Source organism: Cololabis saira, chromosome 6 (genome assembly GCF_033807715.1).
Source record: "Cololabis saira isolate AMF1-May2022 chromosome 6, fColSai1.1, whole genome shotgun sequence".
Taxonomy (NCBI): Eukaryota; Metazoa; Chordata; class Actinopteri; order Beloniformes; family Belonidae; genus Cololabis; species Cololabis saira.
In genome coordinates, this window is record NC_084592.1 from 2405133 (window position 1) to 2547764 (window position 142632).

The 142632-nt window shown below is 44.1% G+C and overlaps 6 protein-coding genes and 1 non-coding gene across 12 annotated transcripts; 6 read left to right on the forward strand and 1 right to left on the reverse strand.

Annotated features, from left to right (window-relative positions):
- The first annotated feature begins 3628 nt into the window (after window positions 1–3628).
- Window positions 3629–9314, forward strand: LOC133445681 (UDP-glucuronosyltransferase-like). Its single transcript, XM_061723028.1, has 5 exons — window positions 3629–4672; window positions 5195–5326; window positions 5591–5678; window positions 7620–7839; window positions 7987–9314. Exons 1-5 carry the CDS (start codon window positions 3812–3814, stop codon window positions 8267–8269), a joined length of 1584 nt encoding a protein of 527 aa, XP_061579012.1. The 5' UTR covers window positions 3629–3811; the 3' UTR covers window positions 8270–9314.
- A 1443-nt stretch (window positions 9315–10757) lies between these two features.
- On the forward strand, window positions 10758–41724 carry LOC133446310 (mast cell protease 1A-like). Of its 3 annotated transcripts, none has more exons than XM_061724321.1 (5): window positions 10758–10869; window positions 32161–32308; window positions 32544–32691; window positions 40538–40798; window positions 40941–41724. In XM_061724321.1, the coding sequence occupies exons 2-5, from the start codon at window positions 32220–32222 to the stop codon at window positions 41091–41093; spliced, it is 651 nt and encodes a 216-aa protein (XP_061580305.1). In that variant the 5' UTR covers window positions 10758–10869; window positions 32161–32219; the 3' UTR covers window positions 41094–41724. The 3 variants fall into 3 exon arrangements, with proteins under 3 accessions (XP_061580305.1, XP_061580306.1, XP_061580304.1); XM_061724322.1 differs by having other exon boundaries at window positions 10768–10830; XM_061724320.1 differs by lacking the exon at window positions 10758–10869 and adding an exon at window positions 13031–13080.
- A 160-nt stretch (window positions 41725–41884) lies between these two features.
- rabl3 (RAB, member of RAS oncogene family-like 3) lies at window positions 41885–55642 on the reverse strand. 2 transcript variants are annotated; one of them, XM_061723031.1, is made up of 8 exons: window positions 55358–55619; window positions 54138–54229; window positions 51779–51908; window positions 51565–51679; window positions 51317–51467; window positions 47262–47333; window positions 42237–42275; window positions 41885–42051 (listed from the first exon to the last, which is right to left on the reverse strand). In XM_061723031.1, the coding sequence occupies exons 1-8, from the start codon at window positions 55401–55403 to the stop codon at window positions 41995–41997; spliced, it is 702 nt and encodes a 233-aa protein (XP_061579015.1). In that variant the 5' UTR covers window positions 55404–55619; the 3' UTR covers window positions 41885–41994. The 2 variants fall into 2 exon arrangements, with proteins under 2 accessions (XP_061579015.1, XP_061579016.1); XM_061723032.1 differs by having other exon boundaries at window positions 41954–42051; window positions 47262–47358; window positions 55358–55642.
- A 73-nt stretch (window positions 55643–55715) lies between these two features.
- On the forward strand, window positions 55716–59488 carry ptpa (protein phosphatase 2 phosphatase activator). 2 transcript variants are annotated; one of them, XM_061723030.1, is made up of 3 exons: window positions 55716–55888; window positions 56097–56201; window positions 58290–59488. In XM_061723030.1, exon 3 carries the CDS (start codon window positions 58348–58350, stop codon window positions 59320–59322), a length of 975 nt encoding a protein of 324 aa, XP_061579014.1. In that variant the 5' UTR covers window positions 55716–55888; window positions 56097–56201; window positions 58290–58347; the 3' UTR covers window positions 59323–59488. The 2 variants fall into 2 exon arrangements, with proteins under 2 accessions (XP_061579014.1, XP_061579013.1); XM_061723029.1 differs by lacking the exon at window positions 56097–56201 and having other exon boundaries at window positions 55717–55888.
- Window positions 59489–60571: 1083 nt separating this feature from the next.
- Window positions 60572–78815, forward strand: gtf2e1 (general transcription factor IIE, polypeptide 1, alpha). The gene is given in 7 exon segments (XM_061724324.1): window positions 60572–60753; window positions 65947–66274; window positions 66877–67034; window positions 73797–73992; window positions 76441–76667; window positions 78127–78266; window positions 78268–78815. Coding segments are annotated over 6 exon segments (1326 nt in total). The 5' UTR covers window positions 60572–60753; window positions 65947–65987; the 3' UTR covers window positions 78586–78815.
- Window positions 78816–91208: 12393 nt separating this feature from the next.
- Window positions 91209–91280, forward strand: trnae-cuc (transfer RNA glutamic acid (anticodon CUC)). The gene has a single exon. It is a non-coding gene; the product is annotated as a tRNA-Glu (tRNA).
- Window positions 91281–94851: 3571 nt separating this feature from the next.
- On the forward strand, window positions 94852–137359 carry pgap1 (post-GPI attachment to proteins inositol deacylase 1). 2 transcript variants are annotated; one of them, XM_061723033.1, is made up of 26 exons: window positions 94852–95052; window positions 96911–97064; window positions 100192–100367; window positions 104178–104349; window positions 106076–106236; window positions 107355–107407; window positions 107513–107579; window positions 107684–107789; window positions 107897–107955; window positions 108497–108580; window positions 112974–113014; window positions 113123–113174; window positions 113268–113345; window positions 114887–114962; window positions 115042–115115; window positions 115204–115255; window positions 116117–116183; window positions 116264–116366; window positions 116781–116819; window positions 116915–117099; window positions 127142–127390; window positions 128275–128410; window positions 130188–130238; window positions 130331–130653; window positions 135016–135120; window positions 136778–137359. In XM_061723033.1, exons 1-26 carry the CDS (start codon window positions 94921–94923, stop codon window positions 136914–136916), a joined length of 2934 nt encoding a protein of 977 aa, XP_061579017.1. In that variant the 5' UTR covers window positions 94852–94920; the 3' UTR covers window positions 136917–137359. The 2 variants fall into 2 exon arrangements, with proteins under 2 accessions (XP_061579017.1, XP_061579019.1); XM_061723035.1 differs by lacking the exon at window positions 94852–95052 and adding an exon at window positions 95145–95183.
- Window positions 137360–142632: the final 5273 nt, after the last annotated feature.

Consider the following 142632-nt stretch of genomic DNA (forward strand, 5'->3'; position numbering starts at 1 on the left):
TTTTACAGTCAAGAGGGTCCTTATCCTTTTTAAGTATTAGGGATATGACAGCGACAGATAGAGTGGGCGGTAGGCTGCCCCTGTCTTTAGCCTCGTTATACATATCCAATAATAGTGGGGAAAGTTCCTCTGCATAGACTTTATAAAACTCGGCTGTGTAGCCGTCAGGGCCAGGGGCCTTGCCAGAAGGGAGGTTTTGAATCGCAGCCGCTATTTCCTCCAATGTAATAGGCTGATCAAGCAAAGTCATCTGGTCCTTTGACAGTGTAGGAAGGCCAAGAGGAGTGAGAAAAGCGCCTATCTCCTGCGCACCTGCTTGGGTTTCAGAAGAGTAGAGTTTGACATAGAAATCCCTAAACGCCTTATTTATCTCCTCTGGGTCTGTTATCAGCAAATCACCTTGAACTCTTAAAGCTGAAATGGAGCTTAGTGCCTCTTTCTGCTTGATGTATCTAGCCAGCAAACGACCAGCTTTGTCCCCCTCCTCAAAAAATTTTTGTCGAGCCCTGAACAATGCAAATTCGGCTTTACGTGTTAGAATGGTGTTCAATTCATATTTGAGCCTGGTAAGGGTAGTTAGATGGGCAGAGGATGTGTTTTGTTTAAACGCCCTCTCTGCTATGTTAAGTTTATTTTCCAGCTCCTTCTGCTTGATAATGCTTGTCTTTTTTTTAAAGGAAGCATGCCGTATGATGCAACCCCTGATGAAAGCCTTAAGGGTTTCCCATATTATGCCAGCAGAGGGCGCAGAGGGCAAGTTAGTCTCCTTGTAAGAGATAATTTGAGCTGTTAGATATTCTTTAAAATCCAAATCCAATAGAAGGCTAGAGTTAAGTCGCCATCTAGAGGCAAGCAGAGTTTTTTTAACGGGAAGCAAGCGGAAAAATACAGGAGCATGATCCGAGAGGAGTATGTTACCAATAGTGGAGGAAACTATAGAGGAAGTGATAGAATTGGAGATAAGAAAGAAGTCTATTCTTGATAGAGTACCATGGGGGGATGAGTAAAAGGTGTAATCTTTCTCGGAAGGATGTAGTAACCGCCAAACATCTACAAACCCATAGTCTCTGCACATATCCCCTAGCACCCGAGCAGCCCTATCTGCCTGAGAGGCAGGAGGGCTCCGGTCTAACACATGATCTAATACTAAGTTAAAATCTCCCCCCATGATAATTGGATAATTCCCAAGACTGTTTAGATTAAATTCAAGTTTTCCGAAGAAGGCAGGGTCATATATATTTGGAGCGTACACATTCGCTATGATTAATGTTTGACCTTGAACCACAGATAATAACAGTACATAACGACCAGCTTCATCTCTTAGTTCTTTAAGACACTTAAATTGTAATCTTTTGTTGAGTAAGGTCACGACTCCCCTACTCCTGCTGCTCCCGCAAGAAGCAAAAACTTGACCCACCCAGCCCCAGCACAGCTTTTTAACCTCCTCTGGCAACAAGTGAGTCTCCTGTAAGAGCACCACATCACATTTCTGGGACTTAATGAATGACATAATTTTCTTTTTCTTTATAGGATGGTGTATTCCCCTTATATTCCATGTCATAAAATTCAATCCATGTCTATTGTCTCCTGCCATTTTAAAAGATATTGAAGATAATCTTTAAATAATAGAACCATCCAAATATGTGCAGAGTGAGTGGCATGTGTATCTTCATATGTTTATAAACAAATAAAAAAGAAGAAATATAACTTAAAGTGTCCAGCAGGGGCTGCTCAAAGAACACAAAAGCAAAATCCGGGTGATCAAAACAAAACTTCACCCCGGCGCGCTTAAACTGCGCGACCACAACAAGAAAAAAAAAAGCACTTAGGTCCATGAGCACTGACAGCCGCAGCTTTCCAGAAAGACGGCTGTGAAGCAGTAAATCTCATTATAATATTTAAGTGAGACTGGGATAACCTAAAAAAATTATCAAAGGAAACGTTTCTGATAGAAAAACATGCAGCAATCTCTGAACGATCTTGCTCAGTAAGGTGCTGTAAGAGTTCAGCCAAACAGAATGGATCAGAGTGAGACCTCACCACCGCTGGTTAGATCTTCTATGGAGAACCCGCGGCTGCTGGGAGAGAGTGGATGAAGTTGGCAGCTTTCTTCGGGTCTTCAAACTCGCGTCGGCCGTCAGTTGTTTTTATTACCAGCACGGCGGGATACATGAGTGAGAATTTGACGTCTCGGTCGTGCAGAAGCTGCTTGCATTGATTAAACTTGGAGCGCATCTCCACCACCGATCTGGAATAATCCGGGAAGACCATGATGTGGTGACTGTTCCATGTCACCCTCCCTGCCTTACGCGCTGCTGTAGCGATCCTCTCTCTGTCCTGGAACCGGAGAAACCTGGCGATGATGGGCCGCGGAAGGACTCCCCCGTCTGGTCGGCGTCTGGCGGCGGTCCTGTGCGCCCGGTCGATCTCAACTCCTCCGGGAAAGTCCAGATGCAGGAGTTGTGGGATGGTTTGGCGCAAAAAATGCAGAATGTCGCGGCCTTCACTCCCCTCAGGGAAACCGACAAACCGTAAGTTGTTACGCCTGCTCCTGTTTTCTAGGTCGTCAATTTTGCGGCGGAGTTGTTCAACTTCGGTCTTGGTGGCCGGGGGGTCGTTTACCAACGCTTTATTAGCATCCTCCAGAAAGTCCAGTCTGCCCTCCACATCACCGATCCGTGTCGTCAGCTCTGCTATCTTGCTTTCAACAGCTGTGGTTGTTCGCTCTATGATGCTGAGCTTTTCCTCTTGTTTCCCTGATGTTTCTTTGAGCAATGCATATATTTTAGCAATATCCGCAGATAGCGAGGCATTGCCAATGTCGGGTTCGCTGGGCTCTGCAGGCTGGTTAGCATTAGCACTGTGAGCTAGTCCGGATCTGGATGTCGCGTTTGAGCTGTTCCTTGTAGAAACGCAAGTTAACTTTGTTTGGTTAGGCATCTTGTTGGGTTACTTGTCGATGTTACAATTACAGAAAAGTCAATAAGTTCCCATATCTCACGTATTCGCGTATTATACTGCTTCCATCGCCGGAGCTCCCTTTCAGGCTGCCATACTAGCTGAACGCCTCACGTGACTCTCCAGGTTTCTTTATTTCTGAAAGATCATTCATTAACTTTGCCTTTTGTTTGAATGAGCTTTTTCCTACAGTGTCGCAGCTACTCACTGAAATCAACTTTTGTGTTTTAAGCAAGTTGCAACCAAAGCTAGAATTCCATGTCCTCCTGTCTGATGTTATCCCCCCGCCCCAGAGTTGTGGGTGTTGGTGTCCTATTACAAGCAGCTTCGCACGCCACCACGCTTCACAACGGTTGTAAATACACCTCCTGTGCGTGAGAGTAGAAACTGTTAAAGAAAAAAGTCACATTTATCATCAGTTGGCAGAGGAAGGGAGCAGCTAGAGTAAACAGAGAGACAGCTTAAACTCACGGTATACGCAGTGTCATCATGACTTGCAAATTACCGACTGTATTAGTTCAACGGTTCCAAATCAGGATTACTGCAATAAATGACTTTCAAACAGTAATGGTGTTAAAGTTCAAGAAGTCATGAGGGGGAAAAGTCATGTAAAAGAATGATTAACAGGAGAGGCGCTCTGAATGCTGAGACTTCCCCCCATGAATTCCACTGAGAATCACCGTTCTTGTCGGAGGTCTGTCTTCCGGAGGTTATATAATAGCCTGACTCAAAATACAGCTTGTATTTCCTGGAGAATTTAAAAACACACACTCTCTCACTCACTCTCAGGCTCAGCCCTTAACAACCGGCACCGCCAGCCCTCACAACCAGCAAAGTTTGCGGAGAGGAAGCAATGAGCCGCGGGTCGTGGCTTCCTGCAGTGGGACTGCTGGCCGGGATATGCTGCCTGGCTCTGGGGCCCGTGCAGGGGGGGCGGGTGCTGGTCATGCCCGTGGATGGAAGCCACTGGCTCAGCATGAAGATACTGGTGGAGGAACTCAGTCACCGGGGCCACGAGGTCACGGTCCTGGTGCCTGAGAGTAGCCTTCTGATCCAAGGCTCCAAAAGCTACAAGACTGAGATCTACAAGGTTCCGTACACTCAGGCTGAACTGGACGCAAACTTCAACAAGATCACAGACGGAGTGTTCGGAAAGCCGCCGGAGTTCACGGATTTGTTCGAAAACGTGCAACGTCTGGTGAACTTTACTTCTCTCCAGGTGCTCGGCTGCGAGGGCTTGTTGGATGACGAGCCTCTGATGAGTCAACTGAGGGGGAAAGGCTTCGATCTCGTGCTCACAGACCCCTTCCTTCCATGCGGCTCCGTCCTGGCCAGGATGTTTTCCATTCCAGCTGTTTATTTTCTCCGGGGGCTTCCATGCATGCTGGATATCAGGGCTAACCAGTGCCCCTCTCCTCTCTCTTACGTTCCTATAGCCTTCTCTGGAAATGACGACGACATGAACTTCCCACAAAGAGTGAAGAACATGTTCATGTATGTTTTGGAGTCATATCTGTGCAAAGTAATGTATCAACACTTTGATGATCTGGCCAGCAGACGTCTTGAAGATGGCATGACGTACAAAGAACTTATAAGCCACGGGGCTATCTGGCTGCTCAGATATGACTTTGTTTTTGAATGGCCCAGACCTCTGATGCCAAACATGGTTTTGATTGGTGGGATCAACTGTGCAAAGAAAGCTCCTCTTCCAGCAGTGAGTATACTCATGAATGTATGGAAGGACAAAACAGAAAAAGAGGAAAGAAAAGGGCATTGCATGCAAACCATCTGCCTCCTAGTGACTGTAAAGTCAGACTAAAGCAAACTGCTTCAGCGTTGTAATAAAAGTTAACTTAGAACCAAAACACCTTTAAAGATAAGACAAGACAGCTTTAACACTTTTGAACTGAATATGAGGACAAGCTTTAAGAGTAAAACATCAGTTGAATTTTTCCTAAACATTCAATATTGGCCTCAACACACTGTGATAGAAGTGGTTAGTTTGCTTTTCCCACAACAGTATTATGGTACAGATTAAGACTAAGATACGAGCTACAGTCACACTTGAGGAAAACAGATGATGGTGTTACTGTGTGAGCACAGATCAAACACAGCCAACCTTGAGTGATGTGATGAAATGCCTATGAGATTCTTTAATAAGCACAACTCACATAGACTGAGAACTTGTTTCACATATCTTGCAGGGATTTTCATGTTTTCTCCAACCTCTCTGCAGGACTTAAAGGAATTTGTGGATGGCTCAGGAGAGAATGGCTTTATTGTCTTTACGCTGGGTTCAATGGTGTCCACCATGCCCGAGGAGACGGCTAACAAGTTTTTTGACGCTTTTCGGGAGATTCCTCAAAGGGTAATGATAAACTAATCAAGTCACTTTGCACTGGATCAATCCAGTTAATCACCACAATGTAAACTCTTTAGACTAAATGCTGCTGACTTGGCATTCTTAACAAGAAATGTGAACGTTATCACATGAGCCTGAGATTTGCACCCTCAATATATGTGCCAAAGGTCTGACCGTGTTCCCTTTGTCCTCGGCCTCGTCGGCGTGACAGATCCTTCATTGATTACCGGACCTGTCTATACGCATTAACTTAGATGATTTATGTTCCAGGTTGTGTGGAGATACACCGGTGTGTTACCTAAAGATGCTCCCAGCAATGTCAGAACAGTGAAGTGGTTACCCCAGAATGACCTGTTAGGTACGTTTCACACACACACACACACACACACACACACACACACACACACACACACACACACACACACACACACACACACACACACACACATATATATATATATATATATACGCACATACAGTATATATATATATATATATATATATATATATATATATATATATATATATATATATATATATATATATATATATACACACACACACAAACATATACAGAGTACAGTGCCTTACGAAAGTATTTGGCCACCCTTGGACTTTTTGCTACATTTCAGGCTTCAAACATAAAGATATAAAACTGTAATTTTTTTGTGAAGAATCAACAACAAGTGGGACACAATCATGAAGTGGAACGAAATTTATTGGATATTTCAAACTTTTTTAAGAAATAAAAAACTTAAAAATTGGGCGTGCAAAATTATTCACCCCCCTTAAGTTAATACTTTGTAGCGCCACCTTTTGCTGCGATTACAGCTGTAAGTCTCTTGGGGTTTGTCTCTATCAGTTTTGCACATTGAGAGACTGAACTTTTTGCCCATTCCTCCTTGCAAACCAGCTGGAGCTCAGTGAGGTTGGATGGGGAGCGTTTGTGAACAGCAGTTTTCAGTTCTTTCCACAAATTCTCCATTGGATTCAGGTCTGGACTTTGACTTGGCCATTCTAACACCTGGAAATGTTTTTTGTGAACCATTCCATTGTAGATTTTGCTTTATGTTTTGGATCATTGTCTTGTTGGAAGACAAATCTCCGTCCCAGTCTCAGGTCTTTTGCAGACTCCATCAGGTTTTCTTCCAGAATGGTCCTGTATTTGGATCCATCCATCTTCCCATCAATGTTAACCATCTTCCCTGTCCCTGCTGAAGAAAAGCAGGCCCAAACCATGATGCTGCCACCACCATGTTTGACAGTGGGGATGGTGTGTTGAGGGTGATGAGCTGTGTGGCTTTTACGCCAAACATAACGTCTTGCATTGTTGCCAAAAAGTTTGACTTTGGTCTGATCTGACCAGAGCACCTTCTTCCACATGTTTGGTGTGTCTCCCAGGTGGCTTGTGGTAAACTTTAAACGACACTTTATATGGATATCTTTAAGAAATGGCTTTGTTCTTGCCACTCTTCCATAAAGGCCAGAATTGTGCAGCATAGGACTGATGGTTGTTGTATAGACAAGAGTCTCCCACCACAGCTGTAGGTGACCCCTGACCCCTGACCTCTGCAGTTCATCCAGAGTGATCATAGGCCTCTTGGCTGCATCTCTGATCAGTCTCCTCCTTGTATGAGCTGAAAGTGTAGATGGACGGCCAGGTCTTGGTACATCTGCATTGGTCTGATACTCCTTCCATTTCAATATTATCGCTTGCACAGTGCTCCTTTGGGATGTTTAAAAGCTTGGGAAACATTTTTGTATCCAAATCCAGCTTTAAACTTCTCCACAACAGTATCTGGGACCTGCCTGGTGTGTTCCTTGTTCTTCATGATGCTCTCTGTGCTTTAAATGGACCTCTGAGACGATCACAGTGCAGGTGTATTTAGACGGAGACGTGATTACACACTGGTGGATTCCATTTATCATCATTAGTCATTTAGGTCAACAATGGATCATTCAGAGATCCTCACTTAACTTCTGGACAGAGTTTGCTGCACTGAAAGTAAAGGACAGGCAGGCCGACCTCCCTGCCCGCGGAACGGACGGTGTTTCTCAAAGCGCTCCCGCGGGGGAGTCGCAGTGAGAGCCCCGGACAACACACATTCGGCGAACTGCGCCATTGGGTGCGCAGCACATTTTGAAAAAAAAATAAGACATTTATATGCACCTAATGGTCACGAAAATATGGTATATATATATGCATACACATACAGTATAAATATACACACACACACACACGTACAAAGAGCCAGTTTGAGAGAGTGCACCAGTAACCGTGGCATCTCCTGCTCCTCAGCTCATCCCAAAGCCAAAGTGTTCATGACTCACGGAGGAACTCACGGCATCTACGAAGGCATCTGTAACGCCGTGCCCATGTTGATGATTCCACTCTTCGGAGACCAGGGAGACAACGTACATCGCATGGTGGTCCGGGGTGTTGCAGAGCGGCTCAGCATGTTTGATCTAACACGTGAAACATTGGTGGCTTCACTTAATAAAATCATCCACGACAAAAGGTAAGACAACCGGGTCCTGAGTCAACAATCACTGGAGTCACTGGAGTTTAATCCATTTCAAGCCAATAATTGATCTAATATGACCTCTGTGCAAACACTAGTTGTAAAGATGATCAATAGCTTTCTGCACGTATTGCTTGTTCTCAGTTACAAAGAGCGGATGAATGAGCTGTCTGCGATCCACCACGACCGGCCCGTTCCACCGGTGGAGCTGGCTACTTTCTGGACTGAGTTTGTCATGAGACACAAAGGAGCTGCACATCTCCGGGTGGCTGCACACGACCTGAGCTGGGTGCAGTACCACAGCATAGATGTATTGGGCTTTTTTCTCATCATCCTCATAACTGTTTTGTGGGTTACACTGAAATGCTGCCTGTTTTGCACCCATAAGTGTTGTGGAAAGAGACATGCAAAGAAAAAATCGGAGTAAGTTTAAATGGGATGCACCCTGTGCATGTGTGAATGTGAGTGTAGAATATTTTAGTAATCGAGTATTCTACTGAAAATTCCATCGATGAATCGAGTAAATATAAATATACATACAGTAAGATGTTAGATGTTAATTGACATCACTAAAACTAAATGATATAATCCAGTAGGTTCATGGCTGTGCATTTAAAAACCCTGAACTTACACCAGTCGACCAAATTCACTGCCTTCACTCAAAAAACTAAGGATCTTACCGAGAAATGTTCTTATTTCTAACCTAAAAATGCCATTACACCTGATAACACATCACTTAAAAGGTTAGCTGTTTTTCCCACGTGTTTCAATTGAACTTTCATTTGTGAGAGAGGCATCATCTACTAACCAGCCGACGACCGTTCCCTTTAGGAACGTTTTCCCACTTTGACTGCACTTCTTTGGGAATAACTTAGGAGAATACAGTGCAGCCGTGAACAGCCTTCCCATCAATGAAAGAAGGAGTTATGCAGCGTGGATCCAGCCTTTGTTTTAATCACCTCAGATAACAGAATCCCAATCAAAATCTCTCAAATTTCAGGCAAGACTAACATGATTTGGATGTAATGGTTTTTACACGGAACCATTTAAGACCTGGAAACAGGAATTGTGACGTAGAATTGTCAAAGTGGTTTAATTCACCATACGAATTGTTACAGATTACTTTTCTAATACTGTATTTGACCCGGTCTTTGTACGTTTTAACCGTATAGAAACATAATTCTTGCCATTGTAAGAATGAGATGAACCTGCTGGATCTACTGCCCTTACTTTATAACAACTTGTGCCTTTTTTTATTTTACCTCTTTTCTTATCATTTGATTTCATTTTATTTGTTATTTACTGTTTAATTGTGTCTTGCTGCTTTTAATGTTGATGTAAAGCACTTTGAATGACCTTGTGTTGAATTGTGCTGTACAAATAAACTTGCCTTGCCTTTTGTGAGATCCGGTGTTGTCCCTGACATGTACAAGTAAAAAATAAGAATAAAACCCTATGTACATGAATATTAATTCATGATTGTATTCATGTTTTTTTTTTATTAAACTATTTAAACACTGATACAGTTCAGGACTGTCTCAGAAAATTAGAATATTGTGATTTTCTGTAATGCAATTATAAAAACAAAAATGTTGTACATTCTGGATTCATTACAAATCACCTGAAATATTGCAAGCCTTTTATTATTTTAATATTGCTGATCATGGCTTACAGCTTAAGAAAACCCAAATATCCTATCTCAAAAAATTGGAATATTCTGGGAATCTTAATCTTAAACTGTAAACCATAATCAGCGATATTAAAATAATAAAAGGCTTGCAATATTTCAGTTGATTTGTAATGAATCCAGAATGTATGACATTTTTGTTTTTTTAATTGCATTACAGAAAATAAAGAACTTTATCACAATATTCTAATTTTCTGAGACAGTCCTGTATTAAATAATACTGTTGAGAATGAACAATAAAACTAAAATGCACAAGTATTAGCAAACCTACAATTCTGCTGAGAATACGATCTAGCTGGTATTGTTACAGCGTGCTGCACGGAAGCAGCACCGTTGCTGCAGCATATTGTTCTGGTGAGACCTGAGGTCACGATGGTGGAATCTGTTTACTACAGAAGAGAAACTACTGTGGCCTCCGCGTGTTCCTGTTGCTCAGGAAGCCCCTTCTGTTTGTGAGTAAACTTTCGCTTCACTTGAATCTGGCAGGGGGGCCAGTGCCCAGAACCCGCACTGGGAACTTACATTCTCCCGCTTTCTTCATATATTTCACTGCACAAAAATATATTCCAACTCTGCCACTCAAAATAAAACCCTAAAAGTTGGAACGATATAAAATATGCACAAAAAAGTAAGCAGTCTTACTGAGACTTGAAGTGACAGGATTTCACAGCTTTCTTGTCAGCTTCATTTCGTTTGTTCGTGTACAAAAAAGAAAACTGCGACAAGAAAACTTTCAACTTAACTTTATTTATTTAAAAATAAACGTATTAACAAAGCGCTTTAAAAATGAAACACAGTTAGCTGAAGTGCTGAACACCAAGGACATTTAAAAAGTAAGAAAAAGCACATAAATGGAGAAACTAATAACAATTTGAAAGAATAAAGTCAACATTTCAACTGGATAAAAGCCAAAGGAACAAAAGATAAAGAAGTAAGATAAACAGGAGCCGACTGAGAATTAAAACCATGATGACAAAAGATACAATAAGAGCGGCTCAGCCTGCCATGAACTAAAATGCAAATCAAAGCGTTGTCTTAAAGTGAAGTAAAAGCCAGGGAGAGTGAATACGTGTTAAGAAAGGATCTAAAAGCAGGAAATGAGTCTGATGTTGAGGGGCAGCTCAGTCCAACGTTTTGGGGAAAATCCCTGATGAGGGAGCGTGGAATTAAGGGGATTAAAAAGCAAAGTTGAGGCCTACCGGTAATACTGATCCTGCAACCGATCCTGCAACCCTGCTCTACTCCCAGCTGAATATCAATCTGCTACGGAAACAGATCACACTCTTCCCTCCATGACTCTGGTACAAGACCCATTTACGCTGCTGCTTATCTGACTGCAGGTGAGAGCAAAACTATTCCATTTACATTCAATTGTATTTATATAGTGTCTATTACAACAGAAGTTGTCGCTAGGATCTTTCCAGAGACCCAGAACATGCAATTATTACATAATCATACCACACACCGGGGGTAGTAGCGGATTTGGTCATAATGTTTAAACTGTGTTTTGTGATTAATAAGCACTTTTTTTTTTTTGTATTATTTTGCGTTGGATCGATGTAGTAAATCAAATTGTTCAGACCATCCAGCTCCTCAACCATCATGTTTCACATGAGCAGTTCAGGTAAAAACTGCAGTCAAATCAGCAAAAATGTCAGTTTGAATTCAATTCAATTCATTTTTTCAATTCAATGTTATTTATATAGCATCTATTACAACAGAATTTGTCTCTAGGATCTTTTCAGAGACCCAGAACATAAACCCCGAGCAGTTATTACATAAACAATGGCAGGTAAAAACTCCCCTAGTGGGAGAAAAACCTTAAGCCAAACAGAAACAATGAGAACATTATGCAATGGCCCTTCCCAACTACTGGGATGTGTAATTCCTAGGGCTTGCTGCAAAAGTCAGTTGAACGTGCAGTACGGTGCACTGAAGCTCCACCTGGTGACTGTAGAACCAGAGCTGCACAGCAGGGAACACTAGTCTGCTCCTACTGGGGTTGCATATGGGGAAAACTTTTTAATCATTCCATTTTATCATGGAACATTTCCCTGAATTATTTGAGCTGCCCCCGGATGCACAAATGTGCCACAAGGGGAATTCAGAAAGTCAGACGTGTTTGTGGGTCAGAGTGAGCGGTGGGAGGTGTGGAAACAGATGAGTCAGCTCTTTCCGTTCACCTGTTACCAGTACTGGGGTTGTAAAGAAATATAAGGGGGGTGGTGGATTTTATCATATGGGGACAGATAATTTGTGCTGATTACAAATAATATAATATATTACAAATAATAGCAGTGACCAAAACAGCTGCAGAAATACTGCAGGAATGACATAGCAGCAGTTAAATGCAGCCTTCTGTAAGCTTTAAATATCCACTGGGCTTACATCAAATACATCAAAACACAACAATAAAAAACACTTTTCTGAACTTATCAATATGACTCTGTCCTTCACAGGATAAGTAACATGGATCACTGCAAAAACTCACAATCTTAACAAGAATATTTGTCTTATTTCTAGTTAAAATGTCTCATTTTAGTAAAGAAATCTCATTACACTTAAAACAAGACTCATCACTGGAAAAAACAACAATTTTCACCTGTTTCAAGTAGATTTTCACTTGAAATAAGTAGAAAAATCTGCCAGTGGAACAAGATTTTTTTGCTTGTAATGAGAAGATAAATCTTGTCCCACTGGCAGATTTTCCTACTTATTTCAAGTGAAAATTTTCCTGAAACGGGTTAAAATTGTCAAATAAGTTATTTTTCTGGTGTTATTTTTCTGGTGATGACTCTAAATGTTGAAATATCAGTAAAACCACATTCATTGATGAAATGACATAAGGAATGGAAAGGAGGGATGGCAGTTTTACAGGGGGGATGATTTGGACCGTTTTATTTCAGGGGGGATGATTTGGACCGTTTTTATTTCGGGGGGGGATGATTTGGACCGTTTTTATTTCAGGGGGGGTGATTTGGACCGTTTTTATTTCAGGGGGGATGATTTGGACCGTTTTTATTTCAGGGGGGATGATTTGGACCGTTTTTATTTCAGGGGGGATGATTTGGACCGTTTTTATTTCAGGGGGGGGGGGGGTGATTTGGACCGTTTTTATTTCACAGGGGATGCCATCCCCCCTCATCCCCCCTCAACTCCAGTACTGCCTGTTACCCCCATCTCTTTCCAGAGTAACACAGCATTGGTGCATCTGGGTGCAGTGGGGTGAGAACAGGAACTGGTCAAAGGTTGTGTTTTTTTTAATATAAAACAACATTAAAATGACAGTTTGACACTTTGTGAGTTAAAAAAAAGAGGGAAAATGCTAATTTGATCGTGGTTTTTCCCACATGCACCAGAGAGCTAAGTGTTAACGTCTTGTGTCTCTGCATGAACATGCTCGACACCTGCCCACCAAGTTTCCGTTTGAGAGTTCAGAGGTTTACTATAAAAAGCGGTTGGGGGGACGGCAACCACACTGCTTCTCCTCGCTGCAACCATGATGCGTGCACCATGCTTCATTATCATCCCTCTGATCGCTGCTCTCACTGGTAAGATCAGTTTATATTCTTCATTCTAAACCAAATAAGAACATCTTTTTAAGGATGTTTTTATATGGAGGTAGATGTGTTTCTTAATTATTCAATCAACATGATCTGTTTGAAGTCTTTCAGTCAGGGTTCAGAATGCATCATAGCACAGAGACAGCACTGGTTCGAGTCACGAATGACCTCCTTATGGCCTCAGATAAGGGATTAGTGTCCATAATGGTTCTACTGGACCTCAGATAAGGGATTAGTGTCCATACTGGTTCTACTGGACCTCAGATAAGGGATTAGTGTCCATACTGGTTCTACTGGACCTCAGATAAGGGATTAGTGTCCATACCGGTTCTACTGGACCTCAGATAAGGGATTAATGTCCATACTGGTTCTACTGGACCTCAGATAAGGGGTTAGTGTCCATACTGGTTCTACTGGACCTCAGATAAGGGATTAGTGTCCATACTGGTTCTACTGGACCTCAGATAAGGGACTAGTGTCCATACTGGTTCTACTGGACCTCAGTGCTGCTTTTGACACTATAGATCATGGCATTTTACTGCACAGGTTAGAGCATGTTGTTGGGATTAAAGGGACAGCTCTACGTTGGTTTAAATCATATCTATCTGACAGATTCCAGTTTGTTCATGTACATGAGGTTTCTTCAGAACAGTCAAGGGTCTGTTATGGTGTTCCCCAGGGTTCAGTGCTAGGGCCAATCTTGTTCAGTTTATACATGCAGCCATTGGGAAGTTTAATCCAGAATCACGGCATACACTTTCATTGTTATGCTGATGTCGTTTAAACCATAAATTAATCAGGTTTGTAAAATAGCATTTTTCCATCTCCGTAATATTGCAAAGATTGGGAAAATCCTCTCGCAGAGTGATGCAGAAAAACTAGTTCATGTGTTTGTATCTTCTAGACTAGATTAATGTAATGTGTTATTAGCAGAATGTCGAAGTAATTTGCTGAATAGGCTCCAGCTGATCCAGAATGCAGCAGCACGAGTACTGAAATGGATTAGCAGGAGAGACCACGTCTCTCCAGTGTTAGCGTCGCTCCATTGGTTACCCGTGAAATTCACAATCCAATTAAAAATTGTATTACTTGCGTGTAAATTCCTCCACCTATTCATGTACATTTTTATCCTCCCATTCACTCTTTTTTTATAGTGTATATATATATATATACAGTATATATTTATGTTTCCTTTTTTTCATTTTGTTGTTTACAGTACTTGTTTATATAGTCTTTGCATGTGTGTACTTTGACGGAGCTACTGCCTAATTTCATTGTACAAGTATAATGATAATTAAAGCTGCAAGCAGCAATGAACGGGCCCTCGCACTCACGTCAACCGCCCCCCATAAGCATATCAGAAATGACACCACCCACGACTTCCTATGTCAAACCCTTCAAAAGTTATAGCAGAAAAAAGGGACGACCAGTCAGAAGAAGGGGCAGGGCTAATTCAGGGCAAAGAAGATCAAGGACTCATTACAGAGTCCCATGACACCACCCACGACTCTCTATGTCAAAACATTCAAAAGTTATAGCAGAAAATAGGGACAACCAATCAGAAAAAGGGACTGGGCTAATTGTCACCAATTATGGTCAAGGACTCAATGCCGAGTCCCATGACACCACCCACGACTCTCTATGTCAAACCATTCAAAAGTTATGGCAGAAAAAAGTATTCTAGGGGGCGCTGTTGAGCCGTGAGGACACGCCCATTAATGCAAACCATGAAAAAAAAAATCTGATCACTCAAATGAACGACGATCATACAGTACAGCTGTATCTCATGGTCCAGAATGTATGATATTATATTAATCTATTATACCATATTATATTACATGTTGTTATTTCATATTAGCGTACCCAGTAATATAGCATATTGTATTATTGCATTGTATGTTGCTTCATTTCATATATTTTTGACTGTATTATATTGTAAAATTATATATCATAGCGATTGCATTATTATATAATTTCAATTTATAACACTAATATACAATTCCTCACACACACACTCCTTCCAAATGTTTCTTTTTTTTCTCCATTATGACAATTGTATGCTATCATCCGTTATGTTTTTTGTTTTTAAGCTTGTTATGTCTGTTATTCAAATATATTAATACATTAATTAATATGCTATACTGTATTTTGTATTGTGTATATTGTGTGTGTGTGTGTGTGTGTGTGTGTGTGTGTGTGTGTGTGTGTGTGTGTGTGTATATATATATATATATATATATATATATATATATATATATATATATATATATATATATATATATATATATGTGTGTGTGTGTGTGTGTGTGTGTGTGTATACCTGAAGTGTGACTACCTGCAGAACGTATTTTAGCATGAAAGCTTGCATATTTAACGTACATCAAGCATCCTGTATCATAGCTACATGTCTGCCGTTTGTAACAAAGCAAACCGCGTGAAAATCGGTTGAAAATCAAGTGAGTTATAGTTATTTTACTTATGCAGACACCTCCTTCCACAATAGAAGTGAACGCTCTAGAGTTAAAGCGATACCGATCCAAGATGGCGGCCACGCCCGACGTTCTCAGGCAGTCAATGCGGCGCCTCGACCAAGATGGCGGCCGCGCTGAACATCAGCCCCTCCCCCCGCGGGAGCTGCGCGCGCAAACTCCACTCAAATTCAAAAGTTATGGCAGAAAATCGGGACAACCAATCAGAAGAAGGGGAAAGAGAAAAGTAATGTGCGTCGTCACAGGACAGAGACGAAAATTTTGATGTAAAAAAAACACAAAAATTGCTGACAAAAATTTTGGCATATCAAGCCAGGCTTGAACTCTCGACCTCTGGCAGCAAAGACCGCAATAATCTGTCTGAGCTAAGTCTCAGCTATTCCTTTTATTTGACCTACTGGATTAGGACAGACCAACATAGCGATAAAATGTCTGGAACTTTTTTTTTCCTAATTTTTTAAATATTTGTAAGTTATAAATATTAGTAAAACCCTACTATTTAAATTATTACTTTTTCTGTAACCATTCTGCCAAGGTTGTAACCGGGCTGAGCCGGGAATATTTCTGAAGTCACCACATTACAGGGAGCTGATTGGTCGGGGGGCGGGGCCGTCATCACCCTACTCGCCACTGATTGGTCGGGGGGCGGCGCCGTCATCACCCTACTCGCCACTGATTGGTCGGGGGGCGGGGCCGCCATCACCCTACTCGCTACTGATTGGTCAGGGGGCGGGGCCGGCAGACGTTTGAATCAGGAAGCGGGAGTCAGCGCGAGAGCGACTGGCGGCTCGCGGCAATTTTATTATAAAAAAAGGACAACCAATCAGAAGAAGGGGCGGGGCTAATTCAGGCCAATGAAGGTCAAGGACTCCATAAAGAATCTGATGACACCACCCACGACTCTCTATGTCAAACCATTCAAAAGTTATAGCAGAAAATCGGGACAACCAATCAGAAGAAGGGGCGGGGCTAATTAAGGCCAACGAAGCTTAAGGACTCATTACAGAGTCCCATGACACCACCCACGACTCTCTATGTGAAACCATTCAAAAGTTATGGCAGAGAAAAGTATTCTAGGGGGCGCTGTTGAACCGTTAGGCCACGCCCATTAATGGAAACCATGAAATATCACATTTATCGCCAGGCCTGGCTTGCATGCAAATTTTGGTGACTTTTGGAGAACTATCAAATATGGACCAATCAGATGAAAGGTGGGTGCGCTTTTTCGCGTCTAGCGTCGCCACGGTAACACTTTTGAAAGAGAAAAGTAATGCGTGGTGTCGCACGATGGAGACGCACATTTTGGTGTATAACACACCTGGGTGCACGTTACGGTTCGGGCTGAATTAACTGCCGAAGGAATGGCATAAATTGCGCCAAAATTACACAATTAATTCAAAATGGCTGACTTCCTGTTCGGTTTCGGCCATGGCTCCAAGAGACTTTTCTTTAAGTTGCGACATGATACAGGTGTGTATCGATTTTCGTGCATGTACGTCAAACCGTATTGTGGGGCTTGAGGCACAAAGTTTTCCGGGGGGCGCTGTTGAGCCATTTTGCCACGCCCATTAATGCAAACCATGAAATATCAAATTTATCGCCAGGCCTGGCTTGCATGCCAAATTTGGTGCCTTTTGGGGAACTATCAAATATGGACCAATCAGATGAAGGGGGGGTGCGCTTGTTGGCGTCTAGCGTCACTACGGTAACACTTTCGAAAGAGAAAAGTAATGCGTGTAGTCGCAGGATGGAGACGCACATTTTGATGTATAACATATCTGGGTTCACGATACGGTTCGGGCTGAATTAACTCTCGAAGGAATGACATATATTGCTCCAAAATTACGCAATTAATTCAGAATGTTCAAAATGGCCGACTTCCTGTTCGGTTTCGGCCATGGCGCCAAGAGACTTTTCTTTTAGTTGCGACATGATACAGGTGTGTACCGATTTTCGTTCATGTACGTCAAACCGTATTATGGGGCTTGAGGCACAAAGTTTTTTCTGTTGAACCAATCAGATGAAGGGTGGGCGCGCTTTTTGGCGTCTAGCGCCGCCACAGTAACGCTTTTGAAAGAGAAAAGTAATGCGTGTTGTCGCAGGATGGAGACGCACATTTTGATGTATAACACACTTGGGGGCACGTTACGGTTCGGGCTGAATTAACTTTCGAAGGAATGGCATAAATTTCGCCAAAATGACACGACTAATTCAAAATGGCCGACATCCTGTTCGGTTTCGGGCATGACCCCAAGAGACTTTTGTTTAAGTTGTCCCATGATACAGGTGTGTACTGATTTTCGTGCATGTACGTCAAATCGTATCGTGGGGCTTGAGGCACAAAGTTTTCTGGGGGGCGCTGTTGAGCCATTTTGCCACGCCCATTAATGCAAACCTTTAAATATCAAATTTTTCGCCAGGCCTGACTAGGGTGCAAAATTTGGTGACTTTTTGGGCATGTTAAGGGGGGCAAAAAGGCCCTCACTTTGTCAGGAAAATAATAATAATAATTAAAGCTGCAAGCAGCAATGAACGGGCCCTCGCACTCACGTCAACCGCCCCCCATAAGCATATCAGAAATGACACCACCCACGACTTCCTATGTCAAACCCTTCAAAAGTTATAGCAGAAAAAAGGGACGACCAGTCAGAAGATGGGGCGGGGCTAATTCAGGGCAAAGAAGATCAAGGACTCATTACAGAGTCCCATGACACCACCCACGACTCTCTATGTCAAAACATTCAAAAGTTATAGCAGAAAATAGGGACAACCAATCAGAAAAAGGGACTGGGCTAATTGTCACCAATTATGGTCAAGGACTCAATGCCGAGTCCCATGACACCACCCACGACTCTCTATGTCAAACCTTTCAAAAGTTATGGCAGAAAAAAGTATTCTAGGGGGCGCTGTTGAGCCGTGAGGACACGCCCATTAATGCAAACCATGAAAAAAAAAATCTGATCACTCAAATGAACGACGATCATACAGTACAGCTGTATCTCATGGTCCAGAATGTATGATATTATATTAATCTATTATACCATATTATATTACATGTTGTTATTTCATATTAGCGTACCCAGTAATATAGCATATTGTATTATTGCATTGTATGTTGCTTCATTTCATATATTTTTGACTGTATTATATTGTAAAATTATATATCATAGCGATTGCATTATTATATAATTTCAATTTATAACACTAATATACAATTCCTCACACACACACTCCTTCCAAATGTTTCTTTTTTTTCTCCATTATGACAATTGTATGCTGTCATCCGTTATGTTTTTTGTTTTTAAGCTTGTTATGTCTGTTATTCAAATATATTAATACATTCATTAATATGCTATACTGTATTTTGTATATTGTATGTGTGTGTGTGTGTGTGTGTGTGTGTGTGTGTGTGTGTGTGTGTGTGTGTGTGTGTGTATATATATATATATATATGTGTGTGTGTGTGTGTGTGTGTATACCTGAAGTGTGACTACCTGCAGAACGTATTTTAGCATGAAAGCTTGCATATTTAACGTACATCAAGCATCCTGTATCATAGCTACATGTCTGCCGTTTGTAACAAAGCGAACCGCGTGAAAATCGGTTGAAAATCAAGTGAGTTATAGTTATTTTACTTATGCAGACACCTCCTTCCACAATAGAAGTGAACGCTCTAGAGTTAAAGCGATACCGATCCAAGATGGCGGCCACGCCCGACGTTCTCAGGCAGTCAATGCGGCGCCTCGACCAAGATGGCGGCCGCGCTGAACATCAGCCCCTCCCCCCGCGGGAGCTGCGCGCGCAAACTCCACTCAAATTCAAAAGTTATGGCAGAAAATCGGGACAACCAATCAGAAGAAGGGGAAAGAGAAAAGAAATGTGCGTCGTCACAGGACAGAGACGAACATTTTGATGTAAAAAAAACACAAAAATTGCTGACAAAAATTTTGGCATATCAAGCCAGGCTTGAACTCTCGACCTCTGGCAGCAAAGACCGCAATAATCTGGCTGAGCTAAGTCTCAGCTATTCCTTTTATTTGACCTACTGGCTTAGGACAGACCAACATAGCGATAAAATGTCTGGAACTTTTTTTTTCCTAATTTTTTAAATATTTGTAAGTTATAAATATTAGTAAAACCCTACTATTTAAATTATTACTTTTTCTGTAACCATTCTGCCAAGGTTGTAACCGGGCTGAGCCGGGAATATTTCTGAAGTCACCACATTACAGGGAGCTGATTGGTCGGGGGGCGGGGCCGTCATCACCCTACTCGCCACTGATTGGTCGGGGGGCGGCGCCGTCATCACCCTACTCGCCACTGATTGGTCGGGGGGCGGGGCCGCCATCACCCTACTCGCCACTGATTGGTCAGGGGGCGGGGCCGTCATCACCCTACTCGCCACCGATTGGTCGGGGGGCGGGGCCGCCATCACCCTACTCGCCACCGATTGGTCGGGGGGCGGGGCCGGAAGACGTTTGAATCAGGAAGCGGGAGTCAGCGCGAGAGCGACTGGCGGCTCGCGGCAATTTTATTATAAAAAAAGGACAACCAATCAGAAGAAGGGGCGGGGCTAATTCAGGCTAATGAAGGTCAAGGACTCCATAAAGAATCTGATGACACCACCCACGACTCTCTATGTCAAACCATTCAAAAGTTATAGCAGAAAATCGGGACAACCAATCAGAAGAAGGGGCGGGGCTAATTAAGGCCAACGAAGCTTAAGGACTCATTACAGAGTCCCATGACACCACCCACGACTCTCTATGTGAAACCATTCAAAAGTTATGGCAGAGAAAAGTATTCTAGGGGGCGCTGTTGAGCCGTTAGGCCACGCCCATTAATGGAAACCATGAAATATCACATTTATCGCCAGGCCTGGCTTGCATGCAAATTTTGGTGACTTTTGGAGAACTATCAAATATGGACCAATCAGATGAAGGGTGGGTGCGCTTTTTCGCGTCTAACGTCGCCACGGTAACACTTTTGAAAGAGAAAAGTAATGCGTGGTGTCGCACGATGGAGACGCACATTTTGGTGTATAACACACCTGGGTGCACGTTACGGTTCGGGCTGAATTAACTGCCGAAGGAATGGCATAAATTGCGCCAAAATTACACAATTAATTCAAAATGGCTGACTTCCTGTTCGGTTTCGGCCATGGCTCCAAGAGACTTTTCTTTAAGTTGCGACATGATACAGGTGTGTATCGATTTTCGTGCATGTACGTCAAACCGTATTGTGGGGCTTGAGGCACAAAGTTTTCCGGGGGGCGCTGTTGAGCCATTTTGCCACGCCCATTAATGCAAACCATGAAATATCAAATTTATCGCCAGGCCTGGCTTGCATGCCAAATTTGGTGCCTTTTGGGGAACTATCAAATATGGACCAATCAGATGAAGGGGGGGTGCGCTTGTTGGCGTCTAGCGTCACTACGGTAACACTTTCGAAAGAGAAAAGTAATGCGTGTAGTCGCAGGATGGAGACGCACATTTTGATGTATAACACATCTGGGTTCACGATACGGTTCGGGCTGAATTAACTCTCGAAGGAATGGCATATATTGCTCCAAAATTACGCAATTAATTCAGAATGTTCAAAATGGCCGACTTTCTGTTCGGTTTCGGCCATGGCGCCAAGAGACTTTTCTTTTAGTTGCGACATGATACAGGTGTGTACCGATTTTCGTTCATGTACGTCAAACCGTATTATGGGGCTTGAGGCACAAAGTTTTTTCTGTTGAACCAATCAGATGAAGGGTGGGCGCGCTTTTTGGCGTCTAGCGCCGCCACGGTAACGCTTTTGAAAGAGAAAAGTAATGCGTGTTGTCGCAGGATGGAGACGCACATTTTGATGTATAACACACTTGGGGGCACGTTACGGTTCGGGCTGAATTAACTTTCGAAGGAATGGCATAAATTTCGCCAAAATGACACGACTAATTCAAAATGGCCGACATCCTGTTCGGTTTCGGGCATGACTCCAAGAGACTTTTGTTTAAGTTGTCCCATGATACAGGTGTGTACTGATTTTCGTGCATGTACGTCAAATCGTATCGTGGGGCTTGAGGCACAAAGTTTTCTGGGGGGCGCTGTTGAGCCATTTTGCCACGCCCATTAATGCAAACCTTTAAATATCAAATTTTTCGCCAGGCCTGACTAGGGTGCAAAATTTGGTGACTTTTTGGGCATGTTAAGGGGGGCAAAAAGGCCTTCACTTTGTCAGGAAAATAATAATAATAATAATAATAAAAATTCCTGCAAATACAATAGGGCCTTCGCACTGAAGGTGCTCGGGCCCTAATTAAAGCTGCAAGCAGCGATGAACGGGCCCTCGCACTCACGTCCACCGACCCCATAAGCATATCAGAAATGACACCACCCACGACTCTCTATGTCAAACCATTCAAAAGTTATAGCAGAAAAAAGGAACAACCAATCAGAAGAAGGGGCGGGGCTAATTCAGGCCAATGAAGGTCAAGGACTCCATACAGAGTCTGATGACACCACCCACGACTCTATGTCAAACCATTCAAAAGTTATGGCAGAAAATCGGGACAACCAATCAGAAGAAGGGGCGGGGCTAATTCAGGCCAATTATGGTCAAGGACTCAATACCGAGTCCCATGACACCACCCACGACTCTTTATGTCAAACCATTCAAAAGTTATGGCAGAGAAAAGTATTCTAGGGGGCGCTGTTGAGCCGTTAGGCCACGCCCATTAATGCAAACCATGAAATATCAAATTTATCACCAGGCCTGGCTTGCATGCAAAATTTGGTGACTTTTGGAGAACTATCAAATATGTACCAATCAGATGAAGGGGACGCGCGCTTTTTCGCGTCTAGCGTCGCCACGGTAACACTTTTGAAAGAGAAAAGTAATGTGCGTCGTCGCAGGACAGAGACGCACATTTTGATGTAAAAAAAACACAAAAATTGCTGACAAAAAATTTCATCATAGGTACAGCAAGGCTCGAACTCTCAACTTCTGGCACCAAAGACCACAATGCTGTGGCTGAGCTATGTCTCAGCTATCCCTTTCACTTCGACTTACTGCCTTAAGAGAGACCAACATAGCGATAAAATGTCTGGAAATTTTTTTTCCTAATTTTTTAAATATTTGTAAGGTATAAATATTAGTAAAACACTACTATTTTTATTACTTTTTCTTTAACCATTCTACCGAGGTTCTAACCGGGCTGAGCACGGGTCTATTTCTGATGTCACCATATTACAGGGAGCTGATTGGTCGGGGAGCGGGTCGTCATCACCCTACTCGCCACTGATTGGTCGGGGAGCGGGGCCGTCATCACCCTACTCGCCACTGATTGGTTGGGGGGCGGGGCCATCATCACCCTACTCGCCACTGATTGGGCGGGGGCGGGGCCGTCATCACCCTACTCGCCACTGATTTGTCGGGGGCGGGGCCGTCATCACCCTACTCGCCACTGATTGGTCGGGGGGCGGGGCCAGCAGACGTTTGAATCAGGAAGAGGGACTCTCTATGTCTTTTTTTTTTTTTTTTTTTTTTTTTTTTTTTTTTCTTTTTTTAATATTTTTATCCCGGTTTTTTTCCCATTTTTACCACCCCGTGCTCCTACTTACTGACAGTCCTGTGCATTGCCATCCTCTACCAACCCCGGGAGGGCCCTGCACTGAGCTCAGGTCTCCTCCTTAACCTGAGGAGTGAGCAGGCCGCATCTTTTTCACCAGACAGGGTGGGGTTTCTCCGGCCGAACGTAGCGCGTGGAAGGATCACGTTATTCCGGCCGGATCCTCCCCACCCCATCTGGCGCCCCGGTTGGCCAGAGGGGGCATGTGTAGCCCAGGACTGTTTGCATGTTTTTGTGAGGGTAGCTCCCATTAGCTACCCAGGGGAACACGGGGAGAACATACAAACTCCACACAGAAAGATCCTTTCGCCAACCCCACCCATGGTGTGGGCACTGAAGTCATGGGGGAACTAACACGCACTTCAGCACCCACAGCGTCCCCGGCGGGAATCGAACCCAGGACCTTCTTGCTGTGAGACCGCTGCACTACCAGCTGCGCCACCGTGCCCCGGGGGGGGACTCTCTATGTCAAACCATTCCAAAGTTATAGCAGAAAATCGGGACAACCAATCAGAAGAAGGGGCGGGGCTAATTAAGGCCAACGAAGCTTAAGGACTCATTACAGAGTCCCATGACACCACCCGCGACTTCCTATGTCAAACCATTAAAAAGTTATAACAGAATAAAGGGACAACCAATCAGAAGAAGGGGCGGGGCTAATTCAGGCCAATGAAGGTCAAGGAGTCCATAAATAATCTGATGACACCACCCACGACTCTCTATGTCAAACCATTCCAAAGTTATAGCAGACAATCGGGACAACCAATCAGAAGAAGGGGCGGGGCTAATTAAGGCCAACGAAGCTTAAGGACTCATTACAGAGTCCCATGACACCACCCACGACTTCCTATGTCAAACCATTCAAAAGTTATGGCAGAGAAAAGTATTCTAGGGGGCGCTGTTGAGCCGTTAGGCCACGCCCATTAATGCAAACCATGAAATATCAAATTTATCGCCAAGTCTGTGTTGCATGCAAAATTTGGTGACTTTTGGGGAACTATCAAATATGGACCAATCAGATGAAGGGGGGTGCGCTTGTTGGCGTCTAGCGTCGCCACGGTAACACTTTCGAAAGAGAAAAGTAATGCGTGTAGTCGCAGGATGGAGACACATATTTTGATGTATAACACATCTGTGTTCACGTTACGGTTCGGGCTGAATTAATTCTCGAAGGAATGGCATAAATTTCGCCAAAATGACACAATTTATTCAAAATAGCCGACATCCTGTTCGGTTTCGGCCATGGCTCCAAGAGACTTTTCTTTAAGTTGTGCCATGATACAGGTGTGTACCGATTTTCGTGCATGTACGTCAAACCGTATTGTGGGGCTTGAGGCACAAAATTTTCCGGGGGGCGCTGTTGAGCCATTTTGCCACGCCCATTAATGCAAACCATGAAATATCAAATTTATTGCCAGGCATGGCTTGCATGCCAAATTTGGTGCCTTTTGGGGAACTATCAAATATGGACCAATCAGATGAAGGGGGGGTGCGCTTGTTGGCGTCTAGCGTCGCCACGGTAACACTTTCGAAAGCGAAAAGTAATGCGTGTAGTCGCAGGATGGAGACGCACATTTTGATGTATAACACATCTGGGTTCACGATACGGTTCGGGCTGAATTAACTCTCGAAGGAATGGCATATATTGCTCCAAAATTACGCAATTAATTCAGAATGTTCAAAATGGCCGACTTCCTGTTCGGTTTCGGCCATGGCGCCAAGAGACTTTTCTTTTAGTTGCGACATGATACAGGTGTGTACCGATTTTCGTTCATGTACGTCAAACCGTATTATGGGGCTTGAGGCACAAAGTTTTTTCTGTCGAACCAATCAGATGAAGGGTGGGCGCGCTTTTTGGCGTCTAGCGCCGCCACGGTAACGCTTTTGAAAGAGAAAAGTAATGCGTGTTGTCGCAGGATGGAGACGCACATTTTGATGTATAACACACTTGGGGGCACGTTACGGTTCGGGCTGAATTAACTTTCGAAGGAATGGCATACATTTCGCCAAAATGACACGACTAATTCAAAATGGCCGACATCCTGTTCGGTTTCGGGCATGACCCCAAGAGACTTTTGTTTAAGTTGTCCCATGATACAGGTGTGTACCGATTTTCGTGCATGTACGTCAAACCGTATCGTGGGGCTTGAGGCACAAAGTTTTCAAGGGGGCGCTGTTGAGCCATTTTGCCACGCCCATTAATGCAAACCTTTAAATATCAAATTTTTCGCCAGGCCTGACTAGGGTGCAAAATTTGGTGACTTTTTGGGCATGTTAAGGGGGGCAAAAAGGCCTTCACTTTGTCAGGAAAATAATAATAATAATAATAATAATAATAATAAAAATTCCTGCAAATACAATAGGGCCTTCGCTCTGAAGGTGCTCGGGCCCTAATTAAAGCTGCAAGCAGCAATGAACGGGCCCTCGCACTCACGTCAACCGCCCCCCATAAGCATATCAGAAATGACACCACCCACGACTTCCTATGTCAAACCCTTCAAAAGTTATAGCAGAAAAAAGGGACGACCAGTCAGAAGATGGGGCGGGGCTAATTCAGGGCAAAGAAGATCAAGGACTCATTACAGAGTCCCATGACACCACCCACGACTCTCTATGTCAAAACATTCAAAAGTTATAGCAGAAAATAGGGACAACCAATCAGAAAAAGGGACTGGGCTAATTGTCACCAATTATGGTCAAGGACTCAATGCCGAGTCCCATGACACCACCCACGACTCTCTATGTCAAACCTTTCAAAAGTTATGGCAGAAAAAAGTATTCTAGGGGGCGCTGTTGAGCCGTGAGGACACGCCCATTAATGCAAACCATGAAAAAAAAAATCTGATCACTCAAATGAACGACGATCATACAGTACAGCTGTATCTCATGGTCCAGAATGTATGATATTATATTAATCTATTATACCATATTATATTACATGTTGTTATTTCATATTAGCGTACCCAGTAATATAGCATATTGTATTATTGCATTGTATGTTGCTTCATTTCATATATTTTTGACTGTATTATATTGTAAAATTATATATCATAGCGATTGCATTATTATATAATTTCAATTTATAACACTAATATACAATTCCTCACACACACACTCCTTCCAAATGTTTCTTTTTTTTCTCCATTATGACAATTGTATGCTGTCATCCGTTATGTTTTTTGTTTTTAAGCTTGTTATGTCTGTTATTCAAATATATTAATACATTCATTAATATGCTATACTGTATTTTGTATATTGTATGTGTGTGTGTGTGTGTGTGTGTGTGTGTGTGTGTGTGTGTGTGTGTGTGTGTGTGTGTATATATATATATATATATGTGTGTGTGTGTGTGTGTGTGTATACCTGAAGTGTGACTACCTGCAGAACGTATTTTAGCATGAAAGCTTGCATATTTAACGTACATCAAGCATCCTGTATCATAGCTACATGTCTGCCGTTTGTAACAAAGCGAACCGCGTGAAAATCGGTTGAAAATCAAGTGAGTTATAGTTATTTTACTTATGCAGACACCTCCTTCCACAATAGAAGTGAACGCTCTAGAGTTAAAGCGATACCGATCCAAGATGGCGGCCACGCCCGACGTTCTCAGGCAGTCAATGCGGCGCCTCGACCAAGATGGCGGCCGCGCTGAACATCAGCCCCTCCCCCCGCGGGAGCTGCGCGCGCAAACTCCACTCAAATTCAAAAGTTATGGCAGAAAATCGGGACAACCAATCAGAAGAAGGGGAAAGAGAAAAGAAATGTGCGTCGTCACAGGACAGAGACGAACATTTTGATGTAAAAAAAACACAAAAATTGCTGACAAAAATTTTGGCATATCAAGCCAGGCTTGAACTCTCGACCTCTGGCAGCAAAGACCGCAATAATCTGGCTGAGCTAAGTCTCAGCTATTCCTTTTATTTGACCTACTGGCTTAGGACAGACCAACATAGCGATAAAATGTCTGGAACTTTTTTTTTCCTAATTTTTTAAATATTTGTAAGTTATAAATATTAGTAAAACCCTACTATTTAAATTATTACTTTTTCTGTAACCATTCTGCCAAGGTTGTAACCGGGCTGAGCCGGGAATATTTCTGAAGTCACCACATTACAGGGAGCTGATTGGTCGGGGGGCGGGGCCGTCATCACCCTACTCGCCACTGATTGGTCGGGGGGCGGCGCCGTCATCACCCTACTCGCCACTGATTGGTCGGGGGGCGGGGCCGCCATCACCCTACTCGCCACTGATTGGTCAGGGGGCGGGGCCGTCATCACCCTACTCGCCACCGATTGGTCGGGGGGCGGGGCCGCCATCACCCTACTCGCCACCGATTGGTCGGGGGGCGGGGCCGGAAGACGTTTGAATCAGGAAGCGGGAGTCAGCGCGAGAGCGACTGGCGGCTCGCGGCAATTTTATTATAAAAAAAGGACAACCAATCAGAAGAAGGGGCGGGGCTAATTCAGGCTAATGAAGGTCAAGGACTCCATAAAGAATCTGATGACACCACCCACGACTCTCTATGTCAAACCATTCAAAAGTTATAGCAGAAAATCGGGACAACCAATCAGAAGAAGGGGCGGGGCTAATTAAGGCCAACGAAGCTTAAGGACTCATTACAGAGTCCCATGACACCACCCACGACTCTCTATGTGAAACCATTCAAAAGTTATGGCAGAGAAAAGTATTCTAGGGGGCGCTGTTGAGCCGTTAGGCCACGCCCATTAATGGAAACCATGAAATATCACATTTATCGCCAGGCCTGGCTTGCATGCAAATTTTGGTGACTTTTGGAGAACTATCAAATATGGACCAATCAGATGAAGGGTGGGTGCGCTTTTTCGCGTCTAACGTCGCCACGGTAACACTTTTGAAAGAGAAAAGTAATGCGTGGTGTCGCACGATGGAGACGCACATTTTGGTGTATAACACACCTGGGTGCACGTTACGGTTCGGGCTGAATTAACTGCCGAAGGAATGGCATAAATTGCGCCAAAATTACACAATTAATTCAAAATGGCTGACTTCCTGTTCGGTTTCGGCCATGGCTCCAAGAGACTTTTCTTTAAGTTGCGACATGATACAGGTGTGTATCGATTTTCGTGCATGTACGTCAAACCGTATTGTGGGGCTTGAGGCACAAAGTTTTCCGGGGGGCGCTGTTGAGCCATTTTGCCACGCCCATTAATGCAAACCATGAAATATCAAATTTATCGCCAGGCCTGGCTTGCATGCCAAATTTGGTGCCTTTTGGGGAACTATCAAATATGGACCAATCAGATGAAGGGGGGGTGCGCTTGTTGGCGTCTAGCGTCACTACGGTAACACTTTCGAAAGAGAAAAGTAATGCGTGTAGTCGCAGGATGGAGACGCACATTTTGATGTATAACACATCTGGGTTCACGATACGGTTCGGGCTGAATTAACTCTCGAAGGAATGGCATATATTGCTCCAAAATTACGCAATTAATTCAGAATGTTCAAAATGGCCGACTTTCTGTTCGGTTTCGGCCATGGCGCCAAGAGACTTTTCTTTTAGTTGCGACATGATACAGGTGTGTACCGATTTTCGTTCATGTACGTCAAACCGTATTATGGGGCTTGAGGCACAAAGTTTTTTCTGTTGAACCAATCAGATGAAGGGTGGGCGCGCTTTTTGGCGTCTAGCGCCGCCACGGTAACGCTTTTGAAAGAGAAAAGTAATGCGTGTTGTCGCAGGATGGAGACGCACATTTTGATGTATAACACACTTGGGGGCACGTTACGGTTCGGGCTGAATTAACTTTCGAAGGAATGGCATAAATTTCGCCAAAATGACACGACTAATTCAAAATGGCCGACATCCTGTTCGGTTTCGGGCATGACTCCAAGAGACTTTTGTTTAAGTTGTCCCATGATACAGGTGTGTACTGATTTTCGTGCATGTACGTCAAATCGTATCGTGGGGCTTGAGGCACAAAGTTTTCTGGGGGGCGCTGTTGAGCCATTTTGCCACGCCCATTAATGCAAACCTTTAAATATCAAATTTTTCGCCAGGCCTGACTAGGGTGCAAAATTTGGTGACTTTTTGGGCATGTTAAGGGGGGCAAAAAGGCCTTCACTTTGTCAGGAAAATAATAATAATAATTAAAGCTGCAAGCAGCGATGAACGGGCCCTCGCACTCACGGCCACCCATGACACCACCCACGACTCTTTATGTCAAACCATTCAAAAGTTATGGCACAGAAAAGTATTCTAGGGGGCGCTGTTGAGCCGTTAGGCCACGCCCATTAATGCAAACCATGAAATATCAAATTTATCGCCAAGCCTGGCTTGCATGTAAAATTTGGTGACTTTTGGAGAACTATCAAATATGGACCAATCAGATGAAGGGGACGCGCGCTTTTTCGCGTCTAGCGTCGTCACGGTAACAATTTTTTAAGTAAGGCGCGTAGTCGCAAGATGAAGACGCACATTTTGAGGTATAACACACCTGGGTGCACGTTACGGTTCGGGCCGTATTAATTGCCGAAGGAATGGCATAAATTGCGCCAAAATTACACAATAAATTAAAAATGGCTGACTTCCTGTTCGGTTTCGGCCATGGCGCCAAGAGACTTTTCTTTAAGTTGCAACATGATGCAGGTGTGTACCGATTTTCATGCATGTACGTCTAACCGTATTGTGGGGCTTGAGGCACAAAGTTTTCCGGGGGGCGCTGTTGAGCCATTTTGCCACGCCCATTAATGTACACCATAAAATATCAAATTTATCGCCAGGCCTGCCTTGCATGCAAAATTTGGTGACTTTTGGGGAACTATCAAATATGGACCAATCAGATGAAGGGGGGCGCGCTTTTCGCCGTCTAGCGTCGCCACGTTAACACTTTTGAAAGAGAAAAGTAATGCGCGTAGTCGCAGGATAGAGACGCACATTTTGATGTATAACACACCTGGGTGCACGTTACGGTTCGGGCCTTATTAATTCTCGAAGGAATGGCTCATTTTGCTCCAAAATTACGCGATTAATTCAGAATGTTTAAAATGGCCAACTTCCTGTTTGGTTTCGGCCATGGCGCCAAGAGACTTTTCTTTAAGTTGCGACATGATACAGGTGTGTACCGATTTTCGTTCATGTACGTCACACCGTATTCTGGGGCTTGAGGCGCAAAGTTTTTTCGGTCTGAACCAACCAGATGAAGGGTGGGCGCGCTTTTTGGCGTCTAGCGTCGCCACGGTAACGCTTTTGAAAGAGAAAAGTAATGCGTGTTGTCGCAGGATGGAGACGCACATTTTGATGTATAACACACTTGGGGGCCCGTTACGGTTCGGGCCGTATTAACTGCCGAAGGAATGGCATAAATTGCGCCAAAGTGACACGATTAATTCAAAATGGCTGACTTCCTGTTCGGTTTCGGCCATGTCGCCAAGAGACTTTTCTTTAAGTTGTGTACTGATACAGGTGTGTAGCGATTTTCGTGCATGTACGTCAAACCGTATTGTGGGGCTTGAGTCACAAAGTTTTCCGGGGGGCGCTGTTGAGCCATTTTGCCACGCCCATTAATGCAAACCATTAAATATAAAATTTTTCGCCAGGCCTGACTTGCATGCAAAATTTGGTGACTTTTTGGGCACGTTTAGGGGGGCAAAAAGGCCCTCCTTTCGTCAGAAGAAAAAAGAAAGAAAAAAAATTCCTACAGATACAATAGGGCCTTCGCACTGAAGGTGCTCGGGCCCTAATAATAATAAAAATTCCTGCAAATACAATAGGGCCTTCGCACTGAAGGTGCTCGGGCCCTAATAATAATAATAATAATAATAAAAATTCCTGCAAATACAATAGGGCCTTCGCACTGAAGGTGCTCGGGCCCTAATAAAGGCTTTCTATTCTATTCTATTCTATTCTATTTTATTGTTCTAAATTCCAAAACGGCTTAGCGCCGCATTATTTGCAAGACCTGATAGTGCCTTATGTTCCTGGCAGAGCTCTCCGTTCTCAGGGTGCAGGTTTACTTGTAGTTCCTAGAGTATCTAAATGTAGATTTGGAGGGCGGGCGTTCTGCTATCAGGCACCACTACTATGGAACCAACTTCCAATCTGGGTTAAGGAGGCTGACACCACGTCCACCTTTAAAACTAAACTTAAAACCTTTCTGTTTAATAAAGCCTATAGTTAGTGTTTAGTAAACCTCTAGTTAGTGTTAGTAAACCTCTAGTTAGTGTAAACTCTAGTGTGTTAGAGTCAGTAGTCATAGTTGCGGCTATAGAACAAGACTATAATAGTTAGTCTCAAATATAGCTTCGTGGTAGATATGCTGCTATAGGCCTATGCTGCAGGGGGGACCGACATGATCCACTGGGCGGTGAACATCACCCTTCTTCTCTTCTCCTCTTCCCTTCCTCTCTTCTCCTTTTCCATTTTTATTTATTATAAGTATCTCATAGCCATCATCGCTCCTGTAGTTTCTTGTGCTGGCCCCCTTTTTTCTCTTTTGTGCATGTTTGCAGGCCGGAGCTTCGTGCAGATCCCCCAACCGCCCCCCCCGCCCCCCTTTTTCCTTGCCACTGTTTGGCTTAAGGCTTTTCTCCCACTAGGGGAGTTTTTACATGCCATTGTTTATGTAATAATTGCTCGGGGGTTTATGTTCATGTTCTGGGTCTCTGGAAAGCGTCTACAGATCAACTTCTGTTGTATTAGACACTATACAAATAACATTGAATTGAATTGAATTAAATTGAATTGCATTCAAACACTTTTTATTTGATTGAAATACATTTTTTTGATTGAAGTGAATTTTTTTTTAATTGAAAATATATTTTTTAATTGAAGCAATGTTTTTTTGATTGAATAATTAAGAAACAAATATACCTTCATATTTTTATAGATTGTATTTTTCTGTTGTGCCGTTAGAAGTTGATAAGTAGAAGCTGGAAAGCATTTGGTTCAGATCTGTGGAATGATGTGACGTTTGCCTTTTATAAAAGGGGCTACGGAGAGTGGCATTTTTGGCGGCAGGGTATCAAAGCCCCATTCCAAGCCATACATGGCATCCCTCCAGTTTGGACAGCACCATTCCTGTGGCGGGGTACTTATTAGGGAGGACTATGTTCTGACTGCAGCACACTGCAAATTGTGAGTATGTTTTACAGCATCAGAGAACTACAGAGCAACTTTCTTTGGACATTTCAATTAATATCCAATAAGTAAAAGCTCATTGATTATTCTTTAAGCTACAGTTCACATTGAAAACCATCTATTTCCTAAAGATTTGCATAAAATGACTTTGTATTATAAGGTGCTGATCTGTACTCGTTAGATGTTCTCTGAATAGTTCAGCATGAACCAACTATTTGTTCTCATTCTTTAGTTCATCAAATTACCCCATGACCGTGGTGCTCGGAGCCCACAACATCAGCAAGAGAGAGAAAAGTCAGCAACGGATCGACGTGGCAAAGTACCACAAGCATCCAGCCTATACAGAAGGATCATATGATTGGGACATTATGCTGCTTAAGGTAGGGTCAGACTGAGAACACCTTGGTCAGTCAAGTATGTGGCTGATTCATACTAGCATGACGGTAAACCCTACTAACTCTCCCGCTACTCAAGAACTCATACAAATGAATTAACAGTGAACCTTTTCATGAACTCCAAACAAATGTAGAAGAACTACGAGGAAAAAGTATATAAGGCCCTTCTGAAGAGCAATTTAGATTGCAACATCATTTATAACTACCAACCTGTATTCAACTTACCATTCTTAAGTAAAATGAGAGAAAAACATGTTTTTATCCAATTAAATACATTTTTAAATAATACCATTACTTTTTCATGTGTACATGTTGCCACTTGGCAACATGTATGGTTATTATGGTAAAAAAAACACCAAGGACCGTTACGTGCCCGGATCGGCGTCACCGGGGCCCCTCGAAGGCGAGCGCCTGGTGGCCGGGTCTTTGCCCGTGGGACCCGGCCGGGCTCAGCCCGAAATGGCGACGTGGGCCCGCCTTCCTGTAGGCCCAACACCCGCAGGAAGGACCGTGATGAGCTGGTGCCATGTGATCTGGGTAGCAGTCGTGGCGGGGCCTCGACGACCCAATCCCTGGACTAAAACCCTCGCAGTGGGGACATGGAATGTCACCTCGCTGGGGGGGGAGGAGCCGGAGCTTGTGCGTGAGGTTGAGAGATACTGCCTAGAGATAGTCGGGCTCACCTCCACACATAGCTTGGGCTCTGGAACCCAGCTCCTTGAAGGGGGCTGGACCCTCCACTACTCTGGAGTTGCCCAGGGTGAGAGGCGGCGGGCTGGTGTGGGCTTGTTTATAGCGTCTCAGCTAGGCCGCCATGTGTTGGAGTTTACCCCGGTGAACGAGAGGGTCGCTTCCCTGCGCCTTCGGGTCGGGAAAAGGTCTCTCACTGTTGTTTGTGCCTACGGGCCGAACAGCAGTGCGGAGTACACGGCCTTCTTGGGGTCCCTGGGAGGGGTACTGGATAGTGCTCCAACTGGGGACTCCATTGTTCTACTGGGGGACTTCAACGCTCACGTGGGCAATGACAGTGATACCTGGAGAGGCGTGATTGGGAGGAACGGCCTCCCCGATCTGAACCTGAGCGGTGTTTTGTTGTTGGACTTCTGTGCTAGTCACGGTTTGTCCATAACGAACACCATATTCAAGCATAAGGGTGTCCATCAGTGCACGTGGCACCAGGACACCCTAGGCCGGAGGTCAATGATCGACTTTGTTGTTGTTTCATCTGACCTTCAGCTGCATGTCTTGGACACTCAGGTAAAGAGAGGGGCTGAGCTGTCAACTGATCACCACCTGGTGGTGAGTTGGATGCGCTGGCGGAGGAGGAGGTTGGACAGACCGGGCAGACCCAAACGGATTGTGAGGGTCTGTTGGGAACGTCTGGCTGAGCCCTCTGTCAGGGACATCTTCAACTCCCACCTCCGGGAGAGCTTCTCTCAGATCCCGGGGAAGGTGGGGGACATCGAGTCCGAGTGGACCATGTTCTCTGTCTCCATTGTCAATGCGGCGGCTCAAAGTTGTGGACGCAAGGTCTCCGGTGCCTGTCGTGTGTGGCAATCCTAGAACCCGGTGGTGGACAGCGGAAGTACAGGATGCCGTCAGACTGAAGAAGGAGTCCTACCGGGCTATGTTGGCCTGTGGGACTCCTGACGCAGTAGATGGGTACCGGCAGGCCAAGCTAGCCGCGGCTCGGGCAGTCCTGGAGGCAAACCCTCCGGTCCGGGAGGAGTTCGGAGAGGCCATGGAGGAAGACTTTCGGTCGGCCTCGAGGAAATTCTGGTGGACCGTTCGGTGCCTCAGAAGGGGGAAGCAGTACTCTGACGGCACCATTTATGGTGTGGGTGGGGAGCTGTTGACCTCGACTGGGGACATCGTCGGACAGTGGAAGGAATACTTCGAGGATCTCCTCAACCCGACTGACATGCCTTCCACTGAGGAAGCAGAGGGTGAGGACTCGGGGACGTGCTCATCCATCACCCAAGCCGAGGTCACTGAGGTAGTTCGTAAGCTCCTCAGTGGCAGGGCACCGGGGGTGGATGAGATTCGCCCTGAGTACCTCAAGTCTCTGGATGTCGTGGGGCTGTCTTGGTTGACACGCCTCTGCGCAGGGGCGTCGCCAGGTGTAATCCCTTATGGGTTCTGAGCCCAAAGGGGCCCCCGCATAGCGGAGGCCTAAAATTTTGCGCAAAATTCTTGGGATCTTACGGGTCGGATTTGCATGACTTTAAGTCGTTTAGAAACAGATTGACAGCCACAAGCAGCTTCAATGATTATAACAAAAAAGACCATTCCAGTGTTTTAAACATTATTCAAACAATCAATCAACAGAACACCCAAAAAACGTGGATACTGGGGTTCACGTGATACAAAGACAGTCAAACTATAATAATTTATTATGTCTCACTCACCTAGTCCTGCTCCTTGTTCAGTGATTTGGTCTGTAGGACAACTTGGTTTGTGTTGTTGTTTGTGGAGGACAAGTGTTAGTATCAATGTGTGGCGGTGCAGGCGGCCTCGCCGTTTTAAAAAATGTGCTCACTGAGACACACTTGGCAGCAGCAGCCTGGACATCTCTCTTTTTTCTATCTTTTCGTTTCTGTGCTCCTGATTTCTTCTGTTTTGTTTTAGCCTCCGCCTTCCCCATCGTCGCTCTTTCTTTCCCAACTTTCCTTCCTTGTAACCAGTGTTGCCAACTCCGCAGTAAGGAAAGTCGCTATCGGCTGTCCCAAAAGTCGCTAGAAGTCACTAAATGACGTCATCGCCTAATTTGCAATTTGCATATAACTGTAATGGACGCTGTAGGAGAGGAATAACGTCTTGGGAGAGACAAAATTGAGTAAAAAACACCTTAAATATGTTTAGAACTACAAATGTACAAAAATAATTTCAACATTAACAACATTTAATGATTTCAATGCTTTGTCTAGATCCACATTACACACATCAGTTTTGTCCTGTATTGTTAAATGTTATAACAGCAAATTTAATCAAAAGATTGTTACGTAGGGTGAAATTGCTAGCTCTACAACCAACCCTCCTCCTTTATCCGGGCTTGGGACCGGCAAAGTGACCCAAAAGACGCACTCTGGCAGAGATACTTAGGTTTTTTTTTTTTTTCAGTTTTTTTTTTTTTCAGTTTTTTGTTATTTGTTTTTTTTTTAGGGGGGTTTGTTTAGTTTTCGTTTATAACTTAATACTCCACTTACCTTTAGTAGCCTACAAGTCACAGTAAACCATGAACATAATTTGCAACATGTTTAACATTTTTTTGTATAGACGGTTTTAACTTGACAACATTAACAATCTAAATGGACCAAAAAGAGACAACAGAAAAAAACTGTCAGTGGCAAAGAAAATGATAACTAGTTTGGCCCTAATTCAGGTTCATTGTTTTTTACAGGTTCCTCGGCCTCCACACACACACACGCTGTCTCTGCGTTGATTTAACGCGGAACCATAAATCAGGCTTTACCCATTCATTTATGTGCGCTCGGCGCAGAGCGGAGCTCAGCGGCGGACGAGAGGCCGCCTGCCGCAGAGTTTGAGCTGGAACATTGTCTCCAAAACACCAGATAAGTCTCCAATAACACCAGAAAAAGTCGCTAGATTTGTCGCTAGTCGCTTTTTTTAAAAAAAGTCGCTATAGGGGTCTGAAAAGTTGCTAAATCTAGCGACAAAGTCGCTAAGTTGGCAACACTGCTTGTAACTGAGTGACGACGTCACTTCCTTTTCAACTGTGAGCACGCTACCGGATGTTTTGATGCTGCAGGCACAGAGAGGACGTAATGCCAAAATAAAAGCCTCGAGCGAGTCGAGCCTCGTCGTGAGGGGAGACGGCCCCTTAGGGCAGAGGGGGGGCCCTCTACTTTGAAATGTTGTTGATATTGGGTTTTTATAACCCGGAAACCCGCGCTAGCGTCGCTACTGCCTCTGCGACATTGCATGGAGGAAGGGGACAGTACCGCTGGAGTGGCAAAACCGGGGTGGTGGTCCCTCTTTTTAAAAAGGGGGGCCGGAGAATGTTTTCCAACTATAGGGGGATCACACTTCTCAGCCTCCCCGGGAAAGTCTACGCCAGGGTACTGGAGAGGAGAATACGGCCGATAGTTGAACCTCGAATTCAGGAGGAACAATGCGGTTTTCGTCCAGGTCGCGGAACACTGGACCAGCTCTACACCCTCCACAGGGTGCTCGAGGGTTCATGGGAAGTCTACATGTGTTTTGTGGATCTGGAGAAGGCATTTGACCGTGTCCCTCATGCCATTCTGTGGGGGGTCAGTGAGTATGGAGTCCGGGGCCCTCTATTAAGGGCTGTCCGGTCTCTTTATGATCGGAGCAGGAGTCTGGTTCACATTGCCGGCAGTAGATCAGACTTGTTCCCGGTGCATGTTGGACTCCGGCAGGGCTGCCCTTTGTCACCGGTCCTGTTCATAGTTTTTATGGACAGGATTTCTAGGCGCAGCCAGGGGCCGGAGGGGATCCGGTTTGGGAACCACAGGATTTCGTCTCTGCTTTTTGCGGATGACGTTGTCCTGTTGGCTTCATCAGAGCGGGACCTTCAGCATGTGCTGGGGCGGTTTGAGGCCGAGTGCGACGCGGCGGGGATGAGAATCAGCACCTCCAAAACCGAGGCCATGGTTCTCCATCGGGAAAGGGTGGCATGCCTTCTCCGGGTGGGTGGAGAAATCCTGCCTAAGGTGGAGGAGTTCAAGTATCTCGGGGTCTTGTTCACGAGTGAGGGAAAGATGGAGCGGGAGATTGACAGACGGATCGGTGCAGCGTCTGCAGTTATGCGGTCGATGTACCGGACCGCCGTGGTGAAGAAGGAGCTGAGTGGAAAGGCGAAGCTCTCGATTTACCGGTCAATCTACCCTCACCTATGGTCATGAACTTTGGGTAATGACTGAAAGGACAAGATCGCGGATACAAGCGGCCGAGATGAGTTTCCTCCGCAGGGTGGCTGGACGCTCCCTTAGAGATGAGTTTCCTCTGCAGGGTGGCTGGACGCTCCCTTAGAGATGAGTTTCCTCCGCAGGGTGGCTGGACGATCCCTTAGAGATGAGTTTCCTCCGCAGGGTGGCTGGACGCTCCCTTAGAGATAGGGTGAGGAGTTCGGTCACCCGGGAGGAGCTCGGAGTCGAGCCGCTGCTCCTTCCAGTGGTGTAAAGTAACGAAGTACAAGTACTTTGTTACTGTACTTAAGTAAGATTTTTGAGAATTTGTACTTTTATTGATACTTTCATTTTTGTGTACTTTTACTTTTACTTTGTTACATTTTCAAGGAAAAAATCGTACTTTTAATCCGCTATATTTAAAATTGGACACGTCGTTACTCGCTACAAATTAAAATCTTATATTAAATGAAAATGTAGGCTATTGCCGACTACACCGACACAGAGCTACGGCGTAGGGTACGCGGCGACGCACACCCTACGCCGTAGCCTACGGCGTAGGGTGTGCGTCGATTTAACGCGGAACCATAAGGCGGACGTAATTGAGGCCACCATGAAAAATTAAGCGGGAAGGGGGGCGCGTGAATTGCCCGTGATTGCCCGGCGGCGGCTCCGTGACGAGACACCTGGGGCGGGCGGGGTGACTCGGCCTCCATACCGAGGAGGGGGAGCAGCGCCGCAGAGGCAGGCCGGAGGAACCGCCGTCGCGTCGAGGACCGACGAGGACCGACGAGGACCGAGCGGCAGCCGACGCGTGTCCATGGGCACCATTCTTTCATTGCACCCCTTCTAAGGTGGTTTTGGCATTTAAAAGTTCAATCAGTTCAAGAGTCTCATCCTCCTTCAGCTGGGGTTGCTTAATTTTGTCACTGTTTGCTACAGGCTGGGGGTGGACCTGTCAGCAGGGCGAATGGGGTACAGCAGCAGTGATGAGCAAAGGGAGAAATTAGAATGGGGTAATAGAGACAAACGCTAAAGGGGTCAGAATAATATCAGCATTATTTAGAGTTGTAAGCAAATTCTTGGAATAAAGCCACTTTCGACAGCATGACAATGTTGGGACTTCATTTCTATGCAATCCTTTTGAAAATAATTTTGTACTTTGAATTTTGTACTTAAGTACATTTTACACCATGTACTTTTGGTACTTTATTATATTTAATTTGAGGTACTTTTATACTTTTACTTAAGTAATGTTCTTAATGGGTACTTTTTACTTTTACTTAAGTTATTTTCAAGCAGAAAATCTGTACTTTTACTTAAGTACAATATTTTTGTACTTTTTCCACCTCTGGCTCCTTCACATTGAGAGGAGTCAGCTGAGGTGGCTTGGGCATCTGCACCGGATGCCTCCTGGACGCCTCCCTAGGGAGGTGTTCCAGGCATGTCCCTCCTCCCTAGGGAGGTGTTCCAGGCATGTCCCTCCTCCCTAGGGAGGTGTTCCAGGCATGTCCCTCCTCCCTAGGGAGGTGTTCCAGGCATGTCCCTCCTCCCTAGGGAGATGTTCACTGTATGTGTGGCTATGTGTGTGTGTGTATATGTATGTGTGGCTATGTGTGTGTGTGTGTTTGTGTGTGTATGTATATGTCTGTGTGGCTATGTGTGTGTTTATGTATGTGTGGCTATGTTTGTGTATGTATATGTCTGTGTGGCTATGTGTGTGTATATGTATGTTTGGCTATGTGTATGTATGTGTGTATTTATCTGTGTGGTTATGTGTGTGTATGTGTGTGGCTATATGTGTGTATGTGTATGGGTATGTATGTGTGTATGTATATGTGTGTGTGTGTGTGTGTGTGTGTGTGTGTGTGTGTGTGTGTGTGTGTGTGTGTGTGTGTGTGTGTAATAATCCTATCAAAGCTCCACCTGAAGTGTATCTATAGTGGGGGAGGGGGGGGGCAACCCCGCCACCGGCGAGACCAGAGGCCGACAAGGAAGAACCCGGAACCCAGGCCACCGGCCACCCCACAGAGGGGAGAAGAGGGCGGGAGGAAACCCACCGCCAGCGAGGCCCGTCCCCCCCCAGCGGTGGCCGAGGAGACCCGCGGGCGGGGCCCCCCACGACACGGGAAGAAGCAGCCAGAGAACCCATGGCGGCGGACCGCGACCAAGGGAATCCCTGGCCACCCGGTCCGGGCCGGACACGTGGCCAGGAGGCCCTCACCTTCCAGGCAAACGACCCCCACCCGGCGAGGGGGCCAGCCTGCCCGGAGAGACAGTGCACCCGCCCCCACAAAAGCTGCCCTCCAATACCAGAGGGGCGCCCCGCCGTGGAGGCAGCGGGGGGGACCGGAGACGGGCCCGGATAGAGGGAACCCCCCAACAGGGAGGGGGGACCGGAGACGGGCCCGGAGAGAGGGAACCCCCCAACAGGGCGCCACCCGCGCAGGCCCGACAATGTATTTTTTTACTTTTAAATGTAGTGAAGTAAAAGTACGTAAGTAAACTACAAATCCTCAAAAAAACTACTTAAGTAGTGTAACGAAGTACATCTACTTTGTTACTATACACCACAAGCCGTGGTGATGCCCTCACTGGTTATTGGTGGGGGGCGCCTGGTGTGGATAGATACCCAAGATATAGTTCCTCACCTCAGTGTCAAGCCAGGGATTTATTTATGATGTTTTTACTTTCATGATGTTTATGATTATAGTTTATTGTCTATGTGGGGGAAGGGGGGGGGGGGGGTATATGTGTGCTGTGTAAGTATTCAAGTGAGGATGTGTGTGAAAATGACTAGATGTGTGTTTTTAACCATGACTGTGAAGTTTTTCTACATTAAATGTTGATTGTATTATGTAAAGCACTTTGCGTTACTACTGTATGAAAAGTGCTTTATAAATAAAGTTTAATTTGATATTGTCTCTCCCCATTTACAGCTAAGAGAAAACGCCACTATCAACAAATTCGTTAAGGCCATCGGGTTACCTAGGAAGGAGGGAAGAGTCCCTGCCAACGTTGCCTGTGTGGTTGCTGGCTGGGGTAAAACCGGAGCCAACAAGCCTTCGTCTGTGCTGCTGAAGGAGGCCAAGGAGAAGATCCAGTTCAGCGTTGAGTGCAAAAATAAGTGGAAGCAATATTTCAATTCCAAAAATATGATTTGCACCACTTTCGATAAGAAAAATGGAGGAATATGCCAGGTAATCAAGCGATTCAGGCAGCGCAACAGAACCTACGCAGCAAAGCACTTCACAAAAGAACATGTGAAACAGATTTTTATTCATGGAAAACAAGTTCAGTCTTCTTGCAGGTTTGCAATCAGCTGTGTCTGCTCTTCCCCAGGGGGATTCCGGGGGACCCCTCATCTGCAACTCCAAGCCTCAAGGCATCACTGCGTTTACGGTAGATGAAGCTTGTGACGATCCCAATTATCCCCACGTCTTCACTAAAATCCATGCCTTTCTCCCCTGGATTAAGGACGTGATGCGGGAATGAGCTTTTTTTTTTTAAAAGGCTTAATTTCCTCATGAACCTGGAACTTCATACCAACTGAGATTAGAAACCAATCAAATTATGCTTCTTTTAAATTTTATCTAAAAAAGTGGTTAATTAGTGGCCAAGGCTGTCAACATTAAATTTTAGTGCTTCATTTTCCTGGCTTGTTGCCTATTAGTTTGTCTAGTTACACTGTTGCTTTTTGTGCATGGCTTTTTATTCTGTGTTTAGTGCTTTTGTTTTGTTAGTTTTTGGCCTGTTAGTGCGTTATTGTGTCTCGTGTTATTAATGTTGATGTTTCTGTTGCTGCTTCATGTTGTTTCTGTTTTCCTTTGTAGCAATTGTCTGTTGTTGAGCTTATGTTAACCTGTGTGTGTATGTATTTTAGCTTAGTCTCTTACCTTTTAATCTTTATTCTGATGTAGCTTTCTTATTTGGAAATGTTTTATTGATTATATCTTAATAATTTTTCTTTTAGGTTGACTATTTTACACTAGTCCAGGGACAGCAGATGCAAAATAGCCTTTTTGGCTAATTCTGGCATATTTTACATTTGTTTAAATCTATTAATAATGTGCATTGTTCCTGATAACTAAACCTTTAAATAATAAATAAATGAAATATAAATGCGTATGTGTAAAAAATGTTGAATTTTTGGTGAAATTCTTTCTTTATACGTTTTGCATGTAAAAGATTTTTTTTTTTTTTATGTAATATTTACAAAATCTTCTATTAAAAAAAAATATATTTTAGATGTATCCTTCAATGAATAGCTGTGCAAGATTTGTTGCTGTTTTCCAAGAGCATTTATTGGTATGAGTGTAGACAGAAAGAGGCTTGGTTTCTTTTCCCCCGGAGACGAGACCACCGGACCACCCGGATCTCCTCCAGTCACGGCTTGTCAGTCATAGTGTAAACTTTTGAAGTTGAACCTCTTTCTGTCTGTGAAACCTGTCATCTGTAGCAGAGGAGGGAGAGAGAAGAAAAAGAGTGTTTAAAAGAACACCTCCCCGATGATTTCACACGCCTGTCCTCATGAGTCACAGATGAAATGACATTTTCAAGTGGAGATTTACGAACATACAAACATTTCTGTTTTTTCTTCGTCTTACTTTTTACAGAAGAGAAAGAGAGAACATTCACCTGGCTTGGATCTCTGGTGAAGTATCTCTTCTCTATAACCTGTAAACAGATTTGAAACAGTGCTGAACACATCTCCACCTGGGTGTATTGAAAACAAAGTTTCTGGCCTCATTATCCTCCCTCTGATCGCTACTCTCACTGGTAAGATCTAGTATTTTAATTTGTGTACTTGCCGATAACGAATACCGATACTTCTACCACAACAATAACTAGGCAAAAAATGCTACTTGCAGTAGCATTAGCAAACTCCGTATACTCAGCTTTATGATGCGTCTTGAGATGTTTTATCAAGTTGCTGGTATTAAAGCAGCACAATGTAACTTTCAGCTTTTGTTGAGTTTGGCGGCTCCTTTGGACAAAAGCGGTGGTGCTTTACCAGAAAGAACACTACGTTTCCCATGAGCACCAGCGCGTACTGCCGGAAAGATCCTGTCCCCGTCACGTGCATTTGTTTTGTTAGTGAATGAAGACGGGACGGACTTTTCTGTTTCACCAAGTGAACAGACGGAACGCAAAAAAAAAAGATGTTAAACTGCTGGAAAGGAACTGGAATTTACTGGGATACCTTAAACAAGGAAGCCAGGGAGCAGTATATGGAGAAAATAATGATTATTAACGGTCTGGATCCATATGAAATCCCTACTAAAGAATGGAGCTCCTCGTCGGAGCTCCACTCTTTAGAAGGATTTACTGCCGCAGTTCTGCAGAACCCACGTCACCGGCTACCTTGTTTAGGAGTGTTTGGCAGCTGCTTTGGTAAATGTTTGACTCGCCATGTGTTTCAATAAATTAGTATAATAGTACAACATACAGTACATGTTTTGCATCACTCTTACTTCTCTTTTCTTTTTTTTTGACTGCTATATTATGCTGAAGAGGCTCCGAGGCGTGAGCAATATTTTTGTTTTCCTCGTGAGATTATTTTTTTCCTCTGCAGCTACAAATAGAGTTAATATTTTTTCCTCAACAAACTAGTTTTATCTGAAGATTGGGGTTAATCGCACCTCAGAGAGCTGGCCAGCAACTGCGTTTAGCTGGAGAAGTGGGGAATAAAACCTGTGTTTTGATCCGACCCCGGTCTGTGAGTGTTTGTTTGTGGTTTACTGTGTGGAAGGTGTGTGGTCGTTACAGCCGCGATCCAAACCGAGCCGACGACTCTTTCACTTTTTCACTCTGTTATATCAGATACTTGGCCTCCGTGGTTCTGCCTCCGAGCAGGAAAGCGGTGAAAAGTTAAACCATTAGCGATCTTTTCCCCACGTCTGTTGTGTGGTGCTGCTGCAGCCGCAACGCAGCAACAGGTTCTGCGGAGCTCTGTGCTCCAAGCCCCGCCCATTTTCGTCTCGACTACGAATCGGGAAGGAGGGGGAAGTGACGTATGCCGTAAAGCAGTCAAAGCCGTAAAAATGTGTAGTTTTTTAGTGTGGCAGGGTTCCTACCATGCTCCTCAAAGTTACATAGTGCCAGTGAAGGTGATACAGACCCCTCAGACCATGACAGAGGTTCATTAAACCTGTTGGAAGTTGATGTACCATCACAATGATGATGATGAAATATTAGATTAAGCTGGAAAAGTTACATAGTGCTGCGACGTATTCTCCTTCCCTCCTCTTGACACCTTAGCAGCAGTAGCTTCAGTCTGCCTTGCTTCTGTCGTCCCTTATTTTGAAATATGTCCACACTGCTGACGTCCCGCTGGCATTAATTGTCTCTATGGCTGCGTTTACATGGGAAGTTTAATTCCTCTTTAATTCAGAATTAAAATGTGTAAAAAATGACCATGTAAACACCCATTTCCAAATAAAAATGGCCATTCCGAATTAAACGTAATTCCAGAAATAAGTGGCTTGTTTATTCTGATTTTAAATCAGAATAGAATAATTCCGTGATCAGTGTTGGGGGTAACGCGTTACAAAAGTAACGCAATTACAGTAATGTATTACTATTTGCTGTAACGCAGTAATATAACGCATTACTAATAAATTTTCGGTAATATTTTACTCGTTACAATCTAAGTAACGCGCGTTACAACGCATTTTAACCCGTTTAGCTATTGTTTTTTAAAGAATTCACCAACACCGCGTCCGCGAGACATCCCGACAACAGAAAAAAGCGTTGGGAACGCGGCGCGGCGGAACGTAGCGCCGCTGGACACTGTTTGTGTGGGGACTGTTCAGTGAGCAGAGCCGGCAGGGAAAAGTCAACAGTGCGGCGTGTCCGCGTGTAACCTAAATCTACCATGGTCTCAGCGTTAGGGCTCGCCCCCTTATTAATATATGGGCTTTATACATTTATTAAATATATATGAGCGCGGAGTCGGCGAGGAGCTGCGCGCGGCGAGGACACGAGCCGGGCTCACAGTCAGTCGCGCTGTGAGAGCGGATTTATGGTTCCGCGTTAAATCGACGCAGAGCTTTCGCCGGAGGGTACGCAGTAGTTCGCGTAACCCACGGCATATGGCCTGCGTTGGTGTAACGCGGAACCATAAATCAGCCTTAAACCACACCTGCAGCCCATCAGGAGGAGAGGTTGATTGCTGGTTCGTTTTGTTAACTCTGAGAGCTTTATTGGTTTGTTTGTTAGCTTGCTGGTGTTTTTTTTCTCTCTGGGAGTTATTTATGAAGAAGTTCTGAGTTCCGTGTGAGCAGTATTCGAGTTGAGGGGGGATGAGGGGTGATGTGATGGCACCCCCCCCTGAAATTAAAACGGTCCAAATCCCCCCCCCCCCCCCCCCCCCTGAAATAAAAACAGTCCAAATCATCCCCCCTGAAAGAAAAACGGTCCAAATCATCCCCCCTGAAATAAAAACAGTCCAAATCATCCCCCCTGAAATAAAAACGGTCCAAATCATCCCCCCTGAAATAAAAACAGTCCAAATCATCCCCCCTGAAATAAAAACAGTCCAAATCATCCCCCCTGAAATAAAAACGGTCCAAATCATCCCCCCCTGAAATAAAAACAGTCCAAATCATCCCCCCTGAAAGAAAAACGGTCCAAATCATCCCCCCTGAAATAAAAACAGTCCAAATCATCCCCCCTGAAATAAAAACAGTCCAAATCATCCCCCCCTGAAATAAAAACGGTCCAAATCATCCCCCCTGAAATAAAAACGGTCCAAATCATCCCTGAAATAAAAACGGTCCAAATCATCCCCCCTGAATTAAAAACGGTCCAAATCATCCTCCTGTAAAACTGCCATCCCTCCTTTCCATCCCTTATGTCATTTCATCCATGAATGTGGTTTTACTGCTATTTCAACATTTAGAGTCATCACCAGAAAAATAACACCAGAAAAATAACTTATTTGACAATTTTCACCTGTTTCAAGTAAATTTTCACTTGAAATAAGTAGAAAAATCTACCAGTGGGACAAGATTTATCTTTTTTTGCTATTTTGTTGAAAGTAACTCAAAAGTAATACACAAGTAGTGTAACGCATTACAATTCAGATATAGTAATATTGTAATGTAACTAATTACTTTCAAATGACAGTAACTAGTAATATATAATGTATTATATTTTGGATGTAACTTGCCCAACACTGTCCGTGATCATGTATAAACTCATTCCTCTTTAAATTAATTCCGGTCTTTCTTTCTGCTCGTTCCCTCGCCCGTCTGTCTCCATGATCTTATATTCCGCTGGGCTGGTTTTCCAAACAAAGTTTCAAGATGCAGCAGCAGTAAACGCTGGTCAAGAGCAGAGAACATTTATTTAATAAATAGAAATCATTAAAAGAACAGATGGAAACAGGAAACATTAAAATTGTGAGATTTTCAAAGTTGTAGCGGCTAAGTTAGTTTTTCTTCCGGTAGTTTAACTTCCGGTCCCCCCCCTATCCAATCAGAACCTTCCCAACCCCCAGACCTGGAGAGGAATTGGAGAAAGACCATCAAATGTGTTTTCCATGTAAACCTCAATTCAGAATTACTATTTCCATGTAAACTCAAAGGAAAATAGTTTAATTCGGAATTATTTAATTCGGAATAATTAATTCTGAATTAAAAAACATTATGTAACCGTGGCCAATCTTGCCTGAAACGGCGCTGCCAGTCTCACTCATGTATCACCCTCTTCTCACTCATGTATCACTCTCTTCTCACTCATGTATCACTCTCTTCTCACTCATGTATCACCCTCTTCTCACTCGTGTATCACCCTCTTCTCACTCATGTATCACTCTCTTCTCACTCATGTATCACTCTCTTCTCACTCATGTATCACTCTCTTCTCACTCATGTATCACTCTCTTCTCACTCATGTATCACTCTTTTCTCACTCATGTATCACCCTCTTCTCACTCATGTATCACCCTCTTCTCACTCATGTATCACCCTCTTCTCACTCATGTATCACCCTCTTCTCACTCATGTATCACCCTCTTCTCATCACCGCTGACTGCAGCTCAACATCTCCCCCTAGAGTCGCTAACCAGTAACTACAACAACAATGAAGTATCGGTGCGTGGTATCGGAGAATTTATATGTATATGAGAGCAGTATCGGCCCCAATACCAGTATCATATCTGGGCACCCCTATTCTGTTTTTAAGGATGATTTTATAGATTGTATTTTTCTTTTTGCCGTTAGAAGTTGATTAATAGAAGCTGGACCCCATTTGGTTCAGATCTGGGGAATAATGTGACGTTTGCCTTTTATAAAAGGGGCTGGTGATCTAGGCTTGTTAGGTGTTCTCTAAATAGTTCAGCATAAAACTTATTGAAAACTTATTTGAAGGACAAATATTTTAACAAACTCACTCAATAATAATAATAAAAATGTTTATTTATCAGCACGTTTCTACACCCAAGGTCACATCTAATAAGAAATAAGAAATGTTGAGTAGTTCGGCCTCAGATCAAGAAAATCAAATGATTTAAAATGCAGTAAAGTGGAAGAAGAAAGTGCATCCCCTGTATAAGCTATTCAACTATGAGATTTCTTAGTTATTCCACACATTGCCACTGCTTTGGCATGCTGACCTTAAATCAACTGCACACTGCAAAACCGACAAGAGAAGAGTCACCTTATCAAAGAACCTGCTGAGCTTGACGGCGTTGGATGTTCCTGCAGCGAGGTACCGGGGGTTGGTGCAGTCCTAGAAAACATGCAGCATTAACAGCCTTAATCACACGCACGCACGCACGCTGTTTAATTAAATACTGACCTGCTGGACTCTACTGCCCTTATTTATAAACAACTTGTGCTTGTTATTATTTTACCTCTTTTCTTATCATTTTATTTATTATTTAAGCGTACTCTTAAATTAAATACTTGTGATTTTTGAAAACCGTGCAAAGTTATGGATAAGCCCTGAATGCAGGTATTGTGACGTAGAATTGTGAAATTGGTTTAATTCACCGTACGAATTGTTACAGATTACTTTTGTAATACTGTATTTGACCCGGTCTTTGTACGATTTGACCGTATAGAAACGTAATTCTTGCCATTTTAAGAATGAGATGAACCTGCTGGACTCTAATGCCCTTACTTTTTAACAACTTGTGCTTCTTATTATTTTACCTCTTTTATAATTTTATTTCATTTTATTTGTTATTTACTGTTTAATTGTGTCTTGCTGCTTTTAATGTTGATGTAAAGCACTTTGAATTACCTTGTGTTGAATTGTGCTGTACTAATTTCCTTGCCTTTTAGAGTGACTCATGTTGTGTTTAAAACCACTAGATGTCAGCAAAGTCCAACATTTCAGAACGTACACAGGAAGGCTAAAGTGCTGCAGTTCTCTAATAAACCTGGGGACAGATGCGTATCAAAGAAAGACCTTGCCTTTACACTAATATGTGCTTAAACTGTGCAGCACTTCCCGTACCAGCGTAACTTTAACGGCAGGATTAATCCCACTTGTTGACGTTGGTCTGATAACAGTGAGATTCATTCAGCCGTTCCTTATGTTCTTCTTCTGATCCGTTTGTTTCTTATCTCCCTGATCAGTTTTCATTTTAAAGAGTTATTTTTCTATCAAAATATTTTAATTATAAAGGAGGAAACTCTTTCAGACCTGAAAACTATTACCTATATCATATTATCTGTGACAGAACCATCACTCCGTACGACTCGTATTGTATATTCCCTTCAAACATGTTTCCTGCCAAACATTAAGGTGTAAGATGTACACGGCATCGCTTACTATTAGCAATCAATATCAGGATATTGATTGCAAAGAGTAGGCGATGCCGTGTACATGTGACAAGATTCTGAACCCTTCTTCTCCTTTGAAAAGGAGGGTTTCTAGCCACAGGAGCTTAACTCCCTGGTATAATTCAGATATCCGCATGTTGAAACAAAACGTGCGTAAAATGGAAAGGAAGTGGTACTCCTGTAAGTCTGTAGACTCCTATCGTGAATGGAAAGATATTCTAATAGTATATAAAAAAGCCATTCGCAAAGCCAGAACAGCTTATTATTCATCGGTGATAGAGGATAACAAAAGTAACCCACGTTTTCTGTTCAGCACTGTAGCCAGGCTGACAAAGAGTCACAACTCTGTTGAGCCGTGCATTCCTGCAGCTCTCAGTAGTGACGACTTTATGAGCTTCTTTAACAGTAAAATCACGAGAATTAGAGAAGAAATCAACCAGCCGGTTGTAGGTGTTTCTTCAGCTTTAGCGACTTCCCTAGGCTCTGACTTGACTCTAGACTGTTTTGATCCTATAGACCTCCCTGAGCTGACTTCACTCGTTAATAGAGCTAAGTCAACCACATGTATGTTAGACCCCATCCCGACTCGACTATTCAAAAATGTTTTTTCTCTTATTGGTACGACAATACTGGACCAAATTAACCTATCCCTAAGTTTAGGATATGTACCACAGGTTTTCAAAGTCGCAGTAATTAAACCTTTACTTAAAAAACCTTCCCTTGACCCAGACACCTTAGCTAATTATAGACCAATTTCCAACCTTCCATTTGTGTCTAAAATTCTGGAAAAGGCAGTTTCAAGCCAGTTATGTGACTATTTGTATAGAAATGATCTGTTTGAAGTCTTTTAGTCAGGGTTCAGAATGCATCATAGCACAGAGACAGCACTGGTTCCAGTCACGAATGACCTCCTTATGGCCTCAGATAAGGGATTAGTGTCCATACTGGTTCTACTGGACCTCAGATAAGGGATTAGTGTCCATACTGGTTCTACTGGACCTCAGATAAGGGATTAGTGTCCATACTGGTTCTACTGGACCTCAGATAAGAGATTAGTGTCCATACTGGTTCTACTGGACCTCAGATAAGGGATTAGTGTCCATACTGGTTCTACTGGACCTCAGATAAGGGATTAGTGTCCATACTGGTTCTACTGGACCTCAGATAAGGGATTAGTGTCCATATTGGTTCTACTGGACCTCAGATAAGGGACTAGTGTCCATACTGGTTCTACTGGACCTCAGATAAGGGACTAGTGTCCATACTGGTTCTACTGGACCTCAGATAAGGGATTAGTGTCCATACTGGTTCTACTGGACCTCAGTGCTGCTGTTGACCCTGTAGATCAGCATTTTACTGCACAGGTTAGAGCATGTTGTTGGGATTAAAGGGACAGCTCTACGTTGGTTTAAATCATATCTATCTGACAGGTTCCAGTTTGTTCATGTACATGAGGTTTCTTCAGAACAGTCAAGGGTCTGTTATGGTGTTCCGCAGGGTTCAGTGCTAGGGCCAATCTTGTTCAGTTTACACATGCAGCCATTGGGAAGTATAATCCAGAATCACGGCATTAACTTTCATTGTTATGCTGATGATACGCAGCTCTACTTGTCTATGAAACCGGATGAAACAGAACCGTTAGTTAAACTTCAGGCATGTCTTAGGGACATCAAGGACTGGATGTCCAGAAATTTCTTGCTTCTAAATTCAGATAAAACAGAGGTTATCATTCTTGGTCCAGAGCATCTTAGGAAGGGACTAGATGGTGTTGCGATGGCTTCCAGTGCAACTGTGAGAAACCTTGGTGTTATTTTCGATCAGGATTTGACGTTTAAACCATATGTTAATCAGGTTTGTAAAATAGCATTTTTCCATCTCAGTAATATCTCAAAGATTAGGAAAACTCCTCTCGCTATATGCTTGCTGACATCCAGGCCTGCGCCTAGAGACAACTTCTGTTGTAATAGATGCTATAGAAATAAAATTGAAACTTGAAATGTACATTTTAGCTTATTTTATGCAGAAAGGATATTGCTTCTTTTCGAGTATGTGAGGCCCTGTAGCACCCTATAATGTAATAATTTCACCCTATAATGTAATAATTTCACCCTATAATGTAATAATTTCACCCTATAATGTAATCATTTCACCCTATAATGTAATAATTTCACCCTATAATGTAATAATTTCACCCTATAATGTATTAATTTCCTGAAAATGTAATAACGCCTGAAAATGGAATAAAATGTGCACTTAACTCTATCAAAAATGTTAAAAAAAACCCAATAATGTAATAACTTCACCAATAATGTAATAAAATATCCTGACGGATATTGTAATAACATTTTTACCAACAACTACAGTATTACCTTATTACATTATTGGGAATTTATTACATGGTACTCAAAGTCTGTAATTTAACCCAATAATCATTCTGGTGTTTCAAATCCAGCGTATATAACATTCTTAGATACTTAAAACACAAAATGTAGAACTCTGGACTGAAAATGAACATATATATTACATTATTTGTCAAGTATTACATTATCAGTTTTGGAAAAAAAAGTAAAAAAAGACCCACCTGAAAATGTAATAAATTCCCAATAATGTAATAAGGTATTACATTATTGGTAAAAATGTTATTACAATATCAGTCAGGATATTTTATTACATTATTGGTGAAGTTATTACATTATTGGGTTTTATTACATTTTCGATTGAGTTAAGGGCAAATTTTATTACATTTTCAGGAAATGATTACATTATAGGAAATGATTACATTATAGGAAATTATTACATTATAGGAAATTATTACATTATAGGAAATTATTACATTATAGGGTACTACAGGCCGTCTGTGTAGTATGTGTGTCATTTCACAGATTCGTGTTCTGCAAAGAAAGAAGAAAAAGAAACACCTACCAGATTGATCTCCTCTGCGTTGAAATCTTCAGACAGGAACGCTGTCCGGCTGAGAACTTCACTCCGCTTGTTGTCGGATATCTGATCAAACTTGGTCCCGATTAGCAGCAACGGCACCGGGTTCTCAGCAAACTGCTCTCTGTCGTAGTCACTACGTCCATCACAGGGAAACCAAACAGTCATCACAAATAACTCATTCATATCTCTTTTTGTCAACAGAAATGCTCCCATGTGAGAACCAAACGTACCCGTTGGACACGATGACTCCCGTCGGGGAGGAATCCCTGTTCAGAGCCTCCAACGACCAGCGGTAAAGATTCTGAGAGGATTTCTTATTCGTCAAATCCTGTACCAATATAATTCCTACAAAACAAATCCACCAAATGAAAGAGCACAAAAGAATAAAACATCACAATTGGTGATTTCATTTTCATTTAAATGAACATATGAGATCTGGTTCACCATTTACTGAGTTGTAAAAGACTGCTCGAGTGCTCTTGATGCTGCTGGCGCTGCCGACCGATCCCCCCACGTCCCAGAGCTCGATGTAGAAGGTCTTCTCCTCCGGCGTGCCCTCTTTATAGTCCTGGACCTGAACCGGATCACGATTTCATCACTCACTTACTGGATTTACCCAGAAATCAGCATTAATGACAGTTTAAAAATGTGTACATTTACCAGTTTTTGAATGGTGCCTACAGTTAGTTTTGGGAGAAAAGGTGCATTTCTATTAATATCAATACAGGACTGTCTCAGAAAATTAGAATATTGTGATAAAGTTCTTTATTTTCTGTAATGCAATTAAAAAAACTAAAATGTCATACATTCTGGATTCATTACAAATCAACTGAAATATTACAAGCCTTTTATTATTTTAATATTGCTGATTATGGTTTACAGTTTAAGATTAAGATTCCCAGAATATTCAAATTTTTGAGATAGGATATTTGAGTTTTCTTAAGCTGTAAACCATGATCAGCAATATTAAAATAATAAAAGGCTTGCAATATTTCAGTTGATTTGTAATGAATCCAGAAAGTATGACATTTTTGCATTAGAGGAAATAAAGGACTTTATCACAATATTCACATTTTCTGAGACAGTCCTGTACATCTCTAATTGCAAATGTTGTTTAATGAAATACAAATATAAATACAACACTCAATTTAAATGTAAAACGGTGTGACTGCAGTCTGAATAGAGTGAATGTGCATGACGTCACAGATGCGACTTCACAGCGGGTTATGCCCACTGAGTGTCAGAAAGACTGAGTGTCAGAAAGACTGAGTGTCAGAAAGACTGAGTGTCAGAAAGACTGAGTGTCAGAAAGACTGAGTGACAGAAAGACTGAGTGTCAGCGTAAACCTTCAGTTTGAGCAACTGGAAAACATCTAAAATGGGAAAGAGCTGTTGTGGGATCGACTGTACTCATAGATTTAACAAGAAATCAGAGTTATAGTTTTACAGACTGCTGAAAAATAAGCTTAAGAGAGACAAATGGGTCGCTGCAATTCACAGAAACAACTGGATTCCAGACACTGAAACGTGGATTTGTGGTTCCTATTTTGTATCAGGTAATGTTGGATTTTTGGGTAGCTAACGTTAAACGGTCAAATCATAAAGTTCGGTGTCCTCATCACTTTAATTTCTACAACAAATCCTGCCTTGAAGTCAGACCAAGCGTCAAGACTTTTGTAAGCCTTCAAGCTTTGCTTCGTGTATTTCCCCGGCGTAGAAATTAAGTTCATATAAATATCAGGAAACTGGATTGGTGGTCAAATATTAATGTCCATGGACCACTGGTTCTTGGTAACTGTACCAAATATTAATGTCCATGGACCACTGGTTCTTGGTAACTGTACCAAATATTAATGTCCATGGACCACTGGTTCTTGGTAACTGTACCAAATATTAATGTCCATGGACCACTGGTTCTTGGTAACTGTACCAAATATTAATGTCCATGGACCACTGGTTCTTGGGGTAACTGTACCAAATATTAATGTCCATGGACCACTGGTTCTTGGTAACTGTACCAAATATTAATGTCCATGGACCACTGGTTCTTGGTAACTGTACCAAATATTAATGTCCATGAACCACTGGTTCTTGGTAACTGTACCAAATATTAATGTCCATGGACCACTGGTTCTTGGTAACTGTACCAAATATTAATGTCCATGGACCACTGGTTCTTGGTAACTGTACCAAATATTAATGTCCATGGACCACTGGTTCTTGGTAACTGTACCAAATATTAATGTCCATGGACCACTGGTTCTTGGTAACTGTACCAAATATTAATGTCCATGGACCACTGGTTCTTGGGGTAACTGTACCAAATATTAATGTCCATGGACCACTGGTTCTTGGGGTAACTGTACCAAATATTAATGTCCATGGACCACTGGTTCTTGGTAACTGTACCAAATATTAATGTCCATGGACCACTGGTTCTTGGTAACTGTACCAAATATTAATGTCCATGGACCACTGGTTCTTGGTAACTGTACCAAATATTAATGTCCATGGACCACTGGTTCTTGGGGTAACTGTACCAAATATTAATGTCCATGGACCACTGGTTCTTGGGGTAACTGTACCAAATATTAATGTCCATGGACCACTGGTTCTTGGGGTAACTGTACGGGTCACTGTCAAGTCCAACTGCCTTTAATTTAAGCTGATAATCAGCTGTTATTCCGTCTTCTCCAATAGTTGCAGCTGTTTTTACCACTCAGTGCAGTAAGGGGGCTGGTCCAGTGGGGAAGTGACATCAATACATTATTAGTTAAATCAGAAAGGTGTTTGAGCTGCTTACCCGTACATCCACAGAACAGCCAACGGTCCATGAAGGATTTCCTAAGACTTGATTCTGGCAGAGCAGGTGGACCAGGGAAGACTTCCCCACCCCTGGAAACGACAAGAAACGGAGGTGGATGACCAACATCCTCTCAGGAGAAATGGAGCTGACAGAAAAGACTCGCAGGTTAGGTACAATGTTTGGTTTGGCAGATGCCCTTTTACAAAAATTTAACACAGTTTTCTGAAGACTTAATGAGATTTTTGAGATCCTTCAAAATCCTGAGAGTAAGAATTGTAAGAATTGTTACTAACTCTCCACGTTTAACACCATCCACACATCTGTTTAAAACATTACAAATACACATAATTACTCCTATGTGGGATCAATAATGTTCTTATTTTTTGCCATCTCAGAAAATTAAATATATTATATTTGGTGTCTAACTGTTTCCCAAGTATATTAGTGTGTGTGTGAATGAATAAATGAGACGTAAAACTTTCTTTGTAGAAAGGCTCTTTATAAGTCCATTATTTATAAGTCCATTAACTTGTATTAGTTTACAGCGCAGTCTTGAACATCCAATATGGCGGCGACGTTGACGTATCACAGCAGCTCCATGGGAGGAGGAGACATGTCTATGGATACGTATATGTCATAAGTTTAATATTAAGTATAATAATATTATTATATAATATTAATATTGGTATATAATAATATATTATATAATGTCATCTTGTTTGGGCCAGGATAAACGGGAAAGAGTGGAGCGGTGCTGCTACTGCTGCTGTTACCATGGTAACAGCTGCTGCTGCTGCTGTGACAGGAGCTGTTACCATGGTAACAGGAGTTGTTACCATGGTAACAACTCCCCTTCCCAACAGCAGGAAGTGCCGTGTGTCTCTGAGTAATACGCCCCAATTAATGCATACTACTGATATTTACTCAAAAGTGTGCCAACTTAAGTATACTTTTTGAGTATATACTGCTTAGTATGGCATTTCGGACGCCCCGTGTACTGCTCTCACCTCCTGTCAGACCTGTGGATAATGACTGAAAGAACAAGATTGAGCCAAAACATCAACACAAGCAGCCCAGGCTGGCAAAGTGCTGCTCAATCAACATCACTGTATACATGCTATCCAGTTATTTAAGTTTTCTTTAAGTCCATATTAAAGATATTAAAACACGTTTGGACTGAAAGGTTTGAAAGTCATTAAAATGACTAAATGACTTACCAGAATCTCCTAAAACTAACACTTTCACCCTGTCAAGAGAAGCCATGTTCGATGACGACGTCTCGGTGTTGTGACAAATTCTGTTCCCCAGCCTAGATGGTTCCCTCCGTCAAAACATGTCAGGGACGACAGGGTTGGTTGAGCTACGGAAAGCGTGGAGGGTCAAAACTCAAACTTTGCTTGTTGAACGTGAGCAGACAGGATATAAAGAAACGTCAGGTCTGATAATAATAATATGAGAATAAGAATAAGAATAAGAATAATTTCTACTAGTTTAGAATACTTGGACCTTCACACTTCCCGTCGTAGCATTGAGTGCGCCCCATGGATGTATTATAAAACGCGTCGCGTGGGGGCGGGGCCTTGGTTGCCAGGCCGGAAGTGGCAGGGGGGAACAGATCTTTTGGCTAACAGAATTTTGCGTTACACTGAAAAAACCCTGTAAAACTCTCCGCCTTTCAAACCACTTTCCTAACGCTGACTGGTTAAGGAAATACCAACCCGACTGAAGGAGATTGCAGCAACTCGTTGGTTAGTCAATCAATCACATGTTTTTGTATTGGCTCCAAAATGTATTTTGTTTGAGGTGGCCAATGGCGATTTTAGCTCCTTTTTCCCTCCCTTTCCGGGGTTGTGTACTCGAATTAAGTAGTGAAGCGTGTAAGCAGAGCGTGTAACGTGCAGGAGAAGGGGTTAAAAGTGTTGATTGATTGTTTCTCTGGCACTGAAATGACTGAAGGAAGCGGCTGCTGGATCTCGGTGTAGCAGTGAAACCGGTGTTCTGCGCGTGCGCAGAACCACAAAGTAGCATTTCTCGAAGGGAGCAAGGATCGGCAGAACACCGGTAAGCTCAGTCCCACCAGTCTTAGCTAAGGACAGGTACTTAAATGTTATTGTAAATGTAGTTCAAACGAGGTTAACTATTCCAAGTAGTATTAAAATATGGTACTAATGGGTACTGTATAGGGGCTTTTTGTTAGCTGTTTTGAATTTTTTTTCTTCCTTTATTTAAATCTGTAAATACAATGAAAGATTAAGATCAAAGGCATAATACAAATACAGATAGATTCCAACACCAAATTGAAAAGAAATAAACCAAAAACATATATAAAGGACAAGACCGTTAAATGTAAATTAAGAAGATAAATTAATAAAAATTAAGATTTCATGTTAACAAATTGAGCGATTTACAGATGCCGATGGTCTTTTGTGCCTTTTGTGTTTTTCCATGGCTAGATCGTCCTCATATATTGTTCAAGTTCTTTTTTGAGTATAAAGAGTTTAGGCTTTCTATGGATGAATTTGCACTTATGTATGTGAAACCAAAAATAACATTCTTATAATAAAGATGAAAATCAGAAAAGACAGAATCAGCAATAAACTTGTGGAAGTCCCTCCAGAATTTACAAGTGAAGTCACATGACCAGAATAAGTGAGAATATGTTTCAGGATGCCTTTGGCAAAAAGAACAATTAACATCTATATCATTCTTAAATTTTGATCAATATTGTTTTGCAGGGTGGCTGTTGAATAGTTGGGTCCTGACCAGTTTCTATAGAGTAACTGCTTCATTCACCCGTCCAGATCTGCTACTTTGTGCTTCTGATTTTCAAAGTTTGATTGCCATGGCCATAATTTTATGCATCCCTTCAGTCCACGCTGCAGTTAACGATGAGTAACATCCTCAAAATAAATTAAAAAAAAAAAAATATATATATATATATATACACACACACACACAAGCCAGCAGAGATAATTTTCGATGCTTCCCGTGCCCTGAATGCATCAAGTGACGGGAGCATTATTTGATAGGATGTTACTGGACTATCCAATTATGCTACCCCTGAAATATTGACTTTAAATGGATGCTCAACATTGTCTGCATTCACAAGAAAGCCGAAAAAAAGTTCATAGATTGTTAATATATCTGTGTTTCTCATTCACCATTATTCAAATCTATTTCTAAGCTATTTAATCGTATTCTGAAGTATCATATAACTCTGAGTTATCAGTTATACTGTAAAGGCCTATGTCTTGTGCTTATATAGTTTTGTGAATTATTGTTATTTATTTTTTCTTGTTTTTAGGAGGGGGGAGTCGCTTATAAGCCTTTGGGGTTTTTATGACCTCTCCTGCACATCCTTTCTTAACTTTTTTTCCTCTGTGTAATGTTCCTTTTTACGAGTGCAAGAAATCCCCCCCCTGTAAAACTGCCATCCCCCCTTTCCATCCCTTATGTCATTTCCTCAATGAATGTGGTTTTACTGCTATTTCAACATTTAGAGTCATCACCAGAAAAATAACTTATTTGACAATTTTAACCCGTTTCAGGAAAATTTTAACTTGAAATAAGTAGAAAAATCTGCCAGTGGAACAAGATTTATCTTCTCATTACAAGCAAAAAAATCTTGTTACACTGGCAGATTTTTCTACTTATTTCAAGTGAAAATCTACTTGAAACAGGTGAAAATTGTTGTTTTTTCCAGTGATGAGTCTTGTTTTAAGTGTAATGAGATTTTTTTTACTAAAATGAGACATTTTAACTAGAAATAAGACAAATATTCTTGTTAAGATTGTGAGTTTTTGCAGTGATCCATGTTACTTATCCTGTGAAGGACAGAGTCATATTGATAAGTTCAGAAAAGTGTTTTTTATTGTTGTGTTTTGATGTATTTGATGTAAGCCCAGTGGATATTTAAAGCTTACAGAAGGCTGCATTTAACTGCTGCTATGTCATTCCTGCAGTATTTCTGCAGGTGTTTTGGTCACTGCTATTATTTGTAATATATTATATTATTTGTAATCAGCACAAATGATCTGTCCCCATATGATCAAATCCACCATCCCCCCTGATTGTTTTTTACAACTCCAGTACTGTGTGTAGTATTCTGAGCATCTATTAACCCCTGTGTTTCTGTGATGGCGTCGGTAGGGGGCGCCAGAGCACCAGTCGTAAAGTTGGAGGCACGGGAGAAGAAGTCCAGCTGGCCATGGCGGAAGCAGAGCAGCAAGCAGACGGCCCCCCCGACCCCGGCCCCGGCCCTGGGCCCGGGCCCCCCTACGTGATCCCCAGGAAGGAGATCAGCACGGTGCCGGACATGGCCAAGTGGAAGCGCTCCCAGGCCTACGGGGACTACATGGGCTTCGTGCTGAGCCTGAACGAGGCGGTGCGGGGCAGGAAGCTCTCCTGCGCCGCCCCCCCCGCCTCCCCGACCGTGGAGAAGCTCCTGGACCTGCTGGGGACCCTGGAGCTGTGGATCGACCAGACGCCCCCGCTGGAGCAGCCGTCCCGCTTCGGCAACCGCGCCTACCGGACCTGGTACTCCCGGCTGGAGCGGGAGGCGGAGGCCCTGGTGGCCGCCGTCCTGCCCCCCGACAAGGCGGCGGCCGCCCCGGAGATCGCTGAGTACCTGAAGGAGTCGGTGGGGAACCCCACGCGCATCGACTACGGCACGGGCCACGAGGCGGCCTTCGCCGCCTTCCTGTGCTGCCTGTGCAAGGTGGGGGCCCTGGGGGCCGAGGACCGGCTGGCCATCGTGTTTCAGGTGTTCCAGCGCTACCTGGGGGCGGCGCGGCGGCTGCAGCGCACCTACCGCATGGAGCCGGCCGGCAGCCAGGGGGTGTGGGGGCTGGACGACTTCCAGTTCCTGCCCTTCATCTGGGGCAGCTCCCAGCTGGTAGACCACCCCACCCTGGAGCCGCGGCACTTCGTCCAGGAGAAGGTGGTGAGCGAGTTCCACCACGACTACATGTTCCTGGACTGCATCAAGTTCATCAACGAGATGAAGACGGGCCCGTTCGCCGAGCACTCCAACCAGCTGTGGAACATCAGCGCCGTGCCGGCCTGGGCCAAGGTCAACCAGGGCCTGCTCAAGATGTACCGGGCCGAGTGTCTGGAGAAGTTCCCCGTCATCCAGCACTTCAAGTTCGGCTCCCTGCTCTCCATCCAGCCCGTGGAGCCTTGAAGCCCACAACACCCCCGGTGTCAAGAAAAAAAACCTCAGCCTTCCAAAACAAATCCCCCTTTCATCCTTTCTTCTTCGGTGGTACCATCTCCGGTTACTCCGGAGTTTGTTTTTATTTGTTAGAACTTCAAAATTCAATAAAAATGAATTAAAAAAATGATAATAAGCAGTTAATAATGACTGTTATTGTTGACTCGTTTCAAGTTGTTCAAATGCTGCTAAGAAATGCTTAAATGAACATTAAAATCATATATTTTGTAAGCAAAAAAAAAAAATTGCAAGTTCGGCTCCCTGCTCTCCATCCGCCCCGTGGAGCCTTGAAGCCCACAACACCCCGGTGTCAAGAAAAAAAACATCACCCTTCCAAAAAAAAATCCCCCTTTCATCCTTTCTTCTTCGGTGGTACCAAATCTCCGGTTACTCCAGAGTTTTTTATTTGTTAGAACTTCAAAATTCAATAAAAATGAATAAAAAAAAAATATAAGCAGTTAATAATGACTGTTATTGTTGACTCGTTTCAAGTTGTTCAAATGCTGCTAAGAAATGCTTAAATAAACATTAAAATCATATATTTTGTAAACAAAACAAAAGAAAAGTTGGAAGCCCGTTTGCCCCAGGTGAAACCCACATAAAGTGTTCTATTTATTTGGAGAATTAGCTGTCAATATCCAAGAATAGTACATGTAGGGTCGCCACCTTTCAGAAATAGAAATAAGGAACGCCACAATTTCAGCAGCGAAGGCGCCAAAAAAAGGGACGTCCCCAAAACTTCTAAACTGCATAGAAATGTATCTATTTTATATGAAAAAACAAAATGCTTTGGTTTAAAGTTTAAAGTGCTTTAATAGCATTGAACTTGCGTGACTGTGCAGACAAACAACCATACTAGCAACTGAAATATCCTCCTGTAGGCGACTATTTTTATTTGTATATTTTAGTTTAGGATTTTTGGACCTTCACACTTCCCGTCGGAGCATCGAGTGCGCACGCGTCGCGTGGGGGCGGGGCCTCGGTCGCCAGGCCGGAAGTGGCAGGGGGGGAACAGATCTTTAGGCTAACAGAATTTTGCGTTACACTGAAAAAACCCTGTAAAACTCTCCGCCTTTAAACCACTTTCCTAACGCTGACTGGTTAAGGAAATACCAACCCGACTGAAGGAGAGTGCAGCAACTCGTTGGTTAGTAAATGTGTAAAGTTGTTTTTGTATTGGCTCCGAAATGTGTTTTGTTTGAAGTGGCCATTGGCAATTTAAGAAGAACTTTATGATTGGAGCTCATTTTTTCCTCCCTTTCCGGGGTTGTGTACTCGAAATAAGTAGTGAAGCGTGTAACGTGCAGGAGAAGGGGTTCAGAAGTGTTGATTGATTGTATCTCTGACTGAGATGACTGAAGGAAGAGGCTGCTGGATCTGCTCGGTGTAGCAGAGAAACCGGTAAGCTCAGTGCTGATTTATGGTTCTGCGTTAAAGCGACGCAGAGCCTACGGCGTAGGGTACGCGTCGCTTTAACGCGGAACCATAAATCAGCCTCAACTGCTTCATTGTCTGCGCGCTAGTTATCCACACTGGGCTGATCTAAACTCATTCATGTCAGTTTATCTGAATACAGATTATCACATGTATGGAGTCAAACTATCTAACTTTCACAGCCAACTTCTATTATCCTGGTCCATGATGAACACACACTTTCTCTCCCCACAAATATTTCCTTTGGAACAATCAAGATATTGCATTCAAAAACAAATGTTTCTATATTAAGAGATGTGTTGATAATAATATTTTACTGGTTAGTCAGCTATTGAATGACAATGATCAATTATTCACTTATGAAGAATTCCTGTCAATTTATCCTGTTACTGCTAGAGAATGTTCAATTGTGTTTGATGCAAAACCAGATGTTCGTAGAAAGTTACTGTGTTTTGCTCCTCAAAGTAGAAATTGTAATATTCCAATGTTGAATCCTGATGACATACAGGACTTTCTCAGAAAATTAGAATATTGTGATTTTCTGTAATGCAATTACAAAAACAAAAATGTCCTACATTCTGGATTCATTACAAATCAACTGAAATATTGCAAGCCTTTTATTATTTTAATATTGCTGATCATGGCTTACAGCTTAAGAAAACTCAAATATCCTATCTAAAAAAATTAGAATATTCTGGGAATAATCTTAAACTGTAAACCATAATCAGCAATATTAAAATAATAAAAGGCTTGCAATATTTCAGTTGATTTGTAATGAATCCAGAATGTATGACATTTTTGTTTTTTTAATTGCATTACAGAAAATAAAGAACTTTATCACAATATTCTAATTTTCTGAGACAGTCCGGTATATGTTGGTAATATTTGTCCTTTACTAAGTCATAAAGCTACGAATCATTGCATTAGATATATTATTCAGGGAGATATAGTTTCTAAACCTGCAGCAGTTTTCTATTTGAATAACTTATATAATGAGAGAGATTGGGAAAACACATGGGTCTTGTCAAGAAAATGTATTATTACAAACAAAGTAAGAGACGTTACTTTTAAAATACTTCATAGATGCTATCCAGTCAAGACCAATCTTATTAAGTATAAGATAAACATTGACACACTCTGTTATTTTTGTGGTAATGTGGATGAAACAATATCTCACTTATTCTGGAATTGCACATATACTCATGTTCTCTGGATTGACCTTAATAATTGTATAAATGCTAAAGTTGATTCTTCCTTTAAATTGAGCATTCAACATGTTTGAATTTGGTGTATCAAAAAATGATATGACAAGCCCAGACAAAGTATATTTAATCAACCTTCTCTTAATTATTGCTAAATATCATATTCACTGTACTAAATTTGCTAGCCAACGTCCGTTAAACAGAGCATAAACCCCAAAGCGGTTAAAACGTGAAGCTTATGTGAAAAATATAATATTTCCTGATTATTATTTAAACCTCAGGCCTTCTATTTTATTTTGATATATAATTTACTGTCCTTAATTTGTAACTGCATTTTATCCTGAAGTTTTGTACCTTTTCTGTATATAGCTGTGAAAAAAAATCACAATAAAAGCGAAGTTGCTATGAAAAAAAACCCAAACATGTATGTATAATGATGGAAAAGAGACAAGATAATTTGCCGACCAACACAATTCTCATAATGGCCAAATTCTACATTCACAAATCAAAATTCATGAAAACCCCACCTATCTTTAATGCCCTTTATAACGAATTTAAGTTGTACTGTAAATCCCTCAAGTATATGAACTTCAAATCTGCAAACAAACTGCTGAATTACATTCAGTGTTATAAATTAATAGATTCTGATGTGTGAAAATTATGTATAACCCTACCAGAAGGAAATTATAACTGCAACATTTCTTTTATCCTAATTTTCTTTTCACAATTCAATTCAATTCAATTTTATTTATATAGCGTCTAATACAACAGAGTTGTCTCTAGACGCTTTACAGAGACCCATACCCAGAACATGACCCCCAAGCAGTTATTACATAAACAATGGCAGGTAAAAACTCCCCTAGTGGGAGAAAAACCTTAAGCCAAACAGTGGCAAGAAAAACTCCCCTTTAGGAGGGAAGAAACCTTGAGCAGGACCAGGCTCATCAGGGGGGACCCTCCTGCCGAGGGCCAGACTGGTGGGTCAGGGACGGCAACAGCACAGCAGGCAGGTGGAAGCAGCAACGGGATGACCAGGGGTGGGGACCGCAGGCCGGCACGCAGCTCCCGAAGCTCCGGCCCAATCAGCAAGTCCCAGGTTGGGGTGCAGGGTCAGGGAAAGACTTGTGCTCCGTAATGCAAGCTACAAGCCACCCACGACCACCTGCAGGACAAAAGAGAGAAAAGGGAGGAGAAGGGGGGGCCAGCAACGGGATGACCAGGGGTGGGGACCGCAGGCCAGCACGCAGCTCCCGAAGCTCCGGCCCAATCAGCAAGTCCCAGGTTGGGGTGCAGGGTCGGGGAAAGACTTGTGCTCCGTAATGCAAGCTACAAGCCACCCACGACCACCTGCAGGTTCCGGTGTCCGGCAAAGGATGCTGCAACATGGACAAATTCACATTAAAGGTATAGTCAGGTATATGTTGGAGAGCTAGCAAGATTTGAAAGTGGCACCTCCTCTAAGCCCCGCCCCCTCCTCTAAGCCCCGCCCCCTCCCCTCAGCGCTCCGTCCAAAGCCACGCCCCCACAAACTTTGGGGAACGCGCATTTGCAGGAGTCGAGTTTCCCAGGACATTTTGGACAGCACATTTACAACAAAACTACCCCATGTCTCATTCACCTGTAAGCGAGGCCGGTTTTAGGGGAGGGGGGGGGGGCTGTGCCCACCCAAACGTGCGTCCTGCCCACCCAATCAAAGTTATGGAGATCCTTTATTTTTTTATAATTTTATTTTTTTATAATTATAAAAAAACATCACAGAATATCTGTACCGTTTCTGATTGGGTCGGCACTGCGCATCATTTTTAGACACAACAATGAACGCATACCGCAAAAGTTGTGTCTCGGCGGAGGGACCGGACGTCCCAGCAAAATGAGACAACAGAGAAGTTCAGAACAGCAGACAGAGACACACTGAACGCTGATTTATGGTTCCGCGTTACACCAACGCAGAATGGTGCGCATCGCCGCGTACCCTACGCCGTAGCCGTGGCAACAGAGCCTGCACGGCACCGCAGCCACCGCCACCCGCACCAGCACTCTCCGCCCTCGCCGGGATGGAGACGCCTCCATCCCCACGGACCCCCATACTGGGGACCCCCATAGGCAGACCCCCAGTAGCGGACAACCTGCGCTGCAGAATCGCACTTTGGCTTTCCTTTTTTAGACTTTTTAGCAGGGCGAGCCGTTACATACGACGTGACCGCCCGACCGTCAGCTGGCGGTGAAGCCGGGAGCGGCGGGGGCTCTCCGATGTCAGGCCGCGGTTGCCAGTCGGTCTGGAGGAGCGGGGGGGGGGGTTACACTGGGACACTCTGAGTCGAGGACGACCCGTGGGAAGTGGACACGGGGGCTGGAGGCAGAGAGACGAGAGCGCGCATGGGACAGAGGGGGGCGTGGGCGGGCCTTAAAATGAAGGCATCTGATTGGTTCTTTCCCCACTGCCAATCCTCTGGTCCTCTGACCAATCTGTGCCATTCGGTGCGCAAATAACAGATTGGTCAGAGTTTTTACAGGATTAAAGCTGTCAGAGAGGTCGGATGTTTTTCTTTCCTTTTTCTGAACACATTATTCACTGGTTACTCTCAGGATGGAAGGACCATTTCACCCAGTATAACAATAAATGGTTTTGAATACGATCACAGACTACCTTTAAGCTACATTTATTATTATTATTTTTATTATTATTTTATTTGTCATTATTTTGTCGTCATATTTACGATGTTTAGAAAATGTATTTATTTAAGTTAAGTTTTTTTGTTCTTGAGTAGGATTGAAGTAAACACTTATCCAGTCCTACACCTGAATCTGACATACATTCTTACATATAACAAGACGAGTTTCAATAAGCTTACTTATAAAACACCCATACCAACTTTAATAACTGCTCTATACAGTGATATAATACTCAATTGTATGTAGGTATATATAAATATTAGGGGTGTAACGGTACACAAAAATCTCGGTTCGGTACGTACCTCGGTTTGGAGGTCACGGTTCGGTTCATTTTCGGTACAGTAAGAAAACAAAATGCAAAATATAAACGTGCTAGTTGTTTATTACACACACACAAAATAACATTGGCTCTACGTGTGCCGGCGCTAGGACCCCGCGGATGCAAGGTGTGTCGTCGGGCTGTGTTTTCCTTCATGCTTCCCTGCAGCGTCACATGCAAACACAAACACACGTACCTGCAGAAACATTTCTTTATATCATGTTGTCTGTCGCCTGCCATATTTTTTCTTTTTTTGGCCGGCGCCATAGTTGGCTGGCTACAAACTCTATACACCCCATAATGTATAATAATACGCCCGTGCTCTCAGCAGCGGTACTCGCATCTTTAAGGCTGATTTATGGTGCCGCGTTACACCAACGCAGAGCCTACAGCGTAGGGTACGCAGCGAGCTGCCGTACGAGGCACGTCACTGCGTACCCTACGGCGTAGGCTCTACGTCGATTTAACGCCGAACCATAATTCAGGCTATACTAGGCAACGAAGCAGGTTGACTCACGTTGCAGAACAGCGCTGCAGAGGCGCTCATAAACGTAAATGATCATTGTTTGTTTTTTTTAGGCCTGGCGGGGGGTCGCGATGGTAGGGGAAACACTGGACTTGTCACAATTATGTGCTTAGCTCTTTAGTTCTTCATTAGTTAGTTATTTTTTCTTTAATCTTAATACTTTCTCGGTGTGAGCGCAACTGCAGCAGCGCTCTGCTCCACAACGTGCGGTCCTCTACTTAATATGTCCGTGTGGAAACTCGTTCGGTACGCCTCCATTCCGAACCGAACACGCTATACCGAACGGTTCAATACAAATACATATACCGTTACACCCCTAATAAATATAGTAAAACTAAAAAAAATCAAGGCAAACCAACATGTCCACTCAGTCCAGGTCTTTTCTAATGAGCTTGCTAGATTTGCAGCGTTGATGAGCCGGGTTTGTTTGTCCATTCCAGAGTTTCCAGAGCAGCAGAGATCCAGTGTTTAGCTCCAGGACATGGAGCCGGAGCTGCTCACCGAGGTGCCGGCGGCGCTCAAGCGTCTGGCCAAGCAGCTGGTGCGGGGCTTCTACGGCGTGGAGCACGCCCTGGCCCTGGACGTGCTGATCCGCAACCCCTGCGTGAGAGAGGAGGACATGCTGGAGCTGCTCAAGTTCGACCGCAAGCAGCTGCGCTCCGTCCTCAACACGCTGAAGGCCGACAAGTTCGTCAAGTGTCGCATGAGAGTGGAGACGGCCCCCGACGGCAAGACCACGCGCCACAACTACTACTTCATTAACTACAGGTCGGTGCTTTGGTTTGGATCACTACCGGATTTTCCGCATTATAAGACGCACCTTCAATGAATGACGTATTTTAAAACCTTTCCATATATAAGGCGCACTAAATATCTGGTAAAATACCGTACCATAGTGGCTGGGGTTGAGTTACGTATCTACCTGATGGAGCTGCTACAGGAAATGCTACAAAATCCTACAGCAAATGCAAAAAAAAAACAAGAAGAAAAGTACCGTATGTCAAACTTTTTTAGCAAAATAAGAACCAGCTTTGCTCCGTCTGGTCAGTCTCCATTATGTGAGTCAGCGTCGCTGCTGTTGTCTTGAACGTCTGTGACGATTCCTGATGTTTTTAGCGCCGTTACTTTGGCGACACCAACATTACCCACAATCCCCCTGACTACAGTAACAGAAATTACCGTAATGACTGGTGGTTTTTGAGAAAATTAAAGGCTTTTAGGTGCGCCTTATAGTGCGGAAAATACGGTAGCTCTTATCAGTAGAAATGGTGAACATGTCCTCTGCTTTGTATACTTCTGTGAAAATCCAATAAACAAATGTTTAAAAAAAAAGAAATGGTGAACATGTTAACTGATTAAAAAACTCCTAGGGTGATGGTGAACGTGATCAAGTATAAACTGGACCACATGCGGAGGCGTATAGAGACGGACGAGCGTGACTCTACGAACCGCGCGTCGTTCCGGTGTCCCTGCTGCTCCTCCGCCTTCACCGACCTGGAGGCCAACCAGCTGTTTGACCCCATGACGGGTAACGCCCCGGACACACACACACACACACACACACACACACACACACACACACACACACACACTCTCTCAATCTTCTACATCCATACTAGGGGTGCAACGGTTCAGGTAGTCCATGGTTCTGAGTTAAATCGACGCAGAACCTACGGCGTAGACTCTGCATTGGTGTAACGCAGAACCATAAATCAGCCTTTATGTGCATGAAGAGAGCTTTTTTTCCAAAATTATCTGTTTATTTCTCTTGTCACTTTTCAAAATGTAAATTACTATAATTCTTTATAGTCAACAGCCTCTTAATCTTGACAACTCAGTACAGTAACTTAAGTATACACTACTAAATATGTAAGGGATAATGCCCGACGAGGTACATTATCAGAAATATATGTGGGCGTGAACCGTCCGACGCGAGCGGAGGACGGTTTCCCTACGTGAAAATATTGTAAATTATTATTATAATTATTACAATATTACAAAGTATTCTAGCGACCCTGATATGGGAGAGTTACAAAGTGGGGAGATCAGCCTGAATTCTCTCGTCTCTCTGCCGGTCACCGGACTGCACGTGATGTCATGAAGGAGCGGTGGTGGCGGAGGGAGGGAGGGAGGGCTGAACCCCGAGGTTTCTTCAGGTGTTTTAATTTAATTGTTGGGGGAGTTTGCCCGAGACGTTAGAGTTGGAGTCTGCCTTTGTTTATGACTGTAAAGCTGTTTGTTTCCTTCCTGTAAATAAACCGGCCCGATCAGAGCCCGTCTCCGCCTGCTCAGTGTAACGTTTCCCTGACCAGGCAGAGACTCTGATCTTCCACTAGCCGCTCTCAAGCAATGATTACAGACAGTAAAAGCTCTGTAACTATTTTCACTCCATCGTTGTTGTAACCAGCAGCGAAACCGAAATGATGCCACATTGGAAATTTGAATGAAGCCGGCGCTTCTTCAAACTTTTTTTCTCTCAACTTCCCCGCTCATGGCGAGCAGAGCTCTGCTCTGTGTGAGGGGGGAGTGGGCGGAGCTACCTCAGTGATGAGGGGGAGTGGGCGGAGCTACAACAGTGATGGGGGAGTGGGCGGAGCTACCTCAGTGATGAGGGGAGGGGGCGGAGCTACCTCAGTGATGAGGGGGGAGTGGGCGGAGCTACCTCAGTGATGAGGGGGAGTGGGCGGAGCTACCTCAGTGATGAGGGGGAGTGGGCGGAGCTACCTCAGTGATGAGGGGGGAGTGGGCGGAGCTACCTCAGTGATGAGGGGGAGTGGGCGGAGCTACCTCAGTGATGAGGGGGAGTGGGCGGAGCTACCTCAGTGATGAGGGGGAGTGGGCGGAGCTACCTCAGTGATGAGGGGGAGTGGGCGGAGCTACCTCAGTGATGAGGGGGAGTGGGCGGAGCTACCTCAGTGATGAGGGGGAGTGGGCGGAGCTACAACAGTGATGAGGGGGAGTGGGCGGAGCTACAACAGTGATGAGGGGGAGTGGGCGGAGCTACCTCAGTGATGAGGGGGAGTGGGCGGAGCTACCTCAGTGATGAGGGGGAGTGGGCGGAGCTACAACAGTGATGGGGGAGTGGGCGGAGCTACAACAGTGATGGGGGAGTGGGCGGAGCTACCTCAGTGATGAGGGGAGGGGGCGGAGCTACCTCAGTGATGAGGGGGGAGTGGGCGGAGCTACCTCAGTGATGAGGGGGAGTGGGCGGAGCTACCTCAGTGATGAGGGGGAGTGGGCGGAGCTACCTCAGTGATGAGGGGGAGTGGGCGGAGCTACCTCAGTGATGAGGGGGAGTGGGCGGAGCTACCTCAGTGATGAGGGGGAGTGGGCGGAGCTACCTCAGTGATGAGGGGGAGTGGGCGGAGCTACAACAGTGATGAGGGGGAGTGGGCGGAGCTACAACAGTGATGAGGGGGAGTGGGCGGAGCTACCTCAGTGATGAGGGGGAGTGGGCGGAGCTACCTCAGTGATGAGGGGGAGTGGGCGGAGCTACCTCAGTGATGAGGGGGAGTGGGCGGAGCTACAACAGTGATGAGGGGGAGTGGGCGGAGCTACAACAGTGATGAGGGGGAGTGGGCGGAGCTACCTCAGTGATGAGGGGGAGTGGGCGGAGCTACCTCAGTGATGAGGGGGGGAGTGGGCGGAGCTACAACAGTGATGGGGGAGTGGGCGGAGCTACAACAGTGATGGGGGAGTGGGCGGAGCTACCTCAGTGATGAGGGGGGGAGTGGGCGGAGCTACAACAGTGATGGGGGAGTGGGCGGAGCTACAACAGTGATGGGGGAGTGGGCGGAGCTACAACAGTGATGAGGGGGAGTGGGCGGAGCTAGCTCAGTGATGCGGGGGAGTGGGCGGAGCTACCTCAGTGATGAGGGGAGTGGGCGGAGCTACCTCAGTGATGAGGGGGAGTGGGCGGAGCTAGCTCAGTGATGCGGGGAGTGGGCGGAGCTACCTCAGTGATGCGGGGGAGTGGGCGGAGCTACCTCAGTGATGAGGGGAGTGGGCGGAGCTACCTCAGTGATGGGGGGAGTGGGCGGAGCTACCTCAGGGATGAGGGGGAGTGGGCGGAGCTACCTCAGTGATGAGGGGGAGTGGGCGGAGCTACCTCAGTGATGGGGGGAGTGGGCGGAGCTACCTCAGGGATGAGGGGGAGTGGGCGGAGCTACCTCAGGGATGAGGGGGAGTGGGCGGAGCTACCTCAGTGATGAGGGGGAGTGGGCGGAGCTACCTCAGTGATGAGGGGGAGTGGGCGGAGCTACAACAGTGCAGCAGGCACGACACAAACACGCGGATTGTAAAGCATTAATGCAAAATTAATGGCAAAACCGAAAATCCGCGGCACACAAGGGCATATTGAACCATGGAGGGAGAACCGAATGGTTCGGTTTTATACCGAGAACCGTTTCATCCCTAATCCATACTACACTGAGCTGGAACATTGGAAACAGAAACCTGCTGATCTGCTGCAGATCTGGACTCCCAACTGCTACAGTCTCATGTCAGTGGAAACATCGGAAGAAATGAGCTTGTTGCACTAATCTGATTTAATGATTTGCTCCTCTGGGTCACCAAGTTACCCTTTCCCCACTCACAAAGCTTCTGATTCTGCGTGAAACCACGCCCACAACTAACTCCGCCGGCCAGAGCTTCCGCCATTTTTCCGTAGCGGTGTATCGCGTCATTCAGGCAGCCAATCAGCACAGAGCCTCATTATCATAGCCCCGCCCACTCAGAATCCTGCATAGATAATCAGGTTAGAGAATGGGAAGATAAAGACATGGATCAGAGGCTGAATTTCTAATTTATTTAGCAAAAACTATCAAAAGCTTGTTTTTAACACATTCAAGGCCTGTTTAAAATAGGTATTAGATGCCATAATAGGTCCCCTTTAAAAAATGAGAGAGAGAGAAGCTTCAAGCGGCAATGCTTTTTAATATTTGTTAGTTTGTCTCGGCGCTGCTGAAAAGTCAGCTGGAGCCGTGAGCAGCTATGAAGAGACAGAACTCCTGGTAGATCTGGTCGTTCCTTATCTCCGTCTAGATCTTTTTAATTCTCTCCTCAGCACCAGGTTTATGAACATCTGACCCTCAGAGTTGGATCATGAAACAGACTTTTGCTGACGTTGTCAGTTGAATAAAATGAAGAACCCGCGAGTTGTTCTTGCACTGATTTCCTCCTCCTGACTCAGACGTCTGACTCCAACCCCCCGACCAATCGGTGGTCTGTAGTGTGATGATGTCAGATACAGCCGACTCAGCAGCTTAGAACCTCGGCAGAATAGTTACAGAAAAGTATCTACTCTGCACGTTAGACCCCTAGTGGAGAAGAACCAAACTGAGGCGAGTGGAGCCGCGCTGAGTAGGTACTAGTATAAAAGCGCCATAAGAAGCTGCAACTGTTCCGGCGGATCAGTAGTACAGTGAAACTCCCAGGAGCAGCATCATGCATCTAGCAGGATGTTGTAACTTGTACGTTTGATATCTAGTAGTGGGTGCTCAAATAAAAAAAAATGTGCAAAAGATAAATGACAACTTGATAAGTGAAGTAGCAACCTTTTATTTTTATTTTTTTTACAATTATTATACAAGGCTTCAAATTGCAGAGATGAGACCCGATTAATTGGATTTGAACGGGAGAAAATGAAAAATGATTATGAAAAAATATACAATAAGTACAGTAGGACAAATAGTGACTGTTGCGTATTTCACTGCTCTCCTGATGCTGCTGCATCCCGAGTCTGTAGCGTCTTTTTCTTCTAAAGCCGCGGTGCTGGAGTGTTTTTGAGAGAAGAACATAGTTATGGGTCGTTGTTGTCGCTCTTTTTTTCTTCTGGGCAAAAAGATTTTTATAAACCGACATGCCACCATGGATTATAATGATAATAATAATAATTCATTTTATTTGGAGGCGCCTTTCACGACACCCAAGGTCACCTTACAGAATAAAAACACAAGAAATACAATTAAAAATACAAACACATATATCTGAGACTGAATCAAAGGCTCCCGTTCTTGAGCCGCTGCTGAAGCTCATTGTCCGTTCTCAACATTGTTGCTAAGCGACCAACACAGGAAGTGAAGAAGCGGGGAGACGGTTTAGCCCAGGGGTCACCAGTCCTGGTCCTCACGGGCCGGTGTCCTGCATGGTTTAGACAAGGGATCATCAACCCACGGCTCTGGAGCCGCATGCAGCTCTTTAGCGCCGCCCTAGTGGCTCCTGGAGCTTTTTCAAAAATGTTTGACCTTTTTTTTCTTCCTTTTTTCCTTTTTTTTTTGTTTTTTTCTCTTTTTCTTCCTTTTTCCTTTTTTAATCTTTTTTTTTTTTTTTTTAATATTTTTTTATCCCCGATTTTTTACCCATTTCATCACCCAGTGCTCATACCTAAGTAGAAGTAAAAGTTCCTTTTTTAATCTTGACATTTTGACTTTTTTCTCGACATTTTGACTTTTTTCTCAACATTTTGACTTTTTTCCCAACATTTCGTCTTTTTTTTTTTTTCTTGAAGTGCATAATGAAAAAAAAATCTTCCCCCAGTTCTAACTAATATAGAAACATGCAGCATGTGTTGTCTTCATTCTGAGGCTGATACAAGACTTTTCGGCTCCAGACATATTTGTTTTTTGTGTTTTTGGTCCAATAAGGATCTAAAACATTTTGGGTTCCCGACCCCTGATTTAGACATTCTCTGCTTTAACACACCTGATTCTAATGAATCATCGTCATCAGCTCGTCACCCAGGTCCGCATAATTCTGTTAAAGTCACAGTCACTGATCACGGTGCAATGAAGCAGGGAAACATGTAAAACATGCAGGTCACCAGCCCTCGAGGACCACGGTTGGTGACCCCTCATTTAGCCAATCACAATGCAGAACACGATGCAGATCCGTGCAGCAGCGAGACGTGAAAGGTGAAGCGCGTTATAGCGAGGGATTACTGTCATGAAAAAGATAATTTCTTAGCAGTTGGAAGCACGAAACTGAAATGTGGCAATCTGCAGCAGATCAAAAGTTTCTGATGTGGATGAGTATGGATGTGAGACCTGACCGGAACCAAAATCTCTGGAGCTAGAAGAACCAAACCTGAAAATGTGTTTGGAGACTGTGGTTGCTGCGTCCTCTGAACTGCAGAAGAGGGTGGACATCCAGCTGGTTGTTGGCAGGACGTTGACAAGCCTCTCTTCTGGTATGAGGGTGTGTTAATGCCTGCACAGCAAGGCACCATCAATGCTGAAATACAGAGGTTTTACATCCAGGCATTTCTTCCAGGGAAGGCCTTGAATCATTTAGCAAGACGATGCTAAACGTGCTGCTGCATCACAACAGCATAGTTTGAAAGGTGAGGCGTCTGGCTGCAGTCCAGACCATTAAAGAGCTCCAATCCTGCAACCTTCCTCTCCTAAAACTCCAGCAGCTGGTTCGCTACAGAAGAGGATCAGGGCCAGGCAGGAGAAAAACTATTTGAGAGGGGAAGATTTTTTTTTTTATTGTGCACTTCGAGAAAAAAGTTGAAATGTCGAGATTAATGTTGAAGTACAATTTCAAGAATAAAGTCCAAATTTCACCTTTTTTCTCAACATTTCAACTTTATTCACAAAATTTTGACTTTTTTCTCGAAATTTTGACTTTTTTCTCAACATTTCAACTTTATTCACAAAATTTTGACTTTTTTCTCAACATTTCAACTTTATTCACGAAATTTTGACTTTTTTCTCAACATTTCGACTTTTTTCTCGAAATTGTATTTCAACATTAATCTCGACATTTCGACTTTTTTCTCCACATTTTGACTTTATTCTCGAAGTGCATAATGGAAAAAAAAAAATCTTCCTCCTCTAAAAAATCGTATTTTTATGTTTCTCCTGCCTGGCCCTGAGACTCTTCCGTAGGTTCTAAAAACAGAGGGTTCTGCACAGCGGTAAACTCAGCCCGGCTCCAACTTTTCTGAGATGTTACTACCACAAATCCAAAATGAGCTCAAACTTACCATGAAATGGCAGGAAGTATCAGCTTCAACATCCAACAAGTTTGTTTATTTTGAATGAAATCTGGGTTTATGAGATCTGTTTTTATTTGACTCAGCATCCCAACTTTGGAACTGGTAGTAAACTGGTGACGTCTCTTTCATCACACCAGTGTGGTTTAGATCTGTGTGCACGTATAGCCAGACTCACATCATTGTGTAGTTGTTGGTGTTTACAGCACACATGCATACTGTAGAAGCAGTAATCTTCTTCTGCTTCTTCATCTCCTGCCACTCCAGCTTGACCTCCTGTATTTGTCCGTCCAGGCACGTTCCGCTGCACGTTCTGCCAGACGGAGGTGGAGGAGGACGAGTCGGTGTGTCCTGACGCCCGGACCCAGGTGGCCCGCTTCAACGAGCAGATAGAACCCATCTACGTGCTGCTGCGGGAGACGGAGGACGTCAACCTGTCCCACGACCTGCTGGAGCCGGAACCGTCGGAGATCCCTGCCCTCAAACAGAGGTTTGTTAAAGACACAGCAACACCCCGGTTACTCTGCTCACCCCGGTTACCCCCGGTTACCCCGGTTCACCTCACAGTCTGTGACTACGTTTACATGCAGTCAAAATTCAGGTTATTGCTCATATTCCGGTTACTGAAACATTCAGAATATTCGTTTACATGGTAATTAATCATTAGGATATCTGGATCAAACCAGCGACGCACGGAGAACATCATGACGCAATTACCGTCATTTCTGCTTCTTCTTCCTGTATCCAAATTCAAAACAAATGCTGCTTTGCGCAACTTTTCTCTCACCTTCTTGTAAATCTTCTATCCCGGTACTTTCTACCGTCTACAAATGCAGAAATGTTCATATCCTTCATTACATTTATGAAGTGATTAGTCTCCTCCTGGTCTTGGTTTCTCCGTGTTTATAAGAACTTCCTGGACTCAAAAGACCAGGATTCCTTGTGAACAGAGCATGTGCAGAAAACAGATTCCTGTTCCGTTTGATGGGGATATTCCGTTTGGTGTTTACATGACCCAATATTCAGGTTTTAAAAGGAGTAACCCAGGGCTCATATTGGGGTTTTTAAAAACCCCAATATGAGCAAATTCTGGTTATTCAAAGGGATTATTGGTGTTAACATGGCCGTGCAAATTCGGGTTATTGCCAATATTGGGGTTTTAAAAGTGTTATTGATGCTGGAAACGCAGTCAGTGTAACTCGGGTCTTAAGACGGGATCGCTGGAAATGTGAGTTCTAGGCCTGTGTTGAAAAAATCGATTTTTCCAATTCTAAATCGATTCTCATATTAATTCCTAAAAATTGATTCGTATGTCTAAAGATTGATTTTTATTTATTTATTTTTTCCCCTCATCAATACATTAAAAAAAAGGAACTTTTTGTTTGACACAAGAATAACTGGTGCCATGTTTTTGCCTTTAATGTTTTCGTACCTTTAAACATATTTAGAGTTTTCAGTTATAATTGCATAAATTGTCTATATTTCATTACTTTATATACTGTCTTGGGGTTACATTTGCATAAAATACTAAAAACCAAATTCTCAAAAATTAAAAGCTGAAATAGACCAAAAATTGAACAAATTAAAACGGAATGTGGGAAAAACTAAAACTGATTTCATCCGTCTCTGTTTCCTCCCTGGATCTGTTGGTAATTCTGCCCCACGATGTTTCTGTTTCAGTTCTATCAGCATTCTGGGAGCTGATTGGTCCTTACAGCATCATTAGCTGCAATACTTGCTGTTGAATCTCAATATAATACTAGTAGTAATATGTTGCAGAACTACAGTCATATCATTCATGCAACAGCTCAAAAAACAGTTTTAATAACACTAACCAATATCGGATTCAAATCAAATCGTGATAATGGATTCTGAATCTTAAGAATCAGAATGGAATTGATTCTTGACATTTGAATGGATCCCCAGCCCTGGTGAGTTCATCATTGCTCAACAAGATCAATGCTAGCATTGATTTTGAAAGCTGATTTTGTCACAGTTAACTTCTACCCTCTTGAGGAATGGTTATCTACAAAATGTATAGCTTGAATAGGTCAAGTACTGCTAATGTTTTAGAACACTGGTCTCCAACCTTTTCTGTACTGGGACCGGTTTAATGTCTGACAATATTTTCATGGCCCAATCTAAAGGTGTAGCTGATAAAAACTAAATAAAATGACAAGATCGGCATTAAAAACTGTGATATTTTCTCTAAAGTAATAATAATAATAATAATAATTAATAATAATAATAAAACATAATTTTTGAAAAAATAATGGAAATTGTAAATTACCTTTTAATATGAGTATTTCTATAAATATGTTTTTATGTTTGTTTTTTCATTAATGTTATTTAAAGCCAGGGTTTTATTTTGTTATATATTAAGGAGACCGATATTTAATGCTTTTATTTTGAAGGCGTCTCACCGAGACCTCGTAAACATCCGGCGCTTCAGACTTTAATGGTAAAAGTTTAACGGCGGTAGAAAGTTTGTCTGAAAGACTAAACTAGTGTCAGGAATGCTAAAGTGGAGCCTAACTGACACAAAAAGCTCAGCTGATGAGGATTAGTTTTCTTTGCAAATGTTATGCTGTATTTATGTCCAACTTGAGTTTGGTTGCCATGGTTACTCATGTATTGTGTTAACGGTAGCCGACCGAGCAGCTGCGTCGGTCTGTATTTAAGTTAAATGAAACTTATATGAATGTAGAAAGACTAACTCTAGTTTATTGTATATATTATTTACATCCAAGGAATAAAAACATTGTGAACCATCAGTTTGAGAGTCAACCATCATCAGTCGGGGATACAGAAATAATTTTTTCCTTCTGTGCGGCCCGGTACCAGATGACCCACGGCCTGGTACCGGGCCGGGGCCCGGGGGTCAGAGACCACTGTTTTAGATGATCCATATTTGTGAACTGTTGTTTGTTTCCTGCAGCAGGGAGCGAGCTGCAGCTGCTGGAGCGGCTGGACACCGGGAGGTGTGGGCCAACAAGGGCTCGTCCTACGCCGACCTGTACACCCAGAACGTGGTGATCAGCATGGACGACCAGGACGAGCAGCAGAAACAGGCCAGCGAGGGCAAGGCCCCCAAGGAGCGGCCGGTGTGGCTGACCCAGAGCACCGTGCAGGGGGCCTACAGCGAGCCCGACGCCCTCAAGAGCCGTGAGTGAACGCTTTCTCCACACCCTTTACTCCTCAGCGCTGTTCCTAAGGCAGATGTTTTAGTTGTAGAAAAATACCCTAATGGCCCGAATATAAGACAGTGTTTTTTGCATTGAAATCAGACTGGAAAAGTGGGGGTCGTCTTACATTCAGGGTCTAGACATCATACCCATATCTTTAGAGCAAATGCTGAACTAAACTCCCCAGGGCCAAAGCGAACCCCCGTCACGAAGAAGAAAAATAAAAATAGAGATAAGAAATAAAAGAAAATAAGAGAAGAGATGACAGAAAATGGAGAAACGTAGCGACAATGTGGAGAAAAGTGTGTGGAAGATCAGCAGGTTAACCGGCAGCTGAGGAGAAGTTATGATGCAAACTTCAAGATGATGATTTGAATGAGGCAAAATAACATGCTTTTTCTCTAGAATATATTGTTATAATCATTTGTTTCAGATGTACTGTAGTTATATTCTGTATAAAATTGAATTTGGTGTTCAAAAGGTCTTTTTTCAAACTTGAGTCTTGAAAAAGAGGGGGTCGTCTTATAATCAGGGTCGTCTTGTATTCGGGCCAATACGGTAGACGTATTGGCCAGAAAATTAGAATACTGTGATAAAGTTATTTTATTTTTTGTAATGCAATTTATAAAAAAAAAAAAAGTCATACATTCTGGATTCATTACAAATCAACTGAAATATTGCAAGCCTTTTATTATTTTAATATTGCTGATTATGGCTTACAGTTTAAAATTCCCAGAAAATTCAAATTTTTTGAGATAGGATATTTGAGTTTTCTTAAGCTGTAAAAAAAAATGTTTTGGACCTGTAGCACCCTATAATGTAATAATTTCCTGAAAATGTAATAAAATTTGCACTTAACTCATTCGAAAATGTAATAAAACCCAATAATGTAATAAAATATCCTGACTGATATTGTAATAACATTTTTACTGATAATGTAATACCTTATTAGATTATTGGGAATTTATTATATTTTCAGGTGGGTCTTTTTTTTTTTCTCCCAAAACTGGTAATGTAATACTTGACAGATAATGTAATATATATGTTCATTTTCAGTCCAGAGTTCTACATTTTGTGTTTTAAGAATCTAAGAATGTTGTATACACTGGATTTGAAACACCAGAATGACTATTGGGTTAAATTACAGACTTTGAGTAGCATGTAATAAATTCCAAATAATGTAATAAGGTATTACATTATTGGTAAAAATGTTATTACAATATCCGTCAGGATATTTTATTACATTATTGGTGAAGTTATTACATTATTGGGTTTTATTACATTTTTGATTGAGTTAAGTGCAAATTTTATTACATTTTCAGGCATTATTACATTTTCAGGAAATTATGACATTATAGGAAATTATGACATTACAGGGTGCTACAGGGCCTAAAGTTTTAAAATCCTAACCTAAACTAAACTCTTCTCCTCTCCCCCAGTTGAGAGTGCTGGCCCCGGAGCCCCGGATGGAGCCGCCGGTCCCGGCGCTGGTCCGGCCGATGAGAACGAGGAGGTGATGCGAGCTCTGCTCATCCACGAGAAGAGGAGCGGTGCCGGGGCGGGGGCCGGGGCCGGGGCGGGGGGGGGCCGGGGCCAGGGGACCCACCTCCACCCCGGCCAACGCCAGCGACTCGGACAGCGACACCAGCGAGTCGGACGACGACGCCCCCTCCCTCCCTGCAGCCGCGGCCCAGCAGCGCCCCCCGCAGGACCACGAGGAGGAGGACGAGGACGACTTTGAGGAGGTGGGGGACGAGCCCATGGTGACGGTGGGGGGCCGGCCCTTCTCCTACCGGGAGGTGAGCCAGAGGCCCCAGCTGGTGGAGCAGATGACCCTGCAGGAGAAGGAGGCCTACATCGAGATGGGACAGAACCTCTTCCAGGACATGTACTTTTAACACACGGAGAACACTGGAGAACATTCACCTCTGCACACACGGAGGAGCAGCTGTACGGATCAGCTGCTGCTGATATCTGGGACAATGCTTTCACAATCATCTTGATCACAAATAAAACCTGCTAACAAGCCTCATGCTCTGTTTCTGCTTTTTCCTTTTTTAAAAGAAAAATAAATTAGTGTTTGCCTCCCTGATCATGTGTCTAGTATTTTGGGAGCTGGTTAGTAGTGGGGTGGATTTATTTATATATATATATATATATATATATATATTTAAAAAAAAAATAAAAATATATATATATATATATATATATATATATATATATATATATATAGCTATATATTTTTATCTAAAAAAAGTCCACCCCACATATACATGACTGTCTCAGAAAATTAGAATATTGTGATAAAGTTCATTATTTTCTGTAATGCAATTAAAAAAAACAAAAATGTCATACATTCTGGATTCATTACAAATCAACTGAAATATTGCAAGCCTTTTATTATTTTAATATAGCTGATCATGGCTTACAGCTTAAGAAAACTCAAATATCCTATCTCAAAAAAATTGAATATTCTGGGAATCTTAAACTGTAAACTTAAACTGAGACAGTCCTGTATATAATGTGTGTATATGTATGTTTTTTTTTAAATCCATTTAATTTCTGCTGTGCATTGGACAATAACATTTAGTTTAAATATTACAGAAAGAGACCCAGCCGTTGTAATCAGCGCTGCTGTGGACACACATGTATTCTATGGCTCAGGTCGGTCTTGACTGAGTGGTAGTTTGGTGGAAGAGCATTAGTGCTGGGACTGGAGCTGCTGCAGGACTGGAGCTGCTCCTCTAAGCTTATGTGAAAGAACATGCTCCAGTTCTCCTTGGCAATTTAACAGTCAGTATTTAAAAGATCATTATAATCAGTACTCGAGTTGTAAAAACAATCAGGGGGATGGTGGATTTTATCATATGGGGACAGATAATTTGTGCTGTTTACAAATAATATAATATATTACAAATAATAGCAGTGACCAAAACACCTGCAGAAATACTGCAGGAATGACATAGCAGCAGTTAAATGCAGCCTTCTGTAAGCTTTAAATATCCACTGGGCTTACATCAAATACATCAAAACACAACAATAAAAAACACTTTTCTGAACTTATCAATATGACTCTGTCCTTCACAGGATAAGTAACATGGATCACTGCAAAAACTCACAATCTTAACAAGAATATTTGTATTATTTCTAGTTAAAATGTCTCATTTGAGTAAAAAAATCTCATTACACTTAAAACAAGACTCATCACTGGAAAAAACATCAATTTTCACCTGTTTCAAGTAGATTTTCACTTGAAATAAGTAGAAAAATCTGCCAGTGGAACAAGATTTTTTTGCTTGTAATAAGAAGATAAATCTTGTCCCACTGGCAGATTTTTCTACTTATTTCAAGTGAAAATTTACTTGAAACAGGTGAAAATTGTCAAATAAGTTATTTTTCTGGTGATGACTCTAAATGTTGAAATAGCAGTAAAACCACATTCATTGATGAAATGACATAAGGGATGGAAAGGAGGGATGGCAGTTTTACAGGGGGGATGATTTGGACCGTTTTTATTTCAGGGGAGATGCCATCCCCCCCTCATCTCCGCTCAACTCCAGTACTGATTATAATGGGCAGTTGTGGTTAACTGTAAAATATTTGTTATTCTGAGCAGTCTAATAAAAAATCCTACTGTATAACCAGAAAGTGTTGTGAATGGGTGAGTGCAGAGTGAAACCAATGCCAGATCCATGTGGACAACCATCAGGACAAAGGAGGAAATACATTGTTCTTTGTTATTAGATAATAATAATGGAAAATTTTGGACTGACTGAATGTGATGGAAAAAAGTGCAGTACAAAGGACACAAGGTTTGAACATCTGTAAAGTTCTGGTGACAGATGTTGCTCTGTCTGACCATTCTGGTGTTTTCTTTGAGACTTTTATTCATGTCAACAGACGTTTCCAGGCAGAGATCATCAAGAAATGGTACATGGATGAACATAGATCCCTCCATTCACCTTCAGGTAATGAGCTTATGGATAAATGATTAGTATTATTGACACCGTTATCCAACCAAGGTGAAGGTGATCACCACTACAAAGAAACCTTGGAGAAATGCTTCACGGCCAGAGCTGAGAAAGTGTTGAAAAGCTGAACGCAGGTGGTGGAAAACTAACCTACAGGTCTGTACATTCTGGATTCATAATCAGCAATCTTAAAATAATAAAAGGCTTCCAATATTTTAGTTGATTTGTAATGAATCCAGAATGTATGACATTTTTGCATTACAGAAAATAAAGAACTTTATCACAATATTCTAATTTTCTGAGACAGTCCTGTATATAATACAGAACTGAGGAATGCAAGACAATCATACTTTCCTTGTTGCCAAAAACAACAATGCTCTTTGTTCACTACCGTTGAGGATAACGCCCCCCCCCCCCCCCCCCCCCCGAGTCAGGGCCTGAACTTCTACCCATTCATTCATTCATTCATTCAGTCAGTGGTCCTATTCTAGACGGAGGACATGAGCCACCGCTGTGTCCACTGAGAGGAACCATGACACATTTTTGTCCAATCACTCTTAAGAACCTGGATGACATCACACACCACCTGAACTGCTCCAGGTGGAGCCTTGATACTCTGATACTCTGATACTCTGCCAAGAGGGTTTTTGTCTTTTTTTGTTAGTGTTGCTCATGGTATGGCCTCATCTTCTAAAGATTGTAAATGCGTCTCTGTTTTCAGCAAAAGACAGCCGTCATTAAGCCACCTTTAAGAAAGAACAGTCTAGACCAGGGGTCCCCAAACTACGGCCCGCGGGCCACATCCGGCCCGCCAAAGCAATTGGGGTGGCCAACTTATGATCCCAGAAAATTATTTATTTATTTATTTTTTTTTAATTTTCCTATCATAAGATATCCGTACTTAAATGTTGGCATTCTAATTAAAATTGACCATAGTTATGAGCTATTTATAACTAATACTGCTCATCTTCACCTCCTTACACGATGGTATATTCTGACGTGACTTTTACCGTGACCGAGAGGTGAGCTGACAGAAAAAGACGATAAAGGGGCACGGTGGTGCAGCTGGTAGTGCAGCCGTCTGTTACGTGCCACAGAGGTAGGATTTTCTGTGGCTCTGCATTTCTCTTCCACCTTCTCCTCCCCTCCCTACCACTCATTCTCTGCAGGTCTGAGGTCCATAACCAGCAGCCATTCACCACCCATCTCTCATTGGCCAGCCTCTGGTTCCCTGTCTCTGCCCTCCACCAATCATCTCCACCTGTACCCTCCTCCAATCAACTCCACCTGTGCCCTATAAAAGGGCTGATTGCCAGTTCCTTCTGGCTCTCTCTGACAGCAAGTTGATGGTTGCTTGCTAGAGCCCGGAAGCACACCCTGCTGTTATTGTTCTGCTAAATAGTCTGGTGTATATGCCCTGCCTTGGGACAGGTAAGACGGGGGCCCCTATACACAGACATCACGTAGGCAGAATCTATGTTTAGTCACATTAGGTAAGGGATGGTTGCCACTACTGTATTTTTGTCCCACTGATTAGTGTAGTTAGGCAGACAGGCTTTTGTTTCCTTATTAGACAGTTAGATAGAACTGTGTTTATCCATAGCTGCTTAATTTGTTATTTTGGCAACATCCACATCCCCTGGCAGTGGCATACTTTTGTTTTGTTACTTTGCACATTTGTAAATATTGTAAATATCTTGCTGGAGTGTAAGTAAAATCAAGCACACCAGTTAAAAATCCTGTGTTGTCTCCGTTATTTGCACCTTTTAATGCTTGGGTTCCCTACTGGTTTAAATGTCATGCTATGTGACCCTTGGTCTCAACACCTGTACATGGCCTGACCAGGGGCTTCGTAACATGAAAGTGGGGGCTCGTCCGGGAAATTTCTGGGCATTTGGGGGTGCAAATACTTGGTTCTTCAGACTTGAGGTGATAGTTGGTTTTTGTGCGTTTTGTTTGTACCATGGCATCCGGTTTTGATTTAAACCAGTTCATTGCAAACCCTTCCCGTGAGTCATTTGAGAAGTGTCGCAAGGCTGACCTGATTTCGGTGGCCGAACATTATGGTATTGTGACTGACAGTGGAGCCCTTAAAAGGGAGTTAAAACCAGTGGTGCTGGAGGGGTTAGTGGACAGGGGTGTTCTGGGTGGCCCTCTGGAGGCTGGGCTGGTTGGTGCAGCCTCCCTGGAAACAGTGGAGAGGGTAAAGTCGCCGCCGACCTTGCCAAAGGGGGACCCTAACGCTTACTCACCGTCCCCAGCGGGGTCCCTGGATGGCGCTAAGCTCAAGTTGCGTCTGGCTCGCCTCGACAGAGAGCGGGAGGAGAAAAGGGAACTCCAAGAAGCTGCGGAAAGAGCTCAGAGAGCTGAACATGACCAACAGCTTGCCATCCGCAGGCTAGAGCTGGAATTCCAACTGGAGACAGCCATAAGGCTGCGTAAGTTGGAACTGGAGTCCTCTCCCCAACCTGTGGCACCGTCCACCTTCTCCGCCTTCGTCTCTCCGTCCACTGTGGCGGCTCCTGCCTCTTCAATTGGCACCCATGGTCCACTCGCCTCCACTGCCTCGCCAACACCACCTGGTAGATATGACTTATTTCGGCACATAGAACTTCCTCCCTTCCGAGAAACGGAAGTGGATGCTTTTTTTCACACTTTTGAACGCCTTGCGACCGTTCTTAATTGGCCAAAAGAGAACTGGTCCACTCTGCTGCAATGCAAGCTAACCGATAAAGCACAACATGTAATAGCCTCATTGCCTCTTGTCGATAGTCTTGATTATGATGTGTGTAAGTCTGCTGTACTCAGAGCCTACGAGCTCGTACCCGAAGCCTACAGGCAGCAATTTCGAAACTTCAAGAAAAGTCCCACTCAAACTTTTGTAGAGTTTGCTAGAGAGAAGGGTGAACGGTTTGATAAGTGGTGTGCTGCTAGCAAAGTCACTGATTTTGCTGGACTTCGAGAGCTAATACTCTTAGAAGAGTTTAAGAAGTGTGCTTCAGAGCGTTGTGTTGTTTATTTGAATGAGAAGGTCTCTCAGCTTCATTAAGCCGCTATTTTTGCTGATGAGTATATGTTGACCCATAAGGAGGTGTTTGGGGCGCCTCGAGGTAAGGGTTTTGGTGTGGCTAACTCTGCCCCTCCTGCCGGTGCTAAGGAGGAGAGGGAATGCTATTATTGCCACACTAAGGGTCATGTCCAGAAGGATTGTTTTCAGTTGAAGAAAAATAATTCTGGTTCCTCTAAACCTGCTAATGCTAAACCGATGGGTTTTGTTAGGACAGTGTCTGAGCAGACTCCAACCAGTGCGGTTCCTACATGCTGTGACGGCTTCAAGCCTTTCACATTTGAGGGCATGGTGTCCTTGGTTGGTGACCCCGGTAATAAGAAGCCGATTCGTATTTTGAGAGACACTGGGGCGGCTCAGTCCTTCCTGTTGAATGATGTGCTGCCTCTGTCGGATGCAACATTTTCTGGTGCACACAGCATTGCTCAAGGAATTGATATGAGTTTCATTAAAGTTCAACTACACAATGTGTTTCTTGACACAAAACTGGTTTCTGGCTGCTTTAAGGTAGCTGTGTGCCCTGCTTTGCCTGTTCCTGGTATAGACCTCATTATGGGGAACGACATTGCAGGTGACAAGGTTTGCCCGGTGCTGGAGATTGTTGAACACGGCTATGCCATGTGGCTCAGATGGCCACCCAGGTATATTTCCAGCCTGTGTGCTTACACGAGCTCAGGCACGCAAGGAGAGTGGGGCGGTTAACTTGTCAGACTCCATTTTGGCCACTCCACTTGCCACTGACGTTTTTCCCCAGCATTCAACTGGCCAAGCGAAGGTAAAATCAAAGCCAGTCCATATGCCTTCCATTACACTTCCAGTTACTCGCAACGAGATAATTGCTGCCCAGAAAACTGACCCCTCTTTAGCTCATTGCTTTGCATTGGCTGTTTCCCCTGTGGCTGCAAGGGGCAAACCAATAGCCTATTTTGTGGAAAATGACTTGCTAATGAGGAAATGGTCGTTGCCTGCCGCAGCTGGCATGGACTGGGGTGTGATGACCCAGGTGGTTATGCCTACCCCCTTTCAATTCAATTCAATTCAATTTTATTTATATAGCGTCTAATACAACAGATGTTGTCTCTAGACGCTTTCCAGAGATCCAGAACATGAACATAAACATAAACATAAACATAAACCCCCGAGCAATTATTATATAAACAATGGCAGGTAAAAACTCCCTTAGTGGGAGAAAAGCCTTAAGCCAAACAGTGGCAAGGAAAAACTCCCCTTTAGGAGGGAAGAAACCTTGAGCAGGACCAAGCTCATAAGGGGGGACCCTCCTGCCGAAGGCCAGACTGGGGGAGTCAGGGACGTCGACAGCACACAGCAGGCAGGTGGAAGCAGCAGCGGGATGACCAGAGGTGGGTGGGGGGGGGGGGGGGGGGGGCGTCAGCAGCACACAACAGTCATGTGGAAGCAGCAGCGGGATGACCAGAGGGGGGGGGGGGCGTCAGCAGCACACAACAGTCATGTGGAAGCAGCAGCGGGATGACCAGAGGGGGGGGGGGGGTGCAGGCAGGCGGAAGCAGCAACAGCAGACATCCACGTAGGCAGGTGGTAGAAGCAATGGGATGACCAGAGGGGGGGGAGGGCCGGGAACACAGGCCAGAACGCAGCTCCTGAGGCTCCGGCCTGCAAACATACACAAAAGAGAAAAAAGGGGGGCCGGCACAAGAAACTACAGGAACAATGGACAAAAATGATAGCTATGAGATATTTATAATAAATAAAAATGGTAATGGAGAAGAGAGGCAGGGAAAAGGAGAGGAGAAGAAGGGTGAGAGGCACCGCTCAGCGGATCATGTCGGTGCCCCCCTGCAGCATAAGCCTATAGCAGCATATCTACCGCGAAGCTATATTTGAGACTAACTATTATAGTTTTGTTCTATAGCTGCGACAATGACTACTGACTCTAACACACTAAAGTTTACACTACCTAGAGATTTACCAACACCAGCTAGAGGTTTACTTAACACTAACTATAAGCTTTACTAAACAGAAAGGTTTTAAGTTTAGTTTTAAAGGTGGAGGTGGTGTCAGCCTCCTTAACCCAGATTGGAAGTTGGTTCCAAAGTAATGGTGCCTGATAGCAGAACGCCCGCCCTCCAAATCTACATTTAGATACTCTAGGAACTACGAGTAAACCTGCACCCTGGGAGCGGAGAGCTCGGCCAGGAACATAAGGCACTATCAAATCTTGTAAATACTGCGGAGCTAAGCCGTTTTGGGCTTTATATGCAAGTAATAAAATTTTAAATTGAATTCTGAATTTTACAGGTAGCCAATGGAGCGACGCTAACACTGGAGAGACGTAGTCTCTCCTGCTAATTCCTGTCAGTACTCGTGCTGCTGCATTTTGGATCAGCTGGAGCCTATTCAGCAAATTACTTGGACATCCTGCTAACAACACATTACAGTAATCTAGTCTAGAAGATACAAACGCATGAACTAGTTTCTCTGCATCCCTCTGCGAGAGGATTTTCCTAATTTTTGCAATATTACGGAGATGGAAAAACGCTATTTTACAAACCTGATTAACATATGGTTTAAACGACAAATCCTGATCGAAAACAACACCAAGGTTTCTCACAGTTGCACTGGAAGCCATCGCAACACCATCTAATCCCTTCCTAAGATGCTCTGGACCAAGAATGATAACCTCTGTTTTATCTGAATTTAGAAGCAAGAAATTTCTGGACATCCAGTCCTTGATGTCCCTAAGACATGCCTGAAGTTTAACTAACGGTTCTGTTTCATCCGGCTTCATAGACAAGTAGAGCTGCGTATCATCAGCATAACAATGAAAGTGTATGCCGTGATTCTGGATTATACTTCCCAACGGCTGCATGTATAAACTGAACAAGACTGGCCCTAGCACTGAACCCTGCGGAACACCATAACAGACCCTCGACTGTTCTGAAGAAACCTCATGTACATGAACAAACTGGAACCTGTCAGATAGATATGATTTAAACCAACGTAGAGCTGTCCCTTTAATCCCAACAACATGCTCTAACCTGTGCAGTAAAATGCCATGATCAACAGTGTCAAAAGCAGCACTGAGGTCCAGTAAAACCAATATGGACACTAATCCCTTATCTGAGGCCATAAGAAGGTCATTCGTAACTCGAACCAGTGCTGTCTCTGTGCTATGATGCATTCTGAACCCTGACTGAAAGACTTCAAACAGATCATTTCTATACAAATAGTCACATAACTGGCTTGAAACTGCCTTTTCCAGAATTTTAGATACAAATGGAAGGTTAGAAATTGGCCTATAATTAGCTAAGGTGTCTGGGTCAAGGGAAGGTTTTTTAAGTAAAGGTTTAATTACTGCCACTTTGAAAACCTGTGGTACATATCCTAAGCTTAGGGATAGGTTGATTTGGTCCAGTATTGTCACACCAATAAGAGAAAAAACATTTTTGAATAGTCGAGTCGGGATGGGGTCTAACATACATGTGGTAGACTTAGCTCTATTAACGAGTGAGGTCAGCTCAGGGAGGTCTATAGGATCAAAACAGTCTAGAGACAAGTCAGAGCCTAGGGAAGTCGCTAAAGCTGAAGAAACACCTACAACCGGCTGGTTGATTTCTTCTCTAATTCTCGTGATTTTACTGTTAAAGAAGCTCATAAAGTCCTCACTACTGAGAGCTGCAGGAATGCACGGCTCAACAGAGCTGTGACTCTTTGTCAGCCTGGCTACAGTGCTGAACAGAAAACGTGGGTTACTTTTGTTATCCTCTATCAACGTTGAATAATAAGCTGTTCTTGCTTTGCGAATGGCTTTTTTATATACTATTAGAATATCTTTCCATTCACGATAAGAGTCTACAGACCTACAAGAGTACCACTTCCTTTCCATTTTACGCACGCTTTGTTTCAACATGCGAATATCTGAATTGTACCAGGGAGTTAAGCTCCTGTGGCTAGAAACCCTCCTTTTCAAAGGAGCAACTTCATCTAAAGCTGAGTGCAACAGATCAGCAGTGTTACTAACAAGAAAATCAACATCAGAGGTAGAACCCAGGTCACTGGCCTCTATTGCTTCAGTAGAGGCTTCACTATTTTCCACTGTCGCAAGACGAGCAACGGTCTCCTTAAATTTAGCAATAGCTTCATCAGACAAACATCTGCTAAAATAATACCTCCTGCCCTGCACTTCAACATCAACAACATTCAATTCCAACGTTATTAAATAATGGTCGGATAAAAGGGAGTTAACAGGTGACACCAACAGACCATCAGTTTCAACACCGTAGGTGAGAACGAGATCGAGAGTATGACCAAAACAATGCGTCGGCCCGTCCACTTTTTGTGAGATACCCATTGATTCTAGAAGAGAATTGAAAGCTAATTTAAGATTATCGCTTTCAACATCCATATGAATATTAAAATCACCCACTATGATGAATTTATCTGTACTGATCAATAATCCAGAAAGGAAATCTGAAAATTCAGACAAAAACTCTAGATAAGCGCCAGCAGGGGGCCGATACACTACCACTAACACAACTGGCTTCTCTGATTTCCAGCTCGGAAATTTCAGACTAAGCGTGAGGCTTTCAAACGTATTATGATTGCACTTAGGTTCAATTTTTGTTTGGAGACTGGAGTTATAAATTGCTGCGACTCCTCCGCCCCGGCCCGTGTTTCTAGGAATGTGATGATTAAAGTAGCCGGGCGGAGTTGATTCATTCAAACTAACATACTCTTCATCCTGTAACCATGTTTCTGTTAAGCAGAAAACATCACTCCTGCTCTCTGTGATTATATCGTTTACTAACAGAGACTTGGAGCTTAATGATCGTATATTTAGTAGTCCGCATCAAATTTTTCGGTCTCTTATTGGTACCAAATGTGCATTGGTTTTAATTTTTACAAGATTATTTTGGTTAACGCCTCTATAACGCCGCACCTGGTGAACTAGTGGAGGGCGGGGAACTGCAACTACTTCTATTTTGCTAGGCACCTGGTTAGAGTTACCAGTTACATCATGTAATCTTATAGTTTTGTTGGCAGGCGTTGGTCCTCGAGAAGCAGCAGAGAAGTGTGTTAAACTACAGCTCTGCATCCTGGCCTGGACCCTGCGATGTCAGGGAGAGGGTCTAATGAAACAGGCCAAATTACTAGAGACAAGAGCAGCACCATCCCGGGTGGGATGAATGCCGTCTCTTCTAATCAGACCGGGCTTTCCCCAGAACGTTTCCCAATTGTCAATAAAGGCCACGTCGTTTTCTGAACACCACCGATACAACCAGCGACGGAGCGAGAGCATGCGACTAAACATGTCATCACTGGTCAAATTGGGGAGGGGGCCAGAGAAACCTACGGAGTCCGACATGGATTTAGCGAAGTTACACACCGAGACAATATTCATTCTGGTTACTTCCGACTGGCGAAGACGGGAGTCGTTAGCTCCGACATGGATGATAACTTTACCATATTTACGATTACCCTTTGCCAGTAGCTTCAAATTTGCTTCTATGTCGCCCGCTCTGGCCCCCGGGATACACCTAACTATGGTCTCTGGAGTCGGCTTCACATGTCTGACTATGGAGTCGCCAATCACCAGGGTCGGCTTCTCAACGGGTGTGTCGCTGAGTGGGGAAAATCGGTTAGACACGTGAAGCGGGTGGTGGTGTTCCGTGAGCCCTTTACTACGCTTCCCCCGAACCGTCACCCACCGGTCCTGACTGGCCGGCTGCTCGGGAGCTGCAGGGGAGCGGCTAGCCTCAGCTGCTATGGGCCGGTCCGCCGCTAGCTTAGCCTGGTTAGCTGAGGAGGCTATCGGACTATGGTCAAATTGGCAGAACCGGACCTCTATCGCCACCAGGTTCTGCTGTTGGCTCACGAGACTCCTTGGTCTGGTCATTTGGGGATAACTAAAACTTATAACAGGGTACTGAAGCATTTTCTTTTGGCCTAAGTTACGATCTTCTGTTGCGCAGTTTTGCAAAACCTGTCATCACTGTCAGATCACCGGAAAACCTAACCAGACCATTCCTGCAGCTCCTCTCCATCCTATCCCGGTGATGGGTGAACCGTTCAGTCATGTCATCATTGATTGTGTTGGTCCACTGCCCAAGACCCGAAATGGTAACCAGTATCTTCTTACTCTAATGTGTACTGCCACTCGGTTTCCGGAGGCTATACCCCTTCGGGTTATTACTGCAATGGCAGTGGTGAAAGCCATGACAAAGTTTTTCTCTACCTTTGGATTTGCCAAGGTGGTTCAAACAGATCAAGGTACTAACTTTCTGTCTCGTGTGTTTGAACAGGTCCTGGGGTCTCTAGGAATTGTGCACAGAGTATCTTCGGCCTATCACCCTGAGTCACAAGGAGCCCTCGAACGTTGGCATCAGACACTCAAGTCGGTATTGAGAAAATACTGTTTGGTAGAGGGGAATAGCTGGGATGATGGACTGCCTTTTGCCTTGTTTGCACTCAGAGAAGCTGTTCAGGAGTCACTGGGATTCAGTCCCTCGGAGCTGGTTTTTGGTCACACGTTGAGAGGACCACTCCAGGTCCTGAAAGAGCAAATTGTGACTCCTGGCAGATTCTGAAAGTCCACAAACATATTGAAATATGTAAGCCAGTTTAGAGAGCGCTTACACAAGGCTTGCTCACTGGCTAAAGAAGCGCTTGTCACCTCCCAGAGTGCCATGAAAAAGCACTATGACAAGAGAGCTGTGGCACGATCCTTTTGTGTAGGAGATCAAGTGCTGGTATTACTGCCTGTTCCAGGATCGGCATTGTCTGCTCGCTTCTCAGGTCCTTACTCGGTGGTGGAGAAGCTAAGTGACACAGACTATGTTATTAGCACTCCTAACCGTAGACGTAACAACCGTGTTTGTCACATTAACATGCTCAAGCTGTATCATGCTCGTACCCCAGATCCATCTGAGCGCAGTGTTGCACCTGTGTCAGCAGTAGCTTCAGTGTTTACTGTGTTCAACACTGCTCCTGATGAGGATGGTCTGAAACTGAGGTATGCCCCACAGCAGGGAGCCAGGCTGGCTAACTCTGAAATACTGGCAGACTTGTCTTCTCACCTGCCCACTTGTCTGTGGAACAGCGTGCTGATATTAGCCAGTTGATTTCAGAGTATCCAATGCTTTTCAATGACACTCCCACCTGTACTTCAGTGATTGAGCATGATATAGTTCTGTGTAATCCTACACCCATCCGGCAGCATTTACTTCAGACACTGCGTTAATGTTCAAAAAGTGTTAGCAACAACCTGCATCCTCTCTTCCTCCAAAGTGTGTTCTCCTGAAGCAAACTAGCCAAGCGTGAACTACTTGGTACTGAAGCATAAACTTGGTGAAAGCCTTAGCGAGACCTCGTGATTTGTTCACATAGTGGCTGCTGAAAAATGAGCAACGCGTTATAATTCTGAATCAGCACCCAAAGTTCTCTGCTGTAAAACAGTTGAATTAAGAGGTCAGCTTTTTCCTAATTGACAGTAACTAGTGTCTTCTCCCTGATGGTCTAGTGGTTAGGATTTGGCGCTCTCACCGCCACGGCCCGGGTTCCATTCCCGATCAGGGAACTGGTCTTTTCTATAATACATTTCTCACAATACACCACAGGGTTTCAACAAGTTGAAAGATCACGGGCCACATGTACAAAGAGTGCGGTGTACAAAGATTGTGCGTATGCTAACTGTTCTGCCTCTCCTATATGTCAGACACACAATGTGTTAGTAGTGCAGTTTAGCGCAAACTGGTGGCCTTGTTCATATGACATTCAGGTGTTAAACAAAGTTATCAGGTTTTGAATCTGCCGCTTTTGAAAGACTTCACCTCATGGAAAGAAGCGTCTCACAATCTGCCTCCATCCGCTTTCTTCTGCTCGTCAAGAAGCATAATCTGTTAGTGTATTTATTTTGCTGTGTTTGTTTGCTTGGTTTACTGCATTTGTTTTATGTCACCTACATTATGCAGCTTATTTCATTTGTATAAGAGATTTGTCATTATATAGGACTTATGCTTTTTCTTTTTCTTTTCTTGCTAAATCTATGAGTCCAGTCGATCGCACAACAGCTCTTTCTCATTTTAGATGTTTTCAAGTTGCTAAAACTGAAAGTTTACGCTGACACTCAGTCTTTCTGACACTCAGTCTTTCTGACACTCAGTCTTGTAATGATAACTTAACAGCAGAATATCAGTCTCAAAGTAATTACTATACCCAGTTATTAATTGAAGGAGTGAGATCCGAACACACACTTCGTCACCCAGCCTTGGCGGCAGACATGCGTAGAATAAACAGAGACGACTTCTTTCGATCAGAAATGTATTCACACTAGTGTCAAACAGTTGGTAAACAACACTCTGAATAAATTCTGATGGTTCAATTACACAAACAGAGACAGGAAATCATAAAGGAAAGAAAAAGGGGGTTCTTCGGATCCTCAGGGCGGAGACGTGTGTGTGTGTGTGTGTGTGTGTGTGTGTGTGTGTGTGTGTGTGTGTGTGTGTGTGTGTGTGTGTGTGTGTGTGTGTGTGTGTGTGTGTGTGTGTGTGTGTGTGTGTGTGTGTGTGTCACGCTGCGGTACGTGAGCACGTTGCCAGAAGGGGCGTGCTATGTCGCGCTACGTGAACACTCCTCCCGGAAGGCGGATCACGGCAGTACAGCCGTGAGGGAAATGTGACGGAAAGCGCAGCAGATCACGGATAAAACAACGGTGAAACACCACGTGGATCTGACGCGCAGCCGGGTTTAGTGAAGAGAGAGGGGGGGGGGGGGGGGGGGGGCGGAGGAGCGGGTCTGCGGACCGCGCTCGGACGTCGCACCGGCGTGCCTCCGGGATCTCCGACGCGTCACACAGATGCGCGGCTGCAGGTGGTCACACCGCAACCGGGGGTTTGTGAGCTCTAACGGCCGGTGTGGTAGATCGGCCGCAGGTCCCACTCGAGAGCCGGGTCGGGAGTGAAGCCCCACCCGCTCCGAGATACAGTCGGGAGCCGCGGTCCAATCACTCTGCGGTGAAAGCTCACGTAAACAGGCGTACCATACAATCAATACGTCCCACAATGTATAAACTCAATAAACAGGATCAAAACAACCGAAATAAACTTTACTAAGTCTGCCCAGACACTAATTTGCCTCTTACTTTGCAGCAGGTGAGAGAGCAGCCGCTCTGTTTGAGGAGGAGGAGGAGGGGGGTTGCGTCCAGCCCGTGGGTGCAGTATAACGCTCCTTGCACGCACCCGGGGGGGGGGACTCCGTCTCGCCCCGTCCGACTCTGGGGAAAAGGAACACAGGCAGGATTGCAGGACCGGCGACCCTTATTACCAGCGCTTGACGGTCTCCAGTGGCCCTTTGTGGCGGTCGGCGCCGGGCCCCGATGTCGGGATGCTCCGGGAAAGACCTTTCTACCGCGGTGGCGCCCACGGAGCCGGCTGGCAGGATGCCCGGGGCAGATGCTGCGCTGGTTGGATGCGGGAGTCGGGCTAGGAAAAATTACACCTCTGCCAGCAGGCAAAAAGGCCGGGCAGATGAAAAAGTGAAAAGGAAAAAGAAAAAGAAAAAGAAAACTTGGAGCTAAACTCCAAGTTTTGGCCTGATGCCAAAAAAATGAGGAGTGGCAACAGAAAAACAGAAAAAGCAGAGTGAACGAAAAAAGCAGAGAGCATCAGGTGGCTGCTCATCTTTTATAGTCTCCTGGGCGGGACTGACCCGCAGGCAGTGCCCCCCTTTTTCTGGTCGTGCAGAGGCCTGGCTTTCGGGCTCCGCTGCGTCCGGCCCCCCCAGGTGTCGTAAACCCCCAGGGATTCTGTTCTCTGGCAGAAACTTTCCTTGCTTGCTTTGATCTGGGGCCGTGTAGTGGGGTCATAGGCGGACCATCTCGAGCCAGGCCGCCAGGGTTATAAATTGGCCAGGAAGTTAGCAGCAGGGGCCGTAAAACTCTGCCTTCAGGAGGAAGGCCGAGTCTGGCTTTCCCTGGAATTTGATGACAATGTAATGTTCCTCCGATCGCACATGTCATGAATTCATCATCATATTTTCACATGGGCTGAGCCCAACACCGCCATAGTGGATGTTCAAGACTGCGCTGTAAACTAATACAAGTAAATGGACTTATTTTCATAAAGAGCCTTTCTACAAAGAAATTTTCCTTTTTCTGTCTCATTTATTCATTCACACATGCACTAATATACTTGGGAAACATAATATAATATATTTAATTTTCTGAGATGGAAAAAATAAGAACTTTATTGATCCCACATAGGAGTAATTCATGTTTTATCAGCTATAGAGAACAAGGTAGTACCGAAAAACAATGTATATCCCCCCTCACAAAAATAATAAAAATAGAGAAACATATTTTCTCATCAACAAAACAAATTTAAAATTTTTCAAATAACAAAATAACATATTTGAACCATTTTTCAGACAATAAAATAACTGAAGAAATCTGAAAAATTGTTCAAATACAGGACTGTCTCAGAAAATTAGAACATTGTGATAAAGTTCTTTATTTTCTGTAATGCAATTAAAACAAAAATGTCATACATTCTGGATTCATTACAAATCAACTGAAATATTGCAAGCCTTTTATTATTTTAATATTGCTGATTATGGTTTACAGTTTAAGATTAAGATTCCCAGAATATTCAAATTTTTTGAGATAGGATATTTGAGTTTTCTTAAGCTGTAAACCATGATCAGCAATATTAAAATAATAAAAGGCTTGCAATATTTCAGTTGATTTGTAATGAAATGAATCCAGAATGTATGACATTTTTGCATTACAGAAAATAAAGGACTTTATCACAATATTCTAATTTTTCTGAGACAGTCCTGTATATTATTTTGTTACTTGAAATGTTTTTAAATATGTTTATGTAAAATATGCTTTGTTGATGAGAAAATATGTTTCTCTATTTTTCTTATTTTTGAAAATTTATTTATTTTGATTTTTTACTAATTATTAATTATTTTTGCCTTGGTCTTCTTTGTGTTGAATAAAGTTTTTTAAAAGGCTATCTCGTCTCCCATTGGTCGTTTTGTGTTGTTTTTCCCCCGGTTCTCTCTGATTGGCTGAGTGCCGGGTTGTTTTTCCCCCGGTCCTCTCTGATTGGCTGAGTGACGGGCTGTGCTGCTTCCTGTAGTGACCAGCTCCCCACAGCAGGATTAAACATGGCGGCTCCTCCTCCCGTATAAACCATACAGGAACCTGGAGCAGCATGGGCTGCGGGACGGCGGCCGGGTTCGGCCTGGCCCTGGGGCTGCTGCTGCTGGGCCTGCGGGAGCTGCTGACGGGCTGCGAGGAGAACCGCTGCAGCATGACCTACATGTTCGAGCTGCCCGAGTACCGGGTGAGAGGAATACTAGCACACCTGACACAAACCAGCACCACACCTGACACACCTGACACACCTGAACACCTGTCAGACCTTAACAGAACCGCTGCAGCATGACCTACATGTTCGAGCTGCCCGAGTACCGGGTAGGGGAACCAGCACCACACCTGTCACACCTGTTAGACCTGAACACCTTAACACAAACCAGCACCACACCTGTCACACCTACCACATCTGTCAGACCTGAACACGTCCAGAACCGCTGGTGTAATCAGAACTGTGAGGGGAGTCTGGGATGTTACTGGAAGTAAAGAATGTAAAGTATTAGAGAGCAGCATGCCTACCCGGAAGTCTGCACCTGCTACTGGCTTTGGAGCCAATAGATGGATCCCAAATTCCACACTTCCACCTTAATGAGTAGCAAAAACAGTATGTGAGATTTTTTAGTGCGTCCAAAACATTAGTACGTACTCAATAGTATGTAGTATCCATGCTCATTCTGGAGAAATGTATTAGTGTGGATGATGGACACTAGCGGTGCGTCCGAAATGCCGTACTAAACAGCATATACTAAAAAGTATATACTTAAATTCGGCCCACTTTTGAGTAAATATCAGTAGGCCTAGTGTGCATTAATTCGGACGCACTATTCGGAGCGCTCACGTCAGGAAGTGACGTGTCACAGCAGCAGTAGCAGCTGTTACCATGGTAACAACTCCTGTCACAGCAGCAGTAGCAGCTGTTACCATGGTAACCTGTCACAGCAGCAGTAGCAGCTCCACTCCACTCTTTCCTGTTTATCCTGTCCGAAATAAGATGACATTATATAATATTATTATATACGAATATTATAAAAATAATATCATATAATAATATTATAAGATGGATGGATAGATGGATAATAAATGACATATACGTATCGCTTAGCAACCAAACACCGCTGCATTGCATTGTGGGAAGTTTCTGCTCAGCTAGTGTCCATCAATCCACACTAATACATTTTTCCAGAATGAGTATAGATAGATCATACTATTGAGTACGTACTAATGTTTCGGACGCACTAAAAAAATTTGCATACTCATTTTGCTACTCATTAGGGTGGAAGTGTGGGATTTCGGACGCAGCCTAACTGAGCAGGAACTTCCCACAATGCAATGCAGCGGCGTTTGGTTGCTAAGTGATACATATATGTCATAAGTATAATATTAAGTATAATAATATCATATAATATTTGTATTGTAACCTTGTGACAAGATCACCAACAGTAAGAAGCAGTCGGTCAGCTGAGGTAAATATAAAAATAATTATTTTATTACAAAATCAAAGTAATGACAGATGAAGGATTTCATGGAATACAAAAAAAAAACATATTGCTACACAACAAAAGAAAGGAGACAAACTATATTTAAATACTCAATTCTGATTGGCTGGCAGGTGGAGGTTATAAGTGATAACCTACACCTAAGTGTAGGTTGTCACTTATAACATAAACTACTAGGTCAAATTGCCTGATATCCCTTACATATTTTATGTAACATTCTTTTTGAGCTGTTTTGTCTTTTATATATGATGTGTTTTATTTATTCTGTACAGCACTTTGGTCAGCTGTGGTTGTTTGTGCAGAAGAAGCTTGAACTGACTGTTCCTTATCGCTGATGCAGCGTTCATGTTTCTGTAGCTAGCCCTCTCATGAAAACAGGAGGACCAAGAGTTCCTGGGAAATAAACCTTGCTGCTTTTGTTAGTTTACAGCTCCAGTATAGGAAATTACATTTTAGTCTTTAGTTTTTTATTGAAATCATTCTACCGCTGAGTGGAGTGTGTGAAGTTGAAGATCTAATAAATGTGGTTGTGATTTGTGCTTGAATGCTCAGCGTCTGGCCGTCCCTCGCCGCGTGGCCAGGCTGTACCCGGCGTACGGCCTGTACCTGTACGGAGAGGGGCAGTACGCCCAGGACACCCGCACGCTGAAACTCACCGGAGCGCCCGTGCTCTTCCTGCCGGGCAACGCCGGCAGTTACAAACAAGGTAAGGAACTTGGATGGACCACATCACCTTTTTTGTTTCGTTTTGAGTTTTTTGAGATTCCACAATTGTGGAAATTAACACAAAATCAACAAACCCCTCCACACATTATTTTTGCATTAATGCATAATTGTGAGTTTATTGCAAATTTTCCCCAAAAAAGTTTTGGTTACTGCTCCTTCCCACCTGCAGATGGCAGTATTTGGTACTGTTACCACAGGTTTAGGGCTGGAATGTACTTGCTGTTTGGCTGTTGGCATCCGTTCGTGCACACGTCCAGCTGCGGTGTGAACAAACGTCGCTCGCGCGTCATACCGGACATAACCAGTTGGGGGCAGTATGCAGAGCCGGGGTTGGAAAAGCCATAAAATATTTGCTAGTAGTTTAATAAACCAGCTGGTGGAATAAAGACAAATAAACAGACAGCAACACAGATGGAGAGGAGATCACTGCTCTGCTTTTCTTGTGGTCTCGGTAAAGAAAACAGCGCGATCGGAGATGGTTTGTCGGGCCGTTCAACCAGAGCCGTCGGGAGACTGGAGAGCTCGTTCATCCTGCCGATGCAGCAACTGATGATGAGAGACAGCGGGGATATTCCTGCGTTTACTCCGTTTGGTTTGACAACTTGTTACATGGGATTGTCCCGCTGATTCAGCTCCAAACCAGACAGACGGCAGCAGAGAGCTGGCCGTCATCCTGCTACCTGACGGGGACGAGCTGCAGCAGCCAGGTGGAGCAGCATGACGTCAGGAAATTAATGTACTGAAATATCTGGAGCAAAGTTGGTGTTGGTGGAGCGATGACTGAAGAACCTCCTCACGGCAAGAAGGTCCTGGGTTCAATTCCCGCCAGGGACGCTGTGGGCGCTGAGTGTTCTGTTACATTATACTCGTTTTTAATAATGATTTGCTTTTTCTTGTCTCTTAACAGTTCTTCTCCTACATGTTTCTGCGTATGATGTGCAGGAAAATTAAAATCAGAAATATATTGGGCTGATTCCATATCCCCTGGGTTTTACCTACTTTTCAGCCTGTAGGTGCTTACATACTGGCATTCTATAACATTTCTGTAAAAATGGGCCACCAACTTTACTCCATTGGGCTTTATATACTGGCCTTAGGAAGAGAGGAAAATCTCACCAACATGTGTCCGTACATACAGTGGGGAGAACAAGTATTTGATACACTGCCGATTTTGCAGGTTTTCCCACTTGAAAAGCATGTAGAAGTCTGTAATTTTTATCATCTCTTCAACTGTGAGTGTTGGAATCTAAAAAAAAATCCAGAAAATCACATTGTATGATTTTTAAGTAATTAATTTGCATTTTATTGCATGACATAAGTATTTGATACATGAGAAAAACAGAACTTAATATTTGGTACAGAAACCTTTGTTTGCAATTCCAGAGATCAGACGTTTCCTGTAGTTCTTGACCAGGTTTGCACACACTGCAGCAGGGATTTTGGCCCACTCCTCCATACAGATCTTCTCCAGATCATTCAGGTTTCGGGGCTGTCGCTGGGCAATACGGACTTTCAGCTCCCTCCAAAGATTTTCTATTGGGTTCAGGTCTGGAGACTGGCTAGGCCACTCCAGGACCTTGAAATGCTTCTTACGGAGCCACTCCTTAGTTGCCCTGGCTGTGTGTTTCGGGTCGTTGTCATGCTGGAAGACCCAGCCACGACCCATCTTCAATGCTCTTACTGAGGGAAGGAGGTTGTTGGCCAAGATCTGGCGATACATGGCCCCATCCATCCTCCCCTCAATACGGTGCAGTCGTCTTGTCCCCTTTGCAGAAAAGCATCCCCAAAGAATGATGTTTCCACCTCCATGCTTCACGGTTGGGATGGTGTTCTTGGGGTTGTACTCATCCTTCTTCTTCCTCCAAACACGGCGAATGGAGTTTAGACCAAAAAGCTCTATTTTAGTCTCATCAGACCACATGACCTTCTCCCATTCCTCCTCTGGATCATCCAGATGGTCATTGGCAAACTTCAGACGGGCCTTGACATGCACTGGCTTGAGCAGGGGGACCTTGCGTGCGCTGCAGGATTTTAATCCATGACGGCGTAGTGTGTTACTAATGGTTTTCTTTGAGACTGTGGTCCCAGCTCTCTTCAGGTCATTGACCAGGTCCTGCCGTGTAGTTCTGGGCTGATCCCTCACCTTCCTCATGATCATTGATGCCCCACCAGGTGAGATTTTGCATGGAGCCCCAGACCGAGGGAGATTGACCGTCATCTTGAACTTCTTCCATTTTCTAATAATTGCGCCAACAGTTGTTGCCTTCTCACCAAGCTGCTTGCCTATTGTCCTGTAGCCCATCCCAGCCTTGTGCAGGTCTACAATTTTATCCCTGATGTCCTTACACAGCTCTCTGGTCTTGGCCAGTGTGGAGAGGTTGGAGTTTGTTTGATTGAGTGTGTGGACAGGTGTCTTTTATACAGGTAACGAGTACAGGTGCAGTTAATACAGGTAATGAGTGGAGAACAGGAGGGCTTCTTAAAGAACAACTAACAGGTCTGTGAGAGCCGGAAGTCTTACTGGTTGACAGGTGATCAAATACTTATGTCATGCAATAAAATGCAAATTAATTACTTAAAAATCATACAATGTGATTTTCTGGATTTTTTTTTTAGATTCCATCACTCACAGTTGAAGAGTACCCATGATAAAAATGACAGACTTTTACATGCTTTGCAAGTGGGAAAACCTGCAAAATCGGCAGTGTATCAAATACTTGTTCTCCCCACTGTACCATTTAGTTCTTGGGCCTTGGCTCTGTGTATGACTAGTCGGCACATGTACAATGTGAGCAGAAAGTTGTTAACTTGTCACACTTCTCACTCTGTTATGGAATGGGGAAATGGCCCTTACATGCATGACTAGTCTCTCCTTTTTCACGCCTTTTGGTCTACCTCAGGAGGCGGAAAAAAGGGGTGTGTACAGATTTTACACCTTGTGTGGAAAACCGCTCTTACATATAGGCACCGTGATCGGCAAAAGGGGGGAATTATCTGCAAAGAAATGCCAGTATGTAAGTGCCATGTGCCTCATGATTGACACACCCAATACACAACAACATCTTGCTGAGAATGAGACAATCACATGTGGTCTTATCTTCACATAGCTCGCTCGCTGGGATCTGTGGCCTTGAGGAAAGCTGAAAACATGCTGGGAGATGTGCACCTAAATGTGTTCACTGTGGACTTCAATGAGGAACTCGTGGCTCTTTATGGCGGAAGTTTGCTCAGACAAACCCATTTCCTGCATGAGAGCATTAAGGTCATCCTACGGCTCTACAAGGTCAGGCAACACTGGTAACCAAACTGTCTTTACTGAATTAAGATGACTTTCTACCCCACAAATATCCAATTCTGTTGTGTTATCCATGTAGACTCACGGGCTACTTCAACAAGTACACCTTGTAAGTACTGAGGTGGACCCCCTGTTGACCTTAGAGCTGCATGGGTTCTTGGGGTCACAGATTTAACAAGATTCTTGAAAAATTCCTCATAGATATTAGTCCAAGTTGGCATGTCAACATAATGGTGGATTCACTCTGAAAGCGTCATGAGCGTCATAGGCGTCCGGCTGCCATTAATTTTCTATGAAAGCGCTGGGAGAGGCGTCGGGAGCAGCGCATTGGAGGCCTCCAGAGCGTCAATTTGAAGTTGAAAAATCACTTTATGCAAATGAGCAGCGTTGACGCCGAGGCAGCGTCCAATCACAGACCGGGATTCCCAAGCAAGAAGCCTCAATGCAGATTGTACTTTCACACAAACGTAGGCTACACTCATTCACATGCATACACGAGCAGAGCTGTGCACTAACAAACTTATTTTATCAGGAATATATTTCATCCAGAAATCCATTTTTGCTGATTTGACTGCCGTTTTTACCTGAACTGCTCATGTGAAACACGTAACTGATGGTTGAGGAGCTGGATGGTCCCAACCATTTTATTTGCTACATTGATCCTTGTTAAGGAGCATCAAACTCACTCTTATCTACGTGGAAATACCGCTAAAATATAAAGAAGGCTTCCCAAAGTGTGATCCATGGTGAAATAGGAAAACTGATGATGTGCAGCTATGTATAGATATATGTAGACTATATGCACTTTGTTCCCTCCAGTTCTGCAGCGCAGCTTTAGCCCCGCCCACTGCAGGCGTGGACAGACTTTACCAAGCAGCGATGCAGGAGTCCTGAGCCTCCACAGGCCATTTTTGACGCTTTCACTGTGAATCCAGGGTTACAATGTTTGTGCAGATTTGTTGGCTGTGCGTCTATGACCTTCTGTTCCATTACATTCTTAAGGGTTCTTGTTGGACTTTGAGTTGGTTTAAGTTTTGTGACATGGAGTATTAATGCTGCTGGAAGCACGTTATTAGAAGAATGAGGTACATGGTCAGCAACAATACTTAAGTATGATGTTTAGTTGGTACTAATGGGCATAAAGTGTGCCAAGAAAATATACCCGCACCATTATACCACCACCACCACCACCACCAGCCTGGACCGTTGATAGAAGGCAGGATGGCCCTAAGCTTTCATATTCATAACTCCAACTTCTGACCCTACTGTCTGAATGTAGCCTCAGTTTGCTGTTCTTAGCTAGCTGTAGCGGCTTCACTGTAGTCATCTGCTGCTGTAGAGCATGTGCTTCAAACTTACAAACCTGTCCACAGTCCAATACTATGGTTACAACCAAGATTAGACGTTAATTGTAACTCTGGAGACATGGAGACCAAAAAAAATGTTTGGTCTCAGGATGGGCATTTGAACATAGATATCAAGTGAGATGGGCTTACTTTTGGAAGAAGCCCTAAATGTGCAGCTCCAAGGCGCTGCTTTGGAATTCCCCGGGTGAACCGGAGGTTGCCCCTTGATTAAAACCACTGGAGTTCTGCTTGTTTTTCTTCATCTGACACTAGCTTGACCAGTCTCCTGTGATCTCTGGTATCAACAATGACATCTTCTTCCAGAGAACTGCTGCTCAATTTTTTTCTAACCGGTTTTTCAAACCATCTATTAAGCTCTTAAGATGGCCGTGGTGAACCTGACAGTAGGTCAGCAGTTTCTGTAATACCTAGTCCCACAGTCAGGCCACAGTGACGGTCTTTACTCAGAGTTTTTACCCTGGTTCTGATGCTCAGGAAGAACTTAACCCTTGTGCTGTCTTCAGGTCAAGGAAGGAAGGAAGGAAGGAAGGAAGGAAGGAAGGAAGGAAGGAAGGAAGGAAGGAAGGAAGGAAGGAAGGAAGGAAGGAAGGAAGGAAGGAAGGAAGGAAGGAAGGAAGGAAGGAAGGAAGGAAGGAAGGAAGGAAGGAAGGAAGGAAGGAAGGAAGGAAGGAAGGAAGGAAGGAAGGAAGGAAGGAAGGAAGGAAGGAAGGAAGGAAGGAAGGAAGGAAGGAAGGAAGGAAGGAAGGAAGGAAGGAAGGAAGGAAGGAAGGAAGGAAGGAAGGAAGGAAGGAAGGAAGGAAGGAAGGAAGGAAGGAAGGAAGGAAGGAAGGAAGGAAGGAAGGAAGGAAGGAAGGAAGGAAGGAAGGAAGGAAGGAAGGAAGGAAGGAAGGAAGGAAGGAAGGAAGGAAGGAAGGAAGGAAGGAAGGAAGGAAGGAAGGAAGGAAGGAAGGAAGGAAGGAAGGAAGGAAGGAAGGAAGGAGATAGCAGGAGGAAAGAAGGAAGGAAGGAAGGAAGGAAGGAAGGAGATAGCAGGAGGAAAGAAGGAAGGAAGGAAGGAAGGAAGGAAGGAAGGAATAGCAGGAGGAAAGAAGGAAGGAAGGAAGGAAGGAAGGAAGGAAGGAAGGAAGGAAGGAAGGAAGGGAAAAAAGGAGAAAAGGAAGGAAGGAAGGAAGGAAGGGAGGGAGGGAGAAAAGAAGGAAGGAAGGAAGGGAGAAAGGAAGGGAGAAAGGAAGGGAGAAAGGAAGGAAGGAAGGGAGAAAAGAAGGAAGGGAAGGAAGGAAGGAAGGAAGGAAGGGAAAAAGAAGGAAGGAAGGAAGAAGAAGGAAGAAGGAAGGAAGGAAGGAAGGAAGGAAGGAAGGAAGGAAGGAAGGAAGGAAGGAAGGAAGGAAGGAAGGAAGGAAGGAAGGAAGGAAGGAAGGGAGGGAGGGAGAAAAGAAGGAAGGGAGAAAGGAAGGGAGAAAGGAAGGAAGGAAGGAAGGGAAAAAAGAAGGAAGGAAGGAAGGAAGGAAGGAAGGAAGGGAAAAAAAGAAGGAAGGAAGGGAGAAAGAAGGAAGGAAGGGAGAAAAGAAGGAAGGAAGGAAGGAAGGAAGGGAAAAAAGGAGAAAAGGAAGGAAGGAAGGAAGGAAGGGAGGGAGGGAGAAAAGAAGGAAGGAAGGAAGGGAGAAAGGAAGGGAGAAAGGAAGGAAGGAAGGGAGAAAAGAAGGAAGGAAGGAAGGAAGGAAGGAAGGGAAAAAAGAAGGAAGGAAGGAAGGAAGGAAGGAAGGAAGGGAAAAAAGAAGGAAGGAAGGGAGAAAAGAAAGAAGGAAGGAAGGAAGGAAGGGAAAAAAGGAGAAAACGAAGGAAGGAAGGAAGGAAGGAAGGAAGGAAGGGAGAAAAGAAGGAAGGAAGGAAGGAAGGAAGGAAGGAAGGAAGGGAGAAAAGAAGGAAGGAAGGGAGAAAAGAAGGAAGGAAGGAAGGGAGAAAAGAAGGAAGGAAGGAAGGAAGGGAAGAAGGAAGGAAGGAAGGAAGGAAGGAAGGAAGGAAGGAAGGGAAGGAAGGAAGGGAAGGAAGGAAGGAAGGAAGGAAGGAAGAAGGAAGGAAGGAAGGAAGGAAGGAAGGAAGGAAGGAAGGAAGGAAGGAAGGAAGGAAGGAAGGAAGGAAGGAAGGAAGGAAGGAAGGAAGGAAGGAAAGAGGAAGGAAGAAGGAAGGAGAGAGCATGAGGAGAGAAGGAACAGGAGAATGAGGTAATTTTGACCCAAAGACAGTACCAGGGTTAAGCAGCTTGTCCTCTACATGTCAACATCGTGTGAACAGCTGCCCTGTGATTGGCTGATTCTACAGTCTATTAACACCAAAGAGCGGGTTGAGCCAGTGTACATGTATTCATCTGTAATTGATGAAAAAGTTGAGAAGATGTGTTCCCCAGACAGATGTCCAGTGTTTTGTCCTGCAGCATTCCAAGAATCCTCCCCGGAGCGTGGTGCTGGTGGGCCACTCCATGGGAGGAGTGGTGGCCCGGGCTCTGTTCACCCTGCCCCACTTCCACCCTCACCTGGTCAGCCTCATCATCACCCAGGCCTCCCCCCACCGGGCCCCGGTCCTGGCTCTGGACCCCTACCTGCTGGGTGAGCAGCAGCAGCCCTGCCCTCCGTCCTCCATCACGGACTACGTTTACATGCAGTCAAAACTGGGGTTAAGGTCAATATTCCGGTTACTGAAACATTGGGAATAATCTGTTTCCATGCGTGAGCAAACAGGGTTATCCCTGTATACATGGTTATTAATCATTTATCTGGATCAAACCAGCGACGCACGGAGAACGTGATGACGCAATTCCCCTCATTTCTGCTTCTTCTTCCTGTATCCAAATTCAAAACAACAACAATCAAAAGTCTCATCCATTATGTTGAATTGGGGGAAGGTAGATGGGTCAGACCTGCTGGTACCGTTTTGTTTCTTGGTCCTGTAGTTCGCCATTATCAGCGTCTTCCAGCGGAGCTTGATCTGGTCTGGTGTTCCTACGAATGCTGCTTTGCGCAACTTTTCTCTCACCTTCTTTTAAATCTTCTATCCCGGTACTTTCTACCGTCTACAAATGCAGAAATGTTCATATCCTTCATTACATTTATGAAGTGATTAGTCTCCTCCTGGTCTTGTGTTTCCCCGTGTTTATAAGAACTTCCTGGACTCAAAAGACCAGGGGCCGGATTCACCAATATGTTCTTAAGAACGATCTTTGGAAATGTCTTAAGATCTAAAATTAAGAAGTTCATAAGAAAGTTCTTAAGTGCAATTCCTCAATATTTTCTCAAGAACCGCCTTAAGAACTGTCATTTCTTACAAATTTCTTATTTTTCCTACTTAAGAACTTCTTAAAATATGTCATTGCATTGCAGGCGCCAACAAACAACATTTATAGGTAGTTTGGTCTTAACCGTCAGTCACTCACTAAACATGGAGAAGGAGAAAAAGAGATGCAGGAACTTTTCAAGGTTATGGTGGATGAGATTAATGTGCCAAAAAAAATACTATTGGGGAAAATTAATAATAATTAACCACCACGCTAACTTACATGCTAACAAACAGTTAACGGGCTCTTTGTGTAATTAATTACAAAGTATATCCTCAAACTATGACCTACTAGTCTAAACTTGTCTAAAATTTGTTGAAAAAGGTGATATTAAAGGATTATTATTATTATTATTATTATTATTATTATTATTATTATTACCTTTTCACAGAAGAAATTTTAAGACAGGTCAAGGTTGTCTTAAAGTTAAGAACAAAGTCAAGAACAAATTTGAGAACTTTTATTTCAAGAATACCATTTATTCTTAAGTTTTTTCTTAAGAAGAAACTTAAGAAGAAAGTTGAGAAAATACTTAAGAACTTTTTTGGAGAATATGACTTCTTCTCTTTTTTCTTCTTAGGACTGAATTTAAGAAAAAAATGACACTTAAGGAGATTTTTTTTCTTAAGAATGTTTTGTGAATCCGGCCACAGGATTCCTTGCGAAAAGAACATGCGCAGAAAATGGGGATATCCCGTTAGGCTAAACATGACCAAATATTCGGTTAGAAAAGGAGTAAGGGGTCATATTTGGGTTTTTAAAAACCTGAATATGAGCAAATTCCAGTTATTCAAAGGGGTTATTGGTGTTTACATGGCCGTGCACAACTGGGTTATTGCTAATATTCCGGTGAGAAAAGGTTTATTGACTGCAGGTAAACGTAGACATGGTTTCCATGTGGAAACACAGGAGCATGATGATCAAGGCTTTAGTCTAAAGACTTTTTTTTCTTTTTTTCTTTCTTTTTTTACTGTTCTCCCCTCTTTCCTTGTGGTTCATAGATTTCTACTCTGCAGTGAGGCAGAAGTGGGTGAACCAGGCAAACAAGCTCAGAAACATCACTGTCCTGTCTATTGGGGGTGGTTACCGTGACTACCAAGTCCGCTCCGGCCTGACGTCCCTCCCGTGTCCTCAGGGAGACCCCAATAAACTGTCACTGGTGGTAGGATTTGTCTATAAAGTGATGAGTGATACATTTCTTTTAAACCACAGGAGTTGTAGTCAAAGTTTACCTTCTGCTTTGTAATTGATTGTCATTATTCACTTTTTTCTGTATTGTTTTATTTCTGGGACGATTTTAAAAGACGGGGATTATAGAAGGAATGCATTGACGTCACTTCCCCACTGGACCCCCTTACTCACACTGAGTGGTAAAAACAGCTGCAACTACTGGAGAAGACGGGATAACAGCTGATTATGGGCTTAAATTAAAGTCAGTTGGACTTGACAGTGACCCGTACAGTTACCCCAAGAACCAGTGGTCCATGGACATTAATATTTGGTACAGTTACCAAGAACCAGTGGTCCATGGACATTAATATTTGGTACAGTTACCAAGAACCAGTGGTCCATGGACATTAATATTTGGTACAGTTACCAAGAACCAGTGGTCCATGGACATTAATATTTGGTACAGTTACCAAGAACCAGTGGTCCATGGACATTAATATTTGGTACAGTTACCAAGAACCAGTGGTCCATGGACATTAATATTTGGCCATGAATGCAGTTTCCTGATATTTATATGTACTTAATTTCTACGCCGGGGAAATACACGAAGCAAAGCTTGAAGGCTTACAAAAGTCTTGACGCTTGGTCCGACTTCAAGGCAGGACTGGTTGTAGAAATTAAAGTGATGAGGACACTGAACTGTATGATTTGACCGTTTAACGTTAGCTACCCAAAAATCCAACATTACCTGATACAAAATGGGAACCACAAATCCACGTTTCGGTGTCTGGAATCCAGTTGTTTCTGTGAATTGCAGCGATCCATTTGTCTCTCTTAAGCTTATTTTTCAGCAGTCTGTAAAACGATAACTCTTGATTTCTTGCTAAATCTATGAGTACAGTCAATCGCACAACAGTTCTTTCCCATTTTAGATGTTTTCCAGTTGCTCAAACTGCAAGTTTACGCTGACACTCAGTCTTTCTGACACTCAGTCTTTCTGACACTCAGTGTTTGTAACCCGCTGTGAAGTCGTGTCTGTGACGTCATGCTCATTCCCTCTATAGTTGGTGTTCTGTCCTTACGCTCTTCTTTACATTACATTTTTTCCAGGTGACTGGCGTTCCCAGAGCCTGGATCTCCACTGATCACCTGTCAATTGTTTGGTAATAGTAAAAATAGCAGTGAAAACTGTGTATGAAGTTATTTGTTCTTCTCAGACCACATTCCAGTCATGAATTGTTGACGTTATGTCTGACTTTGTGTTGTAGGTGCAAAGAGCTTGTTCTTGCAACGGTCCGTGCCTTCTTCGACCTCATCGACAACGAAACCAGTCAGGTGGGGACACAAGACAATAATATGCATATATTTTACAATAATGTTGTATCTTTCTGTGAAGAAATCTGCTGACATTACTCATCAGAAATGATGCTGCTCTTCAGTTCACAGAGGACCCGGAGAGGAAGATGGTCGTCCTCAACCATCACTTCGTCAGACACCCCGTCAGGATGCTGGGAGAAGGACAAGACCCGCCCGTCTCCTTCTTAGGTTAGAAACAAATGGAATAAAGGAAAACCTCCTGGGACTTGATGAGTTTCTTGCTTGGGTCACTTATGTGTTATGTGCTCTGTTTGTCTCTGATTCCTATTGTTCAGATTTCCCTGAGGCGTGGGACGAAGTGAACACCCTCCGTCTGGCCTACAGCACTCCCAAGGTAGCACACTGTCTCACATCAATTAACTTCCATCATACAACTTAATTCTTCTACTGTCAAAATGATTTTTCTCCTTTCAATGCTTCTGATAGCTACAGGACTGTCTCAGAAAATTAGAATATTGTGATAAAGTCCTTTATTTTCTGTAATGCAAAAATGTCATACATTCTGGATTCATTACAAATCAACTGAAATATTGCAAGCCTTTTATTATTTTAATATTGCTGATCATAGCTTACAGCTTAAGAAAACTCAAATATCCTATCTCAAAAAATTCGAAAATATTCTGGGAATCTTAATCTTAAACTGTAAACCATAATCAGCAATATTAAAATAATAAAAGGCTTGTAATATTTCAGTTGATTTGTAATGAATCCAGAATGTATGACATTTTTGTTTTTTTAATTGAATTACAGAAAATAAAGAACTTTATCACAATATTCTAATTTTCTGAGACAGTCCTGTATAATATTCATTGTGGATAGTCTTTTTTCACAAATGAACTCAACCAAAAATGGTGGCACTTTGTTTTTCCGTACAGGAAGGAGAAGTGAAATACTTTGTGTTTGCCCTCTCCAGTCGCAGGAAAGCCTACAGCCACTTCTACTGCCGGAGCAACAACCTGGTGAGTCTTCACTGCGTCATGGTTTAATACTAACCTGCAACTTCTGCACTGCTCCAGTTTGGCTGTCAGATTCCTGAACACCAGTATACACCTTTAAATGATTCACTAGCCCTTTTATTAGGTACATCTAGTGTACCCAATAAAGAGGTGAGGATATGTGTTTTTGTAAACATGTATGGCACGTTGCATCTTTCGGATTTAAATATTTCTTTCTAAACCTTTCAAAGCACAATGAGTTGCCTTTGTGTTTTGAAATCTACTATGTGAATAAACTTGAGGCTGTTAAAAATGTAACTATTTAAAAAAAAGATGTTGTGGCACTAGTGACCTTTATTGAACGTAAGTGGACAGGAAATGATGGAAGAGTATTAGGGCCATGCAGGAGAAAAAATATTTCAGAGGGGAAGATTTTATTTTTTTTATTGTGCACTTTAAGAAAAAAGGCGAAATGTCGAGATTAATGTTGAAATACAATTTCAAGAATAAAGTCGAAATTTTGCCTTTTTTCTCGACATTTCGACTTTTTTCTCAAAGTCCATAATGAAAAAAAAATCTTCCTTCTCTAAAATCTTATTTTTATTTTTCTCCTGCCTGGCCCTGATACTCTTCCATAGGAAGTGGGACTATAGAGCGGTTACATCCGGTACATCGACCGCATAACGGCAAACGCTGCACCGATCCGTCTGTCAATCTCCTGCTCCATCGTTCCCTCACTCGTGAACACCGAGATACTTGAACTCCTCCACCTGAGGCAGGACTTCTCCACCCACCCGGAGAAGGAACACCACCCTTTCCCGGTGGAGAACCATGGCCTCGGTCTTGGAGGTGCTGATTCTCATCCCTGCCGCGTCGCACTCGGCCTCAAACCGCCCCAGCACATGCTGAAGGTCCCGGTCTGATGAAGCCAACAGGACAACGTCATCCGCAAAAAGCAGAGATGAAATCCTGAGGTTCCCAAAGCTCAAGATCCTGTCCCAGTCAGATGTTTAATCATCTGCAAGAATCAGATCTGATCCTGAGGCCACCGAGCCGTCCTGCTAGTATATTCACCATCCCTCCTCTCTGTGTGTAAACCATCTCAAACCAGCCTCTTTCTCCAACACATCTAACCCTAGCTTCCTGTGATGTTCTTATTTTTATTCTTACCCATCCACTGGTAGAGACAATCTAAACATCTCCAGGTCAGTGCTTGTGTCTTCAGGTTCTAGACATGGGCTGGTCCCTCTCCCCTAGCTGCTACTTAACTCCAGACACTCTAGTCATTACTGCACCCTCTGCACCGCTCTCTTCTTCACTTCTTTTTCACATTTCCCATTGCTCAGAAGAGTTGAGCCCAAGTATTTCCAGTTCTGCACCTGCTTCACCCGACTCCAGTCTGGCTGATATAAGACCAATTCCTTTAAACTGGCTTGTTGTGTCCCTGACATCTCACTTGTTCTAGTGTATGTTTGTTCTTCTCTTGGCAGAACCAAAGCGTTTGTTCCACAGTTGTTCAGCACGTCTCTTAACATATTCACTTTTACTTGAAATCTTGAATGGACAGAAAGTTTCCATAAATGTCAGTTTAGTTGACTCCATTGCTGGTGTTGTCTGATTCCCTGATGTCTCCTGGAGTGGTCAGTGTGTCCTCTGCGGGTTGAGTTGGGTCCCCCAGGCTGCAGAGCGGCAGCATCAGTGGACGTCCTGCACCGTGGACCCGGGTGCTGACACAGCACATGAGCTGGGGGGGTTCACAAGTGTCACACACGTGACTGTACGTGCTAGAGCCCTGGGCCCAACTGTTCTCTTCTTCCCGCTCCCGCTGCATTTCTGACCGTTACCGTGTTACACTCCAGCCCGCTCCCGCAGTGTTTATATCCACTCCTGTCCACACCTGCAAAACTCTGAGAATTCATGCCGCACAATAATAGAGATGCACTGATTTAGTGTCTTCTCCCGTCCCACAAGAGAAACGTCCAGACAAATCTATCTGATTTAATGTTAGCATGATCATTGTGGAGCTTGATGGATGATTGACAGTTCATAGGTCACCTGACTGAAAGTTAGATGCAAATCCATCATTGTCATCGTCCACAAGACATTTCACCTTTTGCGCCGCATCGATTATGTCAGTGGCCTCCAACCCCCGGGCCGTGGGTCATCCGGTACCGGGCCGTGGGTCATCCGGTACCGGGCCGTGGGTCATCCGGTACCGGGCCGTGGGTCATCTGGTACCGGGCCGTGGGTCGTCTGGTACTGGGCCGTGGGTCATCCGGTACCGGGCCGTGGGTCATCTGGTACCGGGCCGCACAGAAAGAATAAATAATTTCTGTAGCATCCCCTGATGATGGTTTACTCCCAAACTGATGGTTCACAATGTTTTTATTCCTTGGATGTAAATACAATAAATACACTGCAAACACACCGTAAGAGCTATAAAGGAATCAAATAAAATAGTTAGTCTTTCTACATTCATATAAGTTTCATTTAACTTAAATACAGACCGACGCAGCTGCTGCTCGGTAATAAAGCTACCGTTAACACAATACATGAGCGACCAAACTCAAGCTGGACATAAATACAGCATAACATTTGCACAAATCCTCATCAGCAGGTGCTTTTTGTGTCAGTTAGGATCCTCTTTATCATTCCTGACACTCGTTTAGTCTTTCAGACACACTTTCTACTGCCGTTAAACCCGGATGTTTACAAGGTCTCGGTGAGACGCCTTCAAAATAAAAGCACCAAATATCGGTCTTAATATTTAACAAATAAAATAAAAGCTTGGCTTTAAATAATGTTAATGAGAAAACAAACATTTATAGAAATAGTCATATTAAAGGTAATTTACAATTTCCATTATTTTATTTTTTCGAAAATGATGTTTTATTATCCATTATTATTATTAATACTATAGCAAAAATACCACAGTTTTTAATGCCGATCTTGTCATTTTATTTAGTTTTTATCAGCTACATCTTTAGATTGGGCCGTGAAAATATAGTCAGACATTAAACCGGTCCTGGTGCAGAAAAGGTTGGAGACCACTGGATTATGTGATTGAGGTTATAGCAACCAGAGTAGCTGTGAGTGGCTCAAATAACACTAATAAATAACATCAAATAGACAAACATTAATTTAATAAATGAATCGCTTGGCCATTCCATATCTGTGGAGGGAGAGAATGTTGCTGACTGACTGCTGGTTCCAATCCCTCGTCTCTTCCAAGATGCTCCACAGACACTAAACGCAGTTTCTCCAAATATCGGACTTGCTTTGTCTTTGTTTTGTAAAGACCTTGTTTGAGGTTTATTTTCCACGTCGTTGATTTCCATCTTGTTTCTAGACTACATCCCGATCCCGCTGTGTTTTTTTTTAGCCGCCTGCAGCAAAGTTCCAACCGCCCGCTCCCGCCAGATTTGCGTTGCCAATCCCAACGCCCTCTAGTCCCTGCTGCTGCTGGAAAATACGCTTAGTCTGTTTAGACTCTCCACTGCTGAGGAACCGTGTCGTTTTACACCCAGCAGACTGAGCAGGAACTCATCAGAATGGCACAATCTGGTAGATGTTCACAACAAAACATCACGAGAGGATGCTAACCAGTGCTAGTTTGTACACGGACATAATGTCACGCTGTGCAATTCAGAGTGTTTTTGAAGAGATTTGAACCTTGTTGAGTTGTTGAGTTTAGAAGTCAAACGCTCATTTTAGTTCACACAACTTTCCTTTTCCTTTTTTATCTATAAAATTCCAGAAATATAAAGTTATGACGAGATATACATGTTTTAAACAAGCAAACTAGCATGCAATCATCACATAACCTCAGAGCCTGGGGGTCTGTGGAATTGGCCCGCGGAGGCAGCAGGAAGCTCATCTCTGCAGCGCTGCAACAACTCTTACCAGGAATATTTGTCTTATTTCTAGTTAAAATGTCTCATTTTTAGTCAAAATATCTCATTACACTTAAAACAAGAGTCATTTCCAGAAAAATTACTTGTTATTTGACAATTTTCACCTGTTTCAAGTACATTCTCACTTGAAATAAGTAGAAAAATCTGCCATTTATCTTCTCATTGCAAGCAAAAAGATTTTTCTACTTATTTTAAGTGAAAATCTACTTTAAACAGGTGAAAATTGTTGTTTTTTCCAGTGATGAGTCTTGTTTTAAGTGTAATGAGATTTTGGACTAAAAATGAGACATTTTAACTAGAAATAAGACAAATATTCTTGTTAAGATTTAGAGTTTTTGCAGTGTAGTGCTGCATGTGGGACTGGACTTGACCTGAACATGGAGTCAAACTTCAGTGCAACCCTCTCAAGATTCATTCACTTTTTTCTCTCTTTTTTGTAGTTTTTAATTTAAGACAAAATATCCAAATTAAAGATGCCTCTTTTTGTTTTTGCTGTCCAACAGGAAATGACTAGCTGGGTGTTTGGCTGCATGCACAAGACATGGTAACCTCGGCATTCCTTACCCTGCTCACATTTGACCTGTCCCTGTGTTCTCAGTGAGTAAGTGTGTTGTGTTGTGGCTCTGACGGCAGCTTGTATCTCTGTCTCCAGCGAGCAGTCGCTGGATCTGTCCATGGGAACGGAGCTGCTGCCGCCGTACAAGGTTAGTACTGGGCTGATATTCACCGTTGTGTAATCTCTCTGCTGCAGCTGTAGTGACCGTCCCCCCGTCCCCCTGTCCCCCTGTCATCCCCAGGTCCTCAGTCTCAGGCTCAGCTCCCTGGCTTCTGTGTCTCACCTGGTGGTTTCAGCCTCCAGCTTCAACGGCAAACAGGTACTTACTCAGGGAGCCTTCACTCCTGTCCCGTTTGGAGCAGGTGTTCCCAAACAGGGAACGTTTCCCCCTAAAGATCTGTTTGTTTGGTATAAATCAGGGGTCGGCAACCTGCGGCTCTATAGCGCCGGCCTAGTGGCTCCCTGGAGCTTTTTTAAAAATGTTTGACCTTTTTTTTCTTCTTTTTTTCTTTTTTCCTTTTTTTTCTTCTTTTTTTTCTTTTTCTCTTTTTTTCCTTTTTTTTCTCTTTTCTTTTATTTCTTTTTTTTCTTCTTTTTTCCTTTTTTTCTCTTCTTCCTTTTTCCTTTTTTAATCTCGACATTTCGATTTTTCTCGAAATTTTGACTTTTTTCTCGACATTTCGACTTTTTTCTCGAGATTGTACATCAACATTAATCTTGACATTTCGACTTTTTTCTCGAAATTTCGACTTTTTTCTTGACATTTCGACTTTTTTCTCGAAGTGCATAATAAAAAAAAAAAATCTTCCCCAGTTATAACTAATATAGAAACATGCAGCATGTGTTGTCTTCATTCTAAGGCTTTTACAAGACTTTTCATTTTTTGCGGCTCCAGACATATTTGTTTTATGTGTTTTTGGTCCAATATGGCTCTCAAACATGTTGGGTTGCCGACCCCTGGACTAGACGAACCAGTCAGCACTGTGAGGATCATGATCTTGAATATCTCCAGTGCATTAAACCCCATCCAGCCTGCGCTGCTATGTAGAAACTCCAGAGGACACGGGTGGAGCCTCCACACCCACCTGGTTACTGACTATCTGACGGGAGGGGGGGACATGTCCAGCTCTCTGGGACAGTGTCTAGTACCAGAGAGAAGTTCCACCAGAACAGCCACTTCTGTCCTGCTGGGCTTCAATATGACCAACTAAAGTGATCACACAGTTCAATTCATTTCAATGTTATTTATATAGCGTCTTTTCCAGGGGTCGGCAACCCAACATGTTTTAGAGCCATATTGGACTAAAAACACAAAAAACTAATATGTCTGGAGCCGCAAAAAATGAAAAGTCTTGTATCAGAATTAGAATGAAGACAACACATGCTGCATGTTTCTATATTAGTTAGAACTGGGGGAGTTATTATGCACTTTGAGAAAAAAGTCGAAATGTAGAGAAAAAGTTGAAATGTCGAGAAAAAAGTTGAAATGTAGAGAAAAAAGTTGAAATGTCGAGATTAAAAAGGAAAGGAAACATAAAGAAGAAAAAAGGAAAAAAAGAAAAAAAAAAGAAAAAAAGTGGAAACATTTGTGAAAAAGCTCCAGGAGCCACTAGGGCGGCGCTAAAGAGCCGCATGCGGCTCTGGAGCTGCGGGTTGCCGACCACTGGTCTATTCCAACAGACGTTGTCTCCAGGATCTTTCCACACAGCTTAAGCGATTACACAAACCTTTCACATAAGCCATTAAGAAATACTATTGTTTCTACTTGTGCTGGTGCAGTTCCAACTGTGCTAGTTGCTGGTCAGGTTAGGTGTAGTTATCAATAATAAACCTCTGGTTGAGCCCAGCTTCTCTTTCCAGTCCACAGTGGAGTGTGAGTGGCAGCGTCAGGAGTCCCAGACTCTGTCCGTCCATGTTCCACATGTCCTGTCCTTTGGTGAGTTTAGTCTCTGCACCTCTAGCACACATATCCATGTAAAAGCAGTTCCTCTGTCTGAGTAGCGTCTGCTCTGCAGGTCTGACTGCCAGTGATGTTACCGTCCGCTCCTCCGGACTGTTCCACACCATCCAGCTGCAGCACTTCACTCAGGTAACTCCACCCTGCACTCCACCCTGCAGGGATCATGTTCTCCATGTCCACAAAGTCCTGATCAACTCATTCCCTTCTGTGTCTTCAGGTGTATCAGGCTTTCAGAATCAATGTGGCAAGTCAGTGCAAAGTATATAAAGGTGAGTTGAACTGTCGTAGATGAAGTCAGAGGTGTGTGTGTTGAGATGTACCATATTTTGACGACCATACGGTGCGCCGTGTGGAAAGGCGCACCCTCAGTTTTGTGTGTCATTTCTGTATTTAAAACACACACACGGCGCACCGACCGAAAAGGCGCCGTCAACACACACATGGAGCGCCGCCTTACAACACACACACACACACACACACACACACACACACACAAGTGTGCGTATTTAAAAATAAAGCGGGAGCAAAACTTAGTTTGATTATACTTTATTTAAGTTATTACATTAATCAAACCCATCAAAATCTTCTTCCTCCGCTTCTGCATTAAACAGGTGCGCTAAATCAAATATGCAACAGTTGTCAGGACTCAGCGTGTCGGGTTTCATCTGAGCCTGATCAGCTGAGACCGGGAGAAGTGATCAGCTGCGACGGGCAGAGCCCGCAGCTCTCTGGCTGCTGAGCAGCCCAGTCACTTTCCGTGCCGTGCAGCCCCTCAGAAATGATGCCGGCTTTTGCCAGAGCTGGAACAACAGTCCAGCCCAGCAGACACGTCAGCCCACCTAGAAAGTGGGCGTGTAGAGGGCGGGACATGAGGCGAATTCACCTGTGCAACCTTCCAGCTGGACTGTGATTTATAAAGAGAACATTGCGTGCAAGTGTGCGTGCACACGGTTTTATAAATCAGGATTTTTTTGTGCACACGCCATTTCCGGCTTTTGAGCGCATGTACACTTTTAGTCTGAATCCTACACACTCTTTTATAAATGAGGCCCCTGGTCTCTGGAAAGATCCTAGAGACAGATTGTATTGTAATAGATGCTATATAAATGTAATGTAAGGTGAATGTCCAGACAGGCTGCCCAGCGTGTACAGGATGAGGGTGCCCTGGTTCAACGAGGACTCCCTAACAACCATGAGGTGAGTCTGACTGTTCTAAGCTGCTGCATGTTTCCTAAAGCCCTTCCAGTCCCTGTGATTAACCTCCTACTGTCCTGCAGCGTTCCCTCAGTAGCAGACATCTCCGGGATGCTCCACACCAGCAGTCCAGACAACTCCTCCGTCCTCCTGCAGCTCCACACCGCCCCCAACTGCCAGTACAAGGTACAGCCGCGCTGCAAAAACTCCACATCTTACCAGGAATATTTGTCTTATTTCTAGTTAAAATGTCTCGTTTTTAGTCAAAAAATGTCATTACACTTAAAACAAATTACCAGAAAAATAACTTATTTGACAATTTTCACCTGTTTCAAGTACATTCTCACTTGAAATAAGTAGAAAAATCTGCCAGTGGAATAAGATTTATCTCCTCATTACAAGCAAAAAAATCTTTCTCATCACTGGAAATTTATTTTTCCAGTAATGAGTCTTGTTTTAAGTGTAATGAGATTTTTTTGACTAAAAATAAGATTTTGAGTTTTTGCAGTGTGCAGCCGTCTGCTGAGACTCCCCCGTTCCACTTTTTAGGACAGAAATGTTCTGCATCAGTAAAAACATGCACTTTAAAACCTTCTCTAGGTGTCGGTAAGAGCTTCACTCCCCAAGGAGCTGGGACAGGTACGGTACTCTGGTGTCTTGTATGTTTATTGTGGATTGCTGATGAACTGCTGCAGGAAACGGCCCAGTTGTGACCTGCTCCTGTCCGTCGGCAGGTACTGAGGTTCTGCAGTCCCCTGGTGCCCATGTACACGGCTGTAACGCTGCTGCTGGCCTGTGAGGGCCAGCTCACGTCCATCCTGAAGTCTGGGGGGGCTGCAGACGTTACCTGGGCCGTAGCCACCGGCCTGCAGCCTCACAAGATCAACCTACCTGTCTATGTCATCCATGTGTTACTCAGGTGAGTCACCGCCTGCATGATCCAGAGTCCACAATAATTACTCTTCCTGAGCTTTCACTTACACCTTATGGTGCTCTTACCTACTCAGCCCGACTCCACTCACCTCGCCCTCGTTTCTTTTCAACACCCAGATCAGCAGTAGGAGGTTGGAGAAGCTGCTGTGATGTATTTGATTGTGTATCTAAAGGAAGAAGACAACAGTAAAGATGTAGAACCTGGAGGAGATGATAGATGTGCTGCTGGGTCTGTGACTTGTGTTCCATATCAAGTTAAAAAATGAGAGTGAGAGAAGGTTCAAGCAGCGACGCTTTTTAATTTTTTTAGTTCATCTAGGTCAGGTGTCGGCAACCTGCGGCTCTAGAGCCGCATTCGGCTCTTTAGCGCCGCCCTAGTGGCTCCTGGAGCTTTTAAAAAAATGTTTGACCTTTTTTATCCTTTTTTTATTTTTTCTTCTTTTTTCCCTTTTTTTTTTTTTCTTTTTTCTTCTTTTTTCCGTTTTTCTCTTTTTTTCTTTTTTTTCTTTTTTTCTTCTTTTTTTTTCTTTTTCTTCCTTTTTCCTTTTTTTAATTTCAAAATTTTGACTTTTTTCTTGACATTTCGACTTTTTTTTGACATTTTGACTTTTCTCAACATTTCGACATTTCGACTTTTTTCTCGACATTTCGACTTTTTTCTCGAAATTTTGACTTTCTCGACATTTCAACTTTTTTTTTTGACATTTTGACTTTTCTCAACATTTCGACATTTCGACTTTTTTCTCGACATTTCGACTTTTTTCTCGACATCATCGGCAGAATAGTTACAGAAACTCAGCACGTTATGGCGCTTTTCCACTAGTATCTACTCAGCGCGCTTCTACCCGCCACGCCCCCGTCTTGCGCTTTTGCACTACGGGCTGAGGCGGGTGGAGCCGTGCCAAGCAGATACTTTTTCTGCCGAGGTTCTAACCGGGCTGAGTCGGCACTGTATCTGACGTCACCACCCTCCACGCCACTGATTGGTCGGGGGGCGGGGCCGTCAGACGTTTGAATCAGGAAGCGGGAGTCAGTGTGAGAACGACTCGCGGCTCGCGGTGATTTTATTATACAGCGCAAAACGTCTGTTTGGTGATCCAACTCTGAGGTGCAGATGTTCATAAACCTGGTGCTGAGGAGAGAATTAAAAAGGGATGTAGACGGGCCGTTATACTCTCAGCTGCAGGCGGCTCCAGCTGATTATTGATCAGCACCGACACGAACAAAGCAGTTGCGCAATCGAGTACGTCACAGCAGCTTCACCCCAACCTGCCCACTTCTCCCCTGGGGGGGGGGGGGACAAACAAGGTTTCCTGTTCCTCCCTCAGCTGTAACTGGTTTCCTGTTCCTCCCTCAGCTCTGACTGGTTTCCTGTTCCTCCCTCAGCTGTAACTGGTTTCCTGTTCCTCCCTCAGCTGTAACTGGTTTCCTGTTCCTCCCTCAGCTCTGACTGGTTTCCTGTTCCTCCCTCAGCTGTAACTGGTTTCCTGTTCCTCCCTCAGCTCTGACTGGTTTCCTGTTCCTCCCTCAGCTGTAACTGGTTTCCTGTTCCTCCCTCAGCTGTAACTGGTTTCCTGTTCCTCCCTCAGCTCTGACTGGTTTCCTGTTCCTCCCTCAGCTGTAACTGGTTTCCTGTTCCTCCCTCAGCTCTGACTGGTTTCCTGTTCCTCCCTCAGCTGTAACTGGTTTCCTGTTCCTCCCTCAGCTGTAACTGGTTTCCTGTTCCTCCCTCAGCTGTAACTGGTTTCCTGTTCCTCCCTCAGCTGTAACTGGTTTCCTGTTCCTCCCTCAGCTGTAACTGGTTTCCTGTTCCTCCCTCAGCTGTAACTGGTTTCCTGTTCCTCCCTCAGCTGTAACTGGTTTCCTGTTCCTCCCTCAGCTGTAACTGGTTTCCTGTTCCTCCCTCAGCTGTAACTGGTTTCCTGTTCCTCCCTCAGCTCTGACTGGTTTCCTGTTCCTCCCTCAGCTCTGACTGGTTTCCTGTTCCTCCCTCAGCTCTGACTGGTTTCCTGTTCCTCCCTCAGCTGTAACTGGTTTCCTGTTCCTCCCTCAGTTGTAACTGGTTTCCTGTTCCTCCCTCAGTTGTAACTGGTTTCCTGTTCCTCCCTCAGCTCTGACTGGTTTCCTGTTCCTCCCTCAGCTGTAACTGGTTTCCTGTTCCTCCCTCAGCTGTAACTGGTTTCCTGTTCCTCCCTCAGCTCTAACTGGTTTCCTGTTCCTCCCTCAGCTGTAACTGGTTTCCTGTTCCTCCCTCAGCTCTGACTGGTTTCCTGTTCCTCCCTCAGCTGTAACTGGTTTCCTGTTCCTCCCTCAGCTGTAACTGGTTTCCTGTTCCTCCCTCAGCTCTGACTGGTTTCCTGTTCCTCCCTCAGCTGTAACTGGTTTCCTGTTCCTCCCTCAGCTGTAACTGGTTTCCTGTTCCTCCCTCAGCTGTAACTGGTTTCCTGTTCCTCCCTCAGCTCTGACTGGTTTCCTGTTCCTCCCTCAGCTCTGACTGGTTTCCTGTTCCTCCCTCAGCTCTGACTGGTTTCCTGTTCCTCCCTCAGCTGTAACTGGTTTCCTGTTCCTCCCTCAGCTGTAACTGGTTTCCTGTTCCTCCCTCAGCTCTGACTGGTTTCCTGTTCCTCCCTCAGCTGTAACTGGTTTCCTGTTCCTCCCTCAGCTGTAACTGGTTTCCTGTTCCTCCCTCAGCTGTAACTGGTTTCCTGTTCCTCTCTCAGCTGTAACTGGTTTCCTGTTCCTCCCTCAGCTGTAACTGGTTTCCTGTTCCTCCCTCAGCTGTAACTGGTTTCCTGTTCCTCCCTCAGCTCTGACTGGTTTCCTGTTCCTCCCTCAGCTGTAACTGGTTTCCTGTTCCTCCCTCAGCTCTGACTGGTTTCCTGTTCCTCCCTCAGCTGTAACTGGTTTCCTGTTCCTCCCTCAGCTGTAACTGGTTTCCTGTTCCTCCCTCAGCTGTAACTGGTTTCCTGTTCCTCCCTCAGCTGTAACTGGTTTCCTGTTCCTCCCTCAGCTGTAACTGGTTTCCTGTTCCTCCCTCAGCTGTAACTGGTTTCCTGTTCCTCCCTCAGCTGTAACTGGTTTCCTGTTCCTCCCTCAGTTGTAACTGGTTTCCTGTTCCTCCCTCAGCTGTAACTGGTTTCCTGTTCCTCCCTCAGCTGTAACTGGTTTCCTGTTCCTCCCTCAGCTGTAACTGGTTTCCTGTTCCTCCCTCAGCTCTGACTGGTTTCCTGTTCCTCCCTCAGCTGTAACTGGTTTCCTGTTCCTCCCTCAGCTGTAACTGGTTTCCTGTTCCTCCCTCAGCTGTAACTGGTTTCCTGTTCCTCCCTCAGCTGTAACTGGTTTCCTGTTCCTCCCTCAGCTGTAACTGGTTTCCTGTTCCTCCCTCAGCTGTAACTGGTTTCCTGTTCCTCCCTCAGCTGTAACTGGTTTCCTGTTCCTCCCTCAGCTGTAACTGGTTTCCTGTTCCTCCCTCAGCTGTAACTGGTTTCCTGTTCCTCCCTCAGCTGTAACTGGTTTCCTGTTCCTCCCTCAGCTCTGACTGGTTTCCTGTTCCTCCCTCAGCTGTAACTGGTTTCCTGTTCCTCCCTCAGCTGTAACTGGTTTCCTGTTCCTCCCTCAGCTGTAACTGGTTTCCTGTTCCTCCCTCAGCTGTAACTGGTTTCCTGTTCCTCCCTCAGCTGTAACTGGTTTCCTGTTCCTCCCTCAGCTGTAACTGGTTTCCTGTTCCTCCCTCAGCTGTAACTGGTTTCCTGTTCCTCCCTCAGCTGTAACTGGTTTCCTGTTCCTCCCTCAGCTCTGACTGGTTTCCTGTTCCTCCCTCAGCTGTAACTGGTTTCCTGTTCCTCCCTCAGCTGTAACTGGTTTCCTGTTCCTCCCTCAGCTCTGACTGGTTTCCTGTTCCTCCCTCAGCTGTAACTGGTTTCCTGTTCCTCCCTCAGCTCTGACTGGTTTCCTGTTCCTCCCTCAGCTCTGACTGGTTTCCTGTTCCTCCCTCAGCTGTAACTGGTTTCCTGTTCCTCCCTCAGCTGTAACTGGTTTCCTGTTCCTCCCTCAGCTGTAACTGGTTTCCTGTTCCTCCCTCAGCTGTAACTGGTTTCCTGTTCCTCCCTCAGCTCTGACTGGTTTCCTGTTCCTCTCTCAGCTGTAACTGGTTTCCTGTTCCTCCCTCAGCTGTAACTGGTTTCCTGTTCCTCCCTCAGCTGTAACTGGTTTCCTGTTCCTCCCTCAGCTGTAACTGGTTTCCTGTTCCTCCCTCAGCTGTAACTGGTTTCCTGTTCCTCCCTCAGCTCTGACTGGTTTCCTGTTCCTCCCTCAGCTGTAACTGGTTTCCTGTTCCTCCCTCAGCTCTGACTGGTTTCCTGTTCCTCCCTCAGCTGTAACTGGTTTCCTGTTCCTCCCTCAGCTCTAACTGGTTTCCTGTTCCTCCCTCAGCTGTAACTGGTTTCCTGTTCCTCCCTCAGCTGTAACTGGTTTCCTGTTCCTCCCTCAGCTGTAACTGGTTTCCTGTTCCTCCCTCAGCTCTGACTGGTTTCCTGTTCCTCCCTCAGCTCTGACTGGTTTCCTGTTCCTCCCTCAGCTGTAACTGGTTTCCTGTTCCTCCCTCAGCTGTAACTGGTTTCCTGTTCCTCCCTCAGCTCTGACTGGTTTCCTGTTCCTCCCTCAGCTGTAACTGGTTTCCTGTTCCTCCCTCAGCTGTAACTGGTTTCCTGTTCCTCCCTCAGCTGTAACTGGTTTCCTGTTCCTCCCTCAGCTGTAACTGGTTTCCTGTTCCTCCCTCAGCTGTAACTGGTTTCCTGTTCCTCCCTCAGCTGTAACTGGTTTCCTGTTCCTCCCTCAGCTGTAACTGGTTTCCTGTTCCTCCCTCAGCTGTAACTGGTTTCCTGTTCCTCCCTCAGCTGTAACTGGTTTCCTGTTCCTCCCTCAGCTGTAACTGGTTTCCTGTTCCTCCCTCAGTTGTAACTGGTTTCCTGTTCCTCCCTCAGCTCTAACTGGTTTCCTGTTCCTCCCTCAGCTCTGACTGGTTTCCTGTTCCTCCCTCAGCTCTGACTGGTTTCCTGTTCCTCCCTCAGCTGTAACTGGTTTCCTGTTCCTCCCTCAGCTGTAACTGGTTTCCTGTTCCTCCCTCAGTTGTAACTGGTTTCCTGTTCCTCCCTCAGCTGTAACTGGTTTCCTGTTCCTCCCTCAGCAGTAACTGGTTTCCTGTTCCTCCCTCAGCTGTAACTGGTTTCCTGTTCCTCCCTCAGCTGTAACTGGTTTCCTGTTCCTCCCTCAGCTGTAACTGGTTTCCTGTTCCTCCCTCAGCTGTAACTGGTTTCCTGTTCCTCCCTCAGCTGTAACTGGTTTCCTGTTCCTCCCTCAGCTCTGACTGGTTTCCTGTTCCTCCCTCAGCTCTGACTGGTTTCCTGTTCCTCCCTCAGCTGTAACTGGTTTCCTGTTCCTCCCTCAGCTGTAACTGGTTTCCTGTTCCTCCCTCAGCTCTGACTGGTTTCCTGTTCCTCCCTCAGCTGTAACTGGTTTCCTGTTCCTCCCTCAGCTCTGACTGGTTTCCTGTTCCTCCCTCAGCTGTAACTGGTTTCCTGTTCCTCCCTCAGCTCTGACTGGTTTCCTGTTCCTCCCTCAGCTGTAACTGGTTTCCTGTTCCTCCCTCAGCTGTAACTGGTTTCCTGTTCCTCCCTCAGCTGTAACTGGTTTCCTGTTCCTCCCTCAGCTGTAACTGGTTTCCTGTTCCTCCCTCAGCTCTGACTGGTTTCCTGTTCCTCCCTCAGCTCTGACTGGTTTCCTGTTCCTCCCTCAGCTGTAACTGGTTTCCTGTTCCTCCCTCAGCTGTAACTGGTTTCCTGTTCCTCCCTCAGCTGTAACTGGTTTCCTGTTCCTCCCTCAGCTGTAACTGGTTTCCTGTTCCTCCTTCAGCTGTAACTGGTTTCCTGTTCCTCCCTCAGCTCTGACTGGTTTCCTGTTCCTCCCTCAGCTGTAACTGGTTTCCTGTTCCTCCCTCAGCTGTAACTGGTTTCCTGTTCCTCCCTCAGCTGTAACTGGTTTCCTGTTCCTCCCTCAGCTGTAACTGGTTTCCTGTTCCTCCCTCAGCTCTGACTGGTTTCCTGTTCCTCCCTCAGCTGTAACTGGTTTCCTGTTCCTCCCTCAGCTGTAACTGGTTTCCTGTTCCTCCCTCAGCTGTAACTGGTTTCCTGTTCCTCCCTCAGCTCTGACTGGTTTCCTGTTCCTCCCTCAGCTGTAACTGGTTTCCTGTTCCTCCCTCAGCTGTAACTGGTTTCCTGTTCCTCCCTCAGCTCTGACTGGTTTCCTGTTCCTCCCTCAGCTGTAACTGGTTTCCTGTTCCTCCCTCAGCTGTAACTGGTTTCCTGTTCCTCCCTCAGCTCTGACTGGTTTCCTGTTCCTCCCTCAGCTCTGACTGGTTTCCTGTTCCTCCCTCAGCTGTAACTGGTTTCCTGTTCCTCCCTCAGCTGTAACTGGTTTCCTGTTCCTCCCTCAGCTGTAACTGGTTTCCTGTTCCTCCCTCAGCTGTAACTGGTTTCCTGTTCCTCCCTCAGCTGTAACTGGTTTCCTGTTCCTCCCTCAGCTCTGACTGGTTTCCTGTTCCTCCCTCAGCTCTGACTGGTTTCCTGTTCCTCCCTCAGCTGTAACTGGTTTCCTGTTCCTCCCTCAGCTGTAACTGGTTTCCTGTTCCTCCCTCAGCTCTGACTGGTTTCCTGTTCCTCCCTCAGCTGTAACTGGTTTCCTGTTCCTCCCTCAGCTCTGACTGGTTTCCTGTTCCTCCCTCAGCTGTAACTGGTTTCCTGTTCCTCCCTCAGTTGTAACTGGTTTCCTGTTCCTCCCTCAGCTGTAACTGGTTTCCTGTTCCTCCCTCAGCTGTAACTGGTTTCCTGTTCCTCCCTCAGCTGTAACTGGTTTCCTGTTCCTCCCTCAGCTCTGACTGGTTTCCTGTTCCTCCCTCAGCTGTAACTGGTTTCCTGTTCCTCCTTCAGCTGTAACTGGTTTCCTGTTCCTCCCTCAGCTGTAACTGGTTTCCTGTTCCTCCCTCAGCTGTAACTGGTTTCCTGTTCCTCCCTCAGCTCTGACTGGTTTCCTGTTCCTCCCTCAGCTCTGACTGGTTTCCTGTTCCTCCCTCAGCTGTAACTGGTTTCCTGTTCCTCCCTCAGCTGTAACTGGTTTCCTGTTCCTCCCTCAGCTCTAACTGGTTTCCTGTTCCTCCCTCAGCTGTAACTGGTTTCCTGTTCCTCCCTCAGCTGTAACTGGTTTCCTGTTCCTCCCTCAGCTCTGACTGGTTTCCTGTTCCTCCCTCAGCTGTAACTGGTTTCCTGTTCCTCCCTCAGCTGTAACTGGTTTCCTGTTCCTCCCTCAGCTGTAACTGGTTTCCTGTTCCTCTCTCAGCTGTAACTGGTTTCCTGTTCCTCCCTCAGCTGTAACTGGTTTCCTGTTCCTCCTTCAGCTGTAACTGGTTTCCTGTTCCTCCCTCAGCTGTAACTGGTTTCCTGTTCCTCCCTCAGCTGTAACTGGTTTCCTGTTCCTCTCTCAGCTGTAACTGGTTTCCTGTTCCTCCCTCAGCTGTAACTGGTTTCCTGTTCCTCCCTCAGCTCTGACTGGTTTCCTGTTCCTCCCTCAGCTGTAACTGGTTTCCTGTTCCTCCCTCAGCTCTGACTGGTTTCCTGTTCCTCCCTCAGCTGTAACTGGTTTCCTGTTCCTCCCTCAGCTCTGACTGGTTTCCTGTTCCTCCCTCAGCTCTGACTGGTTTCCTGTTCCTCCCTCAGCTGTAACTGGTTTCCTGTTCCTCCCTCAGCTGTAACTGGTTTCCTGTTCCTCCCTCAGCTGTAACTGGTTTCCTGTTCCTCCCTCAGCTGTAACTGGTTTCCTGTTCCTCCCTCAGCTGTAACTGGTTTCCTGTTCCTCCCTCAGCTGTAACTGGTTTCCTGTTCCTCCCTCAGCTCTGACTGGTTTCCTGTTCCTCCCTCAGCTCTGACTGGTTTCCTGTTCCTCCCTCAGCTGTAACTGGTTTCCTGTTCCTCCCTCAGCTGTAACTGGTTTCCTGTTCCTCCCTCAGCTCTGACTGGTTTCCTGTTCCTCCCTCAGCTGTAACTGGTTTCCTGTTCCTCCCTCAGCTGTAACTGGTTTCCTGTTCCTCCCTCAGCTGTAACTGGTTTCCTGTTCCTCCCTCAGCTGTAACTGGTTTCCTGTTCCTCCCTCAGCTGTAACTGGTTTCCTGTTCCTCCCTCAGCTGTAACTGGTTTCCTGTTCCTCCCTCAGCTGTAACTGGTTTCCTGTTCCTCCCTCAGCTCTGACTGGTTTCCTGTTCCTCCCTCAGCTGTAACTGGTTTCCTGTTCCTCCCTCAGCTCTGACTGGTTTCCTGTTCCTCCCTCAGCTGTAACTGGTTTCCTGTTCCTCCTTCAGCTGTAACTGGTTTCCTGTTCCTCCCTCAGTTGTAACTGGTTTCCTGTTCCTCCCTCAGCTGTAACTGGTTTCCTGTTCCTCCCTCAGCTGTAACTGGTTTCCTGTTCCTCCCTCAGCTGTAACTGGTTTCCTGTTCCTCCCTCAGCTCTGACTGGTTTCCTGTTCCTCCCTCAGCTGTAACTGGTTTCCTGTTCCTCCCTCAGCTGTAACTGGTTTCCTGTTCCTCCCTCAGCTGTAACTGGTTTCCTGTTCCTCCCTCAGCTCTGACTGGTTTCCTGTTCCTCCCTCAGCTGTAACTGGTTTCCTGTTCCTCCCTCAGCTGTAACTGGTTTCCTGTTCCTCCCTCAGCTGTAACTGGTTTCCTGTTCCTCCCTCAGCTGTAACTGGTTTCCTGTTCCTCCCTCAGCTGTAACTGGTTTCCTGTTCCTCCCTCAGCTGTAACTGGTTTCCTGTTCCTCTCTCAGCTGTAACTGGTTTCCTGTTCCTCCCTCAGCTGTAACTGGTTTCCTGTTCCTCCCTCAGCTCTGACTGGTTTCCTGTTCCTCCCTCAGCTGTAACTGGTTTCCTGTTCCTCCCTCAGCTGTAACTGGTTTCCTGTTCCTCCCTCAGCTGTAACTGGTTTCCTGTTCCTCTCTCAGCTGTAACTGGTTTCCTGTTCCTCCCTCAGCTGTAACTGGTTTCCTGTTCCTCTCTCAGCTGTAACTGGTTTCCTGTTCCTCCCTCAGCTGTAACTGGTTTCCTGTTCCTCCCTCAGCTCTGACTGGTTTCCTGTTCCTCTCTCAGCTGTAACTGGTTTCCTGTTCCTCCCTCAGCTGTAACTGGTTTCCTGTTCCTCCCTCAGCTGTAACTGGTTTCCTGTTCCTCCCTCAGCTCTAACTGGTTTCCTGTTCCTCCCTCAGCTGTAACTGGTTTCCTGTTCCTCCCTCAGCTGTAACTGGTTTCCTGTTCCTCCCTCAGCTCTGACTGGTTTCCTGTTCCTCCCTCAGCTGTAACTGGTTTCCTGTTCCTCCCTCAGCTGTAACTGGTTTCCTGTTCCTCCCTCAGCTCTGACTGGTTTCCTGTTCCTCCCTCAGCTGTAACTGGTTTCCTGTTCCTCCCTCAGCTGTAACTGGTTTCCTGTTCCTCCCTCAGCTGTAACTGGTTTCCTGTTCCTCCCTCAGCTGTAACTGGTTTCCTGTTCCTCCCTCAGCTGTAACTGGTTTCCTGTTCCTCCCTCAGCTCTGACTGGTTTCCTGTTCCTCCCTCAGCTGTAACTGGTTTCCTGTTCCTCCCTCAGCTGTAACTGGTTTCCTGTTCCTCCCTCAGCTCTGACTGGTTTCCTGTTCCTCCCTCAGCTGTAACTGGTTTCCTGTTCCTCCCTCAGCTCTGACTGGTTTCCTGTTCCTCCCTCAGCTCTGACTGGTTTCCTGTTCCTCCCTCAGCTGTAACTGGTTTCCTGTTCCTCCCTCAGCTGTAACTGGTTTCCTGTTCCTCCCTCAGCTGTAACTGGTTTCCTGTTCCTCCCTCAGCTGTAACTGGTTTCCTGTTCCTCCCTCAGCTGTAACTGGTTTCCTGTTCCTCCCTCAGCTGTAACTGGTTTCCTGTTCCTCCCTCAGCTGTAACTGGTTTCCTGTTCCTCCCTCAGCTCTGACTGGTTCCAGGAGGTGTGGTCAGCTCTCCAGCTGCCGTTTCCAGACACGCTGCCCCCCACCAGCCCTGACTGGGCGTCTCCAGAGAGCGGGGCGTCTCCAGAGAGCGGGCCCCCCCCGGAGGACTGGCCCCTGCTGCTGTCCCCGCTGCTGTACGTGCTGGGGGCGGCGCTGGCGTACTGGGGCAGCACGCTGCTGCGCCTGCTCGTCAGGCTGCTGTCCCTGCTGCTCCACCCTCTGCACAGGTGGATCACCTGCTAACGCCTGCTCACATGTGCTAATGCCCCACCAGCTGTACAATAACAGAAATATATGGACTCCCAAGTCCAGATATTTCTGTTAATGGACACCGGGAAGGGCATTATCCCACTTATACCACACTCACTTACCTAAAAACATAAATATTAAATCAGTTATTCATGCTTTAATGTGTTTTCAGTTGAAATCATTAGTTTTACACTGCAAAAACTCAAAATCTTAACAAGAATATTTGTCTTATTTCTAGTTAAAATGTCTCATTTTTAGTCAAACAAATCTCATTACACTTAAACCAAGTGTCATTACCAGAAAAATAACTTGTTATTTGACAATTTTCACCTGTTTCAAGTAGATTTTCACTTGAAATAAGTAGAAAAATCTGCCAGTGGAACAAGATTTTTTAGCTTGTAATGAGAAGATAAATCTTGTTAAGATTGTGAGTTTTTGCAGTGATCCATGTTACTTATCCTGTGAAGGACAGAGTCATATTGATAAGTTCAGAAAAGTGTTTTTTATTGTTGTGTTTTGATGTATTTGATGTAAGCCCAGTGGATATTTAAAGCTTACAGAAGGCTGCATTTAACTGCTGCTATGTCATTCCTGCAGTATTTCTGCAGGTGTTTTGGTCACTGCTATTATTTGTAATATATTATATTATATTATTTGTAATCAGTACAAATTATCTGTCCCCATATGATCAAATCCACCATCCCCCCTGATTTTATTTACAACTCGAGTATTGGGGGTAGGCTATCACTTTTAACCTCCACCTGCCAGCCAATCAGAATGGCGTATTCACCCAGCCCGTGGTGTAATGATAAATATTCTCCTGCGTGTCCTCTAACCCTCCCTTGTGTGTGTTTTGTGTCAGACCGTCCGTGAGCAGAGACTGCGGGACGTTGCGTCTGCAGACTCAGCTCCTGCTCGCCGTGGGTTTCACCGTCCTGGCCAGCTCTTCCTGCGGGGCCTTGGCTATCGGTGCCTGCTTCCTGCTGCACCTGTACCGGGTGAATATCTGACACTACATACTAACATCTTTTCTTTGTTCAAAGTGTTTTTATTAGTTGTTTTTTTTTTTTTAATCGTACAAGATACAATTTGACATGCATTTCAATACATTTTCAGCACAATCCCACCCCACAGGCAATTCCTTTTCCCATTGGCTTTTTAGATGTGTCAGAGGTTCTAAATTATGGGAATTGAATGACATGTAAATGATTCTAATAAGCCCTTTATGGTCAAAGCTACGTTTTAAGAGACAATCTAGGAGAGAGCTGGGTGGTATCGTTGGAAATTGTGCTGATTGTGAGGATACAAAGCTGCAAATTTGCAGATACTTGAAGAATTGCGAGTTGGGGATTTTGTATTTTAATCTCAGCTGCTCGACTGATGCAAAATTATCATCAATATATAAATCCTTCAAAGTAGCTAATCCATTTCTGGTCCAGATATCAAGGGATCTGTCTATGATGGAGGGGTTTAAACATATTGTTCTTGGATAAAGGGGCATTTATTCATCAACATGTTGCTCGTCTGAACTGTGCCCAAATCTTCAGGGAGCTTAACTACTAGATTCTCAGAACATAAGGCCGTCTTCATGTAACAGTTTACAGCAGGGGCAAGAAAAGCAGGTAAACCGCTTGAAACTTTTTTAGCATTAATTTACTAAAAAAAATGCAATCTCTCAGTATCTAAGTCACAATATCCAACAATGTGCTTCCCCTGATAAAACCCAGACTTGTAGTTTCTCCTGACGGGATTGAACACATTAACAGTTCCAGTGTGGGGGGAGTAAGTGAGTCCTAGTCAGGTAGAGGGGAACAATATTTGGCAGCAACAACTTTGACGAACTTTCCAAGTGTATCTGGATCAGAGCTCATAATTCAGGAAGGATTTGTGTGTGTGGATATAGATAGATATGGATGCACGGAGGTGTGTGTGTGTGTGTGTGTGTGTGTGTGTGTGTGTGTGTGTGTGTGTGTGTGTGTGTGTGTGTGTGTGTGTGTGTGTGTGTGTGTGTGTGTGTGTGTGTGTGTGTGTGTGTGTGTGTGTGTGTGTGTGTGTGTGTGTGTGTGTGTGTGTGTGTGTGTACAGGACTGTCTCAGAAAATTAGAATATTGTGATTTTCTGTAATGCAATTAAAAAAACAAAAATGTCATACATTCTGGATTCATTACAAATCAACTGAAATATTGCAAGCCTTTTATTATTTTAATATTGCTGATCATGGCTTACAGCTTAAGAAAACTCAAATATCCTATCTCAAAAAATTAGAATATTCTGGGAATCTTGACTTTTTTTGACTTTTTTCTCGAAATTTTGACTTTTTTCTTGAAATTTTGACTTTTCTTGACATTTCCACTTTTTTTCTCGACATTTTCACTTTTTTCTAGAAGTGCATAATGAAAAAAAACTCTTCCCCCAGTTCTAACTAATATAGAAACATGCAGCATGTGTTGTCTTCATTCTAAGACTTATACAAGACTTTTAATTTTTTGCGGCTCCAGACATATTTGGTTTTTGTGTTTTTGGTCCAATATGGCTCTAAAACATGTTGGGTTGCCGACCCCTGATGTAGAGGAATTGCAAAGTTGGACAAACCTACAACCCCCTCCTAAGTGAAGCACATGCCAGCAGGAGAGGTGGAGGTCCTGGTTCTGGTTCTGCTTCTGCTTCTGCTTCTGCTTCTGGTTCTGGTTCTGGTTCTGCTTCTGCTTCTGCTTCTGCTTCTGCTTCTGCACCAGCAGCACATTCTGGTGTAACAGAGTAACTTTGTGTTCCCAGGTCATCAGGCTGCAGATGACGGAGAGATCTCTGAGTCACATGTTAAACCTGGTACGTGCTTCCAGCTACCGTCGTTGACATGGTTGGTCCTGTTGGTCTCATGTTTTCTCAGAAACCGTGAAACTTGTTCTAAATCTTTCCAGGTGCCGAGCAGGCCCAAACCAGCAGAGAATGGTGCTTGTGAGTCGGTGTGTGAGCTGGAGGAGCCTGGGCAGCCCCTGCAGGAGGAGCCTGGGCAGCCCCTGCAGGAGGAGCCTGGGCGGCCCCTGCTGTCGGAGCCTGGGCGGCCCCTGCAGGAGGAGCCTGGGCGGCCCCTGCTGTCGGAGCCTGGGCGCCCCCTGCTGTCGGAGGGGGCCCTGCAGGAGGTGAGGGAGGACCTGCAGCTGCAGCTCAGCCTGTCGCTGCTGCTCAGCCTCCCCGTGGTGCTGGGCGGGCCCTCGCTGCTGCACTGGACCCGCAACCTCAGGTACGGAACAGGTCAGGCAGATCCAGGCTGCCCAGTCGTCCAGGGAAGGAAAACATTGCTGAGCATTTTAGGTCTTTAAAAAACAATAGAGGGAATGCATTTATGTCACTTCCCCACCGGACCCACCCCCTTACTGCACTGAGTGGTAAAAACAGCTGCAACTAGTGGAGAAGACGGAATAACAGCTGATTATCAGCTTAAATTAGCGTCAGTTGGACCTGACAGTGACCCGTACAGTTACCCCAAGAACCAGTGGACCATGGACATTAATATTTGGTACAGTTACCAAGAACCAGTGGTCCATGGACATTAATATTTGGTACAGTTACCAAGAACCAGTGGTCCATGGACATTAATAGTTGGTACAGTTACCCCAAGAACCAGTGGTCCATGGACATTAATATTTGGTACAGTTACCAAGAACCAGTGGTCCATGGACATTAATATTTGGTACAGTTACCAAGAACCAGTGGTCCATGGACATTAATATTTGGTACAGTTACCCCAAGAACCAGTGGTTCATGGACATTAATATTTGGTACAGTTACCAAGAACCAGTGGTCCATGGACATTAATATTTGGTACAGTTACCAAGAACCAGTTGTCCATGGACATTAATATTTGGTACAGTTACCAAGAACCAGTGGTCCATGGACATTAATATTTGGTACAGTTACCCCAAGAACCAGTGGTCCATTGACATTAATATTTGGTACAGTTACCCCAAGAACCAGTGGTCCATGGACATTAATATTTGGTACAGTTACCCCAAGAACCAGTGCTCCATGGACATTAATATTTGGTACAGTTACCAAGAACCAGTGGTCCATGGACATAAATATTTGCTACAGTTACCAAGAACCAGTGGTCCATGGACATTAATAGTTGGTACAGTTACCCCAAGAACCAGTGGTCCATGGACATTAATATTTGGTACAGTTACCAAGAACCAGTGGTCCATGGACATAAATATTTGCTACAGTTACCAAGAACCAGTGGTCCATGGACATTAATAGTTGGTACAGTTACCCCAAGAACCAGTGGTCCATGGACATTAATATTTGGTACAGTTACCAAGAACCAGTGGTCCATGGACATTAATATTTGGTACAGTTACCCCAAGAACCAGTGGTCCATGGACATTAATATTTGGTACAGTTACCAAGAACCAGTGGTCCATGGACATTAATATTTGGTACAGTTACCAAGAACCAGTGGTCCATGGACATTAATATTTGGTACAGTTACCAAGAACCAGTGGTCCATGGACATTAATATTTGGTACAGTTACCAAGAACCAGTGGTCCATGGACATTAATATTTGGCCACCAATCCAGTTTTATATTTATATTTATATGTACTTAATTTCTACGCCAGGGAAATACACGAAGCAAAGCTTGAAGGCTTACAAAAGTCTTGACGCTTGGTCCGACTTCAAGGCAGGATTTGTTGTAGAAATTAAAGTGATGAGGACACCGAACTTTATGATTTGACCGTTTAAGGCGGCACTATGTAACTTTTCCACCTTAATCTAATATTTCATCATCATTGTGATGGTACATCAACTTCCAACAGGTTTAATGAACCTCTGTCATGGTCTGAGGGGTCTGTATCACCTTCACTGGCACTATGTAACTTTGAGGAGCATGGTAGGAACCCTGCCACACTAAAAAACTACACATTTTTACGGCTTTGACTGCTTTGCGGCATACGTCACTTCCCCCTCCTTCCCGATTCGTAGTCGAGACGAAAATGGGCGGGGCGTGGAGCGCAGCTCCGCAGAAGCTGGTAACCCGGTGCTGTGTTGTGGCTGCAGCAGCTCCACACAACAGACGTGGGGAAAAGATCACTAATGGTTTAACTTTTCACCACTTTCCTGCTCGGAGGCAGAACCACGGAGGCCAATTATCTGAGATAACAAATTAAAAGAGTTAAAGAGTCGTCGGCTCAGTTGGATCGCGGCTGTAACGACCAAACATAACGTTCCTCAGTAAACAAACAAACACGCACACAGACGGGCGTCGGATCAAAACACGGGTTTATTGAACCACAAACAAACACTCACAGACCGGGGTCGGATCATTCAAACGGGTTTTATTCCCCACTTCTCCAGCTAAACGCAGTTGTTGGCCAGCTCTCTGCGGTGCCATTAATTTTGTTGAGGAAAAAATATTAACTATTTGATTTGTAGCTGCAGAGGAAAAAACATAATCTCACGAGGAAAAAAAAATATTGCTCACGCCTCGGAGCCTCTTCAACATAATATAGCAGTCAAAAAAAAAGAAAAGAGAAGTAAGAGTAAGACAAAACATGTACTGTATGTTGTACTATTATACAAATTTATTGAAACACATGGCAAGTCAAACATTTACCAAAGCAGCTGCCAAACACTCCTAAACAAGGTAGTAAGACGGTGGTTCTGCAGAACTGCGGCAGTAAATCCTTCTAAAGAGTGGCGCTCCGACGAGGAGCTCCATTCTTTAGTAGGGATTTCATATGGATCCAGACCGTTAATAATCATTATTTTCTCCATATACCACTCCCTGGCTTCCTTGTTTAAGGTATCCTGGTAAATTCCGGTTCCTTTCCAGCAGTTTAACATCTTTTTTTTTGCGTTCCGTCTGTTCACTTGGTGAAACAGAAAAGCGTCCCGTCTTCTCTCAAAACAAATGCACACGACGGGACAGGAGTTTTCCGGCAGTACGCGCTGGTGCTCATGGGAAACGTAGTGTTCTTTCTGGTAAAGCACTACCGCTTTTGTCCAAAAGATGCCGCCCAACTCAGAAAAGCTGAAAGTTACGTTGTGCTGCTTTAACGTTAGCTTCCCAAAAATCCAACATTACCTGATACAAAATGGGAACCACAAATCCACATTTCGGTGTCTGGAATCCAGTTGTTTCTGTGAATTGCAGCGACCCATTTGTCTCTCTTAAAGGGGACCTATTATGGATCTAATACCTATTTTAAACAGGTCTTGAATGTTTAAAAAACAATCTTTTGTTTTTTTTTGCTAAATAAATTAGAAATTCAGCCTCTGAGCCATGTCTTTATCTTCCCATTCTCTAACCTCCTTCTGAGGGGCGGGGCTATGATAATAAGGCTCTGTGCTGATTGGCTGCCTGAATGACACGTATCAGGGGAGGCACAAAGCATCGCTTGTGTTGGTTTTTACAACCAACAACCAAGCAATTTGCATATCTAGCTCGAACAGACGCCGTCACGATACGCCGCTACGGAAAAATGTTGTTCCGGCCAGAGTTAGTTGTTAGTGGTTTCACGCATCCATCCCGGCGTTCCGTAACAACGGGAGCAGAATCTTATTGGCTCGTAGATCCACATCACACTGGACGGCTCATCCGGGCGGCTGTACAGACTCTGCAGAATCTGGTTGCTTTCCTCCTTCTCTGAGTTGGCAGGCTGAGGGGAGACCACTTTATATATGTTAAAGCAAGAAAAAACACTTTATATATGTTAAAGCAAGAAAAAACACTTTATATATGTTAAAGCAAGAAAAAAACACTTTATATATGTTAAAGCAAGAAAAAAACACTTTATATATGTTAAAGCAAGAGAAAACCTGTTTTCATAATAGGTCCCCTTTAAGCTTATTTTTCATCAGTCTGTAAAACGATAACTCTGATTTCTTGCTAAATCTATGAGTACAGTCGATCCCACAACAACTCTTTCCCATTTTAGATGTTTTCCAGTTGCTCAAACTGAAAGTTTACGCTGACACTCAGTCTTTCTGACACTCAGTCTTTCTGACACTCAGTCTTTCTGACACTCAGTCTTTCTGACACTCAGTCTTTCTGACACTCAGTCTTTCTGACACTCAGTCTTTCTGACACTCAGTGGGCGTAACCCGCTGTGAAGTCGTATCTGTGACGTCATGAACATTCCCTCTATTGTCTTTTTATCTCAGGGGTCGGCAACCCGCGGTTCTAGAGCCGCATGCGGCTCTTCAGCGCCGCCCTAGTGGCTCCTGGAGCTTTCTCAAAAATGTTTGACCTTTTTTTTCCTTTTTTTCTCTTTTTTCTTTTTTCTTCTTTTTTTCCTTTTTTCTCTTTTTTTCTTCCTTTTTCCTGTCCTTTTTAATCTCGACATTTTGACTTTTTTCTCGACATTTTGACTTTTTTCTCGAAATTTCGACTTTTTTCTCGAAGTGCATAATGAAAAATAAAATCTTCCCCCGCTTGTCTTCATTCTAAGGCTGATACAAGACTTTTCATTTTTTGTGGCTCCAGACATATTTGTTTTTTATGTGTTTGGTCCAATACGGCTCTTTCAACATTTTGTGTTGCCGACTGCTGTTCTCTCCTCCCTGTGATGGAGGTTGTAGTTCCTGGTGTGTTCTCTCTGCAGATATTCCCTCCAGCTGGACCCGGACCCGTGCTGGCCTCATGCGGCTCCTCTGGTCTCCGTCTACATCCTCCTCATCAACTGCAACACCCTGCAGCTCCGCAGCAGGTACCGGTCCACACATTACCCTCACTCTCTGAGCTCCCATCCCAGCAGGTACCGGTCCACACATTACCCTCACTCTCTGAGCTCCCATCCCAGCAGGTACCGGTCCACACATTACCCTCACTCTCTGAGCTCCCATCCCAGCAGGTACCGGTCCACACATTACCCTCACTCTCTGAGCTCCCATCCCAGCAGGTACCGGTCCACACATTACCCTCACTCTCTGAGCTCCCATCCCAGCAGGTACCGGTCCACACATTACCCTCACTCTCTGAGCCCCCATCCCAGCAGGTACCGGTCCACACATTACCCTCACTCTCTGAGCTCCCATCCCAGCAGGTACCGGTCCACACATTACCCTCACTCTCTGAGCTCCCATCCCAGCAGGTACCAGTCCACACATTACCCTCACTCTCTGAGCTCCCATCCCAGCAGGACGTACAGTGTTGGGTCTAAATCAACATTACATACGTTCATAATGAGGAAAGACACAGAGACTGCCTTGGAATGGTTTTAAGGCACTTCTGCAGAAGGGGGGGGGCAGAGGAGTGCAGAGCAACGAGGCTCTCACTGAGAACTCCTGAGCTTCCCCAAAGATCCCTCCTCCTGCATGAGGCTTTTATTGAGAAACTTGACGGGAACTGACCGTTATGGACAGTGAACAGTGAACAGTAGACAATGGGTGGAAGTGATAACGTGTGATTGAGTCATGACATTTACAGTAGAGTGATTGACCAGGACAGTCCAAAACCTGAGTAGATCAGGAAGTGGCTGTTCTGACATCTGTTGACAAAGCATGTGACAGTCTTCAGAAGGACAAAAACAAGTTTAAAGGGATTGTGACATGAAAAACAAATTTTTCTTGATTTTTTTGTGTTTTGTTGGGTGTCTTGACATTACACCCAAAAAAAACTAACTTTTAACATTCAGTGTATTGTGTGCTTTCTGGGAGTTTCCGCATAATCATGCAAAAACGGCGCATCTGGTTGGGTGGCGGATCGTTACGTATAGGTCCGCTAAATCACCGCCCCCTCCACTATTTAGAGCCCCCTCTGTTCTCATCACCGGAGGACAACTGCTAAAAAGACCCGCGGCCACTGACTGGACTTAAGATAAGGGGACACTGCTGCTTCGCATGCCTTTATTTTTGTGATTGTTTGCTGTGGACTGCTTCGCCGTGCTCCTTTTCCGTGCATGCTTTGCCTGTCGCTCCCGGCTTAACTCTCCGACGCCGCTGTTAGCGTATTGCTTGCGGGGAGCTACGGTGCTGCCTTCCAGTCCTCTGGTCACGGACTTCATCCCCGGGCTGTAGTCGCCCTGTCTGGGCTGTGTGTGTGGGTGTTTGTGGTCGGTGTGCGCGCGTGTGTGTGGAGACGGCAGAAGTGTGCAGCAGTTGGTTGGAGGAGGTTTGGAGGAGGAGCGGGGCAATGATTGACAGGAAAGGGGAAAAAGGACGCGTTTTTCACTGCGCAAAAAACACTGTCATCTCCAAGCCAGGCATGGAGTACTGGAGTGAAGTTTTTCTTGTTACACCTTTTTAGACACATTTGAGGGATGTTGGCCAAGACTTTTAATAGTGTTAAAAGCATGTTAAAAATTATGTCACAATACCTTTAAAGGGTGATTAAGCTCACATACAGCTGTGTGTTCTCTGTTCCAGTAAGATGCTGCTGCTGGTGTCCCACCTCCCTCTGCCTCTGGCCGTCTCCATGGTGACCTTCTCCTCCCTGCACCTCTACAGAGTCACCCACTTCCTGCTGCCAGTGCTGCTCTCTCTGGCTCTGTGCTGCTTCCTGTGACCCCTGCCGGCCCCCGGCAGGCTCTAGCCGGGGCCCCTGAAGGCACCACGCTGCAGTGAGGCCCCTGAAGGCATCGCGCTGCCGTGACAGAGCCGTAGACAGACGCGTCCCGGAGCAGCCGGGGGTGATGACTCCGGGTTTAAACGCCAGGACGGGGACGTTTGCGGAGCATCTGCCAGACCTGGTGAAACCACGTTTGCCTTAACCGTGCAGCCACAGCTCTGCTGCCTCCAGGGCAGCTCTCTGACCGGAGCTCATGTTCACCGCTGTCACGCTGCTGGAAACTCCCACGCTGCCTGCTGGCCGGCCCGTACTCCACAACGCTTCCCTTCAGCTCTCTGGCGCAGAAACGCACCGCAAAAACTCCAAATCTAACCAGGAATATTTGTCTTATTTCTAGTTAAAATGTCTCATTTTTAGTCAAAGAATCTCATTACATTAAAAAACCAGTCATTACTAGAAAAATAACTTATTTGACAATTTTCACCTGTTTCAAGTAAATTTTCCCTTGAAATAAGTAGAAAAATCTCCCAGTGGAACAAGATTTATCTTCTCATTACAAGCAACAAAATCTTGTTCCACTGGCAGATTTTTCTACTTATTTCAAGTGAAAATCTACTTGAAACAGGTGAAAATTGTTGTTTTTTCCAGTGATGAGTCTTGTTTTAAGTGTAATGAGTTTTTTTTTTGACTAAAAATGAGATATTTTAACTAGAAATAGGACAAATATTCTTGTTAAGATTTGTAGTTTTTGCAGAGCGGTGGCAGCGCTGCTCACAGCTCCTGCAGAGACTCCAGGGGGATGTGTGGACGGCTGGAAACAAGAATCAGGGAAGGTTCCAGCTTCCACGTTTCCTGCTCCGGCTCACATTCACTGGCTCATTGAGACGCCCGTCCTGTAAACCAGAGCAGAGTTTGTACCAACGGTCCTGGAGAACCCCAGGACACCGGCAGCATCACTGTGAGGACGGGGAGCCACGAGACAAGCACACACTCCCCCCACCACCCATTTATCTAGCAACGTTCTGTCTCGCCTTCGCTGAACAAACTCAACATCTTAACAAGAATATTTGTCTTATTTCTAGTTAAAATGTCTCATTTTTAGTCAAACAAATCTTATTATACTTAAAACAAGTGTCATTACCAGAAAAATAACTTATTTGACTATTTCCACCTGTTTCAAGTAGATTTTCACTTAAAATAAGTAGAAAAATCTGCCAGTGGAACAAGATTATTTTGCTTGTAATGAGAAGATAAATCTTGTCCCACTGGCAGATTTTCCTACTTATTTCAAGTGAAAATTTACTTGAAACAAGTGAAAATTGTCAAATAAGTTATTTTTCTGGTAATGACTCTTGTTTTAAGTGTAATGAGATTTTTTGACTAAAAATTAGACATTTTAACTAGAAATAAGACAAATATTCTTGGTAAGATTTGGAGTTTTTGCAGTGTTTTCTTTCATGTTCTGAACAAATCATTGTAAAACAGTTTTTCCACCATTATTGTGTCTAGCTCCCTGTTTTCACACAGATCTGCTTCCTTTCCTCGGTGTTTTGTTGACCAGAGTGTCTGCAGACCCGTTGGGTGAGCAGGTTTCTGTCATGTGGTGTAATGTTCCCCAGTCCAGCTCCTCAAAGATCCTCAAAGTTCCACAGCTTCATGTTTGAAATGTTTGACCTTTTTAAAGCAACAGAAGCTCTGAGAGGAGACTCTGCTGGAACCAGCGATGGTTCACCCTCACCCTGCTGCTCATTCACTCATTCACAGCTTTAACCGTCTGCATCATCAATGTTAGTGCCTTAATTGACAAAACCTTTTTGCCAACATATATGCATTGTTTTTAGGTTTTAGTTAGTTTTTATTGTGCATAGATGTGTGAGTTACCCCCCCCCATGGACGGTGCCTTCTACCCATAAACCTACAAACACTCTAGACCAGATCAGTAGAGAGAAATGATGCTTGATTTCTATCTGTCTTCACTGTGATGGCTAACCTTCCAAATCTGCCCATTTACACTTACACTACTATGTATATGTTTTATTATTTTTTTATTTTAGTCCTGTACAGGACTGTCTCAGAAAATTAGAACATTGTGATAAAGTTCTTTATTTTCTGTAATGCAATTTAAAAAAAAAAAAAATGTCATACATTCTGGATTCATTACAAATCAACTGAAATATTGCAAGCCTTTTATTATTTTAATATTGTTGATTATGGTTTACAGTTTAAGATTAGGATTCCCAGAATATTCAAATTTTTTGAGATATTTGAGTTTTCTTAAGCTGTAAACCATGATCAGCAATATTAAAATAATAAAAGGCTTGCAATATTTCAGTAGATTTGTAATGAATCCAGAATGTATGACGTTTTTGTTTTTGTAATTGCATTACAGAAAATCACAATATTCTAATTTTCTGAGACAGTCCTGTATATTTTTTTTATTTTAGTCCCGTATGTTGATTACAGTTTTATTTTAGTCCTGTGTGTTGATTACACTTGACTATATTAACATGTAGGTCAAAAACAAAGTGCCGGTCTAGTTTCCAGTGTGATGTTTTGTGAAGTTTTAACTCGTACTCATAAGCGTAAGGAGAAAACAGAAGGTGAACGTTGATACGGCTCCTTTAAGAGCTGCTGTATGGAAACTGTTGCAACGTGACCTGGTTGTGAAGCCTTTAGTGGAGGAGCTTTGTCTCATTTCCTGGTTCCTGGTCCCCTGAAGGAAGTTCCTCCTTCTGATCTCCATCATTCCTCCATTCCGTTATAATCGTGCCTCTTGTTTTATGATGACTTAAAGGGTTCATATAAATATGTTTGGTAATGTCTCTTTAGAGTTTGGGACATCTTTAATAAATGTCACTGAACTGGATTTTTCAGTAAATATGTCTGTTTGTGGAGTTTCCTGTGAGCGATGAATAAACACAACAACTGGAGTTACATTTAGGTTCATAACCTCATAAAAGTTGAATATCAGCCACTTTTTCTGGAATTGTGGCAATAAAGAAAAAGTGTGATTAAGAGTATTTAAATGGACGGCCGTGGCTTTTAAAATGAGAATCTAGTTTATCGTGGTGAGCGTTTCTCCAGAGCTGGTCACATTTTTACATGAGTTTATCCTGGTGTGTAACATATTTAATCCTCAGGTTAATGCATCGTATCGGATGTCAAAGTGGTGATGATTTAATATATTTATATCTTATTGTAAATGGGACTTTATCTGTACTGTTGTCATAAAAGAAAAACATTTCTCTTTGTATTTGTTTCATCTTTTTTTTCTTTTACACCAAACTCAGGTGAGCACTGATGTTGAAGAGCTGATTGTTTTAGAAAGGGAGTTAACTTTCTCCATGTTTCCATGTTTACACCACCAGTTCCAGTGGAAGAATGTGTTCTATCCAGATAGAATATCCAAGGTCTTCTAAATACTCATTTGTACGGAAGAGTATCAGGGCCAGGCAGGAGAAAAGTAAAGATATTTTAGAGGAAGATTTTTTTTTTTTTTCATTATGCACTTCGAGAAAAAGAGTTGAAATGTATATGTATATATAAAATCCAATCAAAACCAAGTGACAAAACTGGGAATAAAAGGAGAATTTCAGCAGCAGAGCCTCTTAGTTGCAGAGCTGGGCAGATCCCTCACCAGTCTGTGAAGAACTGTGTTGAAATGTCAAGAAAATGTTCCTCAATGTTCACGTTTTACACAACGTCCCAACTTGTTAGGGGTTGGGGTTGTTGTTCCTCCGTTAGGATTTCTGAACTACTTGGACACATTTCAGCCTCAGAAGCAAAACCTTCAGCAGCTAGACGACATTTACTGAAAGATTAATTAAACTCAAATTAAACTAATATGTTAATGTTTCATAAAAAACCTCCAAAATCAAAGCAAAATCCCATAAGTGAGGAGGGATATGTTTGAACAAGAATACATGGGTGACATCTGATCCGTCTCAGAGCGGTACAACGACTACAACGACTACTGAGAAACATTTCATCCAGCAAATATGAATCTACTGGTTCTTGTTCTGCAGATGTTTGTTGGTGTTTCACTGTTCAGGAACAATACTTACAAAAGACTAATGACAGATAACATGTACTGCAATGAAAACCATGATTAAATTCAATTCAATTTTATTTATATAGCGTCTAATACAGCAGATGTTATCTCTAGACGCTTTCCAGAGATCCAGAAAATTAACATAAACATAAACCCCCGAGCAATTATTACATAAACAATGGCAGGTAAAAACTCCCATAGTGGGAGAAAAACCTTAAGCCAAACAGTGGCAAGAAAAACTCCCCTTTAGGAGGAAGAAACCTGGACCAGGACCTGGATCATAAGGGGGGACCCTCCTGCTGAAGGCCAGACTGGGGGAGTCAGGGACGTCAGCAGCACACAGCAGGCAGGTGGAAGCAAACATGCACAAAAGAGAAAAAAGGGAACTACTACAGGAACAATGGACAAAAATGATAGCTATGAGATATTTATAATAAATAAAAATGGTAATGGAGAAGAGAGGCAGGGAAAAGGAGAGGAGAAGAAGGCTGAGAGGCACCGCCCAGTGGATCATGTCGGTGCCCCCCTGCAGCATAAGCCTATAGCAGCATATCTACCGCGAAGCTATATTTGAGACTAACTATTATAGTTTTGTTCTATAGCTGCAACTATGACTACTGACTCTAACACACTAGAGTTTACACTACCTAGAGATTTACCAACACCAGCTAGAGGTTTACTAAACACTAACTATAGGCTTTACTAAACAGAAATGTTTTAAGTTTAGTTTTAAAGGTGGAGGTGGTGTCAGCCTCCTTAACCCAGATTGGAAGTTGGTTCCATAGTAGTGGTGCCTGATAGCAGAACGCCCGCCCTCCAAATCTACATTTAGATACTCTAGGAACTACGAATAAACCTGCACCCTGGGAGCGGAGAGCTCGGCCAGGAACATAAGGCACTATCAGGTCTTGTAAATACTGCGGAGCTAAGCCGTTTTGGGCTTTATATGCAAGTAATAAAATTTTAAATTGGATTCTGAATTTTACAGGTAGCCAATGGAGCGACGCTAACACTGGAGAGACGTGGTCTCTCCTGCTGATTCCTGTCAGTACTCGTGCTGCTGCATTCTGGATCAGCTGGAGCCTATTCAGCAAATTACTTGGACATCCTGCTAATAACACATTACAGTAATCCAGTCTAGAAGATACAAACGCATGAACTAGTTTTTCTGCATCACTCTGCGAGAGGATTTTCCTAATCTTTGCAATATTACGGAGATGGAAAAACGCTATTTTACAAACCTGATTGACATATGGTTTAAACGACAAATCCTGATCGAAAATAACACCAAGGTTTCTCACAGTTGCACTGGAAGCCATCGCAACACCATCTAATCCCTTCCTAAAATGCTCTGGACCAAGAATGATAACCTCTGTTTTATCTGAATTTAGAAGCAAGACATTTCTGGACATCCAGTCCTTGATGTCCCTAAGACATGCCTGAAGTTTAACTAACGGTTCTGTTTCATCCGGCTTCATAGACAAATAGAGCTGCATATCATCAGCATAGCAATGAAAGTGTATGCCGTGATTCTGGATTATACTTCCCAAGGGCTGCATGTATAAACTAAACAAGATTGGCCCTAGCACTGAACCCTGCGGAACACCATAACAGACCCTTGACTGTTCTAAAGAAACCTCATGTACATGAACAAACTGGAAC

What these genes read in the sequence shown, in the direction of transcription:
- LOC133445681 (XM_061723028.1), top strand. Translation starts at nt 3,812, where the DNA reads ATGAGCCGCGGGTCGTGGCTTCCTGCAGTGGGACTGCTGGCCGGGATA. An exon ending in AGAAAGCTCCTCTTCCAGCA is followed by an intron (nt 4,673 to 5,194) that starts GTGAGTATACTC and finishes ACCTCTCTGCAG; the next exon opens with GACTTAAAGGAATTTGTGGA. An exon ending in AAAATCATCCACGACAAAAG is followed by an intron (nt 7,840 to 7,986) that starts GTAAGACAACCG and finishes GCTTGTTCTCAG; the next exon opens with TTACAAAGAGCGGATGAATG.
- LOC133446310 (XM_061724320.1), top strand. Translation starts at nt 13,032, where the DNA reads ATGCGTGCACCATGCTTCATTATCATCCCTCTGATCGCTGCTCTCACT. An exon ending in ACTGCAGCACACTGCAAATT is followed by an intron (nt 32,309 to 32,543) that starts GTGAGTATGTTT and finishes CTCATTCTTTAG; the next exon opens with TTCATCAAATTACCCCATGA. An exon ending in GGGACATTATGCTGCTTAAG is followed by an intron (nt 32,692 to 40,537) that starts GTAGGGTCAGAC and finishes CCCCATTTACAG; the next exon opens with CTAAGAGAAAACGCCACTAT.
- rabl3 (XM_061723031.1), bottom strand. Translation starts at nt 55,403, where the DNA reads ATGGCTTCTCTTGACAGGGTGAAAGTGTTAGTTTTAGGAGATTCTG. An exon ending in GCTGTTCTGTGGATGTACGG is followed by an intron (nt 51,909 to 54,137) that starts GTAAGCAGCTCA and finishes GATCCGGTTCAG; the next exon opens with GTCCAGGACTATAAAGAGGG. An exon ending in GGAGTCATCGTGTCCAACGG is followed by an intron (nt 51,468 to 51,564) that starts GTACGTTTGGTT and finishes TGATGGACGTAG; the next exon opens with TGACTACGACAGAGAGCAGT.
- ptpa (XM_061723030.1), top strand. Translation starts at nt 58,348, where the DNA reads ATGGCGGAAGCAGAGCAGCAAGCAGACGGCCCCCCCGACCCCGGCCCC.
- pgap1 (XM_061723033.1), top strand. Translation starts at nt 94,921, where the DNA reads ATGGGCTGCGGGACGGCGGCCGGGTTCGGCCTGGCCCTGGGGCTGCTG. An exon ending in CCAGCTTCAACGGCAAACAG is followed by an intron (nt 113,346 to 114,886) that starts GTACTTACTCAG and finishes TTCTCTTTCCAG; the next exon opens with TCCACAGTGGAGTGTGAGTG. An exon ending in AGCTGCAGCACTTCACTCAG is followed by an intron (nt 115,116 to 115,203) that starts GTAACTCCACCC and finishes CTGTGTCTTCAG; the next exon opens with GTGTATCAGGCTTTCAGAAT.